Raw genomic sequence first — 130,853 nt, forward strand, 5'->3', positions numbered from 1 at the left:
TTTGGGGGGGGGGGTTGAGTGCTGAGCATTGCTCCTCATAGAGGTTTTAAGCTTACATCTTCCTATAGGCATAAAAATGTAAGTCTCTCATTGTGCAGCTCCTGCTGAAGGATTTGTAGTGCCACACCGCAGTCCTGGATTTGCACAAAGTCAAAGCGGAGCCCTGTCGGAGGATTTCAGGTGTTTCATCTCAATCCTGGATTTGCATGAAGCACTAAGACAAGCCGCACAACCATTGGGGATAAGATGGGAGAAACAGTGAGGGGGAAAGTGGTGATTTTAAACAATGGCAGAAGTTTGTGTAGAGTGAGCAGGGGGTGACACAGGGAAGAATGCCAGTTTAAAACAAGGTTTGAGTTCAATTAAGGAGTTTGGAAAGGCTCTCTTGCATTAACTTTCTGGTGTTGGATTCTGTGTAGTACTCATCTCTGCTAGTTCTCTTTGTTAAAACCTTTTTTTTTAAAGGAACAACCCCTCAGTGTCCCTCCATCCTTTCTTTACTCAAACCTCTGTAGTTATTTAAAACCACAGCCCTCCGTCTCAGTCCCTTTGCCCGAAAGTCGCCCTCTGAGTACAGCAAGGAAGGAGAGACACTGAAAGGGTGGCAAATGGCCTTTAAAAACTTATTCGATTGCTCACCTGCCTCTCGTGAGACTCAAAAAGGATGAGGAGCCCTCAAGTATTCTATAGTACCTTCTCACATACGTATTTCACTCCTGGTGTTTTGTGTTGCCTTCAACGCGAAGTTCCAGATTCAATGTACTAATTTAGAAGGTTTTTAAAAGCACACCAAAAAAACATGCAAACACTTATATATTGTAGGTACAACGTCCTGCAGATGAACTTCACCTTTGCTAACTGAGCAAGTTAACTTACAGGATTCTATTTATCTTAAAGATAAATCAGCAAGGAGCATGTACACAAAGGGGGCTTCACAATAAAGGCATGGAAATTGCAATGGGGTTGGGAAGGTGAAAAGCAAGCTTAGTAGTTGCATGGGGTAGGAATAGGAAGTTATGGGGGGACATGGGATGGGAGAGAGGAGCAGGCAGGAGCACCACCCCATTTCTTAAATAATGCTAGAAGCTTTCAAGACTGAATATTAAAATGCTTTGAAATTACAGAAGAAATACGAAAACAGTCGTTCAGACCTGCTGTTTATATGGCCTAGTGATTTCATTTCCCACCTCCCCAGGTTCCTTCCGTCTTGCAGATGGTAAAACATTATGAAGGCCAGTGATTGTTTAGTCCATGCAAATGAATACTTTTGATTTTGGACAAAAAACTATAAAGAGAGAGAGAAAGAGATGAAACTTGGCAGCTTTTCCTATGATGAATGAATGGAATTAAGAGCCAGCTGATTGTGTGATAAAATTATTGTCTAATCCCAATGGGTCATCGCTTGCCTATAGGCTTCAAAGACCATGAATCTCTTGCATTTTGGAAATTTTGCAGAGCAGAGTTTTATCATGCCTATCCATACGTGCTTGGGAGACTTCTATTTTTTGCTTGGTACACAGTATTTAGGAGCTGCACTTTTATTTATTTATTGTTCCCTCTGGGTAATGTGCAAAGCTAAAAACTTTCCTGTTTAAAACAAATAAGTGAATTCATAGTGGTGTGTCTGCTGCTATTGCAGTTTCTGCATCAGATATTCTAACAACACTTGGCTCGGAAAGCTGGAAATGTATGCAGTTTCTGTTTCCATTTCTCAAGGTGCAGGGAAGAGAGTGAATTACTGAAGTGGGAACCTTCCTGCTCCTTAAATTTTCCTTGTCGCGAATTCTTCGCAGCGCTTTTAGCAGAATGCTCAGAGTCCCAGGTTCTTTAGTGCAGTATTATTTATTGTGAGCAAAATATACCGTATTTTTTGCTCTATAAGACTCACTTTTTCCCTCCTAAAAAGTAAGGGGAAATGTGTGTGCGTCTTATGGAGCAAATGCAGGCTGCGCAGCTATCCCAGAAGCCAGAACAACAAGAGGGATTGCTGCTTTCACTGCACAGTGATCCCTCTTGCTGTTCTAGCTTCTGAGATTCAGAATATTTTTTTCTTGTTTTCCTCCTCCAATAATTAGGTGCGTCTTGTGGTCTGGTGCGTCTTATAGAGCGAAAAATACGGTATATACAAATATCTACAGAAGCAGTTCGTATAATCAGACGGAGTACCTGGCTGCACCTTGAGGCAAAAGGAAGCTCCACAATCATCTACACCACTCCTCCTCCACCACCACTATTGGACAGGCTTTACCTTTAAACCGGTGACAGCCAATCACATTACTGCTGAGTCGTTCCACAGAGAGTATTGCATCAGCCTGTTGCAAACTGAAGCCTGCAGACTTGCTTACACAGCATCCTGTGAATCCCAACCTGCTGTGTGAGAAATGCAAATCTAAATCCCCCTTTGGTGGATATGGGTCTTAGCCATAGCTTGGAAATTTTTGGGACACCACAGTAGTGTGCAGATCATGGTACATGGCACATGTTGACGATGTGCTAGATTTTCATAACATTTCCTTTTCGGAGACATTCCTCCTTCCCTCGGTTCTGGCTAAATTCGTGGCTCTGGGTATCAGCTGCTTCTTTAAGTTTGTGGTTGTGGCAATGTCATCTTGGGGGAAGATGTTGTGCAGGGAAAGATGGGAAGGTAGTAGAAGGGGATTCAAGCGGTGGCGAGACCAGAAGACACAGAGGACTCCTCAGCCCTGCACCCATAAACCAGGTTCCTGCAATTATTCAGTTAGTGGGAGGATTCTGCAGTACTGGAATGGTTTAATACAGGGCTGCTACAAAAGATAGGAAGAACTGAAGATATCTTGTACAGGGAACCAGGCAAAGGGCCTTCTCGGTAATGGCGCCCGCCCTGTGGATCCACCCTCCCATCAGATGTCAAGGAGATAAACAACTGTCTTTTAGAAGACATCTGAAGGCAGCCCAGTTTAGGGAAGTTTTTAATGTTTGGTGTTTTATCAATATTATTAATATTCTACTGGGAGCCTCCCAGAGTGGCCGAGGTATTATTATTATTATTATTATTATTATTATTATTATTATTATTATTATTATTATTATTATTATTGGAAGTCTGCAAGCAGGACCTCAGGGCAACGATTTTCTTCTCACTTGTGATTTCCAGCAGCTGCTATTCAGAGGTGCATCGCTTCTAACAATGGAGGTACAAGATTTGATTATTGATCCGTCAAGCTCACTTTTATTTCCACTGCAGGTGTGTGTCCAGTCCTACCTGTATGTTTGCAACGGGCTGAATACTTCCAGCAGGTAGCCTATGAAGAGAACAAGCTTGTTTTCTTCTGCTCCTGAGGCTGGGGCTCAAACCAATGTCTTCAAGCGACAAGCAAGAGGATTCTGACAGTTGTTGTTCAACAGCGCAGCCGTCTCCCCCAAATGCTCAAAAATTATTGGAAATCATTTAAAATATTCAATTGAGGTTCTGCCCCCCTCCCATCAGCAGAAGACTGTCTCTCCCCCCATGTCCTATTTGTGTCCCCATGATCACCCCAAAAAACAACCTTTGGGGATGCCCCCCCTAACAAAAATCCTAGATACGAACATATCCCGCCCGCCCGCCCCCCCCAAAAATAGCTGCGGATGAAACTGCTCTTAAAAGGACATTTGCCAGGTGTGATTGTAATTCGGGGAGGGAGGAACCCCTTTTGGAAACGAAGGGTGCGCCCCGTTCTTTGATGCCTCCTTCCCTGCCCCCGCCGCCGCCCACACGGACCAACCGCATCCCAACTTTCGGTTTCCAATTCGTCACTTTCGATTCGTGCTTTTTGCCGGCGGGGCTTCCCTGTCCTTCCTCGGCCCGTCAGCTGACTTCGAGGAAATGCAGGAACGCCCCCCTCTATAAAGAGCGGGGATGCGAGGCTGTGCCCCGACCAGTCGTGGAAGAAGGGATTGCGTTCTGCCCGTTGCCTCCGGAAATTGCAACTTTACGCAGCCTTTTTTGTTTTGCAGTATTTAGTTTGCGCGAGTCGCGCTGGTGGAGGAGGAAAGGAGGTGGCAAAAAGTGCTGGAGAGAGATCGGCATGAGCGAAGAGGAGAAACGGAGTCTGCTCCTCTACCGGCATTATATCCTGGAGACGCTGAAGCCTGCCTATGTCGTGAGCTACATGAAGGATTGGCTCAGCGATGGTGAGTCACTTGCAAGATGCCTTCTTTGCCTGCCTTTCCCGATGCACTTACTGGAGAGCAGGAAGCGGCAATGGTATAATAATAATTAATAATATGTTATTTATACCCCGCCCATGTGGCTGGGTTTCCCCAGCGGCTCTGGGCAAGTTCCAACAAAATATTAAAATACAATAGTCTATTAAATATTAAAAGCTTCCCTAAACAGTGCTGCCTTCAGATGTCTTCTAAAAGTCTGGTAGTTGTTTTTTTCTCTTTGACATCTGGTGGAAGGGCATTCCACAGGGCAGGTGCCACCACCGAGAAGGCCCTCTGCCTGGTTCCCTGTAACTTGGCTTCTTGCAGGGAGGGAACCACCAGAAGGCCCTCAGCGCTGGACCTCAGTGTCCAGGCAGAACGATGGGGGTGGAGACGTTCCTTCAGGTATACTGGACTGAGGCCGTTTAGGGCTTTAAAGGTCAGCACCAACACTTTGAATTGTGCTCGGAAACGTACTGGGAGCCAATGTAGGTCTTTCAAGACTGGTGTTATGTGGTCTCGGCAGCCGCTCCCAGTCACCAGTCTAGCTGCCGCATTCTGGATTAGTTGTAGTTTCCGGGTCACCTTCAAAGGTAGCCCTACATAGAGCGCATTGCAGTAGTTCAAGCAAGAAATAACTAGAGCATGCACCACTCTGGCGAGACAGTGCGCAGGCAGGTAGGGTCTCAGCCTGCATACCAGATGGAGCTGGCAAACAGCTGCCCTCGGCACAGAATTGACCTGTGCCTCCATGGACAACTGTGAGTCCAGAATGACTCCCAGACTGCGCACCTGGTCCTTCAGGGGCACAATTACCCCATTCAGGACCAGGGAGTCCTCCACACCTGCCCGCCTCCTGCCCCCCCCCAAACATTACTTCTGTCTTGTCAAGATTAAACCTCAATCCATTAGCCGCCATCCATCCTCCAACCACCTCCAGACACTCACACAGGACCTTCACTGCCTTCACTGGTTCTGATTTGAAAGAGAGGCAGAGTTGGGTATCATCCGCATACTGATGAACACCCAGCCCAAATCTGACAGCTAGGAAATCTGGCTTGGGTAGTGGTGTTTTTAAAGAGTTTCGAAATAGTTGCTAATAGCCCAGCGTCCTTGCAAATGGCTGTAAGCCCAGATGCCATTGTAGTGCATGGATGCTGGTCTGTTGGACTTGGGCCAGGAAGAGAAGGCACCTTCAAATTAAGTGTATATTATTATTATTATTATTATTATTATTATTATTATTATTATTATTTTCTTCTGATTTTAAAACCTCAAAGAAGGTTTTAAAAAGGTATCAAGGGAGCATACTAATTGGTTGCTAGAGAAACTCACTGCCGCAGGATTTGTTGGGGGCCACTAGCTAGCTTTTACTTATTTATTTTTTTAATTAGAGTTTATAAAGATAAATACAAAAATTATTGTCACGTTATCTCCCCCCCCCCTTTTTTTTGGTCCAAACTGAAACATTAATCCAGAGGCAGAAAAGGGAAATAAAAGAAAAGGGAGGGAGAGAGATAAAGAAGGGGAGGGAAAAGAATTAAAAGAGAAAAAAGAGATAGTGATAATTTTATTTGTACCCTGCCCATCTGACCGGGCTGTCCCAGCCACTCTGGGCAGCTTTCAACATATTTAAAAACATAATAAAACATTACACATTAAAAAGCTTGCCTATAGAGGGCTGCCTTCAAATGTCTTCTAAAAGTCAGATACTTATTTATTTCCTTGACATCTGGTGGGAGGGTGTTCCACAGGGCGGGCGCCACCACCAAGAAGGCCCTCTGCCTGGTTCCCTGTAGCTTCACTTCTCATAGTGAGGGAACCACCAGAAGGCCCTCGGAGCTGGACCCTCAGATTAAGAGCCTTATCCTCTACCAACTGATTTCATTCTTCGGCTTGCTTTTAGAGATGTGGTACTGTATTTTTTGCTCTATAGGACGCACTTTTTCCCCTTCAAAAATGAAGGGGAAATGTGTGTGCATCCTATGGAGCAAAGACGCCATAGCCCCGCGACCCTCTCCCGGCTGGAGAGGTGACGCGCGGCTATGGCAGGACCCTCTCTGCTGCGCCTTTCCGCTGCTCCCTGACCTGTTCTTTGGGGCTGGTGGTGGGCTTCCCCCGCCCCAAAGAGCAGGCCGAAAGGAACCTGAAGCCTGGAGAGCGAGAGGGGTCAGTGCACACCGACCCCTCTCGCTCTCCAGGCTTCCAAGGTAGCCGCCTGAACGCACCTTAAACGGCACCTTGTTTTAGAGCGGGAAAACAAGAGGGGGAAAGTTCTCCCCCTCTCTGTGCAGCGCCTCCTGCCGCTTCACTGAAGGGGCGCTGGGCAGAGAGGGGGAGATTGTTATTTTTCTTGTTCTCCCCCCTCTAAAACAAAGTGCGTCCTATTGTCCGGTGCGTCCTATGGTGTGAAAAATACGGTAACTCTTTGATCCTTGAGAAGCTTCTGAAATGAAGTAACACTGCCTTTCCTTTTTTTTCTTCTTCTACTTGAGATAAGATATTTACTGCAAGAGTCACTGACGGCTGTCTTCTGACTTCATTCCAGAGACTGTGGAGAAAATCCAGAGTCATAAGGAGAAGCCCACCACTGCTGCGGGTTTATTTCTTGACTCGATTGTAAATCTCACGGAAGAGGGATGGTTCCGTGGATTCTTGAACGCGTTGAATACAGCAGGTTTGAGTGTGTTGTAAAAATTTCAAGTTGCTTGATTGCGTGAGATGCATCTGTTAAAATTATTAGCCTTCCTGTACCCAACATTGGTTTAGCAAAATGGCGGTTTGTTTCTTTTTTTATATTATAATTCTTATTAGTTTTCAAGTGCAACAATCCAATAATAGCCTCGTTATAACAATACCAAACTCTGATAATGAGCTGAAAGAACCCTTTCCTCATGGGATCCTAGCAGTGCCGGATTTACGTATAAGCTAAACAAGCTATAGCTTAGGGCCCCACTCTCTTGGGCCCCCCAAAAAAATTAAAGGAAAAAACCTGGATGTACATTTCCAAAATATAAGAAAAAAAACAAATAAATTAAAACCTACATGCAGCAACAGTGTTTTGTGTTGTGTAGGCTCCTATGATGTACTGTATTTTTCACCCCATAGGGCGCACCGGCCCATAGGGCGCACCTAGTTTTAGGGGGGGGAATAAAGAAAAAAAATTATTTCCCCCCCCCCAAGGCTGGGGCAGGGGAAGCCCGAGCTTCCCCCGGCCCCAGCCCCCAGAACAGGCTGCTATCCGCAAGTCATGGGAGCCCTGCGCAGTCGCGCTGGGCTCCCATGGCTTGTGCAGAGCTGTGCGAATCCTGGGGCGCGCTGAGCTCAGCGCACCCCAGGCTTCGGGATGCAGGCAGCTCTCCGCAAGCCGGGGGAGCCCAGCGGGAACTCCCGCGGGCTCCCAAGGCTTGCGGATAGCTTCCTGAAGCCTGGAGAGCGAGAGGGGTCGGTGCGCACCGGCCCCTCTCGCTCTCCAGCCTTCAGCGAAAGCCTGCATTTGCCCCATAGGACGCACACACATTTCCCCTTCATTTTTGGAGGGTAAAAAGTGCGTCCTATAGGGCGAAAAATACGGTAAGTAATGGGCCCCGCCTGCTATCCTGCTCCCTAAAATATCACTGGTTTGCTCCTTTCTATATATAGGGTGCCTACATAAAATCTGTATTTTATGACAAAATCTGTATTTTTTCAATAAAATACATATTTTGTAATGTGCAAATGGCTTTAGATACCATATAGCATATATTCAACACAAAAAAACAGTGACAATTTGTTGTTGACAAAGGACAGCTGGACATATAAAGGGCCCCCATTACCTTCAGTAGCTTAGGGCCTCATCAAACCGAAATCCGGCCCTGGGTCCTGCCTGTGTCTACCTACTACTTTCAAAGAACTTGCTTGCAGCTGCCAAGGGTGATTTCTGCATGAGAGCAGGCCAGGCTATGTTCTCCTGGCCAGTTGGGCTCCTCTGTGAAATCCTCACTTCTAGCTGACGTTAGCTTCAGCTAGATGCAGGACTTGGCGGTCACACGGTGGCTGCAGTGTGCTTTTGGAGATGGCCTATTTTACAAGCACACGGGCAACATTGTCTCTCCCCTTTTCTTTTCCTTGTTTTGCGGTACATGTGGCAAAAAAAGGGATCTCTCTCAAAAGAGAATCTAGCCATTGCCCAGTGGTTGCGAGCGAGCATGGAACCAAGGCTGAAGCCAGGCATATATTTAAAAAACACTGTGAAAATGTTTGTTTGTTTTTTTAAAAAAAACCTTTAAAAATGTATATTGAATTTGCCACTAGCTCACCATCGCCATCTAGTGTCACATTTGTATAATGCACTGAAAACGCACTTAAGATGTTATATTTGCTTCTCAGTCCCAAGTGGCTTGAATGCTTTATTCCTGACAAAGGAAAGAAGTTGTTGTTTGGTGGAGTCACACCTTTTCTTGGAAGTTTTGTCCGAAGCTATACATTTCCTCCCCCTCTTGTTTCTAAAGGTTATACCGGCCTCTGTGAAGCCATTGAAAATTGGGATTTTGAGAAGATTCAGAAGCTGGAAGTTCACAGGAAGTTGCTGAATCGAATTCTGCCCTCTTTGAGGGAAATTGATCCGGCTCAGATACTACTCCACCTGAAGGATTGCCTCATACATGAGGAGTTCGAAGAAATTCGACAGGTATTACAGTGGTACCTCTACTTAGGCGCACCTCTGATTATGTTTCCTTTGGGATATGCATGCAGCAAACCCGGAAGTATTTTTGTGGGTTTCGCAGCATGCGCAGATGTGCTCTAGTGCAGTGTTTCCCAAACTTTTTTGGGCAACGGCACACCTGTTTACAAAAAAAAAATCTCGCGGCACACCACCATTAAAGCCCCGCCCCATGACGTCAGCGCGCAGCGATCGCGCACGCGCAGGCTGAGCGGCGATGGGATGTGGTAGCAGCGGCGGCACACGAAGTCCCCCAGGCAGCGGAGCAGCTCGCCCGTCGAAGCCTGCACGATCACCCGCCGCGGGGAGCCGGGGGTGGCGGCGCGGTTGCCGGGCAGCGGCGGGGGTGGCGGTGGCTGCTTGCCGCCCTCCTGGGCGGAGGCGGGCACGGTGGGCACCGGCACGGCCAAGGGCCCTTGCCTGGTGCCGTCGGACGTGGGAGCTCGCTCGCTCGCCGCCCCACGTGTGCTTGCCGAGCAGGCGCAGGCCCAGTAGCGGCACCTCGTAGCGGCAATAGCGAGCGGCGATGGGGCTAGCCGGAGAAGAGAGGGCGAGCCCCCTCTGCTCCGGCCCTAAAAAGGGTAAGCCACGCCCCCTCCAGCCAGCCGATTGGCTGGCCAGGAGGCGTGGCCGGATGGGATTCCCCTGCTCTCGCGGGGGCTGGGATGGGATTCCCCCTCACGTGGGGGCGGATGGGATTCCCCGCTCACTAGCGAGAGGATGCGCAGGCCCGGTAGCGAGCGGCGATGGTGGGAGCTCGCTCGCTCGCAGCCCCGCATGTGCTCGCTGCCGCCGCCCCGCCTCTCACCGCCCGACTTGGCCGCCTCCACGCGGAACACAAGGCAAAGTTCCACGGCACACTACTGTGCCGCGGAACAGCGGTTGGGAAACGCTGCTCTAGTGTGCCACGTGCATGTGCAGAACAGGCACCTCCGGTTGCGAAAACCTCAGGATCCAACCAGAGCTCCGGAACAGATCTCGTCTGCAACCGGAAGTACCACTGTATTTCAGAACAGAAAATACTTGGTAGGCAGAACTTATGGACCGCAATAAGCATGCCTTTATGTATAGCAGAATTGTGTCCCTCCAAGAAACACTTAAGGATGCGGGTGGTGCTGTGCGTTAAACTACAGAGCCTAGGACTTGCCGATCAGAAGGTCGGCGGTTCGAATCCCCACGACGGGGTGAGCTCCCATTGCTCGGTCCCTGCTCCTGCCAACCTAGCAGTTTGAAAGCACGTCAAAGTGCAAGTAGATAAATAGGTACCACTCTGGCGGGAAGGTAAACGGCGTTTCCGTGCGCTGCTCTGGTTCTCCAGAAGCGGCTTAGTCATGCTGGCCACATGACTTGGAAGCTGTACGCTGGCTCCCTCGGCCAATATAGCGAGATGAGCGCTGCAACCCCAGAGTCGGTCACGACTGGCCCAAATGGACAGGGGTTCCTTTACCCTTTACCTTTAAGAAGCACTTCTTCAGCCTTGAACTGATTTGTTTTTTAAAAATCAAATGAACCAGGGAATCGGGGTCCAAACTTCCAAGGAGGAGGAGTGGCTTTGAGTCACAGAACCTCCCATTTTTGAGCTGTATTGCCACATGTTCTTCCCAGGAGCAACCCCACTGAACATAGTAAGACTTGTTTCTGAGTAGGCATGCTTAGGGTCATGTTGGAAATGTTTGAAGTTGCACCTTGAAGTTGCAAGTAAACTTTATATTTTGACAATTTTCCTGCTGTACTTTATTGGAAGGAGAAAAATAATCATTTCCTTAGTAACAATTTAAACCATTTATTTAACAAAAACAATAACATTATAGCATATGTATCCATGTTTGTTAACTGATGTGGTTAAACATTAAAAAAAAAAACTTAGACTGAGTTTTAGCACACATGAAAAACTTAAAATAAATCCTTATTTCCTATAGTCTTTGGACTATCACGTAACTTAAATAGAAAACTATCTTTAGAAAGATTTTCCTCCAAAAGCATTTTATTTTAAAAATCCTATTTAAATTGACCCCAAAAAATTAATCTGATTTTTATTATTATTATTATTTAAATCATTGATTTTTATCCACCCTGTTTAATTGCTACTTGGCCAGTGTAGAGTTATGAAGCAGACCTGAAAAACATTAAAATTGTTGTGGAGCAAGTACACATTCCAGCTAGTTGGAAGCATTCAAAGGAGTTGTGGAACCGAGTCGCCAAGGGGTGTGACCCATTGAGAGTTGCAGGGGCTGGATAGAGAGGTCTAGAGGCCTGCCTTTGATACCCCCACCCTTCCCCAGGCCTGATGATCCCACCCATGCTATAGAGGATGTACCGTATTTTTCGCTCTATAAGACGCACTTTTTCCCTCCTAAAAAGTAAGGGGAGATGTGTGTGCGTCTTATGGAGCAAATGCAGGCTGCGTAGCTATCGCTGAAGCCAGAACAGTAAGAGGGATTGCGAAAGCAGGGATCCCTCTTGCTGTTCTGACTTCTGGGATAGCCGTGCGAAGCCTCTTCAGAGCAATGGGAGGAACACTCCCCCTGCCCTGAAGAGGCTTGGCATGGCTATCCCAGAAGCCAGAACAGCAAGAGGGATCGCTGTTTTTGCTGTGTAGCGATCCCTCTTGCTGTTCTGACTTTGCTTTGCTGGAGAGGCACTGCGCAGCCTTCCCTCTCTGCACAGCGCCCCTTCAGTGAAGCGGGAGGAGAAACGGAGCCCCTTCCATTTCTCCTCCCGCTTTGCTGGAGCGGCGCTGCGCAGAGAGGGAAAGAATTTTTTTTTTCTTGTTCTCTAAAACAGTGTTCCCCAACCTTGGGCCTCCAGCTGTTTTTGGACTACAACTCCCATCATCCCTCGCTGGCAAGACCAGTGGTCAAGGATGATGGGAATTGTAGTCCAAAAACAGCTGGAGGCCTAAGGTTGGGGAACACTGCTCTAAAACTAGGTGCTTCTTATGGTCGGGTGCGTCTTATGGAGGAAAAATATGGTATATTTGTTCTCTCTCTCATGCTAATAATTTGGAGTTGTCTTGCAGGTTAAAAGGAATGAAGGGAATGCAGCGGGTATGAGGAAGCTTGTAGAATGCCTCTGTAGGTCGGATAAGGAAAACTGGCCCAAGACCTTCCAACTGGCGTTGGAGCAGGCTGAATTTTACGACCAAAGCGAACTGTGGAATTTGAATGAAGGTAACCGGGCAAGTGGTCATTGGGCCAGCTTTAGCCCTTTTCCAGGCCTTCTCAAAATGGGGAGTTGACCCACATGCATGTTGAGGTGAGGATGTCTATGCCAGCTCACCCCACCCCACCCCAGTTCTCTGCACATTTTGAAAGCCTGGCGCTGTCGCCACCAAAACAACCATGGTGCGAATGTTCGATGCCTTTTCTTTTACCCCATGTTCAGGTAGTGTCGATAACACTTGTGTGGAAATGAGAGATGAAGACGAGGGAGCCTGTGCTGTTGATATCAATATACAGTTTTCTGAAGAAGCCGAATCGGACAATATGAGCGTGAGTCCGGGTTCCTCGTCGTTGGGTAAGACCATCTGAAAACTGTGTTAGCATCCGTATAAGAATCTGCATCCTATATTTAAATAAATGTAGAAAGGTAAAAAAATTCTCATTAAAAGTTTTTGGATAACCCTACTAGTGTTGTTAATCACTTACAATTTTTTTAAAAATATTGTGTAAATTTACTCCAGTCTTTTTGGAACACTTGATCGTGCTGGTTTTGGATTATTCCCATCAGTTTCGCCAGTTCTGCAAAGTCCATCATTTTCATCTGCCACTTTCTTTGTTGGTACTTCTTTTGATTCCATTTTTGGGCGAGAAGGGTTCTTGCCGCTGTTACATGATCAGGGGTTTTTTTGGAGGGGGGGGTATCTCTTCACCTACTATACCCAGTAAAAAGGCTTCTGATTTTTTAACAAAAGTGTTTTTAAACATTTTCTTTGACTCATTATATATCATTTCCCTGTAAGCTTTTACCTCTTTACAAGTCCACCACATATGGTAAAGGATACTGTCAGGGGTTCAGGAGCAGAGGCGAGGGCAAGGGAGGAAACAGAGAGCGAGGGGGAGGAGTCCGAAGAAAAGATGAGTGACGATGACGACCCGAGATCTCCGAGCCTGTCCAGTGAATCAGAAGATTCACAGAAAGGAGCGCCAGTGGCCAGAGCAAGGGGGGAGCTTAGGGGGACACCCCAGGAAGAAGGGTCCAGAGAGAGTTCAGAGGGCAGCAGTTGGAAATCGGGGCCAGCATCACCAACAGAGCACAGTGGGGAGGAAAGGCGCCAGGTATCGAGCTCTGGCAGCTCGCAGCAGGGGGGAGGGCATGAGTCAGGAGTGGCCACACCTCCATCGGAGAGCGAAGAAACGGTCAAGCGGAAAGTGGAAGGTTGGGCGCGCGCGCCAAGTTCAAATGCACCGGAAGGCGGCGCAGTGAGCAGCCCGGAAAGGGAGCCAGGTCCTAAAGCCCGACGCAAGGAGACAGGAGGGTCCGGGGGATCAGCGTCAGAAGAGTCCAGGAAGGAAGAGACCACGGGGGGCAGAGGGACCCAGAGGAGAACGGTCAGGCGGAAAAGGTGGAGTAAGGCTAGGGTATTAAGTTGGTGTACAAGGGGCGGAGACTCAGACGGAGCTTCGCCGGTCTAGCTTATAAGACGTAGAGCTGCACGCAGCAGCTTGGAAATGGAAACTGTAACTCAATAAAGACTTTTATAAAGTGAACGCTGGCTAGCGTGATCCTCTGTGAGCTAGGATCTGAGAGCAGCTCTGACAGATACCTTCCTTTTCTTTACATTTCCAGCACTCGTTAGATCTTGTCCTGTACATTTTAGCAAGTTTTGATGGTGTTAAATACCATCTATACATCATTTTCATCACATTTTCTTTAAGTGCACCGCATGCAGTAAAATTAATACCTTCATTCCACAGCCTTTCCCAAGATTCTAACAAAATATTATATCCAAAATCTTTAGCCCATTGTATCATCACCCCTTTTATTACAGCCTTTAAACAGCTGTATATAAACGATTGTATATAAACGTCATATAGACTAAAAAAGTAGAGGCGCAGGCCTGAAAATAATATTGGGATGGAGGGCCATGGCTGAGTGTTGCTTTAGCACTTGTAAGTTCAAGGTTTGTATCGTTACTTAAATAGATAACATGTAAGTTTTAAGAAGTGCCTTTTCCCAAAGTGCTTCTCCCTTGCTTGTGTTCCTAGGTCCTTGCCCCCGATCCGTTTATGTTCCAAAGGAGGCCAGGAGTTACCAGACTGAACTTGCCCGGCCTGCTCTCAGTGGCAAGCATACCATCATCTGTGCCCCTACTGGTAAGTTTATTAAATGGTAATAGCCAGCATTTGGATTGCAACACATTTCACATCTTCAGATTGCTTCACAAACATCACAGTTGTTGCCAACACACCAGGAAGAAGAGTCAAGACAACCAAATGCGGACAAGTAGGTTATATTTCTTAAATATAATAAAGGTACCCCTGACCGTTAGGTCCAGTCGCGGACGACTCTGGGGTTACGCGCTCATCTTGCTCTATAGGCCGCGGGAGCCGTGTTTGTCGCCAGACAGCTTCCAGGTCATGTGGCCAGCATGACTAAGCCACTTCTGCCAAACTAGAGCAGTGCACAAAAACGCCATTTACCCTCCCGCCGGAGCAGTACCTATTTATCTACTTGCACTTTGACGTGCTTTTGAACTCCTAGGTGGGCAGGAGCTGGGACTGAACAACAGGAGCTCACCCCTGTCACAGGGATTCGAACTGCTGACCTTCTGATCGGCAAGCCCTAGGCTCTGTGGTTTAGACCACTGCGCCACCCGCGTCCCATTAAATATAATAACTTGAACTGATAAACTAGTCAGAGTCAATCTGTGTAACTGGATCAACTAAAGTCCGGGCAGGTGTTCATTAATAGATGGGGGTAATTTCATCTGGCATAGAAACTCTGTGTGACTAAGGGATTCACACAACCCAATGCTGCCTCAGGTAAGTGTTCCATTATTTCTGAAATCTTCTCACCTGCCCGGACCACATGCCCACTAGCCAAATTGAAGGAGCAGCACTCCAACAAACATCACCCTACAGTATGGAATAGGCGTGGGGAAAGAAGACCCCGGTCCATTAGAGTATCCCCCCAAAAAATTCCTATTCTGCCCTTGGAAAACAGATGACTAGCCTGTAGGCCCACACCACAAAAGGGCGGGGGGAGGTGCCAAACAAAAAAGAGGGGAGAGTGGGGGGCAGAGCAAGCTTAAATAGCTGGTCACCACTTCTCCCCATTGAGCGAAATCGCCCATTGGGCCATAACATTTCCCCCTGGGGAGATACCACCTCTCCTCTTCTTCCCGGGGAGGAGGGGTGTGGCAAATTTATCCCACCCACCCAAAAATGGTGGGAACGGCATTATTACAATAGCCTTAAAAGGCTCAAATTATCCCCATGTTCTAGCTGGGGAACTGAAGTTGCAAGTTCATGACTGTGTTGCTTCTTATTTATTTAATGGAGGGAATTTGAGCAGTATACAATCATTAAGATGTTTAAGCAGCTTACAAAAAATACTGGTTGGCTGGCATCTGTCTCGGGAGACGATGGATGACTGCACCTTGGGGCCATATCCGTTTAGAGCTTCAAAGGTCAGCACCAACACTTTGAATTGTGCTCGGAAATGTACTGGAAATGTACATATCTGGATATTAGAAACTGGAGACTTGCCCTCTCGTAGTCCAAACTCTGAGCCAGGGGATCAGGTCCTCTGTTGGTACATACAATACAGTCATCTCTTAGGCAAGTGGTATGGAAGTTGCAGAAAGGTATAAGGCCATTTTGGTTCATTCCAGGAGCAGTGAGGCGCTTTTGCTTTGCAAATCTATCCAACCAGCCCTGTCTTCTGCATTCTGTCTTCATAGGTTCTGGGAAGACTTTTGTGTCTATTATGATATGTGACCATCACCTCCGCAACATGCCTCCTGGACGGAAGGGGAAAGTGGTCTTCCTCACGACTAAAGTCCCAGTATATGAACAACAGAAGAAAGTCTTTGAGGAATATTTCAAGGGAAAGTACGACCTTAAGTCCACCTATGTAGTCATTGAGCCTTCTTGAACCCAAACGATTGGAAAGAGAGGGTTTTTCTATATAGATAGATGCTTCCTAATCTTCTTTCCCAAGAAATGGGTGCCCTATCTCCTCCACCACCAGATGTCTTCCTACCTTCATTGCAAGGAAGAGTTTTATCTCTGTGTCAGATCTGCAATGCCTGGTCATGCATGGGGGAACCAATCCACAGTTTAACTGGGCTCTGCTACCTGGGGTTGACATCGTCATTCAGCTGCTTGGTCCAGCGTCTGTCAAAACATCATGTGAAGCCAGGAATCCTCCTGTATAGCAAGGGTTGAAGGCTATTGGTCCCCAAGCCCTGCAGCTGGGAGAGGGGCACAGAGCTTCTCATTCGGACCATCTGCTATCACTGCAGATGACCAAGAAGGAGCACAGGCAGTCACCAGCGGCGGAAGCCACCGCATGGAACTGCCTGTGATTCCCAGCTTCCTTGCTGGCCCTTCCATGTGGCCTGTCTGCCTGCTCTGTAAAGCTCCTCTGAAGGTTCGGGTCCATTTAAATGGTAGATGTCGAAAGGACAGAATGCACCGGTTCCGGTAAAACATGTGAGAGAAAATCCAGCAGGTGTTTTAATATACGGAGTATCGGACCAAACCAAAAACTGTTGTTGTTCAGGTGGATTGAATGCTTTAAAAAAATCTTCAATCAAAGCCCTTCAGAGCAGTCAAATGCTCAAACCCAGGAGTGGCTTGGGAGAGGGAGTGGTATCTGCTTGGCCTCTTGGCAGTGGCATTGCCACCACTTCCTGGCGCTTTCACCGGTACCAGTGGCGTAGCCTCAGTTGCCAGTGCCCGGGGCAAGGCACAAAAGGGACAGGCCACCAAGGCTCATGGGCCTGCTTCCTCATTTGACGGCATGCCACCATGCTTGTGGCTGCCTGCTCCCATGCAAGGGGCTCTGTGGCAGACCCAGGGCAGCAGTGACCCAGCACACACCACAGCGGTGCCAGCCGTGGTGCGAGAAGCGTGTGGCACCAAAGGAGGGTGGGTGGGGAGAGGGGGCTCTGCCCCAGGAGGGAAGGGACAGGCCAACTGCTCACTCTCCACTCGCAGCCCACCCGGGTGCTCAGGAGCCACGGGTTGCCGGGCCGGAAAAGGGAGCCACCTCCAGTCTAGCGGCCCAGTTGTGCCCTTCAGAATTTGCGCCCAGGGCGATGGTTCCTGATGCCTTCCCCTCCCCCTCACTCCTGGTGAGCAGCAGCAGTGCCACTGTGAAGAGGCCAAGTGTAAACTGCCAGCCCTCCCCACCTGCTCCTGCTCAAGCCTTCGTTCTTCTAGTATTTGCCAATGGTGAATTGTGGCCTGGTTCAGCCGTTCTTTGACCAGAAAGAGTCTCCTTGTGTTGGATGAGCAGGTGCAGACAGTATATATTTAATAATAATAACAACAACAACAATAATAAAATTTTATTTATACCCCGCCCTTCCCGGTTTAAAAACCGGGCTCAGGGCGGCTAACAACAAATTTAAAACACTTTAAAACACTTAATTATAAAAGCAGCGTAAAGTACAGTATAAAAACATGAATAACAATAAAATTCAAAAATCAATTAGATAATCCCTAGGGCTAGCTAGCTGAATTGATCCTACTTGGGCCAGCGAGGAGGCCAGGGGAGAATTAGCTATGGGGTCTCAGAGCAGTTAATCTTCATAAAAGGGGAGGGAAGAGAAGGGAAATAAAAGATCAGGCTGAATTCAAATTAAAGGCCAGGCGGAATAGCTATGTCTTACAGGCCCAATGGAAGGAGATTAAATCCTGAAGGGCCCTAGTCCTTAATTAATTAATTAAATATTAATTAATTAATTAATTAATTAATTAATAATTAAATACCTGCCACCTTTTGATTTTGATCTTTCCCCTTGCAAATTTCTCCTGTGGGTGCCAAATTACAAAACGATAAAGCAAAAGGTGGAGTGGGGACTTGGGCACATAGATCTTTCACACGGTGGTATTTCTTAAAACATTGTCATGTGTCTTCAGACCCGCTGAGTGCCCAAGGTGAGCTCCTAGTGTTATCAACGGCGTCTGTCTCCCCCTCTCGCTTCCAGATTCAGTGTTGCAGGCCTGTGTGGGGAAAGCGCAGTGGGTACCCCTTCGGATATGGTTATTGAGGCGAACGATATCACCATCATGACGCCTCAGATTCTCGTGAATTGCCTCAACTACGGAGAGCAAGCTTCCCTCTCGTCGTTCACGCTGATGATTTTCGACGAGTGCCATAACACGACTGGGAATCACCCTTACAGCGTGTTGATGTCCAAGTACTTAGATCTTAAATTTGAGCAAGCCGCAACACCGCTACCTCAGGTGAGACGTGGTTCGGTCATTGAGAAGGTTTGGGAACGCAGGCCAAAACAACCAAAAAAGCTCAGAGCTTTTTCATGGGTCAACTATTAGAAGCTCAGAAGAATTACATCCGTCTGCCAGGGAAAGTCAGGATGGGTGAAGTCAAAACTAGGGCTGGACGATAGATAGATGTTTTCAACATCACGATATATCACCAGCTAAACATTGCGATATACCACTATATCACGGGGTCTGAAATAAGGATGAAACTATGTTGAGGCATTAAGGGACGCGGGTGGCACTGTGGGTTAAACCACAGAGCCTAGGACTTGCCGATCAGGAGGTCGGCGGTTCAAATCCCCGTGACAGGGTGAGCTCCCGTTGCTCGGTCCCTGCTCCTGCCAACCTAGCAGTTCGAAAGCACGTCAAAGTGCAAGTAGATAAATAGGTAGATTTTTACATAACACCCACACACACATCATGATTTGCAATATATTGCCAGGTCAAAATTCATGAAACCGATATCACACTATGGATTTCAAACCGGTTTTGGACAATATATCACCCAATAGTCACAACTGCTTTTATAGGTCAGGCCCGGGGTCAAACGCTGCCCTTCAGCTTCTCTGTCTGGTCACAGAGACTCTCCTCAGACCATACCTTTCCATAGAATTACCTCACACCTTCCTTGAGTGTTTCTGCTTCCTTGAAATGTCACCTTGTCCTTTGACAGTGCCTCTCGCTTGCCTAGATGAAAGGGTGGGTGGGTGTAGAAGCTAGCCTAGTGTGCAAAGGTAAAATCTGCATTAACTGCCTCACCCAGTTTTGTCTCAGATACATAAGCTAGGTGCCAAACGGCTCCTTAAACCAAGGTTGCTTATATGTATAAACAAGACATGCAGTTTATAGGGACTGAACTTGCCACAGTTTCCACAGTTGCAGGTGTGCAAATAAATCAAATGCAACGTGTGCTCAGATTGTAGGACTGACGGCCTCCCTTGGAGTTGGCAGTGCCAAGAGCCTGGGTGAGACGGTGGAATACATTTGCAAGATCTGTGCCATGCTGAATGCCGAAGTTATATCGACAGTCAGAGAAAACATAAAGGACCTGGAGGAAGTTGTCTACAAGCCCCAAAAATGTTAGTACACATCTTAGCTGCTGTCTTTTCGAAGGAATGTAGCTTCCACCCATGCCCGTTAGAAGAAGACGCCCAGGGAGATCTACTTACACGGTAAAGGAGATTAGACCTGAGCAAGACTGGAGGGGTTTTTCAAGTTGTGGTATAGACCCTTGCCACCCCACTGCTCTTTTACAGTAATGGCACTGGTAGAGGCTCAAGTGTGGTGGGCAACACTGTGGAACACAAGGAACAGTGGGATTATAGATCACAGCCTGCAGACATCATGGCATGGTGCCTTCCTAAATGGCTCTGCTCGCTTCATACCTTCAGCCAAAGTTGCAATCCTAATCCCATTTACCTGGGAGCCCCAGTGAATTCAATAGGACCTACTTTGGAGTAGACCTGGGACTCAGCTACAATAGTTTTTTAAAAAGTGTTTTAAATGCGTTATAACGCTGTGACACCAGATGACGCAGTAGAGGTATATCCTTCAGCAACGTGATTTCCCATTGTGAGCTCTCCTGAAACTTTTTTTTTTATGTGTCTAGCTCCAGCCCTGGTAGTAGTAGTAGTAGTAGTAATAATAATAATAATAATAATAATAATAATAATAATAATAATAATAATAATAATAATAATAAATTTATTATTTATACCCTGCCCATCTGGCTGGGTTTCCCCAGCCACTCTGAGCAGCTTCCAACAAAGTATTAAAATACAGTAGTCTGTTAAACATTAAAAGCTTCCCTAAATAGGGGTGCCTTCTGATGCCTTCTAAAAGTCAAGTTGTTGTTCTTCTCTCTGACATCTAGTGGGAGAGCGTTCCACAGGGCAGGCACCACTACCGAGAACGCCCTCTGCCTGGTTCCCTGTAACTTGGCTTCTCGCAGTAAGGGAACCGCCAGAAGGCCCTCGGCGCTGACCTCAGTGTCTGGGCAGTACGATGGGGGTGGAGACGTCCCTTCAGGTATACTGGGCCGAGGCCGTTTAGGGCTTTAAAGGTCAACACCAACACTTTGAATTGTGCTAGGAAACGTGCTGGGAGCCAATGTAGGTCTTTGAAGACCGGTGTTATGTGGTCTCAGTGGCTGCTCCCAGTCCCCAGTCTAGCTGCCGCATTCTGGATTAGTTGTAGTTTCCAGGTCACCTTCAAAGGTAGCCCCACGTAGAGCGCATTGCAGTAGTCCAAAAGAGAGATAACTGGTTAGGATTGCACTGTTATTATTACCCCACCCATTTGTCTGGGTTGTTCCAGCCACTGTGGCGAGCTTCAAACACACATGAAAACATCATAAAACATCAAACATTAAAAGCTTCCTGATATAGGTCTGCTTTCAGGTGTACTCTAAAAGCTGTATAGTTATTTAGCCCCTTGGCAAGTTGGGCACCACTGCTGAGAAGGCCCTCTGCATGGTTCCCTGTAGTGCCAATGATTTTTTTGTCAATTTCCCTAAAAAAAGGGGAAAACATATTTTTGGGGGGAAGACACAACTTTGCCCCTCCCCCCCAAAAAAGCTCAATGGAAACTTTTTGAAATATGGCAACCCTAAGCTAAGGCCATTTTTACTTGTGATAATAGGATTGTGGTCTAATCTACCATGTCATCATTGATGCAATTGTATTGTACTTTCTCCAGTCTGCCAGTTGGACATGGGAAAGTACCTGTCAATTATGGCTTCCCTACATGCGTTGCAGGGGCCGGGCGATGCTTTCTAGCCACAAAGGCAAATTGAGATTGCATGTTGGTGTAAGAGAAAGTCCTCCCCATTTTTGAAAGAACACATTTTCTGTTGGGCTGAGGACCCAAGTAATCATGAATGGATGATCTCAGGTTCCAGGTAATAACATATTGCTAACGTTGGTTCTTCTTTACTGCAGTGACTTGCCTCGTGAAGAAACGTCCCCAAAACCGCTTTGTCACCATTATTGCAGACATGATGTCTGCAACTGAGAGCCTAGCAAGAAAACTCTATGCTATAGGTAAGGGCCTGGAGCAGGCTTAGGGATGCCATTCCTGAGCTACATCTATATGTCTTTGGGACACTTACGTAATGTCTTTGAGGTAGTCACTGTTTTCCCAGCTTAATTATAATGATTATGTCACTTGTTGTTGTGTTACCATCGCAAAGCAATTTACACAGATGACGATTATTATTTTTTTAATTTAAATTTTAAATAATTTTTATTAAGTACAAATTAGAAAACATACATATTTACAACAAAAGAAAATACAAAAGAAAAAGAAAATACATATAACGAAGGAAAAAAATTGGAGAATACTTTGTGTCTTTTCATATTTACAGTTATGTATACCTCTATAAAATGCTATTCACAATAAAGGAGTGAAATGAAAGATAGGATATCAGGAAAAAGAACAAAGAAAAAATAAAGAAGTAAAAGAAAAAGATCATAGGTGGAAATTTTAAAAAAAATATACATAGCCATTTCCCATCTATATTTATATTCAGTTGCATAATTTCATCTTGTCCTTATCTACCTTAAATAAAGTGGGGTTTTTTTAAAGGCTTCCACCGTTGATGATGATGATGATGATATTTACATCCCGCCTTTTCCCAAGACCAGGAATTAAGGCAGCGTACAAATAACATAGAAAAAGTTAAACTCTTAAAACAGTTACCGATAAATACATACATACACAGCTATCTATTTGTGCCTCTGGGGTGAAATCACACTGCAATGCTAAAGTACACCCCCTATATCTATATCTATATCTATATCTATATCTATATCTATATCTTATCTATATCTATATCTATATCTATATCTATCTATCTATCTATATATATATATATATATATATATATATATATATATATCTTATCTAAAGGTTCACACACCGCAAGAGCACTGAGACTTAATGGATTAACTTCACTTTATAAACTATATATAGTTCCTGTTTAGAAAGTGAATTCCATACCTAGGGTTACAAACACACAACATGCATTTAAAAGCAAATGTGTTCACCCAAAGAATCCTGGGAACTGGAGTTTACCACCCACAGAGCCACAATTTCAATCACCCTTAACAAACTACACTTCCCAGGATTCTTTGGGGAAGTCATGCTTTAAAGGTATGCTGTGTATGCTGCCTGTGCCTCATTTAAGTGGATATCTTTTTATTGAGTTTGGCAACGGCATACCTGTTTTTCCCTCCCCTCACCCCGTCAGATGCTTTGTCTCACATTAAAAGTCGGTGTTTTGGAACCCAGAAATATGAGCAATGGATCGTTGATGTGCAGAAGAAATGCAGAGTGTTGCAGCTGCCAGACAAAGAGGAAGAAAGCCGCGTTTGCAAGGCTCTTTTTATTTACACAGAACACCTTCGGGTGAGTAGCCACTCTCCTCAGAAAGCCAGCCATTTCCCCTCTGCTCTGAGTCCAGGAATGAACAGAGGGATTTGTGTTTAGCCTGTCTTATTTGGATTGATGTTACAATAGTCAATGATGGACTTCTACACTCAGTGGTATTGAACCAAGATCACATATTTGTCTCCTTGGGAGCCATTTTGTCATTCTGTGGCAACTCTTTCCACTCAGTGAGTTATTACTCTTCACTGTCTTACCACACATACAATTCATGCAGTGTTTACTATTGGAGAAAATGACCAAGTTCATGTGGTGAGTTTGCATCCGCAAGCTACTTTAGGTGAGAGGGGTTTAAAGCGGGCCTGGTTTGGCCGCCATTTTGTGTCATGCCAACCCCAAGAAACCTTACTAGACGCTTCTACAAACGTAGTCTGATCATCACAATTACTTTTCAAATAGTCTGTAAATTTACACCAGTCTTCTGTGAATTTCTGGTCCCGCAGATTTTGAATCCTTCCTGTTAGTTTATCTAGTTCTGCATAGTCCATTAATTTCATCCTCCATTCTTCTTTCATCAGTAATTCCTCTTGCTTCCATTGTTTGTGCCAATAATATTCTTGCTGCCGTTGTTGCATATAAAAACAGCTTACATTCTTTTCTATTTATATCAATTCCTACAATGCCCAGCAAAAATGCTTCTTTTTTTTATAAATGTATATTACAACATTTTTTTCACCTCATTATATATCATTTCCCAGAAGCTTTTAAGTTGTGGCCGTTTTCAACCTAGAACGTTGTTTGCCTGAGTCCATCTTACCACTCCTTATTTTAACCACAGCCTCTGGCACCACAATTAGCCTTGCGGGCAAAGCCTACATTTACTTTCCTTGCCTTCCGCACCACTGGAAGTTGTGTCGTTGAAGATTGTCCAGAAGGGAGCTTGCTGCCCTCAGTCTGAAAAATCTCCCCCGCCTCTGTTTTCACCCCTAAGTTGAATTATTGATTTCAAAAGCGTTTGAATTTTCCTTTGCATCCAGAAATACAACGACGCCCTCATTATCAATGAAGATGCACGAACTCAAGATGCACTCGCTTACCTGAAGGAGTTCTTTAAGAATATCCGAAGTGGAGGCTTTGATGAAATAGAGGAGAAGCTGACTTTGGATTTTGAAGGTACTTCAAAGGAATAGCCAGGGCTTTTTTTTCACCCAGCACCTCTCAGTTGGGCGCCATTGCCATTCTAAGAGAATGAGGGAGGCATTCATGAGGTGAGTTCCAGCACCTCTTTTTCTAGAAAAATGGCGCTGGTAATACCTCCTTTCCTGGTGGAGGTGTAGTAGCCAAGTAAATGCATTTGAAGTATAAGCTGGAAACAAGGAGCAAGTTCTCACTAATCTTGTATAGGTAAGGTAAGGTAAAGGTAAAGGACCCCTGGACAGTTAAGTCCCGTCAAAGGCGACTATGGGGTGCGGTGCCGAGAGAGCTGGCATTTGTCCACAGACAGCTTTCCGGGTCATGTGGCCAGCAGGACTAAACTGCTTCTGGTGCAACGGAATACCGTGATGGAAACCAGAGCGCACGGAAACACCATTTACCTTCCCACCGCAGCAGTATCTGTTTATCTACTTGCACTGGTGTGTTTTCGAACTGCTAGGTTGGCAGGACCTCGACAGAGCAATGGGAGCTCACCACCACAGATTCGAACCGCTGACCTTCTGATCAGCAAGCCCAAGAGGCTCAGTGGTTTAGACCACAGCGCCACAAGAAGTGAAAAAGAAACAGGAAGTAGCCAAGCTGCCTCAATCCTTTGCTGATGAAACTCTTAAAAGGTTGCTGAGATGATAAAACAAGATCACCTCATGGGTCCTGCCTGAAGTTTTTGGGTGAAATACAGAAAAAATTGTAAGTTGCTTCAGCTCAGCGCAGGATTTAGGTTTGATGAGGCCCTAAGCTACTGAAAGTAATGGGGCCCTTTATATGTCCAGCTGTCCTTTGTCAACCACAAATTGTCACTGTTTTTTGTGTTGAATATATCCTATATGGTAATTTATGGACCTAATAGGTATCTAAAGCCAGTTGCACATAACAAAATATGTATTTTATCAAAGTACATCCAGTTTTTTCCCCTTTAATTTTTTTGGGGACCCCTAAGAGAGTGGGGCCCTAAGCTACAGCTTGTTTAGCTTATACATAAATCCGGCACTACTTCAGCTAATCTGTTTTGTTTTTTTAAAGTGAAGTAACTAAGCAAGTATTATAGAGAAGTAAAAGAAACTAGCAATGGTCTTGTGTACTAGATTCTTCCTTTTTCTTCGGGGGCGGGGGGGGGGTATGATCTCTCATATATCACACACACGGAGATAAAACTTTTTTCTCTGCAGCTAAATTGCCAGAGCTGTGTAAAGATGCTCAGGATGAATCCAATGAAAACCCCAAATTGGAAAGGGTCACTTTTATTCTGGAAGAAGAATACCGCCTCAACCCGCAGACACGGACTATTCTCTTCGTGAAGACAAGGGCACTAGTAGCTGTAAGAGAACCTGTCTTAATAGCCCTAATGGGGCAATTGAAAATATCTTGTCTATTTATTCTGTTGTGCTTGGGCTGAAATATGAATCAATAACATTGGCTTCCTAGCCAGTAAGTTGTTTTTAAAAATAAATTAGCTATGCAGTAAAATAATCGTGACATGTCAACATAAAACACACCATCCAAAAATAATTTTGTTCTGCTGTCTCGTTTCATCAAGAGTAAAATGGCAAGGTTAGGAGTGAAGTTTTGGCTTCTCTCTGTTTGAAAGGATGGATGAGTGCCAATCCAATGTGACATGAATGAGCAGGACTAGAAGCTCTCCCCTTCCTGTGTGTCTGGGAGGAGCAGTTTGGAAACTTGGAAGTTTTGATTACGCATAGCTTTCTATGCTGTCTGTAGGGCTGGTTAAACAACCCATCTTAAGAAATTATAGTTTGTAGGTGGGTTATTTGAAACAAACAACAGCTGACATGTTTGTTTGGATGGCATAGCAAACCGTGGTTAGCAAACCATGGTTTGCTATGTCATCCACACAAACAAACCATGTTTAGCAAACCACGGTTAGCCAAAAGTTGAAACAGAAGCTTCTGGACTCCTGCCTGTGCCACAGGAGGAGAGAGGGAAGAATATGAACTTAGCTAGGCTCTTTCCCGTTTGTGAGCATCACACTGAATTGTGGTTCAGCATGATGTGTCCCAAGTGTGTCAATGACACTGGCTTTCATGCAGTGTCACCAAAAGAGAACCTATTGGAGAAGACCTTCTCAAACCGCCCAGAAGGTATATGCTTCAAAGCATAACTTCATTTCAATCCTAGGACAGTTTTTCATGTCCTACGTATTCGGTGCTCTGAATTTTTTTAAGATAGTGACTGGTTAGTGAGTTGAAAAGAACGCTGTGGATTTCTTACAGAATATCTGCCTCAAACTGTTGAGCATCTGTTTGTGTAGATATATGTGGGAGTGTGGCCTAAAGCTCAGTTGAATCAAAGACTGGGTGGAAAGAAATTCTGAGACCAATAAATTTTACAGGCATTGAAGAACTGGATAGAAGAGAACCCCCAACTTCAACACCTGAAGCCAGATGTATTGATGGGCCGTGGGAAAAGGAATCAGCAAACAGGTAAGGGAACTTTGTCTTTTACTAACTTCGTTGAGACAGTGCCAATTCAGAACACCACACTATTGAGAACGGTGAATAGCAATGCCTTTGTTAAGGGCAATGCCTGTGTTAATAGCTTTCATTCTGTGGATAATTTTTATTTTTTATTTTTTTAAAGGTATGACACTCCCGAATCAAAAAGGTGTCTTGGACTCCTTCAAAACCGATGGGGACAGCAAAATGCTCATAGCTACATCTGTTGCCGATGAAGGGATAGATATTGCTCAGTGCAACCTTGTTCTTCTGTATGAATATACGGGCAACGTCATCAAAATGATACAAGTCCGAGGTAGGTGGTGTAATTATTCCATGGTCCATAGGCCATGGATGGTGTTCCAACCGAGGGTGAGCTTATACTGCCAATTGTGCGGCTGCACAATTCGTAGCAGGTTATGCAAGCCTGGAAAGCAGGTGTTTCAAGAGTCTTTTTGTAGACATTGCCTCCATCATGGAACAAAAAATGAGCTTATTGATCCTGGCCATGGTTTTGTTTCTGATTTGCTTAATAGTTATTACGTTCTTAAAGTGTTTAGAGCAGAGGTAGTTAATGCGGGGGACGAGGGAGGCGCTGTGGTCTAAACCACTGAGCCTCTTGGGCTTGCCGATCGGAAGGTCGGCGGTTCGAATCCCTCCCCACGACGGGATGAGCTCCCATTGCTCGGTCCCTGCTCCTGCCCACCTAGTAGCTCAAAAGCACACCAGTGCAAGTAGATAAATAGGTGCCGCTCCGGCGGGAAGGTAAACGGTGTTTCCGTGCGCTGCTCTGGTTTGCCAGAAGTGGCTTAGTCGTGCTGGCCACACGACCCGGAAGCTGTCTGTGGACAAATGCCGGCTCCCTCGGCCTATAGAGCGAGATGAACACCGCAACCCCAGAGTCGTCCACGACTGGACCTAATGTTCAGGGGTACCTTTACCTTTTAGTCAATGTGGTGCCCTCTGAAAAGGCTGGACCCCAACTCCTAGCAATCACCAATATCTGGTACTACAGAAGCCAGCAAAATTAAGTCTCTACTTGGGCTAGGTTTCAACATCTGGTTTTCAGCATCATTATAGCATCACCAGCTAAACATCACAATATACCGATATATCATGGTGTCTGCAATAAGGATGGAGCTATGTGAAGCTTCAGGGTTTTTCCCACATCATGATTTGTGCATTCATAGCATAGCAGACACACACACATCATAATTTGTGATATATTGCCAGGTCAAAAATAATGAAACTGATATCACGAAATGGACATCAAACTAGTTGTGGACGATATATTGCGCAGCCCTAGTCTCTGCCAGATTAGATTACAGTCTCAATAGGCATGACGCAAAAGGAAGAGGTGGGAAGAAAGAGAAGCAAGTTCAGAGTGCAATGTGATCACTTTGTAAATGCAAGCATCTGGTAATCTAGCAAGTTAAACATTCTGGGCTAAACCTCCACTGGCCCCATGAAATGTTTGGGAATGTTTGCTGGAGGCAACCTGGAGGGTGGGGGATAGTGGGGCACTTGGAGAGATCGGAGTTTACCTTGCTTTACCAACTGAGCTATCCCAGGGCATGTCATGCTCACTCTCATGCCTGGGCTTTCCTGCCCTTCTTCCCCCTCAAAGTGAGTGTGGCAGCGGGTGTCCCTCCACCTTTCCTTGCTCTGTGGTTTCTAAACCTGTTTGTTCTGTGCCGCCTTCAGGACGCGGAAGAGCCAAAGATAGCAAGTGCATCCTTGTGACAAGCAAAAAAGAACAGGAGGAGAACGAGAAATATAACATCTTAAAAGAAGAGATGATGAACCAAGCCATCGAGAAAGTGCAGAAGTGGGATGAGGAGACATTTGCGCAGAAGGTGACTCCATTTTCATACTTTGCTTTCAAACAACAACAACAAATAAACCTATTGTTGGCCCCATGAGTGAGTTCTGGAGCTCAGAAGCAGAGTACGTGGGAGAAGGGCCATAGTTGTCAACATTTCCCTTTTTTTAAGGGAAATTCCCTTATTTTGCATAGGATTCCTCGCAATAAAGGGGAAAAGTTGACAGCTATGGAGAAGGCAAGCACAAAGGCTCAGCAGCGGAGCAAGCCGATTGGGCGCCTGGGGCAGCGCACATGCCCTGTGCCCAGGGGCGGGGCCAGCCGCCCATGGGGAGGGGTGAGCCACGGCAGGACACTCCGCGGGGCCTCCAAGGAGTCTGCCTGCCTCCTCCCACTCAGCTGCCCTACAGCTTGTGGGGAGGCAGTGAGCAGACCGTTTGGGCAGTGTGAAGCTTACGCGCGCTCAAGCCACTGTGTTTCTCCCAGGAGAGACGTGTGGCTCAGGCGCACTGCAGGCCCCACAGTGAGTGCCACTTGGCATTTTGTCACCCCCCTCGGTGGTGACACCCGGGGTGGCCCACCCCCTTCCTCCGCCACTGCAAAGGCCTGCCTAAATTTTGAATGTCTTTTAAAAGCTTCCATGTGTTGGAGTCAGAACCATTGGCCCATTTAGCACAGTTCTGGCCACACTGATGGGCAGTGTCTCTCCAGTAGGCCTAGGCGATAGTCTGGTTTTCAACATCCCAATATATCACACCAGTTTGGGAGACTATATTGATATATTACCTAGCCCTACTCTCCAAAGTTTTAGGCAGGAGACATTTCCAACTTGGCCTGGAGATCCACCTTGGGAGATTCAGGATGTACCGTACTTTTCTGTGTGTAAGACAAGGTTTTTGTATGTTAAAAGAATGTATAAAAACTGGGGTAGTCTTATGCACGGATTGTGCATAGGGGGGACGGGAGACTGGTTGCTGCCATGAGCAGGAGATTGTAAGCGACTATCCACTACACTACCCACTATCCATGGCTGTGTCAAGCACTTTTGTTGATTGGCTGCTGCTGCAGCAATTGGGCGGGCTGCTGGTGGTGGGCTGTCAGACGATTGGTGGCTTCTGCATCATGTGTGATAGGAAGCGCTGTTCAGTATTGTGAGTGATTTTTGGCAATCCCCCCCCCCCAAAAAAAGCTCAACAACAATGGACAATTCTCCCCCCAAAAAACTCAACAACAATTTTCTTAATTCCAGGTCCCCAAAATAGGGGGTGTCTTATACACAGAAAAATAGGGTAAATCGTGCTCTGCCCCATGGCCCTTCGTTGCGTCATTCCCTACATTGAAGTGTTCTGCCCTCTGCAATAATCATCAGCCTCCAGGAGTATTCCGGCTCCCCAGAGAAGTGGTTATCTCTCGCCCTCTGTTCTAACCACTCCTTTCCCCTTAGATAAGCGACTTGCAGAAGATACAAAAGAAAATTCAAGATTCCAAGAAGAAAGAGCCTCAGCCCAAGCTGGAGACGGGCAAGCGGAAATTGTTGTGCGGGAAGTGTAAAGCACATGCCTGTGACGTGGAAGATATCCGGGTGCTTGAGGTAAACTTACAGTGGGAATTCTTACGCATTATGCCTCACGGAGTGGGTTTTGTGTTGTTGTTTTAACCAATTTTGTCATTTATGGATGAGGGCATGGGTGGTGAATTTTGCGTCACTTGTGTTTCTTCTGCTCAAACTGTGCAGAATGCACAAGAAAGCACACATCTCCTACAAAAGAGACAGAAAACGTTTGATTCCCGAATATGCTAAAGCTATCCAATATTAGAAGCACCTTCAGCGACCTGTTGCCCTCCTACATTTTGGACTCCCAGGTCCCCATCAGCCTTGGCCAATAGGCAGGGATGTTGGGAGTTGTAGCCCAGCCTTAGTTGGTTAGCACCCATTTTGGCTTCCGGTTGTAGTGGGATGCAAGTGAAATTCTGTGCACCAAATAAATGATATAATCTTTGTGTGTTTTTGCCCGGGTCCCTTGCTGTGAAAAGCAGGCTCTATCTCATGTGCCCAAGTGCTTTGAGGGGAAAACAAAAGGGATCCTATGCCTTTGTAAAAATGGATGACCATTTTAGTCAAATGACAAATGTAACCACAGCGGCTCTGTGGCTCATCTATATTGCTAAATTGCGAGTGAGGTGTTGCTTCTGCATATTTGTGATCAGATGGAGACATGGAGTAAGATTCTCAAGCAGGGCAAACGTGGTGAATAGAATACAATGAAGTCTAGTGCCGAGGGCCTTCTGGCGGTTCCCTCTCTGCAAGAAGCCAAGTTACAGGGAACCAAGCAGAGGGCCTTCTCAGTAGTGGCACCTGCCCTGTGGAACGCCCTCCCACCAGATGTCAAAGAGAAAAATAACTACCAAATAATTTTATTATTATTATTATTATTTATTTATTTATTTATACCCCGCCCATCTGGCTGGATTTCCCCAGCCACTCTGGGCGGCTTCCAACAAAACACTAAAATACAATAACCTATTAAACATTAAAAGCTTCCCTAAACAGGGCTGCCTTTAGATGTCTTCTAAAAGTTTGGTAGTTATTTTTCTCTTTGACATCTGGTGGGAGGGTGTTCCACAGGGCGGGCGCCACTACCGAGAAGGCCCTCAGAAGTGGCCTTGGCAGCCTGCTTAGGAGAACAGAGTGGTGTGTTTGTATGCGCGCACGCACACACACATACACACAAGCCTATTGTGCAAAGGTACTATTGGTTGCTGTGCCCACTTTTGTCTCTAGCCTTGCCAACCTACGCAGCCTGGCCTGTGGACCTCAGGGTGTTGCCCAGAAGGGAATGTAGCTCTTTGGGTGAAAACATTTCCCCACCTTTGTGCAAAGGCAAACCCCGTAAAAATATGGTTGCCATGTTTCAAGAAGTAAAATTCAGTTGTTGAGCTTCTTTTTTCCCCTCTCTTTTTTGGGGGACATTACGAAAACGTTTTTGCTGCTTTTCACTCAAGGTGCAGACTATGCCTGTGTAGAACTAGTCCTTTTTTATTTTTTTAAAGATATTTACTGAGATTTTCAAAATATTACAAACAAGGAAAAAAATAGAAGCAGAAAAGAGTACAAAGGATAAAAATACTTGACAAAATAGGGAAAAAAGAGGGGGGGAAAACCTACCCCTTCCCACTATAAGAAAAAGTTCCAAATGAGGAAAAAAAGAAAAAGACAGAAAAAAAGAAAAAAAGAATGCAAAAATCACAAAACTTTAAAAACATTTTAAAAACAAATTCATTATTTTCAAAACCTTAACTGTCATTACCTTCTTTCTTAGACCTCCTCCTCCTCCCTTTCTTTGTATCCTAGTTATTAATTATCCCAGCAAATCCTTGACCTTATTTCTCTATAATAAAATAAACCTTAAAACTTAAGTCTTATCCTTACCAACTTCTCATAATCATAATATTCTTTCGTAATTCTTTAAACATTCTTTGCGAAAGCCAAGTAATTTCATTCCAACATGAAGAACTAGTCCTAAATCTGGGCCGAATGTTCATGTAACTTGTACGTTTTTCTTCTAGGTAGCTCACCACACTGTCATAGATAAGCACTTCAGGAACCGGTATACAACAAGGCCTCATAGCAAACCCGTCCACTGGGGTCACTTTGAGAAAAAAAGCAAGATATACTGCAGCGATGCCAAATGCCAGCATGACTGGGGCATCGCGGTGAAGTACAAGGCATTTGAGGACATACCCATCATAAAAATCGAGAGCTTTTCGGTATACGACGTGGTCAAGGGGAAGCAGGATTATTTCCGGAAATGGAAAGACGTTAATTTTGCGCTGAAAGAATTTGATATTAAAGAAATGTCCGATTAAAATGCAGAACGGGCCAAGCTACTTGTGGAACCTTTGTTCTGAACGAACAAACAGGCACCTTCCATTTTTACAGCTTTTAAAGGGGAAGGCTAACATTGAGTGCATTTGCTGTTAATAGCATTAAACTCTGCGTTTTATCATTGCAATTACTGTAGAAGCTTCATTTGACGTATTTTGTACTTTAGCGCTCTTATGTGTTAGTCAGCATTGCTTGATCAAATGCCATTCTGCAAAACCTTTTAAAGGAAGGAAGGAAGGAAGGAAGGAAGGAAGGAAGGAAGGGAGAAAGAAAGAAAGAAAGAAAGAAAGAAAGAAAGAAAGAAAGAAAGAAAGAAAGAACAAAAACTTGGTGGGTTGATTGGAATCTTAACGGTATTTACCACGTGCACATTGAAGTTCTTAAATAGATTAAACCTCTCTCCCAGTCACATCTGTCGTGTGTGGCACTCTCTGTGATGGCTTGACAACTTCGTGCACATACTGGAAACTGTAGCTGTTGCCTTACAAAGTTCACACAGAAACATAATATTGCTTACTTTAATTCACCTGTGGAAACAACTCAGAGGCTATTAAGAAAAAGAATAACAAGAAGATTGAAAGATGGGACTGGTGAACACTAAAAGCAGCAGAAATATGAGATGATTGGACCCTACTGAACTCGAAGCATGGGAACTCCCAACAAAAAATTATAATTTGGCAAAATATTTGGACTTTATGATATGTATTGGTAAAATTTGGAATAATTAATGTGATATGATTGGATTGTTAAATGGAAAACTTAATAAAAATTATTATTATTTTTAAAGAGGAAACTGTAGCTGTTGCAGCTGTTAGGAAGATAATGTTGTGATTATATCTGCATTTTCTTCTTCCAGTAAGGGCAAGGAGGCATAAATGATGGTACAGCTTTTGTTTGTAACTAGTCCATAATAAGGTAGGTTGGATTCCAAGGCAGCGAACAACCTTGGGCAAAAAACATTAACTCATGCATGCAAAAAGGTTTCGAGTTCTCTACGCTCCTTGTTCCAAATGCCGTCCTCGAGCTACTGTCAAGTCTTTCAAATAACAGAAATTCTTAAAAATTAGTTAATTAAAGTCACTTTAAACCCATTCAGTCTGCGGCATGATTATTGCTCCAGGAATGTTAAGCTCTTTGTAGGTAAATGTGCTATCTAGGAGGGATCAGACCAGTCTTAGTATTTCATAGAATCATAGAATTATAGAGTTGGAAGAGACCACAAGGGCCATCGAGTCCAACCCCCTGCCAAGCAGGGGGTTGGACTCGATGGCCCTTGTGGTCTCTTCCAACTCTATAATTCTATTTGTGGTCTCTTCCAACTCTATAATTCTATTTGGCCATTTTGACTTAATGGATCATTCAGAATGCTACTCCTAACCAAAAACATGATTCACTGTACCTTAGGGACTTCTATTTCAACCAAATAACAAATAGATGTTACAACAGGAAGTCTCAAATCCGAAGTACAGTGGTACCTCGGTTTACAAACTTAATCCGTTCCAGAAGTCTGTTCTTAAACCGAGGCACACTTTCCCTAATTAGCCTTCCACCACCAGTGCCCTTCAACCGTTCAGATTCCGTTCGTAGACCGAGGTAAAGTTCACTAACCGGAACACTACTTCCTGTTTTGCGGAGTTGGCATACTGAATAAGTTCGTAAACAAGGCTGTTCTTAAACCGAGGTACCACTGTAAAACTATTTTCTGTCAGGAAATGAATACAGATTTGAGTTGCATTTTGCAATCAGTATGTTTTAGGAGAAATTTAAAAACATTCCGGTCTACCCAGGCATTTGATGGTTGAAAGTCCTGTCCTTGGCACCCCTGAAATTACTAGTTTTAAGAGGAGGTGATTCTTTTTGGAAGGTTTAATTGCATTGCTTTAGTATCAACATGGTTGCTGCGCTAGACTCCTTTGGAGGAAGTTGTGGGATAGATATTTAATAACTATGGCAGCTGTAACATGGATATAAACCCAATTTTCATTGGCACAAAATTGGAAGGGTTTTTTGTGTGTGGAAACACTACTCGTTCAATATCATGCCACTGAAAAACTCTGTTTATATTTTGAACCGGCCTATACACACTGCTTAGTGAACTTAAGCTCAGAAACCAAAATCCACAATATATAAAAACAGGCTTTTAAAAAAGAGAGAGAGGTGGAAACAGTTTTTTTGAAAATAGATTAAATTTTATTATAAATGGTCTTTCATTCTCCCTGCACCTCACACATGATCACAGAAGGAGAGAGCACTCACCCTCTCAGATATAAGAGCTAAGCCATTTAATAATTTTAGCAGTATTAGATTTTCAAGGGAAATGATTAACTCTTTCAACAGATATGAGACCATCATACTTGATAATTTCATCTCTCAGGCACATGGAACAAAAAACAACTGTCTGTTACTATGCGAAATATTGAAGAGGGTAAGCCCTGTGTTAATCAGAATTTCTTATTCTACTCACCCACACAAAATAAGGTACTGGAGGCAGGATGAGGTTCAATGGTGGTCGGGTGGTCAAGGCATCTAGGCTCTCATTCTAATGCTTGTAAAAAAATACCTTGAAACACAACCAACACAGGTTTTAGACAATATTTGTGTAGCTTCCCCACAATTACTGTGAATTTCTCATCACGAAAAGGCAGATTTCATGATAACTGGACAATGGCACAGTCGCATTTTGAGACTAGGCGGCCATTTTGCGAATCATATAGTTCAAGATGCCGCCGTTACGGAAATAGGTGAGCTCCACGTCCGTGTCAAACCTCATGGTGGCTTGGAAGGTTTTCCCTGTATCCAGCTGTTGAAAGGAGAGAGAGAGAGAGGCATATAAAGCATCAGCAAACAGTGCTCATATCTCCCTCTCAAAAGAAAAAAGGTACGTGGGCCACACCACGATTTCAAACCCTTGCCTCTTGCAGCCCAGTTGAGATGTAGCAATCCTAGTTCAGACTGGGAACAAGCTATGTGCCCCCCCCCCCTTGGCCCACCCCTTACATGCCTTGGTTGAGGGCAAAGCAATCCTTTTTCCTTAAGCCAATTTCCATGTTCCAGCTGATTAAAGAAACTAAGCTTGAAAGCTCTGCCAAACCCAGACCCTCCAGGCTCAACGACGATGCCCAACGATGAAGCAACTGCCCAACACGTGATCTAGCTCAGTCGGTAGAGCATGAGACTCTTGATTCCAAGGTCATGGGTTTGAGTCCCACGTTGGGCAAAAAGATTCCCCCCGGGGTCCCTTCCAACTCTACAATTCCATGATTTTACCCATTCGTACTAGGTAAAGGTAAAGGGACCCCTGGCTGTTAGCGCCAGTCATGGATGACTCTGGTGTTGCGGTGCTCATCTCGCTTTACTGGCCGAGGGAGCAGGCATACAGCTTCTGGGTCATGTGGCCAGCATGACTAAGCCACTTCTGGCGAACCAGAGCAGCGCACAGAAATGCTATTTACCTTCCCACCACAGTGGTACCTATTTATCTACTTGCACTTTGACGTGCTTTCGAACTGCTAGGTTGGCAGGAGCAAGGACCAAGCAACGGGAGCTCACCCCATTCGGGGATTCAAACCACCAACCTTCTGATCGGCAAGTCCTAGGCTCTGTGGTTTAACCCACAGCGCCACCCGTGTACTACACCTCCCCAAAATAAATACCGTATTTTTCGCTCTATAACACGCAGATTTTTTCTCCTAAAAAGGAAGGGGAAATGTCTGTGCGTGTTATGCAGCGAATGTGTGGTCCCTGTAGCCGAAAAATAAGGCAAAAATCAAACCGCGCTTCAGGGAGAAGGGAGCTCTGTGAGAGAGAAAGCTGTTGCTTTCCTGCATTCTGCCTCAGGGTCTTACTGCCCACCCTGCTCTGTTTCGTTGCTGTGTTTGCTCAAACGGAACAAAGAGCAGGGAAAGCCCCTCCCCTCCAGGCAAGTAGAGAGGAAAGCAGAGCGTCCGAACAAAGAGCAGGGAAAGCCCCTCCCCTCCAGGCAAGTAGAGGGGAAAGCAGAGCGTCCCTCGCTCTATCCTGTCCCTGCTCCGGAGGGAACAATGTTTGTGAAGGGAAGAGAGATTACAGGTTCGGCTTAAAATTCTGATTTGACTTCCTGCTTTTTGTTTTTGGAGACACACAGCATTCAAATATGCTTTCTTCCATTTAAAAGGATGAAATCCTTAAACAGTGGCTGGCTTGTGTGGGTGGGTGGGGGGAAACTTTTGCCTTCCTTTCCTCACGTTATAGCCCTCTCCTGCATTCTTAGCCTTCTGTGTTTTTCCTTCCCTCCCCACTTAAAATGTGGTTACAAAGCATGGATCCACATGGATCCTCAGGATCTTTGCATTGGGTCACCCCAAATTCACCATCAGAGCACACAGCATGTCCATGGCTACAGCCTGCCCCCCCAAAAAAAATCACACACCCATTGTTGCCTGGGGCTGCAATGGTGCAAAAACGTGGTTACAAAGCATGGATCCACAGGGATCCTCAGGATCTTTGCATTGGGTCAGCCAAAATTCACCATCAGAGCACATAGCATGTCCATGGCTACAGCCTGTCCCCCCCCAAAAAAATCACGCACCCACTGTTGCCTGGGGCTGCAATGGTGCAAAAACGTGGTTACAAAGCATGGATCCACAGGGATTCTCAGGATTTTTGCATTGGGTCACCCCAAATTCACCATCAGATCACATGTCTGTGGCCACAGCATGAATCACAAAAATGATACGTCCACTGTTTCATTCAGAATATTTTTTCCCTTGTTTTCCTCCTCTAAAAACGATGTGCGTGTTATGGTCAGGTGCGTGTTATAGAGCGAAAAATACGGTAATAACAATTTTAAGGCTCCGATCTTTCCGCTCTAGCCTCCATAGTATGAGGAAGCTGTGACTTTTCTGATCAAATAAGGTTAAAGGTAAAGGACTCTTAAGTCCAGTCAAAGGCGATGATGGGGCTGCGGTGCTCATCTCACCTTTGAGTGGAGGGAGCCGGCCCTTGTGCGCAGACAGCTTTCCGGGTCATGTGACTAGAATGACTAAACCACTTCTGCCGCAACGGGACACCATGACGGAAAGCAGAGCACATGGAAACGTCGTTTACCTTCTCACCGCAGTACCTATTTATCTACTTGCACTGGTGTGTTTTTGAACTGTTAGGTTGGCAGGAACTGGGACAGAGCAATGGGAACTCACCTTCCGATCAGCTCAGTGGTTAGACCACAGTGCCACCCGCATCCCTTGATCAAATAAACACAGCACTGTTCATGCGTGATGCAGAAGTGGCAATCAAACTTGTGGGACTTGGGACCCCACTTGGTATACTTTAAGGTGACATGATATCAATGGGCTTATTGCCTACACCACATCGTTGCCCATGGAATCTCTTACTTTGATCTGGATGTTCATTCTGGGCACTATCGACTCGGGAATGATGATTGTGTAGCGTTCCCTCCCCGTCAGCCCAAGACTATCAGCATCCTCGCCAGGCAAATACTGCAGAGGAATCACTCCCATTCCCACAAGATTACTGCGGTGGATCCGCTCGTAGCTCTCTGCGAGGACAGCTTTGATGCCCTGAAAAACACACAAAGAGAGAAAGCACATGGGTAACAACCACGTATGCATTCGATGACTGGCAGATGTAGCCGCTGGGTCTGACGGTGGCCTCTGATGGCTGAGACACTAGTTGGGGACTGGCCCTGAATCCATCAAATAATAATAATTTTTTATTATTATTATTATTATTATTATTATTATTATTATTATTATTATTATATTTATATTTATATTTATATTTATTATTTATTATTTATACCCCGCCCATCTGGCTGGGTCCCCCCAGCCACTCTGAGCAGCCTCCAACAAAACACCAAAATACAATAACCTATTAAACATTAAAAGTTTCTCTAAACAGGGCTGCCTTTAGATGTCTTCTAAAAGTTTGGTAGTTATTTTTCTCTTTGACAACTGGTAGGAGGGCGTTCCACAGGGCGGGTGCCACTACCGAGAAGGCCCTCTGCCTGGTTCCCTGTAACTTGGCTTCTCACAGTGAGGGAACCACTAGAAGGCCCTTGGAGCTGGACCTCAGTGTCTGGGCAGAACGATGGAGGTGGAGACGCTCCTTCAGGTATACTGGACCGAGGCCGTTTAGGGCTTTAAAGGCCAGCACCAACACTTTGAATTGTGCTCGGAAACGTACTGGGAGCCAGTGTAGGTCTTTCAAGACTGGTGTTATATGGTCTCGGTGCCCGCGTCACTAGTCTAGCTGCCGCATTCTGGATTAATTGTAGTTTCTGGGTCACCTTCAAAGGTAGCCCCACATAGAGCACATTGCAGTAGTCCAAGCAAGAGATAACCAGAGCATGCACCACTCTGGCGAGACAGATCCCAGGCTGATTCTCCCTGCCCTTGGAACACCCATTTTGAGGTCTCCTGCATGTTTGAGGGAAGAAGAGAGATTGGACGCGCCCAGCAGGTGCTTAGCTGGCAGGAGGCTTGCCCAGTGCCCCCCCCCCACCCCAAAACTTGCATAAGGGTTTTCATCTTTGTCTTGCTTGGTTAACCTACAGCAGGCATGTCCAACTCCCAAGAGACTGCAATCTACTCCCACTATAAAAAACCGGCAGTGATCTACCCATTAGATTGAGGGTTTTTTTGGGGGGGGGGAGGTTTTACCAAAGTTGTCAAACTTTACCCAGGGGCAGGGTGTCCTAAAGCATGACTGACCTAAAGCATTTGCAAATATATCTTTTTCTTCCAGTTTGTGCATTGTGGCCGATTGCAAAGTTCTCTTGGGTAAAGTTCTCAACAGGCATTTATAAACCAGTTTCCAAAATGCCACTAACTGCCATTATATATTCATTTAACACACACACACACACACCCCAGAATTTAAGATCAAATTTAAATCCAGCCTTGCATTTGCAGAGTTCAAAAAGTTAGTTGGATACTGCAGCTCAAACAAAACTTTTTGTTCCTTATCTTCTCTTTGGCAGCAAGCATTTCAGAACCACGGATAGCAATGAGATACAGTGGACGCTCAGGTTGAGAACGTGATCTGGGCGAGAGGCACATTTGCAACCTGCAGCTTTCACAACCCGCAGCGCAGAGTCTGCACACGCGTAGGTTGTGATGCGGTGCTTCTGCGCATGTGGAAAGCGCGATTTAGTGCTTCTGCGCATGTGCGACCGCCAAAACCTGGAAGTAACCCGTTCCGGTACTTCCGGGTTTCGGCGGGTCTGCAACCCAAAAAAACACAACCTGAAGCATCTGTAACCTGAGGTATGACTGTACTGTTATAGGAAGGTTTAAAGGCTGCCATTTTTCAAAATGCCAAGATCGGATATGGCCAAACTTTGGTGTAATATTTAGCTGTGGGGCATTGCTTGCAGCAGACAGCTGAACACAGGACACCCCCCTTCGCCATCCCAAATGCAGAGCACTCACCAGCAGAAAAGGCCCTTTCGCAGCCCAGTCTCGGGAGCTCCCGGAGCCGTACTCCTTGCCAGCCAGCACGATAAGTGGGAGGCCTGCTTGCTGGTACCTCTCGGAAGCATCAAACACGTCGAGCTGTAAGCACACAGGGCAACTGATGACCATGGGAAGAGCAATGAAACACTGCCCAACACTTTCACGCCTAGAGCAAACTGAGCCTCAAAAATCACCCAGTGATATGGAGGTAAAAATAATGCAATATAAAAATACTGTTCATTGCAGAATTAAGTAGCAGGGTTAAGTCGCGTCACGAAAAGCCAAGAAAGCAAAAGTTATTTGAGGTGCTTAGTTGGCTGTGTGGAACCCTGAACACATAGGCTTTCCCTTCAAAGAGGAGGCACAATTCGAGTCTCCCTCCATGCACCGTGAGGAAACTTTAAAGCACTGATGAGCAACCATGAAGCCTCCACCCAACTTTCGAAGCTACTGCGTTCTTCGATCGCATCAGTTCCTGTATATTCCTGCCCCTTCCTTGACCCTCTCGATTGTGCATTTAGAATAAGGTAAAGGGACCCCTGACTGTTAGGTCCAGTCATGACCAACTCTCGGGTTGCGGTGCTCATCTCGCTTTATTGGCTGAGGGAGCCGGCGTACAACTTCCGGGTCATGTGGCCAGCATGACTAAGCCGCTTCTGGCGAACCAGAGCAGCACACAGAAACGCTGTTTACCTTCCCACCAGAGTGGTACCTATTTATCTACTTGCACTTTGACGTGCTTTTGAACTGCTAGGTTGGCAGAAGCAGAGACTGAGCAATGGGAGCTCACCCCATCGCGGGGATTCTAACCGCTGACCTTCTAATCAGCAAGTCCTAGGCTCTGTGGTTTAACCCACAGCGCCACCTGCGTTTAGAATAGCAACACACTAAAGCCAGAAAGGAACCACTCTCACTTGATTTCCATAACATTAGCTATACTGATCAGCTGTGGTACCCCCCCCCCCAAAAAAACCACCTCTGCATACTTATTTGAATGCTATTCCATCAAACCCAGTGGGTATTATTTCTGAGTTAGCCCATACAGGATTGGGAACATTAATGTGATGCGGCTAAAGTGGAAATTGAACCACAGCGGTCTTTATTCCACACTGGCTAATCCAGAACACATTTTGCATCTGGTTCCACCTCTCCTGGCATGTCCTCCCCACAACAGATTACTCCCCAGGGGTAATGGCCCTCAAGAGAAAAAAAGCTTGCCCACGCCCAGCACTTTTTTTCACCTCTCAGGTGGCTGTCCTTGCCATTTTAAGAGAACGAGACAAGTTTGTGGTGAGTTCCAGCACCCCTTTTTCTAGAAAAATAGCACTGCCTACCCCTGTGTTTAAAACGGGGGGTCATCCTGTTTCAAACAGCCCTGAGGTGGATGCAGACAAGAATACTCACAGTTTCATCGGACGGGAAGTGGATAGTTTGTGGGGCCTGCTTGTTGAGAAATTTGTTCAGCAGGCGTATGTTTGCAAACGTTCCCCTAGCCATGACGGCGTCGTTGCCCCGGCGCGAACCGTACGAGTTGAACTCTCTGGGAGTTAGGCTAGCAAGATGAAAAGAAGGCAATCCTCAGATTTATGAGCTAGAAGGCTGCGCAGTTAACTAAAAGGAACCCGAAACGTTCACTTCTGCAACTTGTGACCAGGGTGACTCAGTTTTGTTATTTCTGGCTTTCAAAAACACCTCCCTCAGCAGCCTGTGCAGACAGTTTAACCCAACATCATCATCATCATAACAATAATAATAATAATTTATTGTTTATACCCCACCCATCTGACTGGGTTTCCCCAGCCACTCTGAGCGGCTTCCAACAAAGTATTAAAATACAGTAGTATGTTAAACATTAAAAGCTTCCCTAAAGGGGGCTGCCTTCAGATGTGGATCAGGGTGCCCTCCCTGGATTTTTGAACCGCGATTTGAACCCGGATCAGCCGATGGCCAGTGTGAAGGGAGGATGGGAGCTGAAGTCCAAAAAGAACCTGGAGTGCCGCACTTATTACGGAACAGAGAAGTCAGTTAAGCGGAATGGGAGGGAAGTGAGGGGGGAATCATAGAACTGTCAAGTTGTAAAGGCCACAGGGAGGTCATCTAATCCAATCCCTTGCAATGCAGGAATCTTTTGCCCAAAGTAGGACTTGAACCCACAACCTTGAGATTAAGAGTCTCATGCTCTACCAACTAAGCTAGGGAAATGATAACACTAGGCCTTTGAACCTCCTGATGTTGAAATACAACTCCTATCATCCTTGCCCATTGGCTATTCTTGCTGGAGCAGATGGATGTTGATCTAAGGACATCTTATCTAAGGACACACACAGAGAGAAGCTTCTATGCTTGACTCACCCTCTGCTGGTTAAATAACGAGCAGCTGGGCTGTTTCTTGCTATGTTCCCAGCAGGAGAGATATGATCCGTGGTCACAGAGTCACCAAGGTTGAGCAGGACGTAGGCGTCAACTATGGATTTCAGTGGCGGGAGCTCCAAAGTCTGAGAGAACACCACACAAAAGTAGTTATTTAAAAACAAACACATGGGTGTGTTTTTCAAGAGTCAGCTGTACAAATTTGCAACTGCTACCTTCACCCAAACTATAAAAAAAACCCTTGATAGGCTTGATCAAATCTGGAAAGCCAAACTAGGTGTGACGGCTCGCTTTCCTGCTCAAGGTGTTTTTCAGAAATATACCATATTTTTCACTCTATAGGACGCACTTTTCCCCCTCCAAAAATGAAGGGGGAAAGTCTGTGCATCCTATGGAGCGAATGCAGGCTTTCGCTGAAGCCTGGAGAGCAAGAGGGGTCGGTGCGCACTGACCCCTGTCACGTTCCAGGCTTCAGGAAGCTATCCGCAAGCCTGCGGAGCCCGGCGGGAACACCCGCTGGGCTCCGCAGGCTTGTGGATAGCTGCCTGCAGCCCGAAGCCCGGGGAGCGCGGCACTGTGCATCCCGGGCTTCGGGGAGCTCTCCGCAAGCCTGCAGAGCCCGGCGGGAGTTCCCGACGGGCTCTCAAGGCTTGCGAATAGCAGCCTGCTGTCCCCAAAGCCAAAACAGCGAGACGGGGCACTGCGCAGCCCTCCGTCTCACTGTTCCAGCTTCGGGATGGCTGCGCAAAGCCTCTGCAGGGCTTCACCCCGCCGCCCTGTGGAGACTACAAAGGATGTCCCTGAAGCCTCAAGCCTTTGGAGTGCAGCTGCGCTCCAAAGGCTTCAGGGATCTTTGAGGCTGGCGGTGGGGGAAAGCAGTGCTTCCCCCCACCGCCAGCCCCACAAGCTCGGGGGGCAGCGGCAAGGCCTGCTCTTGAACTCACCTTGAACGCACCTTGTTTTTGAGGGGGAGAACAAGGGGGGGAATTTTCCCCCTATTCTCCCCCTCCTATGGTCCAGTGCGTCCAATAGAGCGAAAAATACGGTATTTGTGCAGAAAGTGGACAGATGCACCGCCTCTGTTTCGGATGGTTAGGGTGCAAGTGCCATTGCTTATGTAGCCTTTATGGCATTGTCCATAGACAACAGGAAGGTATCAGCAGGAACCTCAAGGTTTGCAGAAAAACAAACCTATCTTTATTGGGGTGCGGAGGGCAGAATGCTATGGGTGGCTCAGTGCGGACTGAGCATGTTGAAAATGCTGACTTGACTGTTGGGGGTTAACAACAGAACATAATGTCTGGAATCTAGAGCAGTAGGACCCCACACGACAACTTTTTGTTGCAGCACTCACTGGAAAGACCGCATTTTTATATTGTTGTAACCTGCCCTGGGAGCTTATGGTGAAGGGCAGGGAAGAAGTAAAATGAATTATGTGGCCTCAGAATGGGGTACTCAACACAGCCTGACTCATGTGCTGTTCTTAAGCATGAGCATAACTACAGAATAGGGCTCTCTTGAGGCATGAGATTTGTACTTAAAAGTGCATTTCAAGGTGAATTTCAGGGCATTCTTGGAGAAAGACAGTCTGCAAGGCTTCTATTATTCTATTCTATTCTATTCTATTCTATTCTATTCTATTCTATTCTATTATTCTATTCTATTCTACTAGCCAACAGGGGGAGAAAGTCCTTCTCAATCTGGCCAGTAAAATCTACCCAAATAAACAAAGGGAAGTGAGACACACTTACCAGATTTTCAAAAAATGGAGGTGATTTAATATATGTGGATTTGGGGTCCCAAGCATATAGCTTGTCTGCTGGAACATCTAATGCATTCCAAGCTTTGTTTACTGTCTGCAAGAGAGAAGAGGAAAAAGTATAGAAAACAAACCTTTATAGGGTGCAACATTTTAAATATATACCTTCCAGTATGTAAAAAGTGGGCTAAACAGGCTCTCTAATACAGGCTGGGAAAACCTGAACCGCAGTTGCCTGGAAATCTGCTTGATAACCCTCAGCAAATACAGCAGAGAGCTAGAATCTTAGGATCACCAAAGCCATTTTGCTGTGAGCTCTGCTTCTGAGGGGCAACTGCTCCTTTGTCACTATTTTTTTCTGGAGGGACTGGAACGCATACTGAGAACTGAGTTTTGCACAATTGAAGGAGTGCAAAGCGCTCTGTCGCCCCAGTGCAACAAATCCATTTTATGAAAGGCGAAACACTACCAGCCTTTTTGCAGGTAGGAAAGTGATGGGGAAATCCATTGTAAAGTGTAGGGTGAGTAATGAGTAATATGAGTAATAAATGAGTAATAGGAAGATGTATGCACAACCCTCAAGCAAATCAGGATGAATGTTCATTGTTGTAAAACTGCCCTGTAAGCAAATCAGAACAGATGCTTAATAAATAAGTCTATTATTTGCATAAGCTTTGTGCAAGCAAATCAGAGTGAATGCTCAATGAACAGATTGTCTGGAGAAGTCTAAAATCCTTTCTCCTATTCAGAATCAGTCCAGCCATTTCTCCCCAGAGATGCCCTCGCCCAAGTAATTAGCAGTAAAAAACACCATCTGGCTGTGCTGGGCTTCCAGAGGGCAAGGATGGTGTTAACAGTTTGCAAGGACGGGCAAAAAATGCCCTACTCAGCAAGAGAACATTAGCTCAATATTGCTCCATGTTTTTTGCTTTCGTTCCTTGAGGCAACCTTGAAGTAAATTAGGGCTGGGGATACTCCCTACTAATAAAGCAAAATAAAAGGAAATGGAAAATCCAAATCCCTCACCATGAACAATTTATTCCTGCGGCTTTCAGAAATCACACACTTTTACACAATTCTGCCATTTTAACTATTTGGGAACATTTATTCTGGGGTTGCTAATGACAGGGAGGAAGAAGGAAGCCCTGTAATACTATAATATTAATGAAAGTCAAAGGAATTTGAAGCCGGAACCCAATCTTGCATTCTGCACCTGTATAATATTTGTTAACAACGCTTTATTGTAGTCCTGGGCAGACATTAACCCGAGGAACCAATCTTCCTACAATTAAAATGGGAATTACATTAAACATCTATACAAAACATTTAGGCAAAGCATGTATTTATAACGTATTTAGAACATCTGCTGAGATCGAAAGCCGTAAATAATGCCAATGCTCTATGTATTAACACCACGTTACCTCTATTTTCTGGTAGACCTCTTTAAACATCCCTGGAATGACATACTGGCGCTCAACAGCTTGGATCTCATCCCTCATAGGCCAAATGTCTCTTAAAAAGATCTTCTTCCCTTGTGCGTTTACACCTGTAAGAAAGTAAAGTACGCAGGCCATAAACTAGGGAGAAAGCATTCAAAAAATGCTGTGTGTACACTGCACACGGCCACTTCAATAAACACCTACATGTCTTGGAAGCTTGATATGGATTTGGCATATGGAAGGTAAACAAGACCCATTAAAACACAGACACTCTTATGGATCCTGACCTTTAAAGTAAATTACATAAAAAGTGCTTCGCAGACTGGAGCCAGAGGACTTGACATATCATCTCTTCCTCTATGTACTTGCCTGTGTCCTGAGATAATAAACAGAGACCTTTCTCAGAGTGCCCCACCAGCTGGGAAACCACAGGTAGTGATGAAGAAAGTGCCTCCTCGGCTCTTGGTACCTGGGTTTTGCTCTCTGATAATATTACTTTGCTGCCTTTTTTATTATTTTTTTAAGTAATTGTTCTGAGCGCTGTTTTTGTGATTTTGGTTTTGTGATTTCGCCTTTTGTTATTTCTTCGCATAGCACCTGGAGAACAGCAGCCACTGAGCAACTAATCAAAGCTGGTTGTTGTTGTTGTTGTTTAGTCATTTAGTTGTGTCCAGCTCTTTGTGACCCCCTGGACAAGAGCACGCCAGGCACTCCTGTCTTCCACTGCCTCCCGCAGTTTGGGCAAACTTATGCTGGTATCTTTGAGAACACTGTCCAACCATCTTGTCCTCTGTCGTCCCCTTCTCCTTGTGCCCTCCATCTTTCCCAACATCAGGGTTTTTTTCAGGGAGTCTTCTCTTCTCATGAGGTGGCCAAAGTCTTGGAGCCTCAGCTTCACGATCTGTCCTTCCAGTGAGCACTCAGGGCTGATTTCCTTAAGAATGGAGAGGTTTGATCTTCTTGCAGTCCATGGGACTCTCAAGAGTCTCCTCCAGCACCAGATTTCAAAAGCATCAATTCTTCGGCTATCAGCCTTCTTTATGGTCCAGCTCTCACTTCCACACATCACTACTGGGAAAACCATAGCTTTAACTATATGGACCTCTGCTTTTTAAGATGCTGTCTAGGTTTGCCATCACCTTTCTCCCAAGGAGCAGGCGTCTTTTAATTTCGTGGCTGCTCTCACCATCTGCAGTGATCATGGAGCCCAAGAAAGTAAAATCTCTCACTGCCTCCATTTCTTCCTCTTCTATTTGCCAGGAGGTGATGGGCCCAGTGGCCATGATCTTTGTTTTTTTGATGTTGAGCTTCAGACCATATTTTTGCTCTCCTCTTTCACCCTCATTAAAAGGTTCTTTAATTCCTCCTCACTTTCTGCCATCAATGTTGTGTCATCTGCATATCTGAGGTTGTTGATATTTCTTCCGGCAATCTTAATTCTGGCTAGGGATTCATCCAGCCCAGTCTTTCGCATGATCAAAGCTGGTAGATACACAAAATTAAAAGGGTTCGTTATTCCCCAAGCGATGCCTTACCTAGAGGTTCCTTCTCAAAGTCAATCCTTATGGTTCCTGCAATGGCATATGCTATTACCAATGGTGGGGAGGCCAGGTAATTGGCACGAGTATTGGGGTGGACACGGCCCTCAAAGTTTCTGTTTCCAGAGAGGACGCCCACAGCTACAAGGTCTCCCTGTGCAGAGAGGAAGAAAGGAACAGGATAACACATTTACAAATTCTACAGCTTCTACCTTCTCACATCTAGAAGACCTGGGAATGGTGAGGGAGAGAGGATATCACTGAGCTGTGCTCACAGTTCCAGGAAATACCCAACAAGGGCTTTCATGAGCTCTGGATCTGAAGCCGAGTAGCGGGATCACAAATACTCAGCTTCCATCAGAGTGAGATTGAAAAATCCCTAGACTAATTGGTCTATTGAACAAAGTCGGATAAATGTAAAATGTAGTAAAACAGACGCTTTCTGAGAACACACAATGTCCACTGCAAAAGCTTTCTATTCTGTTTGCTGAAAGCCACCAGCAATGCATATTTATTTTTTTAAAAAATACAAGTTCCACTGCTATTTCACTTGCACCTAAGTCCTACAGACACAAAACCTGGATGTCTGTCAATTAATTTTTATTACGGTGAAAAGACCAGACAACAAAAATAACAACAACAACAACAATTTGCTTGCTTGTAGCCAAGCAGGTAGCGCGGTGGTGTAAATCACAAAGCCTTGCCGATCAGAAGGTTGGCGGTTTGAATCCCCGCGACAGGGTGAGCTCCCGTTGCTCGGTCCCTGCTCCTGCCAACCTAGCAGTTCGAAAGCACGTCAAAGTGCAAGTAGAGAAATAGGTACCACTCCGGCGGGAAGGTAAACGGCGTTTCCGTGCACTGCTCTGGTTCACCAGAAGTGGCTTAGTCATGCTTGCCACATGACCCAGAAGTTGTCTGCAACCCCAGAGTCGTCCGTGACTGGACTTAACCATCAGGGGTCCCTTTACCTTTTAGCCATTTCTAACCAAAATGGAAGTCTGTATTTGACATCTCTAATAGTGGAATATGGGGCACAAGACTTGACTTACCTGAGTAATGGCTTCGACAACTGGTTCTGGCAGAGGCCCGCTATTGCCAATGCATGTCATACATCCATAACCTACCACATCAAACCTGCAGACAGCATGAAACAGGTTCTGTATTTGATGGATATATACACATATGCATATTAACTATAAAGCATACTGTTTGCCAAAAAAAGAAGAGCACAGTAGGATATGCTTGGGCAGGCAGAACACCTGCAATAGTGCAGTGTTGAATTCCACCCTCTGAGGTCAATGTTTCTACTGGAAAAATCACAACCACTCTATGTGTCCATCTCAGGCCTAGTTTGCATGAATGGAAAATCAGATGGGTCACCGTAAAAAAAATAAATCTCGCCTAGACTCCCTTCACATTACAGGTGGGAGTCGAACGTTCAAGGCATTTTCTAGCCTGCTCTCCTCTCTGATATGCTGCTTTTGTTAAGCACAAGAAAGAGAAGGGAGGTTTTGTGTTGTTTGTTTGTTTAATGAGTATTAATCATGAGACACTTCACTGCATTTGCCACCTCACCTGCCATTTTTATACAGTAGGGCTTAATTATGAATACATCTCAACTGCAGTGAAGATGGTACAGTGGACGTTCGGGTTGCGAACGTGATCCGTGCGGGAAGCACGTTCACAACCCGCCACGTCTGCACACGCACGGGTCGCAATTCAGCGCTTCTGTGCATGTGCAAGCGCCGAAACCCGGAAGTAACCCTTTCCGTTACTTCCGGGTTTGGCGCAGTGCGCAACCCGAAATCACACAACCCAAAGCGTCTGTAACCCGAGGTAAGACTGGATATATACTGGAAAATGAGCGGCCTCGTCTTTCTTCCCTTTTTAAAATTAATTACTAAGGAACCAAAACAATAACAAAACAATAACAAATTTGGCGGCCAGATCGCTCACTGGGGCAAGACGGTTTGTGCATACAACTCCACTCCCGGCCCGGCTGCACTGGCTGCTAATTAGTTTCCGGGCCCAATTCAAAGTGCTGGTTTTGAGCTTTAAAGCCTTAACTTGCCCAGGACTGCAATACTTCAAAGACTGCCTCTCCCCATAGGAACCGACCCAGACCCTGCATTCATCATCTGAAGCACTTCTTCATGTGCCTCTTCTGCAAAGGTCCGGAGGCTGGCAATACAAGCCTTTTCGGGGGGGGGTATTGTTTTTGTTTGTTGTTATGTTCATAGCTGTCAACTTTTCCCTTTTCTTGCGAGGAATCCTATTCGGAATAAGGGAATTTCCCTTTAAAAAAGGGAAACGTTGACAGCTATTGTTATGTTATGTGTTTTTGTGTTTTTATACTGTAAACCACCCTGTGAGCTTCAGATGAAGGGAAGTATATAAATTTAATAATTAATAATAATAATAATAATAATAATACAGTGGTACCTCGGTTGACAGACTTAATCCGTTCCGGAAGTCTGTTCTTAAACCGAAACCATTCTTAAACCGAGGCACGCTTTCCCTAATGAGGCCTCCCACCGCCGGTGCCCTTCCACCGTTCAGATTCTATTCTTAGACTGAGGTAAAGTTCTCAAACCAGGACACTATTTCCAGTTTTGCAGAGTTTGTAAACCAAATCGTTCTTAAACCAGACTCTTCTTAAACCAAGGTACCACTGTATACTTTCAACTCACGTGCAGACTGCAACCTGAATGTTGGCAACTGAATGACCCTTGAACATTCCAGCAACCTTTATAAGCAGGAAAGGAGAACCTGTGGCTTTTCCAGGTTATTGAACTAAACCTCCCATCATCCCCAACCACTGTCCAATTCTGGCTGGGGCTGATGGGATTTGGAGTCCAACAACATGTGGTTTCCCCCATGTATTCCAGGCTGCTTTGCTTTTCTCAACCCTGTGTTTTTAGCTGCGATTTTGTTTATTTTCTAGTTACAGCCAACAGTTAAAATGAATACTTAATGCATGCTTTTTCACCCAAGGAGCAAGTATCAAACATTAATTACGAGAGTGTCGACTGAGCTCTCCAACAAAAAAGTGAATATAACCTAACCTCTTACCCTAGTTGAACAAGGTAAGGCAAGACTCCACTCTCTCTCAGATAGTATGTAACAACCCCACTTCCAGGAGACAGGCTAGTTTTAATGTATGGCTTCACGGTCAGTCCGGCTTCTACAGCTTTCTTTGCAAGCAATCCTGAAAAAATATCCAAAGTCAATGGATGCCTCAGACCACTTGTTCCAGCTGAGTATTATGGGCTGGGGAATCCCCTCTAGACACTGATGGGCTCCAACTACCATCAGCACTAGCTTGTGTAGCCAATGGCCAGGAACGATGGGAGTGGTGGACATTTATTTATACATACCCTCTATGTAATACAGTCGTACCTTGGAAGTCAAACAGAATCCGTTCCGGAAGTCCGTTCAACTTCCAAAACATTCGGAAACCAAGTCCAGGTTATGATTGGCTGCAGGAAGTTCCTGCAGCCAATCGGAAGCCCCGTTGGACAATTGGCTTTCAAAAATAGTTTGCAAACTGGAACAGTCACTTCCAGGTTTGCGGCATTTGGGAGTGAAAACGTTTGAGAACTAAGCTGTTCAATAAGCAAGGTACGACTGTATGTGGTCTTACAAAATCATATAGGTGCAGGCATGTCTGGCTCCATGCTGCATTTAAACCATAGTATATTATTTAAAGCTATCACTAGAAGAGGATGACATTGATTAAATTTGTTACCAGCCCAGCTCAAGCCACGGGGTGGGCTGTAACAACTTGAAATTCGGAATTCAGAACATTTACAGTTGCAGGAAGAAGGTGGGCTCCGAAAACACACATCTCAGGTGTCAAAGGCCTTGATAAAGATTTGCATCTGCCTAAGGTATTATAGTAAAGTCTAGGAACAAGCTCCCCTGGAATCATCACACTGGACTTCAACCATATTTAAGCTTGCTTTTATAACTGCCCTTTCCTATACCTAGTTCCATAGAATCATAGAACTGTAGTGTTGGAAGGGACCACGAGGGCAGCGGCGTAGCATGGGTTGTTAGCACCCGGGGCAAGGCAAGTAATTTGCGCCCCCTAACCCGGGGCAAGGCAAGTAATTTGCGCCCCCTAAGCCGGGGCAAGGCAAGTAATTTGCCCCCCCTAACCCCTAACCTGCCGCCGCTGCCAGCTTCTTCTTGCTGCTGCCTGGGCTGGTCTGGTGTGGTTCTCTCCCGCGCTCAGCGCTGCACTGGGCGGCCGCTGTACTGTCCCTCCCCCAGATAGTCCCTTGCTCTCTCTCCGCACTGCACGCCTGGCACCCACCCCCTCCACAGTGGGCGGCGACCCAGCGGCTCGGATCGGATTCGCACAGCTAGCACTGCAGTGAGAGTGAGTGAGTGAGCCAGGTAGGGGCAGAGAGCTGCGAGTGCGAGCGCGCCCCCCCCCCAGATGTTGCGCCTGGTGCGGCCGGCACCCCCTGCACCCCCCATGCTACGCCACTGCACCAGGATCATCTAGTCCAACCCCCTGCAAGGCGGGAATTTTTTTGCCCAATCTGGGGCTCAAACTCACGGCCTTGAGGCTAAGATTCTTATGCTCTACCGACTGAGCTATTTTGTAGGGTGCTGTTACACCCTCACTCTCTCAACAGGAGACAAAGGGGGGAAAGGCTTATATACAGTGGAAGTGTGGCTGTGCCTATCTGCTTGGACACAATTGCTATTTACACCAAGGTAGCCAAATAATTGGGATGTGGGTGGCGCTGTGGGTTAAACCACAGAGCCTAGGGCCTTGCCGATCAGAAGGTCGGCGGTTTGAATCCCCGCAACGGGGTGAGCTCCCATTGCTCGGTCCCTGCTCCTGCCAACCTAGCAGTTCGAAAGCATGTCAAAGTGCAAGTAGATAAATAGGTACCGCTCTGGTGGGAAGGTAAATGGCATTTGTAATTTAATGACACACGAAAGGATGAGACATACTTACCAGCTCCCAGCATAACCGAAGGATTACTTGTGTTGGTGCAGCTAGTAATGGCAGCAATCACCACCGAGCCATGTGTTAGTTCGAACTCCTTATCGTTGTAAACAAATTTCACTTGGCTGTTATGCTGGTCAGGGGCAATTTGGAAGCCTTTAAACCCTTGCTACAAGGAAGAGGGGACAAGGAAAGAGAACTATTATTTTGAATCACGGTAGCAGAGGAAAGGCCCAAGGAGAGCGAAACAGACAGTTCTACAGCAGCCATTTTGGTCAGGGCAAAGTTGCTCAAGGCAGATTTGCCTTTTCAAAGTTTAGAAAGAGAACAAGTGAGACCTGCCACAAAGCATACTGCAAGGTGGAATGCTGGTGTGTTTAGCATTCCATCAAACATCCATGTATTCTTCCAGGGTATTCCATTCTATTCCTTGTCGGTTTCCCATCCCACAACCAAGAGACAAATCTGCATCCTGTGCCCATTTAAGTTCTACAAACCTCAAGATTCCCCCCAAGCCCATTGATCCTTCATTCTTGTTCGTTGATGGTTGGTGATGCTGTTTTGTGTACGGAAGGAGGAGCAACTCATTATTGGAACTGGCAGAAAAACCATATACGTTCACTGCACCATATGTATCAAAACACTCTGCATGTTAACTTGAAAAGGGAACTGTGCTGTTGAAATCCATTTGTCCAGCTGTACAGTAGGGTTACTCTATTAGGGTTCTGCTAGGCAATATTTCACCAAGCATTCAGGAAAGTTTCTTTGCATTCTGACTATAATGAAGCACTCTGCTGACTTCAGAATGGTTCGGGCTTTGGCAGATGAAAAGATCCTGCAATTAATCAGCTGGTAAAGCCAGGTATATTGTCTTAGACAGAAAAAAAAGTCTAGTCTTCTGTGCAAATGCTGATGAATTGTCCCTCTGAAATTTCTGCCTATCTCCTATATAGTCAGAAACAAAATAATTCTAACCAAAATTCCATGCAGGGTTGGAGAGAGAAGGGAATGAGTTTCTCATTATCAGCAGCCAATTCCCAAAAGTTTGTGCACAAAAGAAAAACTGGGAAAGTCTAGACTAGGCAAAGGAAGGTCTTTGTAACCACAAATGAACAGCGGAAGCAGCACTTGATTGAAATCTGTTTCACTGGCACAAGAGGGGCCAAACTCTTTACTTATTTGCCTATTCATAAAAAAGCAGACAACTTAAACTACAATGGATAAAATGGGCATGTTGTCCAAAAACAAACAACAACTAGGGGATTCAGTGGGCAGGTTCCTCAGTTGGAATTGGTTAGGGACTACCAGGCCAAAGAGTATAGAAATTCTGAGCTCTAAAAGCAAGTCTGAAGCAATTAAAGTTTCTGAATGAAAGAGGAAGAAAGAAAATGAATCTCAGCTGGAGAAGAAAAAAAGCCATTACTTTAGCTCCCAGGCAGTTCTCAAAATCCTTCTTCATTTCAGAGACCACGACCTTGTCCTGTGGTCTTTTAGGGCCACTGCAACATGGAGCAACTGTTTGCAGATCCAACTCCACAATCTATTTAAGAAAAGAGAGAGAGATTGGGTAAACAAGATGCAATTTTCAAAACTGCCTGTGAGTTCCCCCCACATAGGACTGAATTGAAGGCATTAACTTATATGGGAAAGAGTAAAATGGTGGACTCCCAGGGAACGCTGCAACATTGCTGGCATTATTCTCTACTCTGAATTACCCCAGTCGTTCATAATCAAGCCAGGGGTCTAGTTCCTGGTCATCCTAAAATCGTAAATTTGCAGTCTCACATATAGATATAGATATGTCATTAACCATGTCAATATCAGTTCTTAAAATGATAAATACTTTAAAGCAACGGTTCTCAAACATGGTCCAAGAGTTCCATTCAGGTGGTCTGTGGAGAGGCTGAGGAATATTCAAGAATATCTTTGCTTTGTCCTGCACTGGACTTACTTATTTTTTTCTGACAGGGGAGATCAAGGCCATCTTGGAAAGGGACAGATTACCCAAAAGGCTAACAGTGACCTAGTCTAGGGCATATGATATTCCTAATAGAGAGTTGGAGCCTTCTATTAATTTTCCTCTAAATATTTGCTAGTTAAAGGGGTCCTTATCAGCAGCCTGACTTAGGGTCTGGTGGCTTTCACCACCACAGAAAACAGTGATTTGGGGTGGGGGGACAGAAGAGATCTATATATGGTTGGGGGCAATGCAGATTTTTCAGATGCTCCCGACAAGCATGAAGGAATGGCTTGTAGAGGCACCAGGTTGCCTGCATGGGTATTTCCATACAGCAAAGGATAGTTCTTACAGAGACAGGATCTGCAATTCTAAATCCCCTGGAGGCTTTAGACAAGGTTTGGGGAAGCCTGTGGCCCTCCTAGACTACAACTCCCATCATCCCTGATCATTAGGCATGCTAGCTGTGGCTGATGGGAACTGGAGTGCGCCACAGCTTCTCAATCCCTGCTTTAGACAGGAAGTCACAATACACCTATGAAGCAAAAGGAAGCCAGGCTGCATTTCACAGGAATTGACTATTTGTAACAAGCAGGACAAGCCCTGCAGGCTTAACAGCACAATGCCAAGGATTTATTCCAGTGCAGGCCTGCCCCAACCTGAACTCGGCCCACCAGCCTCGCTTCGGGGTTTGTCAGGTGCTCAACAACCCTCCCTCTGTTTGAGGTCCTCAGTAGGCAACACAAACAGGAGGTTTAATCTAACCCTTGGTGGTCTGCCATGCATGCCCGGTGGGCTACACAGTTGGCTTGGAGGACCTCCCAGTTCAGCTAGCCTGTGCCAACATGCTCCGAAGTCTTCAGAGGGAAGGAATGAAAAAGCCACTTCCGAGCTAGGGAGGAGGTGGGGTTGCGGGCTTCACGCCCCTCCCCACACTCACGGGGGCTGGCTGAGAGCCCCTGCGATACTAGGGGAATCCTCAGACGTGTCATCCCCTGGTCAGCCAATCGGGGGGGGGGGAGGAAGCGCCATCACCTTTCCCCAAATCAAAGGATCCCCCCAGGTAAAGGATTCCGGGGGGCGTGGCCTTGTCCTAAGCCTATGGAGGTGTGGGCCCACGGCACGCCCCCGAGCGGTGACCCCGGGGGAGCTCCTAGTTGATGTGCATCAGCGGGACTCCCCCTACTGGTGGTTAACCCTTACTGGTCTTCAAGCAAGCAGGCTGAAGCCGGTTAGATGATAGGACCAATGCCTAAGCCAATACCGCTCAATTCCTGTAATCAATAAAGTTGTGGCCTAATTTGACCCATTAACTCTAATTCTTGTGTCTCGTGTCTTTATTTCCGAGGGGGGAGGCGGGAACTCGCCATGCAACACAGAAGGTCTTCTGCATATTATCAAGAGTTTGGGACTCTTGAAAGAGATGTTTCTCCTAGACCAGGGGTGGGGAACCCCCTCCAGATGTGGATGAACTACAACTCTCATCCGCACCAGGAAGTATGGCCAATAGCCAGGGGTGGTGTGGGTTGCAGTTTGGCAACATCTGGGGGTTTAAAATTTCCCCACCCCCGCTCTAGAAAAGGATCTCCACTCGTACCAGGAATGGAGAGTTTGTGGTCCTTGAGATGTTGTTGGATTCCAGCTTCCACCAATACCAGCTGTTGAGGGCAAACACTCCTGGGGGGGACGGCAGACTCCCAGTACCTCCGAGCATCTCCCAGTAGGCACATCTCTGGAATGGCATGTCCCTTCATTCCAGAGTGTCGCCCCTCTGCGACACTTCTCATATGAAAAGTGCACACAAGTCTTCTGGCATCACACAGCAAGAAGATAGAGACATCCGTAAATCTAAACTACGTTTTATTCACAATATACACAGAGAATCCATAATCACGTCTGTGTTCTCCAAACTCTGGCAGAAACAGAAAGCATACAGCAAAAGCGAAAGTACAGTCCAATAACACTCTCAGACAGGAGAGATAAGACAGTCTTCTGTTCCCACACTCTTCTCAGACATCTCATGTAATTTATACTAATCACACTAGCCAGCATCAGCTTACATAAAATCCTAACATCCTAACATGACCAATGGTCAGGGATGATTGAGTGGGTGGTTCCCTAGTCCAAATGGCTGAGAGGTTGCCTGCTCTTGATGGGGTTACACTTCCTCTGAAGGAGCGGGTATACAGCTTGGGGGTATTCCCGGATCCTGTGCTGTCACTTGACACTCAGGTGGCCTTGATGGCACGGAGTAGTGCTGGGCAATATCTAGTTTTCAACATCATGACATATCACCGAGAGATGGGGGGCTATTGGGTTGTTGTTTTTATGAACTTCCTGCAGCCAATCAGAAGCCACACTCCGAAAGTCAAACGGACTTCCAGAACGGATTCTGTTTGACTTCTGAGGTACGACCGTATATAAATTCAATAAATAAATAATAAAAAACATCACGATATACCATTTGATCATGATGACTGAAATAAGGATGGAGCTATGTAGAGCTATGTAGAAGGGATGTGGGTGGCACTGTAGGTTAAACCACAGAGCCTAGGACTTGCCGATCAGAAGGTCAGTGGTTCGAATCCCTGCAATGGGGTGAGCTCCCATTTCTCGGTCCCTGCTCCTGCCAACCTAGCAGTTCGAAAGCACGCCAAAGTGCAAGTAGACAAATAGGTACCGCTCTGGCGGGAAGATAAACGGCATTTCTTTGTGCTGCTCTGGTTCGCCAGAAGCGGCTTAGTCATGCTGGCCACATGACCCAGAAGCTGCACGCCGGCTCCCTCGGCCAGATGAGCGCCGCAACCCCAGAGTCGGTCACGACTGGACCTAATGGTGAGGGGTCCCTTTACCTTTTATGTAGAGGCATTTGCTGGCTTCAATGGGTTCCCCACATCATGGTTTTTGCATAACACGCAAACTCATACACATCATGATTCATGATATATTGCCAGGTCAAAAATTATGAAAACAATATCACAATATGGACTTCAAACCGGTTTTGGATGATATATTGATATATCATCGCCCAGCCCTAGTACAGAGCGCCTTCCATCAGCTTTGGCTGGTGTCCCAGCTGCGCCCCTGTCTGGACAGGGAGAGCCTAACTTCTGTTGTCTGTGCTCTGGTAACCTCTAGGTTAGACTACTGCAACACATTGTATGTGGGGCTGCCTCTGAAGACAGTTTGGAAACTTCAGCCGGTGCAGAATTCAGAGGACAGGCTGCTCTTTGGACCAAGACAGTTTGAGCATATAATGCCAATCCTGGCTCAACTTCACTGCCTGCCTAATAGTTTCTGGGCCAAATTCAAAGTGCCTTTGTCAGGTCTCACAAGTGGTAGGTAGGACCTTATTAAGTCTGAGAGGCAAAAGGCCTGAATGCTCATTTGAGGAAGGTGTCAAGTCAAGCAAACCTACCTGTGTAAAATCGGGATCCTGCGACGAGTTACTGAAATCTCTAAACATTCCTGCAGCCTCAAGGTATTTTCTTATGTGCCTAATCTTATCTTCATCACGGCCTAAAGCAGATGGAAAGAGCCAATCAAGTTGCAGCATTTCAAACAAGCACAAAGACAACAACTTAGAATTCCACAATCAAATGTTTAGGTCGCCATGTAGGATTTGAATAGAAGATTATTAATATTGTTACTTATTAAATTTGTATGCTCCCCGTCATCTGAGGATTGCAGGGTGGTTAACAATATAAGAACACAAAAAGATATCCGCTTCTGAGCCGAGTTCATAATGCCAGTGAACGCACAGTATTGGGAATTATAAATAAAACATTTCATTGTCTATATCAGCATTTCATTTTGTATGCAAAATTCTTGCCATGTCTAAAAATGGAAGTGGATGGTTGTGACGGAGGATCTTGCCTGTTGTTTACTCTGCTCTTTATATGCAGAGATGTCCTTAATATTCCCAAATCTATGATTTAATAGGATTATTGATGCCGGCTCCCTTGACCAATAAAGTGACTGGACCTAAAGGAGTCCCTTTAACTTTACCTTTATTGATGCCTCAGTGTCACATATTAGGGCTATGGATTCTTTAGAGGCTCCTATTTAAATAACACATATCTTTATTTTTTTAAGGTGACTTCAAAATAGATCGATCGGGGTTACAAGACAGGTTATATTTGCCTCATCAAACAAAGAAATCCCTTTTTAAAAAATAGTGGAAACGGTATGATCTGAACACATATCCCTATTTTGGTTTTTTTTGATGACATAATTTTATGCTGTGAACCACCCTGAGATCTACAGATGAAGGGCGGTGTACAAATTATTATAATAATAATGATGGTGATAATACAGTCGTATCTTGGATCCCGAATGCCTTGGTACTCTGATGTTTTGGCTCCCAAACCCGAAAGTGAGTGTTCCGGTTTGTGAACGTTCTTTAGAACCCGAATGTCTGACAGGGCTTCCGCTGCTTCTGATTGGCTGCAGGAACTTCCTGCAGCCAATCAGAAGCGGCACTTTGGTTTCCAAACGTTTTGGAAGTCGAACGGACTTCTGGAACAGATTCTGTTCAACTTCCAAGGTACGACTGTATGTGTATTTCATATTTCTCTGAATGTGTGTAAATTTGAGGTTTCAAAGTGATGAATTAAACCACTTTCAATCACCTAATCAGATCATAAACAATACTAAAGGACAAACCCCTCCATTATTTCATTTTCTTCTAAGGCACAAAAAGCAGTAAACATTGACCCAGTTCAGATGTATCAACAAGCCATAGTTTTTCTGTTACTGGAAGAAGGAAGTATCATACACTGTCTGCTCCCCTTCTTTGTGCATGAAGAGGAAACAAGATATTTTTTCAATTAGCTTTTCTAACAAACCTCATCTGAAAGATGGCAAACTGTAGCTTGTGCAATCTATAGTTTGTTCACGAATCAGGATAACCAACAAACTATGGCCACAGTTTGCCTTATATGGGTGCCAACAGGAAACTGCAGCTTTATTGCAAACCTCAGCTGGAGGTTTTTCATCTCACTTCCTCCTGTAATATGCAAGGTGGGGGGGGGGAGCATTGTTACCTGCTCCTTCTCAAAATGGCAAACCATGGCTTGTCATTATATGCAGAATGGGCCACACAGATATTGACACTAGTTTGCACATGCTGGAGTTAAAAGCACTCAGTCCAACTTATCGTAAACCCAGCAGATGCATTTTCTCTATTTCAAGTGTTCAAGTGTCCCCCTGAATTTTGTCACCTGTTTGACACTCACCTGTTTGAAGCAGGTACTTGATGCTAACTTCATCAACTGGGAAAAAGGCAGCAGTTGCTCCATATTCTGGGCACATGTTGGCAATGGTGGCTCGATCAGCGATGGACAGTTGAGTCACCCCAGGCCCAAAGAACTCAACAAATTTACCCACGACCCCAACCTGGCGGAGGTGCTGTAACAGATTAAAAACTGCACTTAGAACCGTCTGATATAAATTGTGTTCTAATAAAAGAGCACAAACTCAAAAGCTGCCAGCATCCCAATCTTAGCCAGCTTTCCACTGGCTACCGCTTAAAAATTTTCAAGCTATCGTTGTGTTAGTTTATCTCAGTAATCCCTACAATGGCTCTATAAGGTAGAACAATTATCATCAACTCTGTACTGCAGACTGAGGGTTGGGAGAGGTTGAGTCACCGAGTTAATTTGTGAATAAGGGGAGAGTTTCTAGGCTCATAGCTCATGCTCTTAGGCCAGTTTGCTCCACCTGATGAAGGACAGCGGTACATAGACATCAGGCTTGCAGGATCTATTTTGATTTTTAGTAGGAAACATGAGATCTACCAACCAGACCCTGATACAAAAGACTTAAAATCAAATCATTCTGAGCCCAGAAATTAGCTCTGAGCATCAGAACTTAATATAGCTCATAACCCTTCCACACAAATATTCACTCCTGGTTATCTCAGTATAATTGAGGGAAGCGTAATTTCCATGCTGCCATTGTTAAACACAAACGGGGGTCAGAAATCCTTGCCGATCTACTGCAAATCAGCCAGAGATCTAATGGTAGATCCAGATCTATTTTCTGCCCACTACGGAAGTAATGGCACCCTCTCTGCTCCCCTGCCCCCCATCTATGGTAGACATGTTTCTGGAATTAAGGGAAGATCAAATCCCTAGAAAATGGACAACAGTGGTTTTGGCCATCGTGGTGTCGCACCATGTGATTACCTTGGTAACGGTGAGCACAATGTCAGTGGATGTGACAAGTGGTTGAGGGCTACCTATCAATTTGTAGCCGATCACCTCAGGAAGCACCATGCTGATTGGCTGGCCCAGCATCACGGCTTCTGCTTCAATTCCCCCCACGCCTGCCAACGAGGACAAAGACAGCATTAAACACAACTGTCTCACTGCCTGATGACAAACAAGAAGGATATACCGTATTTTTCGCTCTATAAGATGCACCAGACCACAAGACTAGTTTTTGGAGGAGGAAAACAAGAAAAGAAAAAAATATTCTGAATCTCAGAAGCCAGAACAGCAAGAGGGATTGCTATGCAGTGAAAGCAGCAATCCCTCTTGCTGTTCTGGCTTCTGGGATAGCTGCACAGCCTGCATTCACTCCACAAGACGCACACACATTTCCCTTTACTTTTTAGGAGGGAAAAAGTGAGTCTTATAGAGCAAAAAAGACGGTAAAGCTTCAAGGCGGAGAGAAAGAAAATTCCAATGGATTGCTGCCAACATTAACATACAAGCAGGATGGATGAAGTGCTTGTGGATATACTTATTATATTCCACAGCAAACAGTTCCTGCTTTGCACTGAATTTACCTAAAGCAAAACTGCAAAGTCTTAAAAAGGTTTATGCGGTTGCATTGTCTGCATGTAGACAATTTATTAGCTGATCAGACAATCCTTTTACACCTTCAGGGGAAACACAAGGACCGCAAACCCCCATCTGGAACTGGAAAGAGAGTCAAACCTTTGGCCAGCACCAAGTCTGAACATTCCTCAGAAACATTAACTTTGCTGTTTGGGTTCTCCTTAAACGGTAGGGATTAGACTGGTATTAGGCGGGTTTTCAAGTGGATTTTAATCTTCCGTGGATTTAATCTTTGGGGAGGTCTCTGCCGCTAATGTTGTGCATGGATTTGTACGGAGGGAACGTGTAATTGCTTTAAAGGTAGTTAAGAGAAATGCGGTTCAGTGTTTTTAAATGCAAAGTTTGGTCCAAATGTCCCCATCTTCATCTGGGCATTTTTGCAGCAGTCCTTTTCAAACATTTTTAAAACAAGAGTTTTCAGGTAGTTCTAATGATCATTTATTTGGGACAGGGAAGGGAGAGAGAAACAGAACTCTGTTTACCTGCAACTCAACATAAACCCAAACCACTGAATAGGTCAATCAAGTTCAAGGGCACTTACCCCAGCCAAGGACGCCTAAGCCATTAATCATCGTGGTATGTGAATCGGTGCCCACCACGCTGTCTGGATAATAGTATCCACTCTGATCAAAGACAACTCTTGCCAAATACTCCAGATTCACTTGATGGACAATCCCAGAGCCCGGGGGAATAATCCTCATGTTCTGGAAGGCTTGGGAGCCCCACTGGAAACACAAAACGGAAGAGGCGCTCTCTCTTAGACATAGTCAAAGAAAGATCTTGGCAGCATTATGTGGGTCCGAGCATAAAAAAACCTGTTATCTGGTACTGGGGGTGGGGGGTTTGGAAGATCACTAAGCAGAAGATTCTACCCCAGGCCCCACCTCACAAGCTGCTAGGGCCCCACTATTTTTGAAAGCAGCATGTGAAAACTGTAAAATCAAGGCAACAAAATGAAAGCCACCCAAGTCAGCCTTGTGGTGGATGGATGCTGGGCTCAAAATCCAGCCCCAGAAACTGCAAAGTAAAAAATCTGATCCCTTGTGTTTCCACACATATTTAGAAGATAAACTTGGCAACATCTGTCAAGGCAAAAACAATAACAACTCTAAATTGGTGGTCAAGGAACACTTTTTTGTTTCTCTGCCAACCCCAGTTGTCAGTTCCCTTCTTCTATGGGGCCAAGGTCTTCACAGGACTTCCTTGCCCAGTTGCATCTTCCAAGACAGAAGTGTAGCCATTTTCTTTTTATTTATTTATTTATTTATTAAACGTTTATTAATTTTCCAATTAAAACATCCAATTAACATATCATATCAAATCAAATCCAATAAAAATAAAAAACTAAAATAAAAAGGTCCAATTGTCTTCCAAATTGTAATAATTTTGTTTTGACTTCCCACGGTCTGAATTCCGAAGTGCATTCAACATCATAGTCCTGCCTCTCATCATCCTCAATGTTATTCATAATTCCATGTCCGATTTCCCCCCTCCACATTTTGACTCTGGTTCTATGATCCTCATTCATGTCAGAAAACAGATACTTTTCCCCCCTATGGAGTGCAAATTTGTCCGTATATAGTACCCCTTCAGCTGTTTTTTCATCGCACCGCTTCATTTAATTGCATCCAATTTCAAAGTTCTGTCCAGCTCTTTGAGAGTTGTTATTTTGGCAGCTCCCAGATCGTTAATCCATTTTCACTTCCTAAACCGCACGGACTGTCAGCAGTCAGCCCAGCATGTGACATGCTCTTTTCCCTGGTGACCACTAAGGAAGGGGAAGGGAATCTGTGACTCTCAAGAAGTTGCTGGACTTCAACTCCCATCATCCTGACCACTGGCCATGCTGGCTGAGGCTCATGGGAGTTGGAGTCTAGCAGGATGTGGAGACCACAGGGCTCCCCAATCCCTGTACCAGAGCCAAGCTCTGCTTTCCCCCATTCATGCACAAATGGGGAATCTTTTGCTGTACCTTCAAGAACTCAAATCTTTCTTTGTTCCTCTCAAACTCCAGATCTTGATTCTTCTGCAAACTGTCTGGCCTGCAAACAAAATATGTGGGTTATCAGAGCGGTATACCTTTAAGAGGATGCTTCACAAGGTCCAACGTGTGTGGGCAAAAAAAATGTGAGGGAGAGCAAGAAACAAAGGAACGTTTGTTGTTTATTGAGCTCAGCTGTTTTATGCTCTTTAATTACCTTGCACCAGGGAGCTAGAAACAAGCGGTGAAGAGAGCTTAAGGAGCTTTTGCAGTAATTCCTACTGTCTGGCTCAAGTGCTAATTCCATGCTGAATGTAGGCATATTTGGCAGGGTCTAGCCTGAATGTAAGAGGGATGGAAAGGGTTCTAAAACATTAATTATATCAGCAGCAGGGGATGGAAGGACGGGGATAACATATCTTCTTCTTATGTTGAGCTGTCAAAATTGGTTCAGTGCTTTGAAAATGTCCTGTGCCTAACTCTCTGTTGGGTTTCTGCATCTGTTTCTTGTTTTCCCCACCCCCTACCCCCTTTTTTTAAAAAAAAAATCCTGCTGGACATAAACTCTATTGCCATACCTTACCTTTTATTAAAGTCAACCTGGATGGAATGATCAATTACTAAATCAGCAGGGCAGATGGGGTTGATTTTTTCCGGGTCTCCATCCAGAGCCTTCACAGCATCACGCATAGCAGCAAAATCCACCACTGCTGGGACACCGCTGCAACGGAAGAATGAAGGGAAAGGAAGAAAGTGTATATAAATTAGCAGCCCAGGTGTTGTGCTGTTTTGCAAATGAGATCTTAAAGCCAAGCACACACAAAGAAAGAAAAAATATTAAAAGGCAACAACGTACAGAGGTCCAGAGCTGCAAAACAACAACAGCAACAACAACAACAGCAACAACAAATGGGATTTTTGAGCTGAGATTCCTAAATGACCTTCGGGGGTCCCTTCCAATCCTACAGTTCTCTAATTCTATGAAAAGGACACTTGAATTAAACTGGAGACTCAGCTATAAAGCTACAAATATAACGTTTTAGGTGCATTATACAAATGTGACATTAGATGGTGCTGGTGAGCTAATGGTAAATTCCATATATATTTTTAAACGTGTTTTTTAAAGGATTTTCACAGTGCTTTTTATATAAGTGTTGATTCAGCCTAACTCACTATGGATAATTTACCAAACAAATAAGCTATGTGCTCATATTCTCCCTCCTTCCTCCTCTCTTGCAGTTTCACTTTCAGTTCGAAGGTTAATGCTAAGCAAAATTTACTGCGATACCTAAATTGGCAAACTATGGTTGGCACCAGACCTCTGAACTCTGCTCTAAAATGCACATACTGATTATATGTGGTTTCCCAATGGTTGGGGCACGGCAACTTATCTGCTCAAGAATGCAAGTTTAAATGTATAACTTTCACTGTTCAGCAGATCCATTGCCAGCACTCAACATGGTAGCACTGTAACCACCACCTCAAATTACAGGTGGTGGTTGCAGTAAACATCACTTTCTGGGGCAAGTGGAAGCAAGAAACTGGTGCAGCGCCCTGATCTCGACTGGGAGGAGGTTCTGGATCAGTTCCCCAATGTTGTTGTTGTTTTTCTTCAAAACGAAGGACACATCTTAAAAAATGTGACGCAAAATTTGAGCCTGTGGCCTTAACAATGTATTTTCCATGTTGCATAAAAATGCAAGCATGCCATCATGCTGTTGTCAGGGCTTCAGGGAATCCTATCCCTCCCATGGTGGGATGCCAAGAAGCAAAAAACCAAGAAGAGTTCTTACCAAGACAAAGGAATGTAATCTCTCTTAGATAATGGTGTTGCTCCAAGTCCCACCCTCTCAGTCCCTCCTATTCTATGTCACCCCTGCGCCGGCTGATCTGTGCTTTCTGCCTCTGAGTTTTCTGTTCTGCTACTCTCAAGGCACGCCTGGATCTGGGAGAGGGGGGCCAGGGATGCTAAGGAGGAGGAGGAGGAGAGTAGTAGTAGTAATTTGGATTTGATATCCTGCTTTATCTCTACCCGAAGGAGTCTCAAAGTGGCTTACAATCTCCTTTCCCTTCCTCCCCCACAACAAACACTCTGTGAGGTGAGTGGGGCTGAGAGACTTCAGAGAAGTGTGACTAGCCCAAGGTCACCCAGCAGCTGCATGTGGAGGAGTGGGGAAGCAAACCCGGTTCACCAGATTACAAGTCTACCACTCTTAACCACTACACCACACGGGCTGTCTTTCAAGAGACACTGAGTCTGTTAGCTGTCTCTCCCCTAGTGCTTCTTCTTCTTTCTGCTGCTCTCCCCTATTTTCCCCAGCTTCTTGCCTCTGAACTATGCCTTTCTGCAAACCGCTGTTCTAAATCTATACTGTTCTCCTCTTCTTGGGAAGCTGCAGAGAGAGGAGAGGCTGTTCCCACCATCCCTTCTCAGTCCAGCCCCTGTCAGCTGTGCTGGGCCACAGAGAGGTGGCACTTCAAACTACTGAGCAACGAGAGGTGATGGATAGGCAGTCCAGTCAAGCAGTGGAGGACAGAAAGAACATGTTTTAGCTGCCCCTGCAGCATGCCAGCTCCCTGTCTCTGTAATCTAGATCCCCAGGTTGGCTGACACTACCACCAATCATCTTCCTCCTACCCAACCAGCTTGGGAATCCATTGCTTATGCTGATGCTGCTTATGCCCCCAAATGCTCTGCCAATTAGGATGACGAGTCAGTCTGGTAGGAGGAGGAGCAGAGGAATGAGGAAGGTGGTCAGAAGAAGCAACCAGATAGCCTCAAAATCCATTTCTATAGCTGCCACTGATTCCCAAGCTGGCTCAACGCAAGCTCCTGACCACCGTTCTCATTCCCATGCTCTCCCTCCTGCGAGACCGAGTCTTCATCCCAATCAACCAGGCAGTAGTACAAAGAGATCTAAGCCTTTTTGTGATTCTCCTGAAGGATACTTCGTTTTGGACTTTGCATCTCTCAGCAGGCTTGTGGTGGTGAAATTCTGGAGATGCAGATCACAAAATGAGTTCATGGTAAAAAGGTCAAACTAGGGTGAAGAAAAGTTCTAGTCCGGTATGGAAAATAAACCAGATAGTAAAGGTAAAGATAAAGGGACCCCTGACCATTAGGTCCAGTCGTGACCGACTCTGGGGTTGCGGTGCTCATTACACTTTATTGGCCGAGGGAGCCGGCGTCTGTCCGCAGACAGCTTCTGCGTCAAGTGGCCAGCAGGACTAAGCAGCTTCTGGCGAACCAGAGCAGCGCACGGAAACACCGTTTACCTTCCCGCCGGAGCGGTACCTATTTATGTACTTGCACTTTGATGTGCTTTCGAACTGCTAGGTTGGCAGGAGCAGGGACCGAACAACAGGAGCTCACTGCGTTGCGGGGATTCGAACCGCCGACCTTCAGATCTATTTCCTCAGGAAGCTGTTTTATGACAGCGTATCAGAAAGTCACTCCAACAGATCACAGCTTTTGAGTTCTACCACGGCCAATTATGCACATGAATCCTTTCCTTGACTAAAGTTAGGAGAGAGTATTGTATACTCACCCAAACCCCACAAAAACAGTTGCTGCCATTTATTTTAGAAGATCACTGTGCCATTATTACAGCTTCTAAAAGAAGCTAACAATTCCGTTGTTTGATGAGTTAGTCCTACATTCGTTGTTAGAGGGGTACAAGCAACAATTAAACGAAAACGTTTGCATGGGATGTTTGGCATGTCTACCAAACATCTATTTCAGATTAGATAAAGCAGACCTGGAATCATTTCAAAAAGCTCATTATGAGTTTCCTTGAGACCACACAACAAGCTAAGTCAGACTTGGAACACAAACCAGTAGTTCTGCTACTCTACTCTACCTATATTCTAGCAATGAAATGCATTCCCCACCCCACCCCTGTTTTTTTACCCAGGACAGACCTACTCAGAAGGTCTTTGGTGGAAAACAAACAGGCACCACTATTTTGGGAAGCCTTCATCACTGCGAACCATGCTTGGGAATGTGTGTGGTTCCAGGGGGCTCAGTAGGCTGCAGCCCAATTTGAGCCATTTGCACATGGTTAAGATCATGTGAGCAGGATATGGGCTGTGCTGAGCAGTTCCTCTCCTTGGGAGTCTGCATGTGTAGCACAAATATCTGAAAGGGAGGAATTTCCATGCATACTGGGTCACACGTATTCTGGAACTCCATATGGAAAGAATGCACAATCTACAATAACACAATCTCACCGTTGTAGGTATACATGCAAATTGCATATATATATGAACGCGGGTGGCGCTGTGGGTTAAACCACAGAGCCTAAGACTTGCTGATCAGAAGGTCGGCGGTTCGAATCCCCGCAACGGGGTGAGCTCCCGTTGCTCGGTCCCTGCCAACCTAGCAGTTTGAAAGCACGTCAAAGTGCAAGTAGATAAATAGGTACCACTCCAGAGGGAAGGTAAACGGCGTTTCCATGCACCGCTCTGGTTCGCCAGAAGCAGCTTAGTCATGCTGGCCCCATGACCCGGAAGCTGTATGCCGGCTCCCTCGGCCAATAAAGCGAGATGAGCACCGCAACCCTAGAGTCGGTCACGACTGAACCTAATGGTCAGGGGTCCCTTTACCTTTATATACAGACATATATATATATATATATATATAAATGCAAAACAAAGAAACCTCCAGCCCTGATTTTAAGCATTGCTTTGGAAATACAGGTTGAATCTGAAATGGACGCCTTGACCACAGTGACACTGGCAACCTTCCCTGCAATCTTTGAACCTCTGGTTCCAAGAACAAACACACTCTCAATTCAAATGACGTATCTGTGCGTCTGTTTATCTTTCTAACTCAATACAGTCTGTTGCAAACCCAGTTTGGGAGAGAACAGATTGCCATACCAAGGAACAGATTGGCTAACTTCAGGTTTGCATATATATATATATATATATATATATATATGCAGGTTTTGGTGTCCTCGGGTGTCTTCCCGTGTAAAAGTTGGGGTGTCTAGGCGACGTTTCGACGAGGTCTCACTCGTCATCTTCAGGCTGGTGCTTTCGGCTTCTTGTTACTGGAACAGTAACAAGAAGCCGAATCTGTTCCAGTAACAAGAAGCCGAAAGCACCAGCCTGAAGATGACGAGTGAGACCTCGTCGAAACGTCGCCTAGACACCCCAACTTTTACACGGGAAGACACCCGAGGACACCAAAACCTGCATTCCTGTACCCGTGAAAATCTACGAAAACATATATATATATATATATATATATAGTGCCACACGGGAAAGAAAAACTAGATAGCTTCCTCACACATCTCAACAGCCTACACCCCAAAATACAATTCACTATGGAAATAGAAGCCAACAACCAACTTCCCTTCCTTGACGTCCTAATCTACAAAAAACCTGATGGCTCCCTAGGACACACTATCTACCGGAAAAAAACACACACCAACCGCTATTTACATGCACAATCACACCACCACCCTGCACAAATAAACTCCGTAGCCAAGACTCTCATCTCCAGAACCAAACGCCTGGCTGACAAAGACCACTTGACAACTGAGTTACAGAATCTCTCAAATGTGTTAATCGCCAATGGATACCAGCAAAACAGGGTTACGAAGCTAATCCAAAAAGAAACACCCCCCAAAAACCAAGACACAGAAGAAAACAATGGCATGGCCCTCCTTCCTTATATCAAGGGCACTACAGATAAAATTAGCAAAATCCTCCATAAACACAATATCAAAACAGCCTTTTGCACCAACCAAAAAATAGCCAATATCCTCAGAAACCCCAAAGATAAAATCCAGTTGGAAAACCAAGGGGTCTATGAAATACCCTGCAAAGTCTGCCCAGCCACGTACATTGGACAAACAAACAGACGAATAAATGCACGTATCGCAGAACACAAGAATGCCGTCAAAAAAGAAGAAAAAACTTCCTCTCTTTTCCAACACATGAAAGAAACAGGACACGAAATTAATTTTGCAGATTCCAAATTGCTCTTTAACATGGAACATCACCACAAGAGAATAATCATGGAAGCCATCGAGATAGAGAAACACCCTCACAACATGAACAAGCGTGACGACACGTCCCGCCTGCCAGACATCTGGAAATTAGCCCTCCCCACAAAAACCGACACCAGAACCAGAGGCACACAGAACGCCATCACCAATCAACCACACCAGACCCAAACCCAGACCCTCTCCACAGATAAATTACAGACACCATCCAGTAGCCAAACCATAGTGGCACCTCCGGATGCTGCACCCCCCTGCAATCCCTACACAGATCTGGCTGGCACAGGGCACAAAACCACAGCTCGCCCCTATACACGAAGCCAAGCCAGAGCACAACTAAGTGCAGTACAGCCATCTTCTCAGAAAAACTCTTCACAAGCTCAAGAGGTCAAGACACGAAAGCTTTAGCAACTAATCCACACTTAATGACCCTCCTAAGTGGTACTCAGAATATCACTCAAGAAATCACTCAAGATATCCCTCAAGTAATTAAGGAACAAAAGAAGAAAAGTCACACTAACCTGGGAACTTCCTCTCTGCCCAGAACGTCGGAGGCTATACACCACACCCCCTCAACAGTATTTATAGGAACTCAAACACTGAGATCCTGCTCTGTTCCAGTAACAAGAAGCCGAAAGCACCAGCCTGAAGATGACGAGTGAGACCTCGTCGAAACGTCGCCTAGACACCCCAACTCTTACACGGGAAGCCACCCGAAGACACCAAAACCTGCATATAGTGTGTGTGTGTATACAAAATAATTTTTTATTAAATTTTCAGTTTTACAATTTCAAATAAACATTTTACAAACTTTAAAATATCCAATGACTTCCCTTCTTCTCTTTCCATGGTTCATTTTAAATATCATACATCCCTGCACATTTCAGTGTAATAATTCAAATCAGTTTCCCACTCTTATATCCATAAAAAAAATATATTCTGTTGAATTTATCTTAATGCTGCCAGCACTTTCAGCTGTATACAGTTATTTTCCATATATTCAATAATTGTTTTCCAATCTTCTTTAAATGTACTTTATGTTCTTCTTGCTCTATATGTTAAATCTGCAAGTTGTGCATATTCTGTCAATTTAAGTTGCTGGTCCTCTTTGATTGGGACCTTGCTCACTTTCCATTTTTCGGATAACTAAACATGGGCCCACAATTGTTGCAGAACAGGCTTGCATTTTAAAAACTTGCATCACAATCCCCTAGTCATTTACTGCAAACCTTCCTAGTTACTATGTTGGAAGGTGCAGGTTCAAAAAGGACAGGAGTGTTTGCTAGATGCAAAGAAGTGTCTTTAAACAAAAACAGCTCACAAGCTTAAATCTCATTAAAATTAAGAAAGAGGATCAAGAACAGGTATCGAAGTAAAATTAGTAATACATATACCGGTAATCTCAGGACCACTGTTTTCTAGAACAACAACAATAACTGGGGTTCATTATTATGCTTTACTGCTTCCTCTAGGACAGGGTTTCCCAAACTTGGGTCACCAGCTGTTTTTGGACTACAACTCCCATCATCCCTGGCTAACAATATCAGTGGTCAGGGATGATGGGAACTGTAGTATAAAAACAGCTGGAAATTCAAGTTTGGGAAAGCCTGCGATAGGATTTCTGGACTAAATTTTGTTTTTCATTGTGTGTTTGTGTGTGCGCACAAGCGCAACAGCCTCTCTTTTCTTACAACAAACAGATTCTGCACAAAATGTACGGTAATCTCTCTCTGTCTTTTCCTTCTCTCTCTTCATAATCCCAGTCTGCAGTATGTACCTCAATACGAAGGTCACTAAGGAATACAATTAATGTTAATCATTGAAAGAGACCTGAAAACCAGGCGGGAAAGGAAAGGTGTGTGTCTAAAGGAAAGTTTGCTGAAATTCAGCAGTCTGTAATTTTCAACTAGGCTTGGTAACCATGCCAAAACTTGCAGTTGTCAGGACTTTAAACTTCCTCTTATCTCTGCCTTCCACATTGTGCCTCTGCACAAGGTCAGAGACAATTCCCTTCCCAGCCACAATTTTGATGCACAAAAGGATGGCAGGAGGCTTGCTGGAGACTCCTGCACAGTCATGGTGCTGGTGGAACCAACTGTGGGCTCCACCTTAGTCTGAGATCTAGATTAAGCTTGCATTCCAACTCCCCACTTAAGAGAACACTGCTCTACAAGCAAGGAGAAATGTAGCGCTTTTCACTGGTTGCTTCTTTTGAAAAAAGCTTTCCTAGGGCCAGGTCAGATGACAGCCATCAGTGAACAGCTACTGCCTGAACAACATTCAAGTCCATTTGTGCAGAGCTCCTGCTCTGACAGGCATAAGCGCTGCCTTGCTAGGAGGCCACATGGCTGTTGCCAGCAAGCACTGAGTGATATGCGCATTGGTCGACACAACTTTTCTTATTACATCCATTTGGCGCAGCTTGCTGAAAACCCAATCTGCGCACACCAATAGCAGTTGCACAACATTCTCATTATGTGCTGCTGGAGTACTGCTCATGTGCTGAGAAGAACATTGTTCCAGGGACAGCCTAGGGTTGTATCCAATGATGTTGTCCTGTTAGCGCAATGGCTTCTGCCTGGACAATAGGGCTTCCTCTCCCTCTCCTCACATGCCCCATTCCTCTCTTCCAAATCCGCTCCAGAAGGTTGGGGGGAACCCCTAGAACAGATCTGAGGGGGTACAGGGAGAAGAATTCCTGTTGCACAGGTAGACCTCCTTCTGCTAATGGGACAATTTCTTTGGATATACCCCCTAATGCTATTGTCGTTGTTGTTGATTAGTCGTTTAGTTGTGTCCGACTCTTCGTGACCCCATGGACAAGAGCACGCCAGGCACTTCTGTCTTCCACTGCCTCCCGCAGTTTGGGCAAACTTATGCTGGTAGCTTTGAGAACACTGTCCAACCATCTTGTCCTCTGTCGTCCCCTTCTCCTTGTGCCCTCCATCTTTCTCAACATCAGGGTCTTTTCCAGGGAGTCTTCTCTTCTTATGAGGTGGCCAAAGTTTTGGAGCCTCAGCTTCTGAATCTGTCCTTCCAGTGAGCACTCAGGGCTGATTTCCTTCAGAATGGATCGGTTTGATCTTCTTGCAGCCTCCAGCCCCCCCTAATGCTATGAGGCTTGCAAAACTCACTCTAATTTGCTGTACTAAAATTCTCTCAGATGTACTTCTCCCAAATGACCCTTATCTCTCTAGAAAATGACTCTGCTCCTAAACTGTGGCAACACCTTAGATTAAAACAAAAATGGGGGGCGGGGGGAACACAATACAACTCACGTGAAGTCTTGTAGAATAACTCGGGCAGGTTTAAATGGCACTTCGATGTTCTTGTGTTGCATCACATTCCAGTTTAGGATGTTTTCAACATCTCCCTTCTTTACCAGGAACTCGTCACAGTTGCGGACTGAGGCCTCCAGCAACACTCTGATAGAGAACGGCAAACGTTCTGGGAAGGAAAGAACCTCTGTTAGAAGCATGTGGAGACTAAAGCTATATGGTACATATGTAAGGAGCTTAAACTGTAATATAGCAAAAAGGAGGTTCCATTCCGTTGGTGGGGAGAAGTTGTAGCTCGAAACTTCTAAGTCACAACTAACCACAGTTCCTTGGTGCATGGTAGCTACACATTCAGAGACACATTTCTCCCTTTAATACTACACAGACCACCATTATGGAGATTTCTTTCTTTCTTTCTTTCTTTCTTTCTTTCTTTCTTTCTTTCTTTCTTTCTTCATAAGCCACTTTGAGATTCTGGATGAAAAGCTATGTAGAATTATTTTTAACTATAAATACAAACAAATACACATTTACAGTCATAACTTGGAAGCCGAATGCCTTGGGAGTCAAAAATTTTGGCTCCCGAACGCCACAAACCCGGAAGTGAATGTTCCGGTTTGTGAATGTTCTTTGGAAGCCAAATGTCTGACATGGTTTTCACGGCTTCCAATTGCGTGCAGGAAGCTCCTGCAGCCAATCGGAAGCCACGGCTTCATTGTCGAACGTTTTCGGAAGTCGAACAGACTTCCAGAACTGATTCCATTCGACAGTGAAGGTACGACTGTACTTTTTAAAAAAAATACCCCTGCAGCCACATCATATGCAACTTCTGCACACATGTGAAGAACATAGGAAGCTACTTTGCACTAAGTTAGACCACTGGGTCCATCTAAACCAATCAGATTAACAGTGCTCCGGGATTTCAGACAGGGGTCTCTCCCAGTCCTATTTGGAGATGAAGAAGAAGAAGAAGAAGAAGAAGAAGAAGAAGAAGAAGAAGAAGAAGAAGAAGAGTTTGGATTTGATATCCCCTTCAGGAGTCTCAAAGTGGCTAACATTCTCCTTTCCCTTCCTCCCCCACAACAAACACTCTGTGAGGTGAGTGGGGCTGAGAGACTTCAAAGAAGTGTGACTGGCCCAAGGTCACCCAGCAGCTGCAGGTGAAGGAGCGGAGACACGAACCCAGTTCCCCAGATTACGAGACTACCGCTCTTAACCACTACACCACACTGGCTCTTGAGATACCTGGGTTTGGACCTGGAACCTTCTCCATGCAAAGCAGGTGCTCCACAAGCGAGCTAGAGAGTGGCAGCTCTCCAAGCCCAATCCCCAGAGCCGTCTTTCCCATGGGGCTTAGTGGTGCATTGCGCCAGAGCGCCCCAGCAAGTGGGGGAGTTGGGCGGCTTTGCTGGCGGCCTCCTCTTTCCCTGCACACCCACCAACTGTGCCCCACCAACCATATGGCTAGCAGACACACAGCTTCCCTTCTAAGCCTCTGCAGGGATCGCTCTCCTCCTGAGGAGGCTGGGAAGGGAAGCTGCGCTCTCCTCCCGCGGAGGCTTGGGAGGGGCGCAACTTCACTCCCAAGCCTCTGCAGGGATCACTCTCCCGCAGCGGCATGGAGGAGAGTTGCGCCCCCCCCCAACACTATCCGGGGTAATTTGGGGGCACTGGGTGGATATTTGCACCCTGGCACCGCATCTGCTAAAGACAGCCCTGCCAGTCCCACTACCAGACAGTCTCCTAACCAGAGATGCCAGGGACTGGAACCAGAAACCTTCTGTTTGCAAAGCACATGATATGTCTCGTCCAAAGCATAAGCGCAAGCAATCAAGTGATGTGCGTGCATATGTGAACTGCCTCGAAAGCCACAACTGCCAACCAACTTTCTTACAGGGAGCAACTCCCTCTGAACGTAACCAACGTACCATATCTTGGGTCTCCCAGACGGTTCAAATTGAAGAATTTTTTTGTGGCTTGGCTTGGGTCCAGCGGTTCCCCAAGATGCGCAAAAGGGTTGCTCATGGCTGAAATATCTTGGAAGTCACTGCAAATACAAGATGGGGTCACGCCAAGTTAAAACCTGGAGCAAGTTTAACTTTTATTGTTATTTATTCGATGTATTAGTCCCTTCACCATCAGGTCCCAGGTAGGTTTAAAATTCAGTATTAAAAACATTTTAAAACAAATTACAGTCACAGGAATAGGATGGGTCCTAATAACATGCATCTCAGGTGCAAAAGACCAAGGCCTTATATGTACAAATCTGAAATAACCCGCATATAGTCAGATTACACATTCACTACGTTTTCTAAAAATTGCAGTTCTTACATAAATTGCAAACCAGTTCATCAGTTTTAACAGACAGTTCTCTCAAAAATCGCTTTGGAAATATAAAAACGGAAGCATAGAAACAGCAGGGCATCTTTCCACACACACACCTCCAAATATTTCCAGTACGCCTTAGAAGGTGTTCCCTCTCTTTATTCCCTGCCTTATTTCTTGCCTACCTTTGGTGCATCTCTCACATCACTGGGCTCAACACTTGATTTGGTGCTTCTTAACTTGCAAAGTGGGACGCAGGTGGCACTGTGGTCTAAACCACTGAGCCTTGGGCTTGCTGATCAGAAGGTCGGCGGTTCGAATCCGAAAGCACGTCAAAGTGCAAGTAGATAAATAGGTACCACTCCGGCGGGAAGGTAAACAGCATTTCCGTGCACTGCTCTGGTTTCGCCAGAAGCGGCTTAGTCATGCTGGCCACATGACCCGGAAGCTGTACACCGGCTCCCTCAGCCAGTAAAGCGAGATGGGCGCTGCAACCCCAGAGTCAGCCACGACTGGACCTAATGGTCAGGGGTACCTTTACCTTTTTTTTAACTTGCAAAGTGCCTCTGCAGTCTTTTCGTAAGACAATCTTCAAAACAGTTTCAGTGCCAGCCTGAACACCTCTGCCAAGCGCTATTATACATTTACTTAAATCTCCAAATTAGAAGGTTCCATGAGCATTAGGAACACAGGGAAGCTATAATAATAATAAAAACTAGAGAAGCATAGCAAGAGAATAAACAGTTTGGTGCATATTGGTGGGGGGCATATTTTGGAAAGGAAACCCTCACCGGGGGGGGGGGGTTAAACATGTGTTTTTCTCAGGGTTCCATACCACTGCAAACTAACAGAGGAAACATCCCAGACCCTCCAAGAATGCCCTGATTTTACTTAAAGGTAAAGGGACCCCTGACCATTAGGTCCAGTCGTGACCGACTCTGGGGTTTCGGCACTCATCTCGCTTTATTGGCCGAGAGAGTTGGCATACAGTCAGCATGTGGCCAGCATGACTAAGCCACTTCTGGCGAACCAGAGCAGCGCACGGAAACGCCGTTTACCTTCCCGCCAGAGCGGTACCTATTTATCTACTTGCACTTTGACGTGCTTTCGAACTGCTAGGTGGGCAGGAGCTGGGACCGAACAATGGGAGCTCACCCCGTCGTGGGGATTCAAACCTCCAACCTTCTGATCGGCAAGCCCTAGGCTCTGTGGTGTAACCCGCGTCCCTCTTTTTACTTAGGATGTTGCTATTTTCATTGGAGAAATGTTGGAGGGTGTGGAGTTATTTGACTCCCGAAGCAATCCTGTATAGGGAAGGTGTTTTTTTAATGTTTAATATTTTACTATGTTTTTATATCTATGTTGGACACTGCCCAGAGTGGCTGGGGCAACCCAATAAGATGTGTGGGGTATAAATAGTAATATTATCGTCCTATGCAGAACTGGAGAAACTGACATACAAATTGCGAGACAAAGACAACTGTGACTTCAAAGCAGAATGGGAACTTTTTACAAACTACTTAAAAAGACAACAAAATAAATTGGGCTCCTTGGCAGGTTTTGAATAAACATACACAAATTTATTGATTGTTAACATAACAGACAGATAATTTTAGGATTTATATAATTTTACAATAAGCAGAGAATAACATGTATTGAGAAATCAGATCGAGGAACTGAGGGAAGTCTTGGGGGGAGGGGGGGTTTTGGGAAGGGGGGAGGAAAAAAAGGGGAGAAAAATAATGAAGATGATTTGTTTTAATAATTTGTTACGTTGAAACTCTTAATAAAACCTAATAAAAAGTAATATTATCATTATGGAATGAGACGTCCCTATTTTCATTGGAGAATTGTTGGAATATGTATGATATTCCTGGTTTTCACTGAAAGACTGGAGAAGGGCATGGGGCCCATAAATGCACAGAATCCGCCAGTTCATTTAACTTAATGGTTATCTGCTGTCATTCATGTTGCTGCTTCTCCAAACAGGAGCTGGCGGAAACCAAGTCATCCATCAAGAAAGAAGAGAGAAACTACGGTAAGCAGTTGTGCAAACGCCCACAAATCTGTGCTGACTCGAGGCTACCAGCAGCCAGTCACAGAAACCAGGTTGCATTAGAATAAACAAGAACTCCGCCTACATACACTTGCAAAATTCGGTGGGGAGGGGAGAGAATTAAATGCAGCAGGCATGTCACTTCATGTCAGATCATTTATACTGCTGCTGAACTACAACTCCCATCATGCCCTGGCCATTGGATATGCTGGGCTGGGGCTGATAGGAGTTGGAGTCTAGCAACATTTGGAGGGTCACAGGTTTTGCAACCCCGATTTAAGCCAGCAGCCAGGTGAGGTGGGTGTCTATTTACAACCAGGTTAAAAGTTAAAGGGACCCCTGACCATTAGGTCCAGTCGTGACCGACTCTGGGGTTGCGGTGCTCATTTCACTTTATTGGCCGAGGGAGCCGGCATTTGTCCGCAGACAGCTTCCGGGTCATGTGGCCAGCATGACTAAGCTGCTTCTGGTGAACCAGAGCAGCACACGGAAATGCCCTTTACCTTCCCACCAGAGTGGTCCCTATTTATCTACTTGCACTTCGTGCTTTTGAACTGCTAGGTTGGCAGGAGCAGGGACCGAGCAATGGGAGCTCACCACGTGGTGGGGATTCGAACCGCCGACCTTCTGATCAGCAAGTCCTAGGCTCTGTGGTTTAACCCACAGCGCCACCTGCGTCCCTTCAACCAGGTTATGGATTGCTAAATATCCCTTGAAAAGTAGAGCCCAGGATAAACCTGAGCTCTGCTGGTAAATTGTTGATTATTTTGCTTGGCTTTACACATGGAATTAACTGCCACTTTAATAAGAGCTTCCTAAAATAACATTATAACATGGTTATGCTGTGAGCGTGAGAGGAGATTTAAGTTACGTCCCTGTTCCAAGGTATTATTTGCATAACAAGAGACAAGTTATATTCCACAAAGTATAAACATCAGGGCACCAGGATAAAGGTATGTGGAGCAAAGTTCATTTGTTGCAAAAACTGTTTCACAAGTTCCCTTGTATTTTACAGTGGCTGCAAATCCAGCTCTAGAGAGAAAAGGTGGGATTCTGCCACCAGCCTCAAAAAGCAGCAAAGATCTACGCAGTTTGTCTTGACATCTGGATCTTAAACATAAATGAATTCTATACATTTCCCAATTTTCCACCGCAGAGGAGCAACGGCACCATTATAGCCCAGGCAGAATGATGCCTTTGATTACTCGTTCTTCTGATTATACAGTCCCAGTGCTGCAACAGGCAGACCATTTACACGGCAGACACCATGCGACTTACAAACTTGCTCTGCAGAGAATGGATGCCATTCAGTGCAGAAGCTTATTCCAAAGCCAAGCCAACAGCCAGAGAAATAGAAGCTTTAAGGGTGTTTATGATCTAATGAAGAAACAGGAGGAAGCGTCTGGGATATTTGGGCAAATGGTTAAACCTCTCACCTAGTAAAAATACAGTGGTACCTCGGGTTACATACGCTTCAGGTTACATACGCTTCAGGTTACAGACTCCGCTAACCCAGAAATAGTACCTCAGGTTAAGAACTTTGCTTCAGGATGAGAACAGAAATCGTGCTCCGGCGGCGCGGCAGCACAGGAGGCCCCATTAGCTAAAGTGGTGCTTCAGGTTAAGAACAGTTTCAGGTTAAGAACGGACCTCTGGAACGAATTAAGTACTTAACCCGAGGTACCACTGTAAAAGAAATCTTTCAAAAAGGCAAACCCCATTCCATATATGGGAAATAATTGTGTACAGCTGAAAACGCTGGCAGCATTAAGATAAACTCAACAGTGTAAGTTTTGATGAATGCAATAAGGGAATACTGAACGGTTTAGTTTTTATAAAATATGCAGGGATTTATGATATGTAAAATGAACCGTGGAAAGAGAAGAAGGGAAGTCATTGATATCTTAAGGATGTAAAATGAGTATTTTAAATTGTAGAACAGAAAATTTAATAAAATTTATATAGAAGAAGAAGAAGAAGAATGAGCTGCAATTCTCCAGACATTAATTTATTCACACGCTTTGGCTCAGCTGCAGGGAACATGCGCTTGCTACTGTACAAGCCCACTCTGAAAAGTACAGTATTGGGTAACACACCAATAATAATAATAACCTCATCAGTTCGCACCATTTCCCTCTAAATTCTGGGATTCTGGATAAAAGAACACTTGCTTTGCTGGCCTGAATCAGCACAGTCATATCTTGGGTTACAGACGCTTCTGGTTGCGTGATTTCGGGTTGCGCACCGCACTGAACCCAGAAGTACTGGAACGGGTTACTTCCAGCTTTTGGCGCTGGTGCATGCACAGAAGCGCTAAATCGCGCTTTTTGCGTGCGCAGAAGCGCTGAATCGCGACCCACGCGTGAGCAGATGCAGCGCTGCGGGTTGTGAACGTGCTTCCCGCACAGATCATGTTTGCAACACTGTAGTTAGAATTTCTTGGTTCAGGAGAAAACCGCTCCTCTTCTGGGTGGGGCGATGTTGCAGTCAGACCTCGTGGTTTCCACACACAGCAGGGTCTGGCCATAGCTCCCGTGTCATCCGGGATGTCCCTGGCCACATTGTGGCCCCCAGCCAGCCAATCCGGGTGGCTGGGGTGTGGCTTACCCCAGTGGCGTAGCATGGGTTGTCAGCACCCGGGGCAAGGCAAGTAATTTGCGCCCCCTAACCCGTGGATTTGCGCCCCCTAACCCTAACCCCCAGATGTTGCGCCCGGTGTGGCTGGCCCCCCTGCACCCCCCATGCTACGCCACTGGCTTACCCCATTTAAAGCAGCCGCATGGCCAGGGAGTCCTCCTTTTTGGCTCCCGCTTCCACGGTTCCTGTCCGAAGCCCGGGTGGAGACTAGGGCCATGGCATGACCTTCCAGTGACTCTGGGGGAAGCTCTGAGTAGATGTGCATCAACAGGCCTCCCCCTACTGGTGGTTAACCCTTGTGAGATTCCCTGCATGTCGAGCAGGAGTCGGATATCGCCGTTCAAGCCAATGCCTAAGTCAATACAGTGGTACCTCTGGTTGCGAACAGGATCCGTTCCAGAGGCCAGTTCGCAACATGAAAAGAGAGCAACCTGAAGTGGCATATCTGCACAGGTGTGCGCGGTGCAATTTAGTGCAGGTGCGCATGCAAGAACCGTGATTTAGCGCTTCTGCGCATGTGCGAGCGGCGAAACACAGAAGTAACCCTTTCCGGTACTTCTGGGTCGCTGCGGGATGTAACCTGAAAAAACGCAACATGAAGCAAACGTAACATGAGGTATGACTGTACCGTTCACATTCTGTAACCAATAAAGTTATGTCCTAAATTTGTCCATTTAACCTTATACAGTGGTACCTCGGGTTAAGTACTTAATTCATTCTGGAGGTCTGTTCTTAACCTGAAACTTTTCTTAACCTGAAGCACCACTTTGGCTAATGGGGCCTCCCGCTGCTGCTGCGCAGCCGGAGCACGATTTCTGTTCTCATCCTGAAGCAAAGTTCTTAACCTGAAGCACTATTTCTGAGTTAGTGGAGTCTGTAACCTGAAGCGTATGTAACCTGAAGCGTATGTAACCTGAGGTACCACTGTATACGGTGTCAAAGTGTTATTATTCTACATAGGAGGGAGGCCTCGGGGTCTTGACACACAACAAGAGGATCTAGCCAAGTCTTCCCCAACCTGATGCCCTCCAGATATTTTAGTGAGTGTTAGAAACTCAGATATATAAGCTAGGTGCCAAAAGTCTCCTTAAAACAGGGTTGTCGTTGCCTAAATAGAATGTCTCATTGCCATTTGGGGGCAAGATGGCTTTACATATGGCTCTATGCCCAAATTGCCTCTTGGCATTTTAGCAAAGAGCTAGTTTAATATGCATATGATTTCCAAAAGTTGCATCCTGGTACCTGATCATTCCCTTAAGGATATTTGGCAAGGAGGGCAATACCAACAACAACAACAACAACAACAACAACAATAATAATAATAATAATAATTTATTATTTATACCCCGCCCATCTGGCTGGGCAGCCACTCTGGGCGGCTTCCATAAAAACCAAAAATACAATAAAATATCACACGTTAAAAACTTCCCTGAACAGGGCTGCCTTAAGGGCTACCTTTAGTACAAGGGGTTGGAGCAACACTGGGTGAGATTTTGCAAGCCTACTAATTCAAGAAATTTCAACAGCGAAGAGGAGCTGAAGTAATTCGCAAACTGATTTAATCTACACATCAAAGTCTTTAATCTTGATTACTACTGTATTTAAATCACTTTATCTCCATTAGAGACACTACCCTTAATTGGCATATATCTGCAGTTGCTTCATGATAATGGGAACCTAACGTTTAAAAATGAGATCTTAATAAAGTAAGGTTTAAACCTTAATTCCATGCCCCATGTCTGTTTATTCACTTTGTACTGCCCCACCTCCTGTCCTGCCCCCCTCTCTAAAGGTAAAGGTAAAGGGACCCCAGACCATTAGGTCCAGTCGTGGCCGACTCTGGGGTTGCGGTACTCATCTCACTTTATTGGCCAAGGGAGCTGGTGTACAGCTTCCGGGTCATGTGGCCAGCATGACTAAGCCGCTTCTGGTGAACCAGAGCAGTGCACGGAAACGCCGTTTACCTTCCCGCCGGAGCGGTACCTATTTATCTACTTGCACTTTGATGTGCTTTCGAACTGCTAGGTTGGCAGGAGCAGGGACTAAGCAACAGGAGCTCACCCCGTCGCGGGGATTCGAACTGCCGACCTTCTGATCAGCAAGTCCTAGGCTCTGTAATTTAACCCACAGCGCCACCCGCGTCCCTCTCTACTTGCAGCGAAATTAGGTATACACTTTCCCCATTTTCTCTATGAGTAGGAATGAGCTGCCTTTGCTTATAATGAACACAAAATCTCCCCGGTCCAGTTGTTCATTTCTGTTAACAGCAATGGGAACTAGGGACTTGATAAGGTTCTTTCCCGGTCTCATCACAGGGCGAGTAAAATCCTGCAGTACAAGTAACCAACAGATAGGCACTTACTTGAAATAATATGAAAAATTCATTCTGTTTCCAACGTTCAGGACAGAGCGCCGTTACTTATAGGGCCAAAATGGCAGCACGCATGCACAAGAAGTAGACACCAGCAGACCTGGGGGGTGAGGGGGTAGGTTTGCAGCGATAGAAAAAAATATGTAGGGGGGGAATCCTTAAGAGGAGTGGCGAACCCTCAAAGCAGCCCAATGAGGACTGAGTGTGCTTAGAGGCAATGGGATGCTGGTGCGAGGGAGAATGGAATGGAGTACAGTGGTACCTCGGGTTACAGACGCTTCAGGTTACAGACGCTTCAGGTTACAGACTCTGCTAATCCAGAAATAGTACCTCGGGTTAAGAACTTTGCTTCAGGACGAGAACAGAAATTGTGTGGCGGCGGCGGCAGGAGGCCCCATTAGCTAAAGTGGTACCTCAGGTTAGGAACAGTTTCAGATTAAGAACGGACCTCCAGAACGAATTAAGTTCTTAACCCGAGGTACCACTGTATCATGAAGAGGACATGGCTGGGGCAGCCACAGTGAACAGAAGCACTCCACACCACAAAGTTTCTTACGAGTTTCACTCTTCAGAAATATGATCCCCTGAAATAAGAGGAAGTCGCTTCCCACTGTACATGGCTATGATGGGATACCAGATGAACCACGACTGAACTTTTAAATTGCACTGCCTGTAGGTTTCCTCCAAAGCCTTGACAACCAGGCAGAAACTGAAGAAAGAAAAAAGAAAAACCCCACCGTTATGTAACTTTGTAAATTTCAGCATGTAAATGTTTCTCTGTTTCCAGGGGAAAGCATTCACAAAGAGATTAGAGATTTGACAGCAGCCAATTTATGCATTTAATCCAGATCACAGTAGCTCTGAACGTTGCCCTAAATACAGCCTTTTCTGATGTCACAAAGCACAGATGTGTTGCTTTTCGACTGAAAAACCGAGGTACCCGTGTGCTCTTTTTCCGCCTCCACATCAACCCCTGAACTTGTCACATCCGAACCATGTGTTTAAAGCACCACGGTTCCCCGCAAAGAATCGTGGGAGCTGCAGTTTTCCTCTCTGAATTCCCGCAGTTCCCAGGATTCTTTACAGGGTGGGTGAAGCTTTAAATGTATGGTGCAGAGGTTTTGAAATGTGTGGTGCAGAGGTTCTTACAAGGCTTTCTTGTTGACCACAAGGCAAAAGCGTAGTGCTCACACTTCTCTTTGGCAACAACACCTGAGAAATACCAAGCGACGGTTGGTGAATGGTGAATGGCTAACATTTACAAAAGGTTTACATCGTTCCAGATGTCATTTTATTTGCCTACCAGACCTTCGTTCTGGGAACACCTGAGGAACAGATTTGTTACAGATTGTTTTCTCAGCTGCAACCTGGTACTCAACAGATGTTTTTGACTACAGCTTCCATCAGCCTCAGCTAGCCAAAAGTCAGGAATGATGGGCATTGGAGTCCTAAGTATTTGGCTGCCGCCAAGTTAGGGATGGCTGTTTTAGGAAATGGGATAGCTTCTTTCTAGGTAAGCCATAATAGTGTTTGTTTATGGACAAAGGGAACTCCTCCCCCCCCCAAAAAAATACTTTGGTTTTCATAGCAAATGTCCTCTCCAACCCCACTTTAAGTTTCAGAGGATCATATGCTCTCTTTGCCGGTTTCCAGGATTACCGTATTTTTCACTCTAAAAAGTAAGGGGAAATATGTGTGCGTCTTATGGAGCGAATGCAGGTGGGAGGCTCTGCTCAGCGCTCCCTTTAAAAAGCTGCGTGAAACCTTAATAAATATCATTTAAAAAAAAAAAAAGCTGCGTGGAGCGTGTGTGTGGCTCTTGGGGGAGCCTTCATCCCGCTGCCCGGGAGAGGTTGCGTACGGCTAACAAAACTTTTTATTTATTATTTTGATAATCGTAAATTAATACACAATTCACATAAGCGACAAATTGTTAATATCACATTTTTAGCGAGAATTATTAATACATGTTTAATTTGGGGTTGGGACGCAGGAGGCGCTGTGGGTTAAACCACAGAGCCTAGGACTTGCCGATCAGAAGGTCAGTGGTTCGAATCCCCGTGACGGGGTGAGCTCCCTTTGCTCGGTCCCTGCTCCTGCCAACCTAGCAGTTCAAAGTGCAAGTAGATAAATAGGTATCGCTCTGGCGGGAAGGTAAACGGCGTTTCCGTGCGCTGCTCTGGTTCTCCAGAAGCGGCTTAGTCATTCTGGCCACATGATCCAGAAGTTGTACGCCGGCTCCCTCGGCCAATAAAGCGAGTGTCAGCCAGGCACAAAAAATGGCACCCAGACTTTTTGAGGTGCTCGAAAATGGAGAATCTTTCAGCGCAAAATGCATCTGGCACCCTGCTAATTTCAAACCCTGCACAAACCCCGCTTGAGGGGTTACCTATGCTCATTCTTGCCGGATCCTCATGCATCTGCATGCATCACTGTTCTGGGCATACATCTTGAATGTAGGAATGACAGTCCAGAGCAGTGGTTCATGAACAGGGCAACTTCTTCAAGGCAGATAACAATACTTGCATCACAAGTGAGCGAATGGGCCTAACACAACCACTGCAAACACATGGTAGAATTGCCTGCCCTCAGAAGAGGCTTGTTGGAAAAAGAGGCAACAAAGCAGTGAATCACACAGAGACACAGAAGACAGACTCCTCTGTGGATGGGCACTCTGGCCTCACGGGAGCCATTTTATAACTCAGGACACACCAACGTGATCTGGCACACTGGGAAAATACAAGGGTAGCCTTGCACATGAGAGGTTTGATCGGAGTACATTATTAATCTTTTATTATCAAATCTTGCAGATAAACCAGGTTGCAACAACAAGCTGTCTGCAACACCCTGGCACCACATTGTACAGAGTTTGATGGATTGTATACACACCACGTTGCAAAAGCTTGAATTATGTTGCACTCCTCAAACACTGTAAACATTATTCCAGTTTATTGACAATGGGCAACAGCGGCAGCGGGAGGGTGGGTGGGTGGGGAGAAAATTGTTACAGCACTCCTCACCTAAAATGAAGAGGCAAAACGAATGTGTGATTATGTGTAATCTGGGAAGGCACTGTGTCTGCTGTTAGATTACAAGAAAGCTAGTATTTCTAGCAAAATTCTAGAATAAGGGTAAAAGTGTTCCCCTGTCACTGCCAGGACTGTGTATTCTTTGCACTGCTGTTAATTTCTTTTGTATGATTTTTTTAAACGCTGTAAATAATAATATCTCCTGCAGTATCTACTGTGGAAGGTACAGTATCCCTGACAGATAACCAGCCAGTCTCTCCTTAAACGCTTCCAGTTGGGCACAGCCCGCCACCTCCTGAAGCAGTCTGCTTCACTTTCGAACAAAACGGCAATGGTGCCCACCTGAAAGGTGCTGGATCTGAGTTCTGGTGAGCTCCAGCTGGAAAAACAATTCCCAATGCTACTGCATATACAACAGGGGTAAGGAACCTTTGACCCATCAGTTGCTGAACTACAACACCCATCAGCCCGGACCAGTATGGCCAACGGCCAGGGATGATGGGAGTTCCATGTCCGAAATTAGCCAGGCGCCAGGGTCCAGACTGATGCGGTTTCAATTGCGGCCATGTGGAGATCTCTGAATGCCAGACGGGCAACTGGGGACAGCAGACTGGTTTGGACTCAGTCTGACCCTCATGCTTCCCTCCCCTTATGGTTTTGACTTTTAAAATGAGGATGCATTTTAAATTGCATTTTAACCTGTATTTTAAATTGTTTTCTTTTTCTTATTATGTTTTTACTGAAATTTTATTGGTGTTAGCCCCCTGAGCCTGGCTCTGGCTGGGGAAGGCGGGGTATAAATAAAATTTTTATTATTATTATTATTAAAATGCCCTTTGGAAAAGGATCTGAAATATTTCCCTTGAAATCTGAATTTGTTTCATGTTGTAAATCGCTTTGAGACATTCTATTGTGGCGACTGTAACATACCGTATTTTTCACTCTATAAGATGCACCAGACCACAAGACGCATGTAGTTTTTGGAGGAGGAAAACAAGAAAAAAAATATTCTGAATCTCAGAAGCCAGAACAGCAAGAGGGATTGCTGCGCAGCGAAAGCAGCAATCCCTTTTGCTGTTCTGGCTTCTGGGATAGCTGTGCAGCCTGCATTCGCTCTATAAGACGCACACACATTTCCCCTTACTTTTTAGGAGGGAAAAAGTGAGTCTTATAGAGCAAAAAATACGGTAGCCTTAAAATTCAGCAGTTAGCTTATGCATCTGAGTTTCTGATGCTGTGAGTTCTAGTTCAGCAACATCTGGAGGGTAAAAAGACACTCAAACACAACACAGGCTGGAATCACTTCAACATTACCTGCGATGCCACCTGCTCTCTCCTCCTCACCAATACTGACCCTCCCTGGACAACACACTTCTCACCCCATACTGTGCTGTTAAGAGAAGATGATCTGCAAGATCCTAGAAACTTAAAATGCTCAGCGAGACTGAATCTGTAAGCACCTTGATCTCCCTTTCAATACACACAGAAGCCCACTCAGTGGCGTAGCGTGGGTTGTCAGCACCCGGGGCAAGGCAAGTAATTTGCGCCCCCTAACCCGTGGATTTGCGCCCCCTAACCCTAACCCCCAGATGTTGCGCCCGGTGCGGCCGGGCCCCCCTGCACCCCCCACGCTACGCCACTGAGCCCACTTGGGAGAGGACCTCCAAACCAAAAATGGTCCTCTGCAGTTGAGAAAGAAGCCTCTGTCTTTGGAAAACCAACCCTGAACTTTGCTCCTGCTTGACAAGCAGGCCAAGCAGAGGAGGGCAGGGAAAGGAAGGCAGGCGATCTGAACAGAGAAAACAGGAGGAGACAACAGGCAGAGAAACGTGTTTTTTTTAAGACCGCCAAGAATAAATGGAAAATGCAGTCCAACACACTGTCTACTCAGAAGTCAGTCCCACGGAGTCCAGCAGTGACTACTTGCTAGGTAAAGACTGCAGCCTTTGAAATAAATCTTTAAGGAAATCAAGTGCAGTTAAGCTTAATGCTGGTCTTTTTATTTTTATTTTCATCCCCAGCAAACTTGCAATCTCAAACTGAAGTGTTGCCACATCCATGGATGAGTAAGCATGCAATCCTAAGCAAAATTCACCAGAAGTCAAGGCGGTTTCCTTCTTTTGAAACGTGGCGTGGAAGGGAACTGCGAGGCCCTTTTTACGAGGGACACATCCCTGCACCCTTTCCATATTATTTATAAAAAAATAAAGAGAGAGAAATTTAAAGTTGGGCGGGAATCCTTTCCCCAAACCTGGCTCTTTATCGAGCTCCAAAAGTGACCTGGCCCGCACCTGCAAGCCCGCTTTGGAGCAAGAAACGGGAGAGAGAGAGAGAGAGAGAGAGAGAGAGAGAGAGAGAGACGTCGCTTAGGATCGCGCGCAGCTAGAAGCAAAGGCCCCGGGCAGTAACAGCAGGGCGACGCTCCCCGTATTTTACTCGTCCTGACTGCATCGGGGGCTTCTACTCCCAGGAAAGCGAGGTTAGGCCCGCCGCCGCCCGGGGCTTCTGGCCAAACAGGATCGGGCTGCGCGCCTCACAGGATCGGGCTGCGCGCCCAGGCAGCCTCGACCTTCGGCCCGCTCCGCCCGCCTTGCAGAAGAAAGCCCTCCCTGCTTCCTCCCGAGCAAGCGCGGCCTCCTGGCCGGGCTTCCTCTCGAGTAAGGAAGCGGCGTCTGCGGCTCCTCGCGGGGGGGAAGGCGGAGAGGCTCCGCGGACGCGGCGCTTACCTGCGCGGCAGGAGGGTCGCGAAGCGGCGAAGGGCGCGCGCAGGTTAGGCGCCCCGAGACCGGCGCCTGCGAAGCAGCAGCAGCAGCAGCAGCAGCGGGGGCCGCGCCACTCTCGCTCCGCCCACCGCCCAGCTGGCCGTTCCCACGGCCCACCCACCTCGGGTCGCAGCAGGAGGCGGACGCGTCCCTTCCTCCCGCCCTCCCGCCGCCTCGGGGGAGACTTGCCTCCGCCTCCGCGGCTCGGCTTCTCCCGCGCCCTCTGCTGGGCTGCTGCGGAGAAGCGGAGGAAGCAGAGAGCAAGCCTGGGGGGGGGGGAGCGGAGAGCGGGGTCGTCTAGTCTAAGGGGGGCCCACTTGAATGAAATACTGATTTTATCGATCAGTAAAATCAATAAATCAATAAAGATCAATGGCAATACATAGCAATCTGAGGTTCTGCCCCTGTCCTAACAAAAATCCTGGCTACGCCCATGCCCCCCCCGGGTATTCTAGTCCAAGGGGGCCCACTTGAATGAAATACTGATTTTATTGAACAATAAAATCAATAACTCAATAAAGATCAATGGCAATACATAGCAATCCGAGGTTCTCCCCCCGCCCTAACAAAAATCCTGGCTACGCCCGTGCCCCCCCCCCCGGGTATTCTAGTCCAAGGGGGCCCACTTGAATGAAATATTGATTTTATCGATCATTAAAATAAATTGAAATCAATATTATTGCTTCCCCAAGGGGGTCCTAGCCTCGTAAGGAGGACCGGACCCTCGGAAGGAGCACGGTTGTGGGAATGCCAGAAACCACACCAGGATTGGCGAAAAAGCAAAGTCTGATCTTTATTTTCAAAGAACAGAAGACTGTTGGACGGAGTGAGACCCTGGAACAAAGGAACTGCCTTTACTGAAATACCTTTTCATTTCCATACTGATCAACGATACAGAAAAATGACAGAAACGGCGCGAAGAGAGGATTAACATAAGGTAAGTGGGATGTTGTAAGATCTTGGATGGTGTTAGTGAAGATGTTGTCCGCTTTCAGGTTGGGAACAAAAGGTGGTTTTTCCTTTTCAACAGATCTTGACTAACAGTTCTGTTTTTTGCTTCATTTTCAGAAGGAATTCCGGAGGTTTTGGGGTGATCGATATGCAGATTAAATGGCTGGATATTTGGGAAACGGTTGTCAGTGTTGGTGTGAAGTTCCGCTCTGCATACTTTTATTAATTAAATTGATTTTATGTTGCATTTTGTGTATACTGTATTCACGATGTCGTTTGTAGACCCAGTAGGTGGCGCTGTGGTGCTTGAAGGTATTTTGACAAAATAAAAAAATTCCTTCCAGTAGCACCTTAAAGAGGGTATTTTGACAGTTCGTGAACGGCAGAATATTGACAGATCAAGTATACAGCAATGGAAAGTCACATAGAATATAAAATCTTTGTCTACATTCTTCCAGCTACATTTTTCTATTCAAGTTACATTTTCTAGTGTAAGAAAACACTTTTGTAAGATACAAGAAGGTGATACATTTGATAAGAAAAACACTTTTTAGAAAGATACAAAAGGCGATACATTTGATAGAGTCAACAGTTGCATTCCTCAGCTACATTCTTTAGTGGTATTACAGCGATACAGCGATACAGAAGGAAAATATACAAGTAAAAAGATACATTCTTTTGTTAGCATAGAAATACGTAACACTGAGAGGTTCATTTATTAACTCCCATCTCTAATCATGGCTTCTCTTAAAAGGTAAAGGTAAAGGGACCCCTGACCATTAGGTCCAGTCGTGACCGACTCTGGGGTTGCGGAGCTCATCTTGCTTTATTGGCCGAGGGAGCCGGCGTACAGCTTCTGGGTCATGTGGCCAGCATAACTAAGCCGCTTCTGGCGAACCAGAGCAGCGCATGGAAACGCTGTTTACCTTCCCGCCAGAGCGATACCTATTTCTCTACTTGCACTTTGACATGCTTTCGAACTGCTAGGTTGGCAGGAGCAGGGACCGAGCAATCGGAGCTCCCCCCCGTTGCAGGGATTCAAACCGCCCACCTTCTGATCGGCAAGTCCTAGGCTCTGTGGTTTAACCCACTGCGGCACCCGCGTCCCATGGCTTCTCTTATGACCCAATAAATCAATAAAGTTCAATAGCAATACATAGCAATGAGAGCTTCTTCCCCCCCCCCCAACAAAAATCCTGGCTACGCCCATGCCCCCCACCTCCAGGGTCATCTAGTCCAAGGGGGCCCACTTGAATCAAATATTGATTTTATCAATCAATAAATCAATAAAGATCAATGGCAATACATAGCAATCTGAGGTTCTGTCCCTGCCCTAAAAAAAATCCTGGCTACGCCCATGCCCTCCCCCATTTTTTATATACCACCCCAAAAACTCCAACATCCAAAAGGAGGAGAGGGTTACAGTGGGCTTTAAGGGACTTAGAGATGTGGCAAATTGAGGACCGAAAAAGAAGTCGTGGCTTCAGACTCTACACAGCCACTTCTGACACAGGTCCATCCGCCTGGCTGAGGAGATGAGGAAAAGGGCACCCTTGGAGCCAGGAGGACGGAAACCAAGGCAGCAAGCTGAGGACAGTGAGACCAGCAGCTGTCAGGGAGGCATGGGGAGCAAAATTTGCCCCACAAGAAACTGGGCCCGGGGCCACAGCTCTCCCTCACCTCACCCACACAATACCACTGAAGGAACTACGGCATAAATCTATAAATACAGTGGTACCTCGGGTTACAGACGCTTCAGGTTACAGACACTTCAGGTTACAGACTCTGCTAACCCAGAAATAGTACCTTGCGTTAAGAACTTTGCTTCAGGATGAGAACAGAAATTGTGTGGCGGTAGCGGGAGGCCCTATTAGCTAAAGTGGTGTTTCAGGTTAAGAACAGTTTCAGGTTAAGAAAGGACCTCCAGAATGAATTAAGTTCTTAACCCAAGGTACCACTGTAATAGAATTGTACAGTTGGAAAGGACCCTGAGGGGCATACAATGGCACCTCGGGTTACATACGCTTCAGGTTACAGACTCCTCTAACCCAGAAATAGTGCTTCAGGTTAAGAACTTTGCTTCAGGATGAGAACAGAAATTGTGCTCCGGTGGTGCGGCAGCATCAGGAGGCCCCGTTAGCTAAAGTGGTGCTTCAGGTTAAGAACAGTTTCAGGTTAAGAACGGACCTCCGGAACGAATTAAGTACTTAACCCGAGGTACCAATGCAGGAATATGCCGCTGTCCCAAATGGGGATCGAATCTGCGACCTTGGCATTATTAGCACCATGTTCTAACCAATAATTCAGATATACAGTGGTACCTCTGGTTGCGACCGGGATCCGTTCCGGAGGCCTGTTCGCAACTTGTGTAGAACGCAACCTGCATCTGTGTGTGCGCGGGTCGTGATTCTCCGCTTCTGCGCATGCACATGACATCATTTTGTGCGTCTGCGCATGCGCAAGTGGTGAAACCCAGAAGTAACCCTTTCGGGTACTTCCGGGTCACTGCAGGACGCAACCTGAAAACGCTCAACCTGATGCAAACACAACACGAGGTATGACTGTATTTTCTCAGAGCAGTTAATTTTTTTTTATAAATATTTTATTAAGTTTTCTAATACAAAGTTAGAAACATACACTAGAGAGAAAAGAGTAGAAAAAAAGAGAAAAGGAAGAGGAAAAATAAAAAAAACCCAACCATTCAGAACATTTTTCACATAACTAACTGGACTTCCTCACATCTCCCCCACCCTGCATTCTTTTTAATAAAAATATCAGCAAATTATTACCTTGTTTCGTACCTTATTTTGTACTTTTCAAATACTGTACCTCTAGATTTAAAATACTTTTTATCAATTACTTATATCTTAACTTATATCTTAACTTAAACATAATATTCCCTTAAATTTTAACCTTTTCTTACTTAAAACTTAATTTCCTGTTTCACAAATCTAGTTGCTGAAGCTAGAGTTTCCAAATCGTACAAATTCTTAACATTCATACAACTTATATTGTTTTTGTAAATAGTCCTTAAATTTTTTCCAGTCCTCTTCCATTGCTTCTTCTCCCAAGTCTCGGATTCTGGCGGTCATTTCAGCCAATTCCATGTAGTCCATCAATTGTGTCTGCCACTCTTCCAGTGTGGGCAAATCTGGTGTCTTCCAATGTTTCGCAATGAGTATTCTTGCTGCTGTAGTTTATTTTCTCAGAGCAGTTAAGCTAACCTGCCACCAGATGTCACCAGCCGCAAATAAAAGGGAACTGAAGTCGCTAGAAACAATTCCTTAAAAGCAAATTATAGACAGAGTCAGGTTGTGCTGTCCCGATAGTGTCCTCTGCTAGTGAACTTTTTCACCATGCAAGTCAAGTGCAAACATTTACACAGTCTTAGTTGTACATTGATAGTGCTGTTTTCTGTTTGATGGTTGTTGTTGTTTAAAAATATTCCTACAAATATAAAAGCTTCAGTGATTAACATGGAACACCATTAAATCACCAAGTAAATATTTTATTTATTGAAATACTGCCACCTCACCAACTACCAGTGGCCAAGTATCTTGTCTTTTTAAAGCCAGGCAAGGAACCTTTTCCTTATCCTCTCATACTTAAATATTCTGAAACTCTTCCAATTAAAGGCCAGAAGTGGAGAGGTTGAGCTTGGTGCCTAAAAATAGATTAAAACGGTGCCAGGTGAACCTCGCTGGGAGGAGTCACCACTAAAAAGGCCCCTGCTCATCTTTCCACCCTCTGGACCTCCTGTGGAGACCACACATGGAGAAGGACCTGGCATGATGACTGCAGAGTCTGGGTTGGTTTGTGTGGGAAGAAGTGGCCCTGGAGATATTGGGGTCCTGCGCCACATAAATTTGTGTAGATCAAAACTAGCACTTCAAACTGAGCCTGGAAACCAATTGGCCACTAGTGCAGTTGTGCCAGAATTGGTGTTATACATTTGGACCATCCTGTCCTAGTCAACAATCTGGCTGCTGAGTTCTGCACTAGATGTAGTGTCCTAATAATAATACAATGGACACTCGGTTTGCGAACGTGATCCGTGAGGGAGGCACGTTCGCAACCCGTAGCATCCGCAACCCACAGCGCCATGTCTGCGCATGTGCGGGTTGCGATTTGGCGCTTCTGCCCATGCGCAAAGTGAGATTTAGTGCTTCTGCACATGCGCAAGTGCCGAAACCTGGAAGTAACTCATTCCGGTACTTCTGGGTTTTGGCACGTCTGTAACCTGAAAATGCGCAACCTGAAGCATCTGTAACCCGAGGTATGACTGTAATAATAATAATAATAATAATAATAATAATAATAATAATAATAATAAATTTATTTACAGTGGTGCCCTGCAAGACTAAAGCTTCGCAAGACGGAAAACCCGCTAGACGAAAGGATTTTCCGTTTTGGAGGTGCTTCGCAAAACGAATTTCCTATGGGCTTGCTTTGCAAGACAAAAATGTCTTGCGAGTTCCTGCGGGGTTTCCCCCCCCCCCCTTTTCCCCAAGCCGCTAAGCCGCTTATCAGCTGATCCGCTAAGCCCGCTAAGCCGCTAATGGGCTTGCTTCGCAAGACGAAAAAAACGCAAGACGAAGAGACTCGCGGAACAGATTCTTTTCGTCTTGCGAGGCACCACTGTATACCCCACCCATCTGGGCAGCTCCCAACAGAATATTAAAAACACAATAAAACATCAAACCTTAAAAACTTCCCTAAACAGAGTTGCCTTTAGGTGTCTTCTAAAAGTCAGGTGGTTGTTTATTTCTTTGACATCTGATGGGAGGGTATTCCACAGGGCAGGCGCCATTACCGAGAAGGCCCTCTGCCTGGTTCCCTGTAACCTCACTTCTCACCATGAGGGAAACGCCAGAAGGCCCTCGGCACTGGACCTCACTGTCCGGGCAGAACGATGGGGGTGGAGATGCTCCATCTACAAAGGCAGCCTCATGTATAACTCATTGCATTTATCCAGCCTAGAAGTTAGACCATCCAGCTGGTTCACCCATCAAAGCTGATGGGAAGCATTCCATGTCACCAAGGCCACTTGAGCCTCAAGGGACAGTAATGATCTCCAAGCTACAAACCTGTTCCTTCAGAAAAAGTTTAACCCCTATCCAAAGCAAGCCACAACCCGTCCATGCATTCTAGAGAATCACCCACAAGCAGTACCTCAGTCTTGTCTGGATTAAACCGAAGTACATTGGTTCTCATCCAACCCTTGACTGAGACAAGGCATCAGCCTAGCACATCTCATAATTGCCATAACTGCAGGTATAGAGGAGAAGTAGAGCACTGTGTCATCAGACAACGTACTCCAAAACTTCAATAGACCCCATTCTGTGGTTTCACACAGATAATTAAACAGCTTGGGGGATTACAGGTCTGTATCTCCTTTTGCTTGTTGGTGAAACTGCATGGATATGAAACACGTAAAGAAATAAAAGAGCCTCTTATCTCATTCTCTAGATCCATTCCAGCACAGAATTAGTCATACCTTAACTTGCCGACAAAGGTCCATATAGCTAAAGCTATGGTTTTCCCAGTAGTGATGTATGGAGGTGAGAGCTGGACCATAAAGAAGGCTGATCGCCAAAGAATTGATGCTTTTGAATTATGGTGCTGGAGGAGACTCTTGAGAGTCCCATGGACTGCAAGAAGATCAAACCTATCCATTCTTAAGGAAATCAGCCCTGAGTGCTCACTGGAAGGACAGATCGTGAAGCTGAGGCTCCGCCTCATTAGAAGAGAAGACTCCCTGGAAAAGACCGTGATGTTGGGAAAGATGGAGGGCACACGGAGAAGGGGACGACAGAGGATGAGATGGTTGGACAGTGTTCTCGAAGCTACCAACATGAGTTTGACCAAACTGTGGGAGGCAGTGGAAGGCAGGAGTGCCTGGCGTACTCTGGTCCATGGAGTGCTGTCTGGGGTCAGCTGGAAAAAACACCAAGGGGGAAATTACAAAAATATTCAATTATCTTAGCCCCCCCCTCACCCCCCAGACTACAATGTGCTTCTTCAGGAACTCCTAAGCAGCTGTTTTTCCCTTAAGGATTAGCTATGGGGCTGTCTCCAAAGTACTTAACTCATCAAAAGTTGAGTAAATTGTAAATGTTACAATTTAAACGCAGAAGGAGAAACAACACCTTCTGGGCAATTATAAATGAAGCTTGTTAATGTGTCGTGGTGACAGCAAGAAAGGTATCCAACTGTGAAAACTGTTTGTTTTGACACAGGTTGTAAAAGTCACACATTTTAGGAAACCGTGGCAATGCAGTTATCAAGTAGGAGCGTTCGGCATGCTTTGAACATAAATCTCCAAGGTTTCTAATTAACAAATGTGCCATCATTTTTCCCTAACCTCCCAGTTCTTCTATTCTAGCATTTTCAAATGCCCTCCTGTCCCAATTCAGGTTTATGGTGCTGGTTTTAACCTTCAAAGCCCTGTACGGCCTAGGACCCTCGTACCTACGGGACCGCCTCTCCTGGTATGTCCCACAGAGGAACTTACGGTCTTCAAATAAAAACATCTTGAAGGTCCCAGGCCACAAAGAGGTTAGGCTGGCCTCAACCAGAGCCAGGACTTTCTCGGTTGTAGCTCCAATCTGGTGGAACGCTCTGTCACAAGAGACTAGGGCCCTGCGGGACTTGACATCTTTCCGCAGGGCCTGCAAGACAGAGCTGTTCCACCAGGCCTTTGGGCAGGGCACAGCTTGACTCCCTCCTTTGGCAATCCTCACAGAACTTCTAGCCCAATGGTTGCCATTAATTTGATTGGAATTAATTTTAGAATGAAATGATTTTAGAATGTTTTATCGTTTTACTGTTGTTAGCCGCTCTGGCTAACTTCCTGGCTTGACTGCTCTTGATGGGGCTGCCCTTGAGGAGAAGCTGAAAGTTCAGCTGGTGCCAAATGCTATTGCACATTTTCTGTTAGACAACTGGAAACCAAGAACATGTACAGCCAGTAATTATATCCTGCATTTTTATGTTGTTAACTGCCCTGAGATCTTCAGATGAAGGGCTATATATAAAATTATTACTGTTGTTGTTGTTGTTGTTGTTGTTGTTGTTGTTGTTGTTGTTGTTGTTATTTTCTGGCTGAGGGTAGTTATTCTGGGTGGTTCAAAGTTCTTTAAATCCTGAGATCATCTTCGGAGGCCCTCCTTTGTGTCCTGTCTCCTCGAGGTCCGGAGGGTGGCAACATGAGAACAGGGTTGTTGTTTGTATGGTTGTTGTATGGTTGTTGCAGTTACACTGATAACTGCAACTCAGTGCATGAATTGGGGGAGGATGTTAGAATTCCTGCTCCATGATTGCAGTCATGGGATTTTTGTCTATCACATGATGGTGTATGTTTTGACTCCACAGAGTGGGAAGTGATGGAGACAGGATGTTTGTGTTACTGTGTTCCGTGAAGTGGGACTATTGTCCTTCGTTCTTTCTCTTTGCTGTCTGATGCTAGAGAGAGAAGGGGCCATGTTACAGTGCTCCGTGTGTGCTTATATGTAAATAAAGTAGATTAGCCAAAAAACTGAGTTGCTGAGGTCTGTTACGCAACTGCGCAAACTCTGTGGATCCCTAAGTGTTCCAATGTCTGTTGGCATCGGTCACTGTGATGTTTGGGCTGAAGAAAGCTTTTGAAGCTCCCGAACGATTGACCAGGAGAGAGAGAACATGTCAGTCGGGCATGTGTCTCTGCCAGGGTCCTACTCGAGTGTAGGCCAAACTCTTTACACTTCTCTGCAGTGGCTCCTAGTCTGTGGAATGCTCTCCCCAGGGAAGTTCACCTGGCGCCTTCATTATACACCTTTAGGTGCCAGGCAAAAACGTTCCTTTTTAACCAGGCCTTTGGTTGATCTGAATGACATCCTGTGCCCCTTCAAAATGTGTATTTTGGGGGGCAGGGAGCTATTGGCTTGTTGTTTTATTATGTGGTTTTATATGTTGATTTTATTCTGTGAACCGCCCTGAGACTCTGGGTATAGCACGGTGTATAAATTGAATAAATGAATAAAGCCCTTCATAGCCTGGGCTCCACATATCTGGCTGGGAGATTACCTGCCCTCAATGGGGCCATACTCCCCTTAAGGAGAGGGTACTAGGTTGGGGTACTCTTTTTTATATCTAATAATTTTTATTGAGTTTTCCACATTTATCATAATCACATTCTTTTACACAATTCTATAACCTAAAACAGGGGTCTGCAACCTTTAAGACAAAAAGAGCCACTTGGACCCGTTTCCGAAGGGGGAAAAAACTGGGAGCTGCAAAACCATTGCGACATTTAAAACAAATATATCTCCAGAGCCACGATCTGACAGCGGGCGGGAAGGTGACGTCGGGACTAACGCACGCACCGCCCCCATGTGACGTCACAGCCAGTACAGCGCCCGCCACAGTGGGGAGTGTCGGGGCGCACAATGCGCCTCCTCCCCTTGCTAGTATCCGCCCCAGAGCCGCGGCAAAGGTGTAAAAGAGCCACATGCGGGTTGCAGACCCCTGACCTAAAACATTGCTCAAACTGAGCATCAACCTCCTTCCCTCCCTCTTTCTGACTTCCAAACATCTTTACTAAATTCTTAGCATTTCTATAGCCACTTTTTCACCTTCTATCTTCTTTTTATATTTCACCTCATTATATGTAAATCAGTTCCTTATATTCATATTACAAAACATTTCAACTCAAGCCTACAAACGTTTTCAGAGGTTTACAATGTTCTTCCGTATAAAATATAACCTTGCTCCAGTCCTTTTGAAACAGTTTGTCGCGTTGATTCCAGATCTTCCCCGTCAACTTTGCCAACTCTACGTATTCCACCATCTTGCTCTGCCATTCTTCCAATGTTGGAAGAAGAAGAAGAAGAGTTTGGATTTGATATCCGGCTTTATCACTACCCGAAGGAGTCTCAAAGCGGCTAACATTCTCCTTTCCCTTCCTCCCCCACACAAACACTCTGTGAGGTGAGTGAGGCTGAGAGACCTCAGAGAAGTGTGACTGGCCCAAGGTCACCCAGCAGCTGCATGTGGAGGAGCGGGGAAGCGAACCTGGTTCACCAGATTATGAGTCCACCGCTCTTAACCACTACACCACACAGGAAGTTCCTGTTGCTTCCATTTCTGAGCCAGAAGTATCCTTGCAGCCGTTGGGGTACTCTTGGGCCCTTTGCTGACACTTGAGGCTCAGGTGGCCTCAGTGGCATGGAGCGCCTTCCATCAGCCTCGGCCGGTGGCCCACCTGCACCCCAATCCGGACAGGGATAGCCTAACTTCTGTTAGATTATTGCAATGCAAACTGTAGCTCTGGGAAGAGGTCCCCAGAATTATTGTGGGGAGGGATGTTTTAAAGGTATCCTTCCCACGCAGCCACAAAGTGATGTTTCACCACACTTTTCCGAGCTGGTTCCTGGTTGCATGGAGCAGAGATCGTGGGGAAATGTGTTGTTTTCAAGACGTTGCTGCTCTCATCCAATTTTGCCAGAGGAAGAGGGGCGTTGTGTTGTGTCAATCATGCTTTCAAAGGTCAACCTGACATGACCTCGGGGGTCCAAAGTCCACTTATCTCTTGAAATTAGCCGCAATCACAGCGGGGATGGCACAGCGCCTCCTGTTAGCTCTTTATCCTGCTGCGCTCTAATGAAAGGCCACTTATCGATGGTCTCTGTGGCAGCAGGAAACAGTGACAGTGCGGCTGCGCATTGCCAGGTGAGAGGGATTCCCAGCAGCTTTCAAGACGAGCATTAGCAAAACATCTTAGGGTGATGCTTGTTGGTTTCGAATGCAGGCGCAGGGGAGAGAAAGCCGTGGCAATTAGGAGTCTACCCTGAACGTTCCCAATTTGAGCTGGAGAGATGCTTTTAAATGAGAGAAAACAGAGGTGAAACACAACCCACCAGCGAAATTCTAAAGATTTCTCATCTCTTTTCAGGGCAAAGGGGCACATCCCTGAGCAGCCTTCAAAAATGGGCCGAACCACAGTGCTGAATGTGTGCTACCCAGTGCTTTTTTTTCTTTTTAAAAAAATGTTTAGGGGTACAGTGGTACCTCGGGTTAAGAATTTAATTCATTCCGGAGGTCCGTTCTTAACCTGAAACTGTTCTTAACTTGAGGTACCACTTTAGCTAATGGGGCCTCCCGCCGCCGCTGCACGATTTCTGTTCTCATCCTGAAACAAAGTTCTTAACCCGAGGTACTATTTCTAGGTTAGCATAGTCTGTAACTTGAAGCATCTGTAACCTGAAGCATCTGTAACCGGAGGTACCACTGTACTCTCATTTTGACTCAGGAAAATCACCATTTTATAGTTCAAATTGGGAAAAATAAATACAGTAAATGAACAAAACTACAAAGATTCACAATATGTTTAGGGGTATGCGTACCCCCAGAAAAAAGCACTGGTGCTAACCAAGATCTAACTTCTAATTTGGTTATTTACAGTGTTATCCTATGTATGTTTACTGAGAAGTAACCCGCATGTATTTCAATGGGCCTTATAGCTCTAGGTCCCATTTTCAAATACGTCAACAGGAAAAACAACAACCATATATATGCTGGAAACTGACCAGAGTGTCTGGGGCAACCCAATCAGATGTGTGGGATATGATGATGATGGTGATGATGGTGATGGTGATGGTGATGATGATAATGGAATAGGACGTCCCTATTTTTATCAGAGAAATGTTGGAGGGCATGGAAAAAAAGCTCTGGGGGAAGGGAACTCAGAGTGAGGGACATGGAAGAACTTGGGGGAAAGCATGGAAAAATGGAATGAGAAGGGAAAGGTTCCCAGAATGCAATGGGTCCATGAGCCAGACAAGAGCAGTCCACCCCCTTTGCTGGCAGGACTGGCAGGTGGGGAGAGGGAAAGGGAGAGCAGGTGTGGCAGAAATTGAGAAAGGGGGTGGCCCTGACCACCACAGGCACGTAGCCCCCAAGGAAATGCAGAAAGGAAAAATCCTGGCTCCAAGTTTAAAATATTTCTCAAAGCAAACATAACTAAGCAAAGTGACCAACGGCAACAGAACACAGAAAAGACAAAGGTCCTATAAAAACAGCTGAACATCTTCCAGCAACAGAGACAATTCAACACAGCAAGCTTAAAATTTGATCAGTACAAGAGGTACGATGATGCAAGGTTTTAGCCATCTGGTGGAAAGTTGTAAAGGAATCCTTTGGATAGGCATTTCAGAGTCTGGGTACAAATATCTACTGAAAAGAGATCACATTTCTTAATGGGATCTAGCATAAACCCTATGGCGAGCTTTTGTACACAGTAACCACACCACTTGAGAAAATATTCACCAGTTCCTCCCCAGTTTTCCAGTTCTTGGATGAGGGGGAAAAGAGAACTGAAATCATTCGTCATGCTTTTGAGCAGGTCACAGTCAAGATGTAGGAGGATTTGATGGCTGTGCACCTGATCTCTGCGTTCCCTGCACTAATCCATCAAATCTGATCCACTGACTTGGGCATGATAAACAAGGGGAAAGAAGCTGTGGAGGAACAATTTGAACTGAGTCATAGCACATATGCATATAGTCTTTGGCATGGACACAATTTTAATCAACAGAAGCACTTTGAAGGCTCATCCAATGGCAAGTGTTATTTCATTGTTGGATTTCCAAAGAGCGGATTACCATAAGGCAAAGAAACAACTGCAGGCTTCCCCTGGCCCACCCCCCACCCCCCTGCCTTCCTTGCATGGGATTAAACTTTACTCTTAAGGTTCAACTTTCTGGCTCTTAGTTAATAACACACTTCGGGTGATTATGGAATTTTCCAACACCTGAAGACAGATTTAGGAGTGACAGTAGCTGGTAGCTTTCAAGACCAATGGTTTTGAAACAGTGTTCCCGGGAACCGCGAAAACCGATGAGAGGTTCCTGGTATGAAGAAGAAAGAAAACACACCACAAGAACCACATACAGAATCATGGAATATGCTCAGCTTGCAGACTTAACATATAGAATGAGAGAATAAAAAGAACATACGTTTAGAGAAGATTGGAAAATGTTTATTGAATACGGGGTGGGGGGGATTTTGTACACTTGAAAACGTTGGCAGCATTAAGATAAACTCAACGGTGTAAATAAGTTTTGGTGGATGTAATAATGGAATACTGATTAGTTTGGTTTTTGTAAAATATGCAGGGATTTATGATATGCAAAATGAACCATGGAAAGAGAAGAAGGGAAGTCATTGATATTTTAAGGACGCTTCAATAAGTATTCTAAATCGTAAAGCAGAAAAATTAATAATAATAAAAATTATACACAGAATCGTGGAATTGTTGAGTTGGGAGGGTCGGTTAGTTCAAACCCCTCCAAGCAGTATATTATCTGAATAAAAAATTAAAGAAAACAACAACTTATCATATCATGGGACACTAGATAATAACAAACAGGTTAATCATGTATGAAACACCCAAAACATGCAAACAGTACACCACAAAGAATCTTTAGGAGATGACATAGTACCTAAAGTACCTAAAGACCCCTCATTGTCTAAATATTCTGATGCTTTAATGCTCTTTTGTTCCAGGGCGCCATGTCTGCTGTTCCTTAAAAGTATTACTTATGAAAGGGAAGAGATATTGAGTGTATCCTAAGAGATGGGCTCAGCGGAGGCATAATGTGGGGGGAACATGGCCCCGGGAGCACATTTCTGAGGGGTCGCAACTAGGTGCCCTCATGACAGGCTCCCTCATTGAGGTCAGAGCTGAGGGGAGGCAAGACAAGCCATGCCCAGGCCTGGCCTTCAGGGCTGGTGTGACGCCCCCTTCTCCTCATGGCCTGCAAAGGGACACCTACATGAACCCCCTACTCCTGAGCTGGCCGAGAGGGGGAGGGCTGGGCGCTGCTGCTGAAGCCCACCAAGAGGTGACAGGGAGGGGGAGAGGCAGGCCAGAGAAGGGCAGCCATGTTCTCCAGGGCTGTGGCTCCAGCATAGAGCAGCGGCAGGTGGGTTGGTCTAGTGGGCAGGCGGATGGAGGCAAGATTACGAAAAGACATGGGAAATGGAGCTCAAAAGGTAACTATGGAACAGGCCAAGCAAAACTACGCCTGATGCATAACGTGGCTCTCTGGCGGTAATAACCAAGGTGTTTGGATTCTATTTTATTTTTGATAAGCATCTTCTAGGAACAGCTATTTAGCACATAGCTCAGACAACACAAAGCGTTGACTTTATACAAAAAAAGCATACAAACCTCTCACTTTAAAGCGACTATAGAAGGTAACTATCAAGTACTCTTGCATTTTCAGAGGCGATGACAGGCTCAGATACCTCACAAGTAAACCCTAAACGCTACATTACAATGATAGCAGCAATATAGTTGTATACATTATGCCTGAAGGACATCTAGGTGAGTATCCCTTGCTTGGCTGGGAAGAAAATTTATGTTGTGTTCCTTCTGCAACTCACTGTGCTAAGATTCTCTCGGTGACTGAGTTGTCAGAAGAGGCCCTATTCTGTGTCACAACTATGAGGCTCACCTGCAGGTAGGAGAAGACTTCTTCTTTTGTTCTAGCTCTTCTTTCCTTCAGGCTTCCCAGAGTTCACTGCACCTGAGGTGAGAGGCACCTGCATTTGGACTGTGCTGCTTTAGGTAAGTTCACATTCCACCACCCAGTGGTCTTTTTTTCAAGACAATTTTTTTTTGTATTGGTCTCTCCTTTTTCCCATTTTCTTTTCTGGTGATCTCCTCACAGGTCTCTCCAGAGAGCTCCCAAGTCTCAAATGAAGCCAGCTCTTCCAGCAGAGTCCCAGAAGTCATAGTAGTAAGAAAAGCTGTTTTGTTTTTGTTATTTTTTTTTTAAATCATTTTCTGTGCAATTGGTTGAAGGTGGCTGGGGACAAACTAGTGACTCTAGATCCCAAATCCAAAAATGGAACCACAAGACACACTGTCACCCTCAGATAGACAAACAAAAGGGTCACAATCTTCCTTCTTTCCACACCAAGCTTCATGGCAGAGGTTTAAGTCTGAATCTCATCTCTCTGTTGTGACCCTGTAGATCAATGGCTCATCCAGCTTCAAACAAAAATGGTGGGCAAAATGGTTTTCCATGACTGAAGGACATTTAGGTGAGTATCCCTTGCTTGCCTAGGAAGAAAATCTATACTGTGTTCCGTCTACAACTCATTGTGATAATACTCTTTCAGGCTGCGGTGACTGAGTTCTGCGTCACCACAATGAGGCTCACCTGCAGGTAGGAGAAGACTTCTTATTTTGTTCCAGCCCTTCTTTCCTTCAGTCTTCCCAGAGTTCACTGCACCTGAGGTGAGAGGCACCTGCATTTGGACTGGGATAGATAGATAATTTATTATGGTCAAAGACCAGCTCGCATAACACAATAAAAACAGTGTTCATAAAGATAAAATATACAATTTGAGAAGATTGCAGCAATAGCTCGTGAGTTAAAATTGAGCTATATACATACACCCGTACAACTGAGATTTGGGCTACCATAAAAATTGACCCTGAGGCTCCCCAAAGGGTGACTTCAGCTTTTCCCTAGTAAGCTATTTTATTCTCGAGGATGATCTGTGCCTACAAATCTAGGCACAAAATCTGGCTACCAGCCAGGTTGTCTTATGTTCTTTCCCTAAGAGGAGAGAATTAAGTTTAGACTTGTCTGGAAGATCGGCGAGCCTCTTCAGCAAAGGATCAATGGTGTCTCTACGAATCTCAGCATAAAAAGGACATCTAAAAAATATATGTTTGGGGCTTCCTATTTCCCCTAGTGGGCAGGCGCAAAGTCTCTGTGCATACGGGACTCTTCTATAGGAGCCTTCCAGAACCGGTGAGGGCAAGGTCGAGCTTCTAGCAAGAGTGAAAGCCCTTCTTGCGTTTCTGGATGCGAAGAAGTAGAGATATGTCACTGGAGCGGCTACATATCTCCCGTTTTCTATGATTTTATAACCGGGGACCCTTGTACAGTCCTGTTGTCTCTCTATATCCATGATTCTTTGCCTAACCACAGATCTAGCTTGGCCTAGGCCCATAGTTATGAGGGTTTGGGGAGCAAGGCCCAGTTTCTGAAGTGTTTAAGACTGCTGTCTGCCAGCCAGACTGAAACTGGTTGCTCAGAATCAATGGGGCTATTCCTCGGGGGAGCAGTTTCAGAGTTAGCCACTTATATATTGAAGTTAGACTAATATGAGCTTCAACTTTCATCATCCCTGTTTCTAGTCTGACCCATGCATTTGAAATGCATCTAGGAACTTGTAGAACGGCTCTGAGGAGTTTGGATTGCACTCTTTCAAGGGGAATGAACGAGGAGGGAGGCGGGCCCAGAAAGGATCCATAAAGGAGCTGTGCTGACGTTTTGGCTTTATATAATTTTAGGGCTTCCAACCCTCAAATGAAGGCCCCTCTTCCAGCAGAGTCCCAGAATCATGGTGGTAAGAAAAGCTGTCTCTCCACAGAGAGTGTTTCTCCCCCCAAGAGAACATTTGCAGGTTTTGCTTTTCACCTTGTTGCATTGCTCAAAAAAAAAAGCCAAAGGCACTAGTGGTTGACACTCCTGGTTCCCAGGATGGGGTTCAAGTCCCTGTGGTGCCCTTGCTAACTTCCAGTGCAACCATCATGCCCCTCTATTTTCCCCTATATCCCCCACTTCCCAAAGTATTAGCATGGGTAGTGATTTCAGTGAATAAGCTTGGTTCTGAGCTCCACTGTGCTGCTTTTGGTTTGACTGGAAGAAGCCTCCTCAGTAGGAACATCTTCACTGATAGATGGACAGCAGCGTTTGTGAACTCTGTTGGTTTTTTTGATATAAATATACTTTCTAATTAACCATGCTTGTTTGTTTCCAAGACTCCCTGACAAATAAAATTGAACACATAATTCTCAAACAAAATGTAGATGTAATTTGTCTTCAAGAAACACATATAGCGAGCAAACATAATGGGCCGGTTCCAATCTGCCTTCATTACATATCTCTAGGTGCCAGGCAAAAACATTCCTCTTCTCACAGGCCTTTGGCTCATTAAAAAATCTATGGCCTTTTAAGGTGGTGAGGTTACTGCTACTCTGGTATGCATTTTTGTGTTTTTATATTGTAAACCGCACTGTGATCATCGAATGAAGGGTAGTATAGGAAAGAAGAAGAAGAAGAAGAAGAAGAAGAAGAAGAAGAAGAAGAAGAAGAAGAAGAAGAAGAAGTAGAAGAAGAAGAAGAAGAAGAAGAATGCTCTGGTTTGGATTCACTCTCAGTTTAGACAATGGTTGTCAGGATTGGGAAGTGTGTGAGCAGACATTGGGATGAGTCCCAAAGACTTGCAATGAATAGTGTTGCCCTCACGCCAAACACCAACGGAGGAAGGGGGAAGATTATTTTCAATTATTCCTCCTTCCTCATGTAGCCCCTGCCATTGTGACAGGGCTGTCTTTACCTGGGGTTGCTAGGGGTGCATTGCACCCAGGCGCCGAATTTTGTGCAGCCAGGAGCCAGTGTGGTGTAGTGGTTTAGAGCGGTAGACTCATAATCTGGTGAACTGGGTTTGTGTCTCCGCTCCTCCACATGCAGCTGCTGGGTGACCTTGGGCTAGTCACACTTCTCTGAAGTCTCTCAACCCCACTCACCTCACAGAGTGTTTGTTGTGGGGGAGGAAGGGAAAGGAGAATGTTAGTGGCTTTGAGATTCCTTAGGGTAGTGATAAAGCGGAATATCAAATCCAAACTCCTCCTCCTCCTCCTCCTCCTCCTCCTCCTCCTCTTCTTCTTCTTCTGTGGGGTGCCCGCTGCTGAAGCCACCTAAGCTGTTAACCGTGCCCCCCCGGGTGATTGCATTTGATGGGTCATTTCCATTCTCGATTGTGGAATAGCTGCAAAATCAACGTATCCTGTGCCGTTGTTCATTTCAGCACGATCGCAAAAATGGAAAGACGGAGGTATCGCAGCTGCTTTTCATTTTTTCATGTTAGCGTTTTTTGCTGTCCCCCTCCTTAAAAGCTCAACAACTCTGAGCTGTCCCCCCCAAAAAAAATTGGGGGCGCTGGGCAAATTTGTGCACCCCGGTGCCACATATGCTAAAGATAGCCCTGGTGTGGGCAGACAATAATGTCCCTTGGTCCTGATGCTTTTCTGCATAGATTTTATATTACCTCATACGCTCTACCTTACATTAATTAGGTCAGAAGATTCAAGAAAAACAACGGCTTGAACTGTTAAATAAAACCCCCTTATCTTCTTTTCCCTAATAGCAGTACTTAGATACTTCCCTTTCCCCAGCACGCATTGATATTTCCTATTATTGCTAATGCAGAATTGATGCAAAAAGATCCCTTGCTATATATACTCTCATTAAAAGTGTAACAAGGAAACTTGTTGAGCGTCAGTGATTTACATTTGCGCACAAAAGGAATTGCAGAGCAATGGAAGGTTTTCATTAGACAGCTTAATCACAAAGCTGAGCAACAAAAAGATACCATCTGCAATTAATATTCACTCTGCTACTAATGGTTGTGTTAAAAATTCTGGCACATAACATTCCTAGACTTTTACACCAATGCACCATGTTCTTCCTGGGCTATTAAAGGGGGAAAGTGAGGAAATTTATTATGTGAAATTAACATTTCTACTTTCTTAATGGCACTGCTTTCATTCACAGTCTGCACACAATAAAAACGAGGCACGGATGTGCATAAATTAAAACAATGGCCCAAATTTCAATGGAGTGAAAATATAAATCTGGAAACAAAAGGCTTGCTCATCCCAGACTGAATAATATATCTGAAGTGCTTCTGCTAAGTGGATTGTCCACAGTTTAATGTTGTCATATATTTTGCTCTGCTTTGTTTCGCTTTGCCAAGTAATAGGGTGAAGCACATCATAGGGATGTGTGTGTTTTCAACCTCCTTTAACTCTTCAGTTTTGTTTCCCAAATCTGCAACCCCATATTCCTCATGAAAAGATATAGCCTCTCTACAGCATTTGACCCAAGTATTCAAGTCTTCCTGTTCCATTTTTCTTTTGGTAACCTGTCAGGGAAACAAATTAATCTGATTGGCAGTTGTATAGCTGTTGGCTTGCTGTTATCTCTTGTTGCTGGTGCGAAGTGACCAGTCCTCTCCAAAGAGAATAATGGGGTGCTGCTATTTGGTGGATTCTTATAGGCAAGGCATCATCAGAAAGAAGGTCAACAATAAATAATCTTAGAATTGTAGAACTTGAAGGGTCCCTGAGAGTCGTCTAATCCAATGCCCTGTTAACTCCCACTAAGTCTTGTGGAGTGGCTTTTACCTTGTGAAGGAAAGATTCAGCCATTTTATTCCGAAGGAGAAATGCAACCTTTTATAGGACGATTTCAGGGACATATGGCAAGCCTTGCTCCTGTTAACTGAAGGCAGGCCAGGCAATCTATGGCCAGCAATGTATGGTGAGAGCTCGGAGCACATCTCTCTTTGGGCCAGAGTTGAATCATGATGCGCAGTCTGACATCTTTATGTCTTCCAGTTCAAAACTGGAAAATACTGGAAAGTCTGTACTGACCAAATAGATATTGAAAAGCAAATTCGTCTTCTGATTGTCATGCTTTGTTTGGATTTGCTGTTTTCTGAAACAATAAAAATATAAAAATATGCCATATTTTTCCATCTATAAGACGCCCCTATTTTGGGGGACTCGGATTTAAGAAAATGGGGGGAGATAGCCCCGTGCATAAGTAGCCCCGTGCATAAGACACCCCCTAATTTTTGACATTATTTTTCTGGGGGGCCTCGTCTTATACACGGAAAAATACGGTATGTTTAGGATATCAGTAACACTGAGTTGTGGCAACCAGGCATTACAAGATCCATTGCTTTATCTTTTCTAAGGGAGATTCCACCTTCTTGTCAAAATCAAGAGAGAAATGCATATAGAATCACAGCTATTTAAGCAGCTGTCTTTACACGTCTACAGGTACTTCAACACAGTTGGCATTTGCCTTTGTGGATGGCATCAAGGGTGCTCAAAATTCACTCGTGCTGTCAGAGCCGATTCACACAGTTGATGTTTACATTTTAATGCAACTTCCAGATTTCTTAGAATTGATAGCATTCATTCATTATTTATTTAGTTAGACAAATGTATAAACTGTAACTTATTATTTTTTCCAAAAAATATATATTAAAATATGCAAAATGCCTTATACCAGTGGTTCTCAACCTCTGGGTCCCCAGATGTTGTTGGACTACAACTCCCATCATCCCTGACTACTTGTCATGCTGGCTAGGAAAGATGGGAGTTGTAGTCCAACAACATCTGGGGACCCATAGGTTGAGAACCACTGCCTTATACAAAAACCTAATAATCCACATAGCAGCAGCAGCAGCAGCAGCAGCAAGCCTGCAGTTAGCTCCCCCACTGGTGGTATCATTCCCATTTTACTCTAAGGCAGGGGTTGTCAACCTGGTCCCTACCGCCCACTAGTGGCTGTTTCAGGATTCTAGGTGGGCGGCTGGGGGTTCTACGGCACAAGTAGACTCCTCCTTCCATCGCGCACTGGTGGGCAGGAAGGAAATTTTACCATCAAGAAAGATGCATTAGTGGGCAGTAGGTATGAAAAGGTTGACTACCCCTGCTCTAAAGGGATGGAGGAATAAGTGATGGCGCTTGGTGGTGGTAGAAAAAGACATAGAGCCTAACAGAGAACTTAAGAGAGGTTAAATCCAAAATATCATTCTCAGTTACTTGGTTTCCGTTTGATTGTTGTTGTTGTTGTTGTTGTTGTTGTTGTTGTTGTTAGTGACAGCAAGGAATGGTCCTTCTCCCAGATCTTCATTGTCTGTTATGGACTGGAATTATACTTCAACACTTTTGGTGCTTCAGAATTTATAGCTTGCCTCTTTTGATTTTCCAGATTGCTGTTTCAACATCTTACCTATTTTTGAGTCCTCTGGTTGCTCCATTTTCTGGTCCCAGCCCCATGCATCAAGAAGTAGTACCGGGACTAAGTTCACAGTCAAGTTTTTATATATGTTTTGTTTGCTATTATGCATTTATGATTTGTCTGAGAAAATTTCAAAATCTATCATCTGTCTGTCTATCTATCTATCTATCTATCTATCTATCTATCTATCTATCATCTATCATCTATTCCAAGAGGTATATAAATTGAATTTTGAATAAAACATTGCTGAAATCCACAAACCAATTAAATTTGGATGAGAGTCTCACCATGGGCACAGATCACAGCTGGGTGCACCTTCCTTGTAGCTAATGTAGGAAGTTTTACAGCGAAGCACCCATAAGCTGTTCCCATGCTGGAGTTTGCAATGACCTGTACATAATAATCATCAGTCTGCAGTCTGAGGTGAAGAACTCTTCTCTCAACAGCCATTTTGTGACTCTGATCTTAAATATTGAGTTTAAAAGCTTAGCAAATGACATTTTCCCTTATCACTCAAGAACAAAGAGCTTTTCTAGATGATTTGTTATTCTGTCAGAAGCAAATGTTTCATGCCATTCTTTCAAACGGTTGTACAATAATCTTGGTCCGAGCACAAGTTCCACATAAGGTGATTTTTTTCTGCCTTTCCTACCTGTGAACTGGATGCTCCTCTTCATAAACAGAGGTCATTGTTGTACAACCTCATTAGAGCATGCAGCTCATATTGGGAACATTGTGTCCTGCCCTTTTAACAATGCTAGGAGGTTTAGCCAACAGAGCACCTTATCTAAATCTACTGCAAGCTAAAATTTATGTCATACATAGGAAGGATAAGGTGAAATAGTGAAACCAGTAGAATTGAAATAAACCTCATAATGTGAAATACAAATAAAATTTCTGGATAAAGAAAATAATAAGAAGTAAAATGTACAAGGTGACTAATGTAAGCAGTGGTAGTTGTAAATGAATATAGACAGACAATAAGAATTGTATATACAGGAGCATTTATTTGACTATAGACACTCTATGGACAAATACGAAAGAAGAACAATAATATACAAAACAGAGGGAGACAATGCGAAAAAGTTAGATGTGATATAAAAGGCCAGAAGAGGGAAGGAGAGAAGTCGACTCTTGGGAGCAGGTGTAAATGTGAAATGTAATACAGTATGTGCATGTGGAGTGTACAAATGGAAATCAATAAAGAATATTATGGGGGGGATAAATCTACTGCAAGCTTGCTATCTTCAAAACTTCAATATTAGACCATCAACACTGTGTCTCTCACACAGTCAAGCCCGAGGCATTAGTCCTGGTTAGGCTGCTCTCCTATGTCTCTATCTATCTCCTTTTGCTGTTGCTCAGGGCTTTTTTTTTAAGCCGGAACTCACCTGAGCCCTGTTCTAGCACCTCTCCGGTGGGCGCCATTGGCATTATAAGAGAATAAGGGCTCCTGTTGCTGAATACCTTTGTAACTTGGTTGTCCTCAAGGTGGTCTTTGCGACGGTGTCAAATACTGCTAACAAATATACAGTGGTACCTCGGGTTAAGTACTTAATTCGTTCCGGAGGTCCGTTCTTAACCTGAAACTGTTCTTAACCTAAAGCACCACTTTAGCTAATGGGGCCTCCTGCTGCTGCCGCGCCGCCGGAGCACGATTTCTGTTCTCATCCTGAAGCAAAGTTCTTAACCTGAAGCACTATTTCTGGGTTAGCAGAATCTGTAACCTAAAGCGTATGTAACCTGAAGCGTATGTAACCCGAGGTACCAGTGTATCTTATTTTTATGGGCCAGTGCAGAAGCCCCAATGTAATTGCAGCTCAGGCATACTTCAGCATTGAGAGAGGACCCCATCCCATACAACTTTGGCATGGAATAACGTCCATGGATGCGGGGGGGGGGGTAGGCTGGGAATTTGGGAGATCCACCAGGATCCCTCATTCCCTGCAATGGCTCCTCATGTTGCCAGTGTATAGGAATGATGGCTGGGTGTGGAGCACACTTCCACCAGCGGGCAGCCTCAACTGTCTGCATGAGTGACCTTGGGGTGCGGAGCACACTCCCCCCCCCCACATATAAAGCCACAGCTGTCTGAACATCTTGCCCCCTATCTAACCTTTGCTCTCTTAGTGGTCTGCTGTGTCCTGTCTGTGACCTTTGTCTCTGAGACCTTTGTCTCCTTCATCATACATTGTACAAGGGGAAAATGACACGGTGGAAACAGGTGCCAAAATAACTTTGTACCACCCCACAATCTCAGGACTGGAAGATGTGTAAAGGTCACAGTCCAAAATGTATTTATTGTGTCAATAAAAGGAGCCTCCACAGAGCTAGCTGGCAGCTTGCCTGTGCACAGCTCACCTGCATTACCAACTCCTGCCTCATGTCCTTCACTTCACCAGTGCACACCCCACACATTGATAAGGGGAGCAGGGAGTGGGGAAAGCAGGCTTCTGGGGATCTTCTGCATATGCGCACGACTATATTTGTTAGGTAAGTACAGTGGTACCTTGGCTCTCAAACTTAAACCGTTCTGGAAGTCTGTTCCAAAACCAAAGCATTCCAAAACCAAGGCCCGCTTTCCCATAGAAAGTAACGCAAAACGGATTTATCCGTTCCAGACTTTTAAAAACAACCCCTAAAACAGCCATTTAACATGAATTTTACTATCTAACAAGACCATTGATCCATAAAATGAAAGCAATAAACAATGTACTGTACTATAAAATAAGTAAGACAGTTTTGTAGATGATAAAAATGATCCCCCCCCTTACCTGCACTGATGATAATCATTGTTTGGATGCGGGGCTTTTATCCATTTCCACAATCAATCAATCAGTAGCTGAACTGGGTTCCACACAGTCACAAAAACAAATTGACCGAAAAAGCCTCAAAAACAAAAACGCAAAATAAATAGCAAAAACAAAAGCACCAAACCTAATCCATTCTGGGAGTCTGTTTGACTTCCAAAATGTTTGAAAACCAAAGTGCAGCATCTGAGTGGTTAGGCGCCCCAGAAATAATAGCCAACAGCCTATCGGTTTCAGATGTTCGGCTTCCGAAAAACGGAACACTTCCGGGTTTTCAGCGTTTGGGAACCAAGGCGTTTGATAACCAAGGTACCACTGTAATACCATCTGAGAGGTGTAAAATTGGTTGGATAGTTGCGCCTCACACTAGTTCACAAACATGTTCTAGCTGCAGTCAAGGGACAAGGGAACTAAAAAGCAAACTCTCACTTTTGCACATACAGTGGTACCTCTGGTTACGAACGCTTCTGGTTACGTACGCTTCAGGTTACAAACTCTGCTAACCCTGAAGTAGCTGCTCCTGGTTGCGAACTTTGCCCCAGGATGCGAATGGAAATCACGCATCAGAGGCGTGCACGCAGTGGGAAGCCCCATTAGCAAAAGCGTGTCTCAGGATAAGAATGGTTTCCGCTTAAAAACGGACCTCCGGGAGGGACCACTAGGGGCGCATCAGAAGATGGCTGACAATAACATCTCTCCGACCCACACAAGGTAAATTGGAGGCTGTGATGGGAGTAAATAGCCTCCCTACCCCCCCCCCCAGGATTATGGTGGGGGACTGCCCTTGCCTGCTGTGCCCTATACCACCCCCGAATTTGTGGGGATGGGGGCACTAGGCACAATGCCCTCCTGTGGGATTTCGGCACTCCTGGACGCCGTCTCTGATCCGCGCCACTAGCTGCAAGAACTTCAAAAGAAATAATTTGGATGAAGCTAATGCACATATTTCAAGGAAGAAGGGGGAGTAAAGACTGCTAACAGAAGAGATCTCTGATAAAACAAGACGAGTTGGAGGAACAAGTATAGATCATGAGAAGATACGCCAAGACTCGGTATGGCAAAGGGACTGATGGGGGAGGGGGAAAACTTTCCTTTCTTTCCTTTATGTGATTAAACAAGAATCCCACCCACCCACAAGTCAGAATTGTCGTTTTAAGGACTTAAGCTGTGGATTTAAGGCTGTGTGGAGATAAACTTTTGAACCAGAGCATGTTTTAAGAAGAGCGTTGTCAGGGAACTGCCATCAGTGCCGGAGGGAGAGAGCAAGCTCCAGAGGGATCCCAGAGAGCGTCCCGGGATTGGGAGAGGCAGCCCATCTTCTGGGGAAGGGAATCAGCTTAGCTCCAGTAGAGAAGGGGGGCAGATGGGGGAATCAGAGAGGCGGTCACATGACTCCTTGCCGGGGACCAGCGGGGAGAGGAAGGGTCCTCCTTGCACAGAAGGCTTCCACGCAGGGAGAGTAGGAGGAGACTGGGCGTCAAAGAACATCTTTGCTGGAAGAAGTTTAAGAAACGCCCACTGACGGATTCTGCCAGCGATTGAGACAGCCACGGGTGAGTGGCTGTCTGGACAGGAAAGGTTCACTCAGGCAACCCAGCCAGGTGTTGGCACAGGCTTACGCACGAGCAACCCCTAGAACCATTACAAGCATGGAATGTATAAGGGCTTTGGAATGACGCAGTTAAAAATACCGTCGCCATATTGGAAAGTTCTGTCGGAGGACTTAAGTCTGAGAGGAGAAATAGAGAAATAGAGCTGTTTTTATATTGTGGATGAAACTCCTCAGTGGGACTTAAGTTCTGTAATTAATGATGGAAAGAGCACTGTTATCTATGAAGGCGATGATATATGGAAACCATCTCTATTTGAGGACTGGAAGAACGGAAAAACTCACACAGGATTATTATTGGTGTTTATCGGCTTAAGGAGACTATCAGAAGAGATCATAAAGAAAAAAGAGAAAATATATGAACAAGATGTGATGTGGAAACAGCAAGATAAGTCTGGATAGAATTATGAACTTTGTTTGGACTGATTTGGACATTAACGCTGTAGCAAGAAGATGATCAGAATCCCCCTTCGGATCTTAAAATATGGGTTCCCTCAACAAAATTTAAAATTCGGCTTTGTAATTCGGAATTTATGTGATGTGATTTGATGTGATTGGCCGGTTAATAAAAATTATTTTTTTTAAAAAAAAAAAAAGAACGGACCTCCGGAATGAATTAAGTTCGTAACCAGAGGTACCACTGTACAGGATTACAGACGTCCCTGGAAACACTTCAGCCCATGCAACTGCCTAGAACAGACACTCTGTCCCATATTCTGCTAGGGATGAACGAATCTGTCAGTTTCAATTGCTCTCAGTTTCTTGTTTTTCCAGGCTTGAGTTCATTCTCCACATTTCTACATCAGTCTGCAATTTTTATTATTACAAAAAAAATAGGTCCTCATGAAAATTCACCAACATTTTAATGAAAATTTATCCTAATATACATATTTTTTGTATTGAAATTTTGACTAATTTTTTCAAAGCAATTTCCCTTTTGTGTGCTATTTTAACCAATATATGCATTGCCATGCACAGTTGGCCTTAGAGATGTGGGACATAATATAGAACTGTCTTCATGGGAAACATTGTGGAAGGGTAATTAAGATTTACTGCTTGTTATACTTTAAAAGAAAATTATATGAAGATGATTTATAGATGGTATTTAACTCCAAACAAGCTAGTATAAAACTAGTATAAAACTAAGTCGAGTACAGTGGTACCTCAGGTTACAGACGCTTCAGGTTACAGACTCCACTAACCCAGAAATAGTACCTTGGGTTAAGAACTTTGCTTCAGGATGAGAACAGAAATTGTGTGGTGGCGGTGCAATGGCAGCGGGAGGCCCCATTAGCTAAAGTGGTACCTCAGGTTAAGAACAGTTTCGGGTTAAGAACGGACCTCCAGAACGAATTAAGTTCTTAACCTGAGGTACCACTGTATGTGTTGAAAGAACAGAAGGACAGAAGGAACATGTTTTCATATGTGGTGGACTTGCAAAAATGGTAAGGGCTATTGGGAAACAATATATAATGAAATTTAAAAGATGTTCAAGTTGATGATTCCCAAGAAACCTGAAGCTTTTTTTATAGGAATTATAGAAAATGAGCTGGTTAACTTATTTATGTATGTAATGACAGCAGCACCAATATTATATGCCCAAAGGTGAAAGAAAGGAGATGTTCCAGTGATGGGGTAAGCAGAAAGGCAAGATTAACAGCAAAGATTGGAGACCAATATGACGAAAAATTCCTTGAGGACTGGAGACCTTTTATTGAGTATTTTAAAGAACTACACAAGATATGAGCAACAGCATGAATTATTAAGATAAACAGGTTAAACTGAATGTATTGAATAGTATAGGCAAAATATTTTATGTTTGTTGATGGTATTGCTTTCTGGAATGAGGCCAATGTCCAGACTTGCCACACAGCCAAGGCTGGATGAAAGTTACAATTCAAGGAGATGGGACAGTGTTATGTACTAAGCTTGGATCCTAGAACAATAGGCAAGTAGGATCCTAGAATGCAACAACTGATTGGCTTGCAGGAAAAGACCAATCAGGCTCCAGGAGGAAGTTAATCAGCCTATTAGTCTGGTAGGATCATAGAATGCAACAACTGATTGGCCTGCAGGAAAAGACCAATCAGGCTCCAGGAGGGAATCAGAATCAGCCAATCAGATCGGACTCATTGTGTAAATAATGTATAAAAGCCTGAGGTTTGGGAGGCAATTCAATCACTGTTTTACAAGCTGCAATAAAGAGCATGAAATCCCTACAGGACTCCGAGTATATTTCAGACAAAGTAGAGCTGATCACTACTGCTGCTATGACAATGGCGTTTCCGCTTCACCCAACACTGAGGGGCATCAGAGGGGCCCTGGCCTCAGTGCCAAGGGGTGGAAATGCATCCTCTGGTCTTGCAACATATGACAGCTTCAAAGGGTTTGGGGAGTTAAAAGGAAATGGATGAGCTCAGGACGAAGTAGGAAGTGAGTATTAGCTTGGACACCGCGTTTAAGGGCTTGAGATGCAACCAGACAAAGGAGAAGTCCTCCAGAGCTTACCAGGATGCCTAGGAGCTGCTTCAAGAAAGATTAGAAGGAACATCTTGCACTATTTAACCCCCTTCCCTCAGACACTGAAGCCTGGAGTACCAAGAAGCCTTTCCACACTCTACTGTAGCTAACACTGAAATTGAAAAGAGGAATGATGTCTTGAGAGGAGAATTGCTGTTTCCTTAGACCTCCCCTCAATACATCATTCCTCTCTTATCAAATATGTAGGGCACAGTGCCCTGAATAAATGTTCTGCAGGGAACAACAGAGGCAAAGAATGGCAGGTTTTCCTTTAAAACTGGAACAAACACAGACGTGGGAGGTTGAAATACAGGGCAAGGCCCTTTATTGCACAGTGGAGGAAAGGAGTTGTGATGGATGTCCATTTCAGCTTCTTTCAGTTTCCCATATTATGATGACGATGACTTGTTAGTTGCTTGTCACCCAAAGGTCTCCAAGAGACTTGCAACAGATTTAAAAGCGTAAATATAAATGCATTGTACCACTAAAACAAAGCTACCCTCATAACAGCCACGTTATATTTTTTGGCACTAACAACACTGTGTCAGCTTATCAAAAGGCCTGAGGGGGGAAGGTAACAGAAACAGCAGATAAAACACTGGTTTCCACTAAAACCGACTTAAGCCTGACCAATAAGAAATCTGGTGGAACAACAACAACTTTGCAAGGGTAGTCAAAGGTATTCCATGGCACTGTTGTGGCCGATGAACTAGTCCTTTTTCTAATTTTGACCCTTTGGAAACTTATTTAATAAAACCTCTGTTCAGCTCAAACAAATGAATCTCCACATCACATTTTTTATATATTAATATTTTATTAGAAGAATTTCATTTATAAAAAGATAGAGTGACAAAAAGGAAAGGGGGGGAGGGAAAGTGTTTGAGAATGAAAAAGAGAGAAATACTCAGTTACTTTCCCATACATACATACAGATGTGTATAATCTTATTCTCTTAATACACATAAAGTTATCAATAACATAATATGTTATGTGGAAACACATTCCAAAAATCATTGTATTTATCTAAAGAAAGTCTGTGTCTATAAGCACTCTATTCATATGTTGCCAGTATTCTCATGTTGTCAAGCATTAAGAGGAACCATGTATCTATTCTTCCAGTTCATCAGTTTCAGTCTCTTGGCCACCATTAAGGCTTGTAGAATCCATTTTCACTGTCCCAGTGTCAATTTCCATACAATGGGTATATGGTTCACCTCTGAAAATCTTAGGTTCTTCCATAGCATCTTATGTATTTAGTCCAGCACTTTCTCCCCAAACCTATCTGTTATCTGAAGAATATTTGGTATCTGAAGAAGTATGCATGCACATGAAAGCTTATACCCAGAACAAACTTACCGGTAGTTGGTCTCTAAGGTGCTACTGGACAATTTTTTAATTTTTTAATTTATTTCGACTGCGTCAGACCAACACGGCTACCTACCTGAATCCTAAAACTTAGTAAGTGTGGGACACGGTGAAAATATATTGTCCATATTACATCTCCAGCAAAGAACTACTCTGGATAGACTTTCTTATACCAACATAAGAGAGTTCAACAGATTCCAAATAACATTTCCTGTTGTATAAGTCTTAGTTTAAGATCCGTCAACATGTTTGATACTGAAGCTTAGACACTTTTCCACTGTCTAGAGAACACTGAAACTTCCAATGCTTTATTCCAATCCTTTCTTAAAACCTGCATATCAAACTTATTTATGGATAGTAAATATCCAGAAGAATAAATTGCTGGTTTTTACTGTGCTCTAGTTTAAAGGTTTCAAGGCTATATAGAGTCAAAACTGCTTCTCTTTTGCTTTACGTACATTATATATGCTTCATCAAACAACTGTTTTTTTCCTTTATTTTTCATCCCTGAGGATTATATAATCAGAGCCAGGAGTCATGAGTAAATAATCTTGTTATACCAAATCTTGTTTGCAAGGAATCCCATCTGTATGGCCAGCTTTTTTAATGGTCTTCTCTAAGAGGATTTGTAAATTCATCTGTTCCTGACTGGATCCTAATTAAGTGCTAAATATTATATACATAGTACTACTTCCTCAGGATATAGGTCACAGAAATGTCATTTTTAAAAAGCATATGCTATTTACAGCAAATGTTACGAACGCAAACCTGTTCATTATTAATTTGCTTACAGGTGGTCAAGAGGAGATTTAGTGTATGCAGTGCCAGATTTACGTATAAACTAAACAAGCTATAGCTTAGGGCCCCACTCTGGATGTGCATTTCCAAAATATAAGATAAAATACATATTTTGTTATATGCAAATGGCTTTAGATACCTATTAGGTCCATAAAATACCATATAGCATATATTCAACACAAAAAACAGGGACAATTTGTTGTTGACAAAGGACAGCTGGACATATAAAGGGCCCCATCACCTTCAGTAGCTTAGGGCCTCATCAAACCTAAATCCGGCCCCCTCTCTCTCTCTCTCTCTCTCTCTCTCTCTCTCTCTCTCTCTGTGTGTGTGTGTGTGTGTGTTTGCATAGAAATGAAGACTAAACATAAGGCAGCTTTCTTCTAACCCATTATATTGTATGCAGTGGCGTAGCGTGGGGGGTGCCAGGGGTGCCGACCGCACCGGGCGCAACATCTGGGGGGGGGGCGCGAGTCCAGAGGGAAGGGACAAGTTCCTTCCTCTGCCGGGCTCCCCGCCGCCACCGCCAGCCTTGCGCCCTAGCGCGCGCGCCCCCCGCCGTCGCTGTGGCTGCGCTCCGCTCACTGCTCGCAGGAGGAGCAGCCGCTGCAGCAGCGCCGACGCCGCCACCGACGCCTGGCCGGGCACGGGCAGCCTCTGCACCCTGCCGCCGCCGCCATCCCCTCGGCCCAGCCATAGGCGGCGGCTGCTTCTGCCTCCATCCTCCTCCGGGCAAGCAGCGTTGTTTGCGCGGCAACTCGCAGGTTAGGGGTTGGGGGGCGCAAATTACTTGCCTTGCCCCGGGTGCTGACAACTCACGCTACGCCGCTGATTGTATGACATATTACAAGAGAATACTGTAATCACAGGTGTTTCTGGGAGATCTACAAAGGTCTGGACATTTTGGAGCAATCATCTTGCTTCACAATTTAACATATTTTCTCCGAAGAGTTCAGAAATTATACTTCCAGACATATTCAGGGCAATCCACCAACAGCAGGGGCTGGTCTTGAGTTTAGACAAACACTTAATGCCAAACACATTCCAGAGCTATAATCGTACTTGAAAACCAGCATTTTCCAATGAAGAGCCTTTGAGGGCATTCACACACAAACACACTGCAACTGCTTTTAAGTAAAGAATAAATTGTGGGGAGATTTGATAATAGATTTCCCAAGACATGTCCAGTACAACCATCTATAAAAATAGATATAGGAGTTCTAAGACACTCCCTCTCTTAAACACAAACATTATATAATAACTTGAGCTTTGTCTACTATATCTTGTTACCAAAAATAAAAAAATCCAGGCAAGAAACCAGTCTTGAGGTTCCTCCTAACCTTTTCTCAAGAGATATGAACACAGCTTAGTCTTTCAACGTCTCTGTAGATTCCTCAAGGCGGAAGTTTTCTTTCTTTCTAATCTCACTTGGCTAGCTCTGTGAAGTTAACTTCACTGCAGAGGTAATCCTTGTCAAATGTACAAAATTACATTGCACAAGACTGAGAAGGGGGTATTACATGGTTCAGATGAAGCGCCGCTTCCAAGTTGTGTCTTGACATTCTCTACCTATGAATCATAATCTTCTCGGGCACATTCTGCCTCTGTTGTCCAAAGTCCTATTTGGCAGGTATTGTCTGAAGCTAATTGCATGACCGCTGGAGCACTCCTTTCCAAAATGCTTTGGCTTCTGGCAGTTGCGAGAGAGGCATTTAAGAAATGTGTCCTTCTGGATATGCACCAGGAAAAATCTGTGCAATGAATTAAAAGGTAGTTTGGTATATATTGTAAGGAAACACGGCCCTGCTCCAAATGAACATGACATCACTGTGTTTTGTTCTTCCTTTCTTTCCTCTCCACACCCTCCACAACCACATATCCTGAATTTGCATTCTTTTTCACTCCACTATTACTCAGCAGTTGTTACCTGGACTTTCAGCTTTACACAATTAATACCATGCAAGGCATACCATGAATTTTCAGCCAGTTGGTGCAACCATTTCCTTCTGCCAAAGGCTGTGCTCATCTGCATTGGGGCTGGTGCTTTTTCACATGTTCATAAATGACCTGAGTTTCCTGAGGACAGCATGTTTTCTTAGGGTGGTTGAAACAAAAAGGAATAGTGAAGAGCTCTGAAAGCACCACTCCAAACTGAGAGAATAGGCATTGAAATGGCAAATGCAGTTCATTATGAACTTCATGACTGAGTGTCAATTTGAACGCAGATCTCCCAGATCCTAGTCCAGCACTCTAACCACAACACCACACTGGCTTCTTCTGCTGTGGGGCAACACTATAAACCAAGTAATAATAATAATAATAATAATTTATTATTTGTACCTCGCCCATCTGGCTGGGTTTCCCCAGCCACTCTGGGAGGCTTCCAACAAAGATTAAAAATACATTAAAATGTCACACATTAGAAACTTCCCTGAACAGGACTGCCTTCAGATGTCTTCTGAATGTTAGGTAGTTGTTTATCTCTTTGACATCTGATGGGAGGGCATTCCATAGGGCGGTCACCACTACCGAGAAGGCCCTCTGCCTGGTTCCCTGTAGCTTTGCTTCTCACAGTGAGGGAACCGCCAGAAGGCCCTCGGCGCTGGACCTCAGCATCTGGGCAGAAGGATGGGGGTGAAGACACTCCTTCAGATATACTGGGCTGAGGCAGTTTAGGGCTTTAAAGGTCAACACCAACACTTTGAATTGTGCTCGGAAATGTACTTATGTAGTTACTTATCTCCTTGGCTTGGGGGTCCCATAACTCTATACCCTCCAACATTTCTCTGATGAAAATAGGGATGTCCTAAGGAAAACCAAGACATTCTGGGATCAGATCAGAAACCGGGACAGCTCCTGTAAATCTGGGGCTGTCCTGGAAAATAGGGGCACGTAGAGGGTCTTCATACGACCAAGCTCCCCCTCAGCCATTTTTTACTTCTAAGAATGTCTGTGGGGTGTGTTATTTCAGATATTAAGGTGCAATAGAAAACAGAAGGGAAATCAAAATGTATATTAAAGCAAATGTATATTCAATACACTGCAGGTTCCTCATGTTCCTGTTTTTGTCACAGGACGTGCTAAAACTGATGTAGGCATCAGCATGTGACAATGGCCTCAGGCTTAGTCAGAGCAGAGGGGAAATCATTTTAACGCTCATCATACCTGGAGAGCTGAGCCGTTAACCAGAGGATGGCAAATCCATACGTTTTGGAAAACTGTGGATTCCTTTGCCATATTATAGGCTGGTCAACGTTTGTAGCGTCTGAAGTCCAAGCCAGGCCTAGAGATAGCAGGTGCCATGCCACAGATGAGGTTAGGTCTGGACAAGGAAACAGTGCTGGCCTTCAGTGTGGAAATTCCACAACCAGACCAAGCTTTCAGTGTGACTTGCAAAGAACTCTGAAGAAACATGGGTGTGAAGCAATCTCAGCAAGTGGGAGTACATAACAGGATGGATAAGAAACACACCTAGTTAAGCAACTACCAGAAAAACCAGAGTCGGTTGCAATGATGCCAACAGATGAAACATCACAGGCAGAGGTGATGAGTGCTCTGTGGGTGTTTCTGAGTGGCATCACAAAGCAATAAGAAGTGTCTCTGAAGGTTCATTACTCACATTTCCTAAATAACATTGCCAGTAACTGACCTACAAGATCTGCACCGAAAACATATTGGGATGGAGGAAACAAGGTACCGTATCTGAGTTAACACCACACCTTGGTATCATGTGTGGTGAGCTAGCCTATCCCTAGTACTGACTTTGTGCTGTCCTAATCTTTTGACCCCCTTCATGGATCACTGCCTTGTCATGGTGAAGGGGCTTGAATAACCCCAAGAAGCCGTGAGCTATGCCATGCAGGGTCAGCCAAGATGGACAGGTCATAGCCAAGAGTTTAAACCAAATGTGATCCACCTGGAGAAGGAACTGGCAAACCACTCCAGTATTTTGCCAAGGAAACTCCATGGACATAAAAAAGGAGAAGCTTTGAGAAGAAAGTGAGAGTTTCCAAGGCATGCTCTGGTTCACAGTGTCATGGAGAGTCGAACACGACTAAGACAATGAAACAACAACAACAAATCTTTTGACACATCAAGTCCAGCATTGAATCTCTTTCACTTCAGTTGTACTTACATGAGCAGGTAGGCAAATGCAAAAGTGCCGCTGAGATCCTTTGAACTGATACACCACAGTCTCTGCTCTACCTCATTCTGAAAGAAACTTGAACCCCGGGGTAAGAGCCAGGAACCCCTGGAATCTCGCAGCGCTCAGAGATTGGGGTGGTGTGCAACTATACTTTTGCCTGCCACTTGAGGTTTCATGTCTAGCCAAACAGTGGTGGAGGAAGCCGATTGGGGACCTGGGATGGCGCACCCAGGGGCGGGGCGAACTTCCCATAGGGGCAGGGTGATGGCAAGGCAAGCCGCCCATAGGGGCAGGGCATACCATGGGGCCTCCGGAGTCTGCCTGCCTCCTCGCACTCAGACACCCTACACCTGGGGGGAGGCAGTGGACAGACCACCTGGGCAGCGCGGAGCCTGCGCGTGCCCAAGCCACCGTGTCTCTCCCAGAAGAGACGTGTGGCTCGGGCATGCTGCAGGCCTTGTGGTGAGTTCCGCCCAGCATTTTGTCACCCCCCTCAGTGGTGACACCCCCTTCCTCCACCTCTGTAGCCAAATCTCTGGTGTGAAACAGAATTTCACTGTTTCCCCTAACTGGGTTCTTATGATTCATCTGGCCCAGTGACTGTAATTTTCTAGGTCTAGGACTTGTTTCACAATCCAGTATTTCCCCATTTTCTCCTGAGCATCTTGAGTGCATGGGGGAATGTTTTCTGAAATTTGCTCAAGGTGCAAATGTCCATCAAAATCATTGTCTGTTTCCTGGTGATTCCAGGAAATGTTATCTTCTCAAATTCCATTTATTGCTTTATCTTTTACAGGAAAAGTTTAACGCTTCAATTATACAGCCTTTATTATTGTGCTTCAATTATACAGCCCTTCTTAAACCTTATGAATGAACAAAGTTCTTCATCACAGTACTACCTGCAAAGAGAAGCTAAGAGCCCATTGCCTACAGGAATCATTAATTGTATAAATATTCACATAACTACATGTAGGACCCACAATATTATGTTATTATTATTTTATTTATAATAGTACAGAAGTGCAGAAAGGCAATAGACAATTAGTGTCCAATTATGATATGTTAATACACATAGCATAATTTAAAAGACGTAAAGAGAAACTCTTGCCAACTTGCCATTATTATTATTATTATTATTATTATTATTATTATTATTATTATTTTGTATGCCACCCATCTGACTAGGTTGCCACAGCCACTATGGGCAGCTTCCAGCAAATTAAAACATCAAACATTCCCTGTACAGGGCTCCTTTCAGATGTCCTCTAAAAGGCAGATAATTGTTTATTTCATTGATATCAGATGGGAGGAGTGTTCCATAGAGCAGGCGCGACTATTGAAAAGGCCCTCTGCCTGGTTCCCTGTAACCTCACTTCTCGCAATGAGGGAACCACCAGAAGACCCTGGGAGCTGGAGCTCATTGTCTGGGCTGGATGATGGGGTTGGAGACGCTTCTTCAGGTATACAGGTATACAACTTCATACAATCTACTGAATGTATTCCCTCCTCACTAAACAATGAAGGTTTAACTCACATTTATGGAAACGGTTCCATGAGATTATAACCAAATGTTCTTGTTCCTAAAGCTCATACATCAACGTTGATGTGAATGTATGAAATACTGCCATGATCTTTAAGAGCTTTGCAAGTATTTACAAGAATCTGAGAATACCCGTCCAGGTGGATCTTACAGCAAGGTCAACTGTCATTGTAATTATATTCGTAGAACAAATTAAGAAAGTGTGTCTTGTTCCAATTACTTCAAGACAGATTGGAGGCTGCTGGTTACACCTACAATGAGCGCCAGTTTTACCTTCGCACTCTGAATTATTGGCATGTAGCCTCTCAGATACCCTTGGTATCTGATTATTGGTCTTTCTGAAGAACTCACAACAACCATGTAGAACCTTCTTCCTATCCTGCTTGATAAGACGATGCATCATCTGAGTTCATCCGTTTACCATTGCCACTCTACGTTTCCTTCTGCTAAACTCTCTTGCTGTTCTCAGATGCTGAAGCAGATGGATTGCGGATTAAGTAGCTGGCAAGCAGCAGAAAGGCAGTGGCAATTCCACATACTGTCTCCCATATGGTGCTGCTTTAGGCATCTGTCTTAGGTGGCCTTGTGATAAGGCTAGCTCTGATTGGTTGGTTATATAGGCAGAATGTAGGCAGAATGGATGGAGAGTTGGTTAAGGTTCTGCAATCCAGCATCAGAGGCCATTTTACACATGGTGGAATGGTCTTGAGTTCAAGACCTATGGTGCTCTGCTGTTTTTACATGTGATACATACCCTCCAACATTTATTTGATTAAAATAGGGGTGTCCCACTCCATAATGATCGTGTTACTAGTCATACCCCACACATCTTACTCGGTTGCCCCACCCACTCTGGGCAGCTTCCAACATATATAAAACATTAAACATTTATAAAAAACAACAACTTCCCTATACAGGATTGCCTTCAAAGGGCTGGGGGGGTTGGATAACTCCATACCCTCCAACGTTTCTCCAGTGAAAATAGGGACATCCTAAGGAAAAGTATGGAAGTAAGAGCTGGACCATAAAGAAGGCTGATCGCCGAAGAATTGATGCTTTTGAATTATGGTGCTGGAGGAGACTCTTGAGAGTCCCATGGACTGCAAGAAGATCAAATCTATCCATTCTGAAGAAAATCAGCCCTGAGTGCTCACTGGAAGGGCAGATCCTGAAGCTGAGGCTCCAATACTTTGGCCACCTCATGAGAAGTGAAGACTCCCTGGAAAAGACCCTGCTGTTGGGAAAGATGGAGGGCACAAGGAGAAGGGGACAACAGAGGATGGGATGGTTGGACAGTGTTCTTGAAGCTACCAGCATGAGTTTGACCAAACTGCAGGAGGCAGTGGAAGACAGGAGTGCCTGGTGTGCTCTGGTCCATGGGGTCACGAAGATTCAGACACGGCTAAACGACTAAACAACAACAAGGAAAAGTGGAACATTCCAGGATCAAGTCAGAAACCGGGATGGCTTCTCTAAATCAGGGATGTCCCTGGAAAATAGGGACACTTGGAGGGTCTGCGTGAGCTCTACATCTGACTGAATAGGGACTGGTATGCAAGGCATGCACTGAAAGCAGAAAGCAATCAGGAATAGAAAGAAACTCACAGTTAGGGATGAGGGAGAAATTTGGTTCAGAACACATTGTAATGCAAACCTACCAGTTTCCAAAAACAATATGTACAATGCAATTCTCCAAAAAGGGGTGGTGTTCAGAAATGCATGTCTTAGGGATGTGTGCATAACAATGCAGATATTAAGGGAACCAGCATAGACATGTATTGGGCAAATTGCATACAAATTGTATATAAAAGGAGAAATGTGCATTAAAATGCTGATTAATTTTGATTAGCTTCTAAAAAGTAAACAGATGTGGCAAAATGCCAAACTGAACTTAAGATGTGGGAAATGAGAACCTGAGAGAAAATGAAATCAACATTATTGTATCTGCCTCATTTAGTTCATCTGCTCATTGCTCATTGCTAAGCACAGTCTTATTCCAGCCAGCACATAGTGTTCACTTCCAGTTCAGAGCATCTTCAAGATGTTCCCAGGACAAGAACTCAGAGAACAACGCATAGCAGGCCTGTTTTCACTTACCCACTGCTTATAAATATCACATTTCCAAAACCCAAGGTGTACTTTGTGGTTACCTTGTAATACATTTCCCCTTAAATGTTTGCACCCAGCAAGTCTTGGCCTTGTCACATTGAACTAAGAAATTTTAAATGTCTGCAAAATTATTACCATTGGAAATTCTTTCAATTATTATACAGCTAGAGACCCTTAGGAACATTGGTCAGGGGCGCCGACTTATAAAAAATATTGCGGGAGCCCGCGAAAGCTCATGAATAATAAATAAGCTCATGAATATGCAGATAAAGTGGCGCCGCCTCCTCGTGAGCGAATAGGGGAGAGCGTGCTGCGCCTATTAATCAGCTCCGAAGGAAATTGGGTGGAGCTTTTGCTCGGGAGGGAGGGCAGGAGGCATGCAGCCCGACCCTGTGCATTTTGGGCTGGGGGAGGGGCGGCGGTGGCGCTCTGCTGGAGGGGCGCCCGAGATTATTGGGGGGGCAGAGCCCCCCCAAACGAATTTTTGAGGGGGCTCGGGCCCCCTCAGGCCCCATGGAGTCGGCGCCTATGACATTGGTAGTTTTCTTATACCAAGTCAGACCATCAGTTTCTCTAGCTCATTACTGTCTATACGGAATGGAAGCAGCTGTCTCAGAAGGGACTCTTTCTCAATCCAACCAGGAGATGCCACAGGTTTAAAGTGGGACCTTCTGCATGCAATGTATTATTGATTGTTCCAGGTAGATTTTTTTAATTTTTCAGATATGGGTTCTGGAAATTCTGCTGCCAGGGCATGACAATTTATAATTCCAAGGCTGCAGGTTCAACCCCCCGTAAGGGACAGCTGCATTTCTTTCCATTGCAGGGAGTTGAAGTAGATATTCCTCAGGGTTCCTTCCAGCTCTACAATTCTATGATTCTATTAAGAATGACCAGAATCAGACCTTTCCCTGTTTACCTTCCGCTACAAAGAAAAGTTTGTTTTACTAATCCTCTGTTGCACTTTTGAAATTAAAATGTTATGTTTTGCAATCTTTACTATTGGATAATTCCTGCAGTCCTATCAGATTTTTCATATTTTATCTTAGATTCTATAATACAAAAACAATGGCACCAGAGGCCTCCTGGACAACAAGTTCAAACTTATCCTAGATGAAGTGTGGGAACCCATCAGATATCAAGCAACGCCAGATTTAGGGCACTGCAGCCATATTGGTAAAACCTATTTGGTGTTTCGCAACTTTCCAGCTAGTTGCAGGACCTTAGCCAGACCTAGCAGAGTACACGCAGAATCCACGGACGCAATTGGCATCTTGGCTGCAGACAGGATAGACGAAGCAGGAACCCGGAACTTGTAGTTAGGTGTTTATTATACAGTGGACTATTTACAGGAACAGAACATGGATCTTTAGCTAGCTCTCTCTGACACGACTCACAACTCCTACACTGACACAGAACTCTGAACTCACGAACTCTGAACACTCACCTCTAAACTACCAGTTAGTAGGCCATTAATTATCACTCCCTTGAGAGAGCTTGACCAATCAGGAAGCGGTCTCCATGCCTCTGTTATCACCAGGCAGACTTACTCCTTCAGATTGCCTTCTGGCTGGCTGCCAAACCTTAATTGATTCTGTGTCAGTAGCTGCACATACACAGTTTCCCAACAGTTGCCCTGCACAGGGCACCGAGCCAAAGGAGCACAAAACAACAACAACAACTTTTTTTGCAATAATGTGATGTTTCAGTGCGTCTATTGAGAAGATCCATAAAAAAGCAACAGTACAAAAATGAATTATGTGGCATTAAGAAACATTTAGAGGATGGTGCCAAATTTTGTCCTCTCTCAGGGCGCCATATTACCAAAGCTCACCCCTGCATCAAGCTTACCTGAGGAACAATCTACACAAGAATTTATTCATGGTTACAACCAACCAGGGTAGATTCTGGATCTGCTCAAAGGTCACCTAGAAAGCAAGGAGGAGTGAAAGTAAAGAACGTTGTCTACTGTTGCCATAGGTCCTCTTTTTCTGGGACACGTCCTCTTATTCCTGGGTATGTAAAATGAGAGTCGTCCTAGCGATCTATAGTTAAAAGTAGAAGTCGACCAATGTGTCCTCTGTTTTGCTATTCAAAATATGGCAACCCTAGGTGTATCACTGGCCAAGTCAGTGCAAAAAAAGTTTCAACAGCTATGCTATGTCTGAAAATACATCTGAAAATATTTGAGATAAATTACTTTGTCATACGTGTCACTGCGTGGCACTTCTAGTATATACCAATGACATGTGGTTTTTTATTATTACATTATACCCTCATAAAAATTAGATCTCGGCCCTGTATACCTGAAGCAGTGCCTCCACCCCCGTTGTCCAGCCCGGACACTGAGATCCAGCTTCAAGTAAGGTTACCAGATGTCCCTGTTTCCCAGGGACAGTCCCCTGATTTACAAATCAGTCCCCATACAAAATCCATTGAAGTTGAAAAGTGATGAAAGAATGGAGAATGAAGTTAATGGAATATGCAGAACTTGATAAATTAACAGGAAGGATTCGAGGCCTACGAGACCACAGATTCACTGAAGACTGGAGTAAATATGTAGACTATTTGAAAAGTATTTGCGATGAACAATTAACGTTTGTAGGTTTGCAAGAGGCTCTGTGAAAATAATATTAGAAATATTGTAAAAAAGGGAATAAGAGGGAGGAGGTTTTTAATAAAAGGCAATATTAGATTAAGAAATGCGGAAGAAGGACTAAAACGGAGGATTTGCAGAAGAGCTGAGGGAAGACCAAAAAATGTATTTGTGAAAAATTGTGTTATGTGTTTTTATATTTTTGTATTGCAAAATGAATAAAAATTATTTATTTATTTATTTATTTATTTATTTATTTATTTATTTATTTATTTATTTAAAGTGTCCCTGGATACATTGAAAAAAATCTAGTAACCTTAGCTTCGAGGGCCTTCTGGCGGTTACTTCACTGCGAGAAGTGAAGTTACAAGGAACCAGGCAGTGGGCCTTCTCCACAGAGGCACCCACCCTATGGAATGCCCTTCTGTCAGATGTCAAGGAAATAAACAACTATCTGACTTTTAGATGACATCTGAAGGCAAAGGTACAGCAAAGTTTCTAAAGTTTGATGTTTTATCATGTGTTTATATTTTTTGGATGCTGCCCAGAGGGGCTGGGGCAATCCAGCCAGATGGGCAGGGTACAGTTTTGAGGGTTGAGATGTGAACAAGAAGTTGCAAGACAACAGGCGGGAGAGAGGTTGTGACAACATCAGGGCTTTGGACAAACCCTCAAACCAGTCTGCAGAGCCAAGGGTCAACTCAACAGCATGGAGCTGAGTGCCTATGTTGTTGTTTAGTCGTTTAGTCATGTCCGACTCTTCGTGACTCCATGGACCAGAGCACGCCAGGCACTCCTGTCTTCCACTGGTCAAACTCATGTTGGTAGCTTTGAGAACACTGTCCAACCATCTCGTCCTCTGTCATCCCCTTCTCCTTGTGCCCTCCATCTTTCCCAACATCAGGGTCTTTTCCAGGGAGTCTTCTCTTCTCATGTGGTGGCCAAAGTCTTGGAGCCTCAGCTCCAGGATCCGTCCTTCCAGTGAGCACTCAGGGCTGATTTCCTGAGCGCCTATAACAGCATCTAAAGGACAGTAGCAGAACAGAGCAAGGCCAGGATTCCAAGACACTCCTGCAAGACAAGAGGGAAGGGCACACACAGACCGACCTAGGACTGCCTAGCTCTTGGTTAGGCAGTACCCTACACCCAGGACTGCAGTGTGTACATGGGCACCCAAACTGGATTATGTATCTTGGGCTGCCCTTCAGAAAAACCAGAGTTCCTTCACTCAGTCACATTAGCTGTGGTGTAGCTCAGTTGGCAGTGCCAAGGCTGGGGGGGGGGGGAGAGATAGAGAGAAAGGTCACAGGTCAAGCACTACATCTCTGGTTATCAAGTGATCTTATCATTTCGATAATCTTGAGAGCATATTATTCTCCCTGCAGCTCAAAGATTTTTTCCCCCCTGACAGTGGTAACTCCAATGTAATGGGGTTTTTTTATGTGTATTCTTTTGGGGGTTAATTCCTCATGGCCTGTGCTTGAGGAAAATGTTGCGTTGGAAGTGAACTCTTGGAGAATAAGTACAAAGATCAAAAAGGGATTTAAAGGGGGGAAAACACCAAATAATAAAATATTGCTTTTTGTTTGCTGACCAAGTAGGTTCATTGCGGACATGATATAGATAGTTGCAAACCTTTCCAAAATAGAATCTCTTACCATCATTTTCCATTATTGTGTTCATCTTTTAAATAACTTCAGCAGTTCTGGGAGTGATCCATCATCCTAGGGTACCTTTAATTCTTTTTCATTTTATTGAGACATTTTTATTACAGATTTGTGTTTGGTTACCCGTACAAAAACTACCAAACTGAATCTTCATCCAGGATGGGAGCCAATATCTGTCAACCTTTAATAATATTTTTTTTTAAATCAGGTTAACATCATTCAAATTAAACCACAAGAGCTGATAACTAACCCAAAATTTTTATATTTTGCATTGCATTGTTTTTATTTCTTGTGTTTTGCCCGTTTCTAATATAACTAAGTTATTAATTTAAGTTATTACTCCTTCCAAAGAGACCATGAGGTTATCCCATTTTATCATCATAACAGCCTAAAAACTACTGAGAAGTGACTTCACAGCTAAACATTAACTTGAACCCAGCCCACTACCGTCTGCAACACACTCTCTTTCTAAGATTTCCTTTCTCAGTCCCACCTGCAATATACATTCAGAATAGTATCATATCACTTAAAACAAAGACTAGAATTTCCAGCATGTTTTAAGAATCAATCAGTCCTCCCTGGGAACTCTGGGAACCGTAAGTCTGTGTGGACAATAGAGGGTCTTCTAACAATTCTCAGCACCCATAACAAACTACAGTTCCCAGGGTGCTTTGGGAGAAACCATGCCTGATGGAATTGATATGACAACTTGTGGACCTGGTGCCGATTGAAAGGCTGATTAGAAATGAAATGAAATAAATAGTCTCTAATTACACAAACATAATGTTTATCCATCTGCGTCTTTGTTCACCGCCAAATTGTTTGCTTCACAAGTTGGAAAGGTGTATGCTGTTATTTTTCTTCAATTGTTTTTCTGTTTTCTTCCTTGTTTCTGCGTTGAGGGGGATGTGATACAAAGCAGGTAAGCATTTTGTACACTGCTGCAAGTGCTTGGCTCATTCGCCTTTTTAAAATTGAAATTTGTAAATCATAACAAGAGAGCGAATTTTTGCATACAAACAAAAGTAACAAAAAGAAACGAATCAAATATAACACGAAATCCAGCAGGAGAAGACAAACAATATTTTCCATGCAAGTGGGCACTTTCTTAATCTTAGGAATTCTCATAGTCTTGCAAAATGGAAAAAAAAGAATAAAAAATGAAGGAAGGAATGAAAAGTTAACACCGTTGTTTCCCTTGCTCCAAAATTACTAGTAATTCAGCAGAAATATAAAGAACATAGGTCTGCCTAAACATAGACTCAGAATCATTGAATTGTAGAGGTGAAAGGGACCCAAGAGTCATCCACAATGTACGGTTATCAACACCAGTCCCCATCCAATTTTAAACCACACCAGACCCTCCTTAGCTTTGAAAATAAGTTAGCAGTTGTACACTTTCACAAAATCCAGAAGTTGGAATAAACAAGAGGGACCATATGGCCAGGGCTTCATCATTTGTAAATAACATAAAATCATGCCACTTTGCGAAAAATCAGTCCCTTGCAGTATGCCCCCTAGCTACTTTCAACTTGTTGGAAACATTATCTAGGAGAGCAATTCTAGAACGGCCAGACTTTTTGAATACCAGTAATTTGAGTGCTCACTGGAAGGACAAATCCTGAAGCTGAGGCTCCAAGACTTTGGCCACCTCATGAGAAGAGAAGACTCCCTGGAAAAGACCCTGATGTTGGGAAAGATGGAGGGTACAATGAGAAGGGGACGACAGAGGACGAGGTGGTTGGACAGTGTTCTCGAAGCTACCAGCATGAGTTTGACCAAGCTGCGGGAGGCAGTGGAAGACAGGAGTGCCTGGCGTGCTCTGGTCCATGGGGTCACGAAGAGTCAGACACGACTAAATGACTAAACAACAATTTGCCTAAATATAAATGTCCTTCAGAATCTTGCCACAGTTGCTCTCGCCGCTGTTAATAGGTGTGAAATGAGTTTTTTGTGTGTTTTTTTACTGTATATCCACATCTATATCTTCGAAGCGC

The 130,853-nt window shown here is 44.9% G+C and overlaps 2 protein-coding genes and 1 long non-coding RNA gene across 3 annotated transcripts; 2 read left to right on the forward strand and 1 right to left on the reverse strand.

Annotated features, from left to right (window-relative positions):
* The first annotated feature begins 3,686 nt into the window (after positions 1-3,686).
* RIGI (RNA sensor RIG-I) lies at positions 3,687-33,177 on the forward strand. Its single transcript, XM_083482248.1, has 18 exons — positions 3,687-4,152; positions 6,716-6,844; positions 8,658-8,836; positions 11,889-12,039; positions 12,254-12,385; positions 14,077-14,184; positions 15,774-15,924; positions 18,030-18,288; positions 19,244-19,406; positions 21,267-21,368; positions 22,577-22,734; positions 23,751-23,886; positions 25,095-25,243; positions 26,276-26,366; positions 26,524-26,694; positions 28,083-28,234; positions 29,645-29,791; positions 31,768-33,177. The coding sequence occupies exons 1-18, from the start codon at positions 3,702-3,704 to the stop codon at positions 32,065-32,067; spliced, it is 3,129 nt and encodes a 1,042-aa protein (XP_083338374.1). The 5' UTR covers positions 3,687-3,701; the 3' UTR covers positions 32,068-33,177.
* A 1,076-nt stretch (positions 33,178-34,253) lies between these two features.
* On the reverse strand, positions 34,254-87,019 carry ACO1 (aconitase 1). Its single transcript, XM_083482255.1, has 21 exons — positions 86,829-87,019; positions 73,613-73,731; positions 71,685-71,853; positions 62,979-63,116; positions 62,387-62,456; positions 60,956-61,139; positions 59,758-59,897; positions 58,807-58,978; positions 56,988-57,088; positions 53,036-53,152; positions 51,622-51,781; positions 49,719-49,854; positions 47,696-47,780; positions 46,644-46,800; positions 45,091-45,215; positions 43,662-43,766; positions 41,893-42,035; positions 40,945-41,092; positions 39,517-39,639; positions 37,459-37,644; positions 34,254-34,886 (listed from the first exon to the last, which is right to left on the reverse strand). Exons 2-21 carry the CDS (start codon positions 73,707-73,709, stop codon positions 34,773-34,775), a joined length of 2,670 nt encoding a protein of 889 aa, XP_083338381.1. The 5' UTR covers positions 73,710-73,731; positions 86,829-87,019; the 3' UTR covers positions 34,254-34,772.
* Positions 85,757-88,693, forward strand: LOC310696618. Its single transcript, XR_014520648.1, has 3 exons — positions 85,757-86,032; positions 87,557-88,117; positions 88,175-88,693. It is a non-coding gene; the product is annotated as an uncharacterized lncRNA (long non-coding RNA).
* The last annotated feature ends 42,160 nt before the right edge of the window (positions 88,694-130,853 follow it).

Source organism: Podarcis liolepis (assembly GCF_965112155.1).
Source record: "Podarcis liolepis genome assembly, chromosome: 17".
Classification (NCBI taxonomy): Eukaryota; Metazoa; Chordata; class Lepidosauria; order Squamata; family Lacertidae; genus Podarcis; species Podarcis liolepis.

Bases quoted from the DNA above. Each gene is read 5' to 3' on its own strand.
- RIGI (XM_083482248.1), top strand. From the start codon at position 3,702: ATGCCTCCTTCCCTGCCCCCGCCGCCGCCCACACGGACCAACCGCATC. The intron at 6,845-8,657 runs GTTTGAGTGTGT...TTGTTTCTAAAG, and splicing joins GAACGCGTTGAATACAGCAG to GTTATACCGGCCTCTGTGAA. The intron at 8,837-11,888 runs GTATTACAGTGG...GTTGTCTTGCAG, and splicing joins AGTTCGAAGAAATTCGACAG to GTTAAAAGGAATGAAGGGAA.
- ACO1 (XM_083482255.1), bottom strand. From the start codon at position 73,709: ATGAGCAACCCTTTTGCGCATCTTGGGGAACCGCTGGACCCAAGCCAA. The intron at 49,855-51,621 runs GTAAGTATGTCT...ATATTTTTTCAG, and splicing joins TTCGGTTATGCTGGGAGCTG to GATTGCTTGCAAAGAAAGCT. The intron at 42,036-43,661 runs GTAAGTGTGTCT...GTGTTCTCTCAG, and splicing joins CTCCATTTTTTGAAAATCTG to ACTTTGGAGCTCCCGCCACT.